Source organism: Mycena indigotica, assembly GCF_014461135.1.
Source record: "Mycena indigotica strain 171206Taipei chromosome Unknown Mind.scaff0018, whole genome shotgun sequence".
NCBI lineage: Eukaryota > Fungi > Basidiomycota > Agaricomycetes > Agaricales > Mycenaceae > Mycena > Mycena indigotica.
This window is the reverse complement of record NW_023503017.1, coordinates 850,201-985,420: the sequence shown is the minus strand read 5'-3', so window position 1 is coordinate 985,420 and position 135,220 is coordinate 850,201. Positions and strand designations below refer to the sequence as shown.

Sequence of the window (135,220 nt, the reverse complement as noted above, 5' to 3'; positions counted from 1 at the left end):
AGGTATGACCATGTCAAGTGTATCAATGCCACTAAACTGCCACAAACCTTGACAAATAGCATCCAGACTAGCAAGATCAAATAGTGGGTACATATTAACCACTGTTTGATCACAATTGCCTAGATTTATTTCAAGTTGTTCAGATATCTATTAAATAAAATCAATAATATTGTGATGTGCTCTATAAACCTGCATTATATACCTTTTCTGCAACTCTTTGGAATATTGGCTGGTATTGCTGCACAGCGGTTGTTGTGAGCCCAGCATTAAATGCTGCACGTAGCTGGCAATGAGAGGCAGCTAGCCAAGTATTATTATTAATCCTAAAACGAAGCCCAGGCCATACCATCAGTCACTGCGGGAATACCACGCTTAGTTATAAGCCATTGTTCAAAGGCATTATAGGCAGGTGACACTTGAAAATCATTGCTGTTATAGATATGTTGGAGGGCTGCAATATCTGAGACCACAAGTCTATCACGCTAAGGATTTGTATGAGCCTGGAGACCTGGTATCCATGTTTGAAAAGATACCCCAAAGCCAATTTTCATTCTGTACAGCCCACCATAGGTCTTGCGCCATGCATGCTCATAGACACCATAGCTCTGAGATTGTAGCTGCAGGATGTGGCCTGTAGAAGATCAAGTTAGATTGCATTTCTTTGTGTGCATATCATTGTAATAATGCAGTACCAAATAGCCATGATGAGGCGGGTGGTCCCGGGATATGGCATACAGCCTTCTGTCGTTCATACTCCTTGGATATAAAACGGAAAAACTTGGAGATAAGGACCGTAACTGCCACGAGCAAGATGGTTGTCACGATAATGGTGGGCATCCTGCAGGACAACAAGATAGTCCGCTACTCAAGGACTTTATACAACTCCCATTCTTCCCACACGGGGGTGCGTGGGAGGCAACATCGCTCATGGGGGCAGCCAGATAGGTCCCGATACTGTCTTCCTCATTGCCCATCGACATCGAACACCGACCGAAACCCGTGTGATTCACACCGGAATTCCGCCACAGAAGGATATGAAGAACTCGATTACATTGCATGCGGGAACTAGATAAGGAAAGTCGAAGACTAATCGTCATCTTGCTGCCCACAGAAAGATGATCCGATCTGGTAGTACGAATATAACGACGGGGCTGGGCGGTGATCAGCAACAACTTCCCATAGAACAACAAACCACGCACCATTATTCCCTGTGCCCAGCGCGATCCTGAACGGCGCGTCCCTGACAGTCCCATTGATGCTACCGACAAAAGGCTCCGTGGTCTGCTCAAACTTGAAGGGGAGGATAACGTTGGCAGGGAAATCGTGCTGGACTTGTACGAAGCGTGTTGGGAGCATGTCGCGCCATATCGTGACTGTACCAGCGGCGTCGGTAACCGTGGTTGTCAGTGTCGAGGCAGTAACACATCCGTCGGAGAAAATGGTGAAGAATTTATTTGACCACGGAACAGCGCTAAAGGGGCCATCCTAACATTGCGTTAGTAAGAGCAAAGGCAAAGAGTAGATCTATGACGCACGAAAAGGTCATGCTTCTGCTCCCCTTCTTCTATTTCGTCGACCGAGCTTGCCGGATACGTTGCATGAACAGTAGAGTACCAGCTGGTAGAAATGGGTAACCCGTTCTCCGGCTGCTTCGGGTTCTGCACGACTACAGCTTCGTACGGCTCCGGCAGGCTTGTATTAACGTTGGCCACAAACGCAGAGCCATTTTTGTCCGTGATATCTCCGAGCCGCCAGCCTAGCCGCGTCAAGTGGCCTGGTGCCCTGGCGAGGAACCACCCAACTGGGAACGTGGTATATGGGTTTGGAGTCCATTGATTATCAGTGTTGTTACGTGTTTGCAGACGACTCTGTCCAATCGTTGAAAGGCGTAAAGTAGAAGAAGGAAGCAGACACACCAGGACATTCTCCACCTCGGTCTCGTAGTTCGGCGGGTCCTGGTCTTGCCCGTTAACGAGGTTGGCAAACATGACCCAACTGACAAGGACGGCGCCGCCCAGAAGCATTTCGCAGCAACAACGAAGAGGGAAGAGGGGGCTGAGATGCTTTGCACGAACGCGAAGGTATTTACGCGCTGGCAAGGCCACATCGTGGAGTAGACGAGAAGATGGCAACGCCATAACGGCATCGCTTCCAAAATTGAATTGCCAAGAAACCATTCTCAAGCTACACGCTTCCTATCCTGCAGCCCACATGCGTTGCACACCTGCAAACCCGCCAATGATCGGCGCCAATGAGGCGTTTTCGTCGTTCCACAATGAGCACAGCCGCCTGTGCGGCTCGGAGAAGAAGAAGCAGTCGATTTGAAACTCGTGCTGCCTTGCCATTCGGCGTCGTCGTCCACACCGCGAGACTTTGTTTTTTTCGCGCGGGCTACATTACTTTCGTCTTCATCAACCTTGCGTTTTGCGGAACTTGAAGTCTTTCGTGGCGCACAAGTTCCACATAGCGGCTTTCCTCCGCCAGGTGGCCAATGCCAAAACGCAGTCTTTGTCTCCAAGCATTGCGCGCAGCTGAGAACAACCGCCCCGGGTCCATAACTAGACCCATCGTCATCTCCATCGAATTCGCTCCCTGAAGCGCCTTCCACGATATCGTCTTGGTCGGAATTTGGTCCCAAATCGTATTTGAAGTTCGTGATGCGGGTGACATAGAGACCACAGGCGTTACACAATGGGTCGCCTGTCTGCGGATGCTTTCTCCATTTCGGGGTCTGGGTTAACGAACAACGGGTACAGGATTGGTATGTGGTTGCGTTGGTTGCAGAATTGGTTTCAAAAGCTTCAGGCGATCCACTCTGCGTTGGATTTGAGTTGGATGCGAGGAGTTCCGAAATGGTATTGGATAGTGGGATCTACCACTGGTAAGCTTTCTAATGCGATCTGTCGAAACGGAAATATACCACTTTTTCTTGCCCTGGTAGCGGCTCCGCGCGTACATAGCTTTCCCGACCTTCGATAACCTGGTCAAAGACCGAATTTGGTATGATTTCATTTTGGTGGAGACGCTGGTTACCTGGCGCAGGTCTGAAATCTCCCGCTCATGCGCAGCCAAAGTCTTATGGAGAGCATTTAGGTATTTGGAAGCCGACTTGGGTGATACGACTCGCCTGTAACAGCATGTGGCGGTCCTTGACCGCGGTATCTCGCTCCTCTCGAAGGGCCTGCATCTCCTTGTCAAAGGCGGGCTAGATACCACACCATCAGCTTGTCAATAGTACACGTTACAAAACTTCCTGCACACCTGCGTCGCTACCTCCGCTGGCAAGTGTCGTTCTCGGTCCCCTGATCGTGCGATCTGCTGTTGCAAGGTCTGAAGGGGACATAATTAGCGTGGAGTTACGTGCATATTACACTCACAGATCCAGCGCCTCGACGCGTTTGGCTTGCTTCATCGATCCTGCTAGTCGAACCGCGACCCTTCACCAACTCCAACTCCGTCTGCCTGAGGCTGAGCGTCCGCCACGATCCAGCAAAGCACGTCTTACCGTATGTGCAGCAATCTGCCAAGCGAGTCAGCATCAGCTTCCGCCAGACAAACCCAGCATCCAACGCTGCCCAGCAGTCAGACAATTATGGCATAGAGGACAGACCTGGGCTTTCAAACGGGCAATCTCGTCATGGGCCACTCTCAGCGCATTCGTCAATGTTCGGACAAGATTCGCATTCTCGTCGGGCGGTGTCGACATCGAAATCCGAGATGGTGGTCAAAGCTAAGGCGCGTCGTCACTGCGGTCACGCCACGTGCACCCGACCGGGATATCGGGCCGACGCCTCCTCATTCTCAAAGATTCCAGGATTCACTTACGATCCATGGATATGATTCCATATTTCCTTCTGACAGACTCTGTGTCTTCTATAGTAACAAGCCTTGGCGCAATTGTCGATGGTCTCATCCTTTTCACCAAAGACCCTTACATAAAAATACTAATATAATTATTGGCTTTTGCACTGACATATAATGGAAAGCGTTCGCAGCCAAAGTTTGACATGGAAGAACATTGTTCTGGTAGTCCTACAAGCCCTTGTTGAATCCCGGCTCGCCCAACCGCGCCCGAAGTCTTTCGCCATAACTAAACAAGCTGTGAGTCAGCGAGAAGGAGAAAAAAGATTCGCGTACCGCATCAGGTACAGTACTGGGAGGAAGAACAATAGCGACACCAGGGCGTACGTGACGCCGCTGAACTGGAAACCCACTTTGTCGCCTGTGGTAAGCTATAAGTACATCGCCAAGAAGAAGACGAAAGACGCGTACCAAAGCGGAGAGACCAGAACCCGACAGTGAATGATATCTCTAGCGGCACTTGAGTGAGGCGTCAAGATTAAAGAAGGGACCAGAACCTTGTCGCGCAAAATTTAGCAGCTGGACTACTTCAGCAGCTTGTGGCTTGTAACAATCGACGCAGTCTAAGCGAGTGAGAGGGAGAAGATAGAAACAGAATAGGCACTTACAGGCGATAATGGGGGTCGTTATCATCTGAACGGAGAAACCTGGTTTGTAAACTGAGTAAAAGAGTCGGAATGGGTAGCACGACTCACAAGTTATGGCCATCCCGACCGTTGCACCAACATAAGAGTGCTTGAGTTCGTGGTTTGCGATGCAGAAGCCAAACATAAGCAACCCCGCGGGCAGTAAGAATACGGCTGGCCACATCCCATGCAATCTGGCTTCAGGACGGACGCGGCCCTCCCGCTTCCGCGACCGCTCCAATAACTTGTCGATGACCGGCCCAGAAACGACTTCACCAAGGACTCCGCCGACAGTGGTGCTAACGCTGAGAGCAACTCCTGTTCTTGCGGAGCGCCACTGGTAGAAGGTGCGGAAGAGTGCGGAAACGGTTTGTGCTGGCATAACACTATAGAGCTTTGAAAGGTCGAAACAGGGATGGTTATACTTGAAGTTACCTTCCGAGGGTGAAAGCAACGGCAGCATAAAGTCCAAGTATGACGATGGGGATGTATTTCAGCCTGGAAGAACAGGTTAAAACAAGACCAAGAGTACATGAAGAACAGACATTTGAAACGGTCGCGCAAAGTCAATTAAGCGCAGCTTTCGAGTAGGGCCTGTTCCTCCCGCACCAGTGATACGGTAGCGATGGAGTTTTCCGACAGATTGGATGGGGTCCGTGTCGCCGTTTCGGACATAGAGCGTCTCTGGCAGACCGATTATTATAAGGATCCAGCAAATAGTAGATGTTATCGAGGGAAGTAGGAGTGTCCACCTCCAGCTGACGAATTGGGCGATAAATCCCCCAGGCAAGGAAGCTACGTGTGGCTTTATTGGATGTCAGCGTATGAGACGGCAAAAGAACGAGGGAACGCATGCGCACCCCGTTTATTAATGCGACCGTGACAATCCCCAGCATTTTCCCTCGTTCGTGTAGACAAAACAAGTCTGAGACCACCGCGAAGCAGACGACGTTGCCGGAGGCCACGCCCAGGCCGACAAAGAAGCGCCCGAGCACAATGGTGCCCCATGTCTTTGCGTAAGCGCTACCGAAAGAGGCGGCGATGGCGATGGCTTGTGAGATTATCAGGATTGGTCGCCGGCCATAGACATTGCTGAGCGGTGCCCATATGAAGCTCCCAATACCAGCAGCAGCTATGCCAATCGTTCCTATGAGAAAAATAAGTAACAAGTTCAAGCGACAGTCAAAGGAGATTATGGCGCGCCTATATACGATGCCTCTACAACAGAGACATGCAACGAGAGCGCGACTTGCGCGTAGGCCGGGTTCATGCATGAGAGCGAAAAAAGTCCCTGGAGTTGTGGTCAGCCAACCCAATAAGAGTGAGAAACAGCACGCACGAAGAACGACACCAGCGAGAGGATGGTCACTATGGTATACTTTTGCGCGCGACTCCAGTTGAGGGGCTAGCGAAGATCAGTGAGCGGAAGCAAAAGCGAATAACTGCATACATCTTCTGGGTCGTCAGACGGTTGAGGTATGAGAGGCAGTCCGTGGCGGTCCAGCTTGGGCTGGCCCGTCGTCTGGGACTCCATCGACACACTCTCCTTCTCTCCAATGTCCAGCGCCATGACGGACGTCCGAAAAAACGCTTCGCGTGCGCCTAAGCGGCCTTTTTGAGAGGCCGACACATTGCGGGAATGATCAACCAGACAGGCGTGGGCGAAAATAACCCAAATTGACAGATCGGCTGAGGGGCCGGCTAATCCGTTCAAGCCTCCTCCGCGACGGCCATGAAGGGCAAGATAATCCTCGAGGAGGCGTTCAATCTGCCCCGGCTGGCGGAACAGGAGGCCAAGAAATATGCCTCAGTCAATGCGGCGGTCCTTCTGGGAAAAGCACTCGCCGACATCGATGGTCGGATTGCACAAATGGACGAGGTACAGGCTATCGTCTTTTGCTTGAAACTCTCTGAAGTGTTGTCGTACAGGCCGGAGTTGAGCTTCAAATTCTCTCATTGACTTCTCCTGGATGCCAGGGCGAAACCGATCCGCAGGCTGCACATGCGATGGCGGTCGAAAGCAACAAGTGCGTCTAACTTGAATTATTCCCAGCAGCTCAATGAATTCACGTACAGCTACGTCGGGGAGAAAGTAAAAGCGAACCCCACTCGATTTGCTGCTTTCGCTGCCGTTTCCATGCATGACCCGAAGCAGGCGGCAGAAGAACTAACGCGCGCCGTGGTAGAACTTGGTTGTGTCGGTGTCATGCTCAACGACTTCCAAAGCAGCGGTGCTGACGGTAACGTGAATACCCCATCTCCCAGGGAAACTATCCATTAATATGTTCCTAGACTATGTTGTTCTATGACGACCCCTCATACGATGTAACTTTCGCAACCTCCCCCTCACTGCAACAATGCTTATTCATAATCAGATATTCTGGTCGACCGTCGAACAACTTTCTGTTCCTGTTTACATGCACCCGCGGCTTCCTTCACCGCTCATCTATGCCCAACTCTATGCACAGCGCCGCTGGCTGGTTGCATCTGCCTGGGGCTTCGCCAACCAACTCTCAATCCACATCCTTGGAATCGCCACTTCTGGGGTCTTCGACAGGTTTCCCGGCGTCCAGCTTGTATTCGGGCATCTCGGTGAACATGTAAGCATTGAGTAGACGACGTTGTCTTCACTGAAAGCCCAGATTCCCTTTGACTTGTGGAGACTCGACCATAAACTGGATCGTGAGTATCCGCTCAGGCTCCATTCATAGTTGTGCTCATTGCTCAGGCGACCGCTTCCCCGAGATGCGGATGGCGAAAGACAAGACGATACGCGACTACTTTGCGACCAATATGCATATAACAAGTGAGATTTTCTACTAAACCTGGCGAATGACTGAGAAATGCTCCAGCTAGTGGTGCATTTTCCACGCGCTCGCTCTTGTCTGCCATAGCCGAGTTATCCACGTCAAGAATCATGTTCTCTATCGACTATCCATATGAGGACGGACTCATGGAAGGCAGCACATGGTTCGACAACGTGCCCATGTCCGTGTTCCGGCTCCTCTGCTGCAAGTATAATACTATTGCTCATTCCTTCCAGCTCCAACCCCGACCTTCTTTCAATCGGCCGCGAAAACGCGCTCCGTCTGTTTAAACTCGACCGCGCGCCCCACAATGTGCAGCCGGGACTGTCGTTGCGCGAACTGGAAGTTGGTGGCTTGAGTGAGTAGCACGAACTCTGTGTGGACGTTTGATTGAGCTTTTTAGGGGGCCCGATTTACCCGGACGATGCAACGCATCTGCGAACGAGTACACGGACAGGGATTCAATAAACACAAAAATGAATTGAAGAAACGAAGAGGAAGGAGACTGTGGATGAGTCAACTCTTAAGAGCTAAGTTGCCCGAATCATTGCTTAGCAATAACTTCTGGATGTACTATGACGACCTGTATAAACTCGGCTGGGTAATAGTGAAGCTCATTTCAAGCTCGTAAAAGAGGCCGACTCCAGGTTCAGAGCGAATGAACTTCGGACTACATTCATTTGCAAACTTGATTGAATTCGGAACCGGGAAAACAGCCCTGGATATCGACCCTCTTCGGAGCCGGACTTGACTTCAAATTCATGCAAGATCGGACTGCGAATTGAGTCTGCCGTACAGGCAGAAACGCAGGTTGTGGTGGGTGTTTGAGTCTGCTGTAGCACAATACATCCCTATACATCCTCAGTGTAACGTGTGACATTCCTCTCTTTCCGTCTCGTCAACTACCACCTTTACATTCCCGAAATGCATGCAAATCCGACGAAGCAAGTGTCAGGAACCGTTAGGTCTCGATGGCCTGACGTATAGATTCACTCTTGGTGCGCGCACCTGCATACCGCTTCCCTGTGGTGGTGGTGGGCCCGGGCTTGACACCATTTCAGTGCTTGCTATCGCAGCCTAAAACTCTATCGATGGCTCATAATCACCATCCCTCGGCAATTTGAACACTACCGCATAGCGAGGTACCTCTGGACAGCAGAGGTGACTGAAGACTGCGCGACTTTCAAGACGGCCCGGGAATGGAAACCGCGATTCCAAAGATTTCAGGAAGGCGATTTAGGCGACTCTTCAGTTATCCCAGCCCTCGGACAATAGGATGCGGAGAAGAGCGATGTCTTTTTGGTCGATGCTAATCGGTATGTCTCCCCAATGCCCGACCACTAAGTATCATCAACCCACTTGTTACTCAGGCTAGACCTTGTGGCCCTCGACTTCCCTCTCTTCAAACGTTATATATGTCCCAAATTGCCGACATTGGCAGGCTCGCGATCGACCATCTCATTCATCCATTCTACATTCCCCGGTCGCTGAACCTGCCCTTCGGCTGCGAAGACACAACTCGAATCCTTAAACTGCTTCTACTTCCCCGCTCCTCTAGCCGCCACTTGGCTTTTGCCTACCTCGGCGGTACATGACAACAGCGTGCAAAATTACCCGCTGAGCGCCCCTCTACTTGCTTGGCCTTCCACACGCTCACAACCATTTCGACTACCGTGTCGAAACTCATAGACGTCTTCCCCCAATGCTGCGAAGCTGTTACCCCCGACAATTCCAGCATTCTCCTTAACTGGTTCTGTTTGTGGTCGTTTATGCTCGACCGTTTTGCTGGCCGTTACAAGTGTTGCGCAACGTTCGACGGAAGGGTGCCATCCACCCCCAGCCATCCATTCCGATCTGTCTCCCGATATATTATGGACGCAATGGCGCTGCGTTAACCTGGGGCCATTCGCGAGTGTTTTTCAATCATGGTTTTTTGGCCAGCTCACACGCACGTCAAAGTCACGCGGACCCAAGAATTTTCCTCGCATCCTCTCAATCGTTTGGGAAAGTGGACATCGCTGTCGTTCTCACTAAATCCTCATCACTCCGACAAACACTTCCCATATCGATGATCAAAAGGCCATCTTCGGTGTGGATTTGAGATACCGCTTGACTTGGTCGTGAACGACGGTGCTACATGGAAGATGGCGCCGAAGGGCACGTCAGATGGTCTTTGGCAATTATTTGGTATCAAGGAAGCTGGTTCATTACATTCCTGGATCGCAAAGCTTCTCGAACACTCCTGCGCGTCCTTCCCGTCCGACTTGCTGCTCTTTTCTCTACTTTCCAGCATTTTCTACTATCCCACTATCGGCTGTTTGTCCGTTATCAGCACTACGACCACAACACGACTTCATTGAACGCCATTCATTCGCATGATTGCTTTTGCTCAACACGATACAACCCCTGACTGTGAAAGTCATTTTATCGACAAAAGGACATACCAACGACACCTCCAAGTTGTTGCCCTTTTCCTTTCATTTTCCTCGGCGAAGAAACCGGACCAGCCTCAGGTCACTCGCACTTCCAGCCCGCATGACCCCGACCAGATCATGAACGCGTCGCGTCGCCCACCATCCGTAATTCCGTCGCATCTCGGCCTGTCACACTTGTGACCGTCACTCATCGACAGACGATTCTTAAATGCTTTCCACACACCGTCGCAATCGCTTAACCAAGTGTATCCCTATGTGAATGGCATCTGCCTCCAGCTACTCAAAGGTTTTCGCTCTGTGCGGATAATTGGAAGGTCGTCGTTGGACGCGATTTGAGATCCGTCTTGACTTGTCCGTGGACGAGGCAGCCAAATTCAGAAGGGTGTACATGGCCGTTTTGGATAGTCCCTGGTGCTGGAACTAGTGCTGAGGAGCTAGTTTCACTGCTTCATCATCCGCTGAAGCGTTGATTTGGATCTCAAAGCCTTGCCTTGCCTCCAGCCCTTCCACCCGACCGGGCTTTCTTTGCCTGACAACTTGGATACACATTACCATCTTGGCTCGCAGTCATCATTTGATGGGTCGAGTGGAAACGGGCCACAGACGCTTCTTTCACTACCATGCTTTGCGCATTCAGCAGGTGTTGCCTTATCCTCTGAATCTGTTTTGCTATTGCTTTCGTTCGTGTTTGATTCACCCTACCTTCCGTATTATTTACTTTGCGACTTGACTTTTTGTGCTACATCCCTCTTCCCTTGGCTTCTACTACTCGGCTCTTCCAGATATCGATACTATACTTATCTTTTAAGGCGGCGTCGGCCATGAACAACTGCTTAGCTCATACGTACTTTGCGGCGAACCTCAGCTCTAGTCGTCAATTCCCTCTCCGCCAAAGGACACTGTAGATATCTGTATCTCGCTGGCAGTCTCTGACTGTCGACATCTCTCCACGTTTGTTTTTATGCAGCCTTGGACGTTATAGGGCACTACTACTGCATAGTAAGGCTTTCACAGTGCAAACATGCCGGGCTAATCTAAACGCAGTTAACGTCGTCAATGTCTCGACACCCATTGCCTCAATAAACTCCGAAGTCATTCCTACGTTCAAAGCGCCGGCGTTCAAGTTGGAATGAACAATGCCACGATCGGCCCGGCGCCGCTTCCGATACCTCTCTCGGAATGGCGCTTTTCTGTGATCGCAAGCGTCTGGGTATAAAGCCAACGAGTCACATCGTTACCCCTTCACCAAACTTCTCCTTCCACAACCGCCACTACCCTCCCTGGGCACCTTCAAAAGTTGTTCACAGCGCCACCATCGTCATGTCTCACTCGAAGCAACACCAGTCTGCCCACCACAAGGACCACCACAAGCGCCAGCCTGGGCCAGCTGTGGCAGGGGCGCCGTTCGCGCAGACCGATCTCTCGCTGGAGGGCCTGAGCCTTTCCGACTCAGTATCGCCTATGCGGCCTGTGCCAGGACATGCCAATGCCAGTGCTAGCACAGAGAACACCTTTAATTGGGTATGCAGTGACCCCGAGTTCAATGCAGAGTACAGCGCGTTCTGCAGATTGGCAGGCAGCCCCGAGTATGCGCATGCTAGTTTACACTCTGGCTACTCCCAGTGCGCTCCCTTTCCGTCGTCTGCGTCAATTTCCTGACCATGCCACCCTCTAGAAATGCCCCGTCTTACGCCTACTCCACCGTGGACCCGGGCCTCGTTTACGGCTCGGCCAAGCACTACGACGTGTCGAATCCCTTCTTGCCTCGGACGGGGCCACAGCCCATCCTGCCACCGCCGGCGTCGTCGAGCCAGAATGTGACTGCGTCCGCTCAGCCCCAGAAGCCAGCCCCGAAGTGGCAGAAACGCCGATGAACAGTGTGACTGCATTCGGGCACTTGGCGCTCGTAACTTCTCATCCTCGACTCCACAAAGCTTTCCTTATCCCCTGCGCATCCTTTTTCGAGCATCTCCATCCTGTAAGTAGTCTGTAGCACGTTTCGCCTGTATCAGTAGTCGTAGATTGTCAGTGAATGCATTTGGATACAACCTCCCTGCCATTTACCAGCGAATGAATTTCGTTACCGTTTGGTCGACGTCACGGTCATTAATTATCACCTTCAAGTTGCAGGAAAATATATTGGTTTTCCAAACTTCAAGTCCTCACCAGCACGACGATACGAATGCTAAGCGACACACGTGTTGGATAGGACAACTTGGACCAGTTCCATACGATTGGAAGAAAGGAAAGAACAAACTCGACAATGGTACCTTGGTAACAGTGCATATGTATTCTGTATTCTGTGCATGATAAGAAAGGTCGACGAGCAACAGTTTGATCGCGAAAAGCCCTGCGAAGCACGCAAGCTTATAACGCCAAGCGGCCCGACTCTGAAAATAGCCAAGCGGGGACAGTAAAACCACCACAAGGCTCCTCTCGCACCACTAGAACGATACCAGCACAAATGACGAGAGGTTGGATATGGAGCATGAAAATTTGGGTAAGCAGGGTCGCGGGGGTGGAGGCAGCGTTGAGTGGAACTCACTGTGGAAGGATAGTATGACATCTAAAGAATCGAAGGAACAGACTCGGAGCTTGGGATACGGGACCAGAATTGCTGTGTGAAATGTGTTCTTGGACTCCGATTCGGAGACTCGAATGTCCCTTGGGTCAAGGAGAGGACGACTTGCATTCAGGTGCCCGCAGCAGCAGACAATCTAGCATGGCATCTCAAGCTTGTCGAGTCCCCAAGATTCCGAAATGTTCGATTGCAAGCTGGATTCCTCGTATCGAAAGAGGCCACAAACTGAGCCCATGGAGCTTCCTACAGACACACTATAGAGGAGCTTGTAAGCCGGGCAACGCTTCCTCAATAGTATGTGAGCTTACCAGGCGCGCTAGCCCTGTGTTTTCAAGTTCCTTCATGTTGCCACGGTGCCCCGGGAGGAGAAGGGCTTAGGGAAGACGGCAAGAGCTCGCAAGAACTAACGACCGTCTCGGTTAGGCCGGGTAACCGGTGCTTTCCATATTGCATATGAACAGCTATGATCCATCGCGAGTAAGAGCCTCCTGGGTAGCAGACAAATACCAGGTACTAAGATGTCGTGGTCGTATCGAGGCGGCGCCGGAGTAACTTGTAAGTGAAATTCGCGCGAGAGAACCAAGCTGAGCGATAAGTAAATGCACGCTAGTCTGTATTGAGCGGACACACTTGCAGATGACAGCCGAGAACGACACGCGCGGGAGCAACGCTAAATGCATGTTGTCCGTCCTAAATTAGGTCCCAATTCACCCCTTTCCGCCGCCTTTGGTGAGTACTCTATCTGGTGAATTCAAGCCCAAGTTATCACTAACTGGGCCATGGAACGCGGGGAGCCCGACGTCGACGTCCCCAAGGTGAGGAACAGTCGTATTGGCAGACGCGGAAAGAAGAAGAAGATTCAGAGGTTGTGACGATTTCTGTGTGACCACATTCTTTAGCATAGCGCTAGATAGTAGCGCTTTTCTCACTGGCGATAACCTTCCTCTCTGAAGACTACCCTGCGGCGGCCGACACTTGACGGCGCATCGTCGGCGACCCGTACTTATGTAATAATTGCCAATCCGATGTCACTCTGACGTCGGCAACTTTGGACCCCATAAGTATTTGCATATAATACGCGCGGGGAACTCAGAGAAAATCCTTTCGTGTCTTCCTTCACCCCCCATCCCTTCCACGGCTCACCTGCTAGGCTGCACTGAAGCGCACGAACGTCAGCAGTGGGGATGAGCGCGGCCGCGATGTCGGAAGTTAGCCAGACCTACGGCGCGATCTTTGTTGGGCGTGAGTTCCCTTTTCACCCGCGGAAACAGACTGACCTGGCTCCAGTGCTGTTCGAAGCATTGTGAGTAGATTTGCTGCCATTCTCTGCACTTGGTAGACTGCGACCAGCCTCCAAGGTCTCGTCACGGTGCAGACATTCACCTACTTCCTCAACTTCGCGGACGACCCGTGCTGGATAAAAACACTCGTGCGTCATATCCGCCGCTGCCGCAGAATATCACTGATTGCGTTCGCAGGTTGCGACCGTCTGGTCCGTTTTCGCCCCGTTCTGTCTCTCCGCGCTGACACCGCCCAGGACCATGAACACGACCCATCTATGCCTGGTCGCACACACGGTGTACAGCAAGCTCGTCACGAGCTGGGGGAACGATTCCGCGCTCCTCGTCGTCCCCCAACTATTCAACGGCGAGTTTGCCTTGGTGTCGGTCCCCACCCTGCTCTGCCAATCGTTCCTCCTCCAGCGGCACGTGCTTTCCGCATCTCGCGGCGAATCTGCTCACCTTCAACCAGAATCTGGGTGCTCAGCCGCCACAACTGGCTTGTCACGGGCACCCTCGCGCTCGGCTGCCTCGCCGGGTTCTTCCTCGAGGTCGCGGTCATGGTGCAGGTCCTGCTCAACGCTGTCGTCGCCGAGTATCAGCGCGTCGCGCGTCAAGTAATCTCAGGCGCTGTCCTGCTTGCTGTTGGTTCGTTGCCTCAACTCGTGCTATACACCATCACTCATATTACCGCAGTCGACCTGGTCCTCGCCCTCACACTTCTCGTCTACCTTCGGAGGAACGACATCACGCTCGGCTCGGACCAAAGCATCCATAAACCACACAGGCACGGCCATACCGTTGTCCGGCTCGTTATCGACTGACAAGCCGACAGAAGAACCCGAATCATCCTCCAAAAAATCATGAAATACACCATCGCAACCGGCCTCCTCACCAGGTACCCGTCTACTCCCCGCAACCCACGGCTGCTCACATCCTGCAGCATCTTATCGTTCGCCATCTTGGCTGCAGTACGCCCCACAAACCGCAGATACGCAGACCCCTAACGCCCTTGCAGATCCTTCTCTCTCCGCACTCATTCATCTACGTCGTGCGTTCTCGCTATACTTACCACACCGCAAGCGCTCATCATATCCCCAGGCTGTCTATCTACTCTACGGACCCCTGTACACTAACGCCCTTCTCGCAAAGTAAGCCCCCACTTCCTTTCCCTATCCTCCGCCTTCTCATTTTATTCCCTTATCAGCCTCAACCTCCGCGCCGAGCTCCGCCGCGAGGTCGACCGCCCGCTAACAACCCTCGCGACACTCTCCGTCGTAGTCGCGCCGCCCGCTCCCTGCATCCCGCATGTCAGTCTTGTCCTTGCGCTTGGATTGTTCACTGACATGTCCACCTAGGACGTCGTGCCGCCCCACGAAGACATCGTCTTCCTGGAGCCCATGAAACGCTATGATAGCACAGACACCGCAATAGTGACGGTCTAATAACGAAGTACTTTAGAGCTAAAAGCATTCAATGTAAATAAATCTCTTGTAACTGGTGTAACTGGGACGCATATCGAAAGGGTAATAGTAGCAAGGTCGCTCCAGTGAGAGTATTTGACATCCTGCTCAAGGAATCACCCAGCATTGACGCATACAGCATACAAAAGCGTCTCCCAACACTCCTCCGCACCACCGGAAACACCCCAAGACGCCCCAAAGGACAGCCTCGAAAACCGCATGGCGAATTCGACCAAGTCAAGCGCCGGATGAATTCACGTCCACCGGAGGCCTTCCTGTCGAAAATCCAGGGAGATAACTTTAGGGTATGGGGTTCCGTGGTTATCCTTCCCGAAGGCGGCGTCGATAGAGCTCCAGCATGCGCGGGCATGGCGAAAAAAATCGCTCGAGGTATGACGTCATCACCACGGCGAAAAAATAGACACGAAAGTGCGTCCTTGACCTTCGAGGCGACCATGAAGCTTTAATAAGTCGTCAAATCTTGTCGGATGGTGCCGCATGTAAGGGTCTTTAGGATACTCCATGTCGCCCTTGTTATCGGAAGAATGCTGCGTGGGGAATACGACGAAGTCATGCCCGTCATGAATTGGCGTTCAGGGAAGAGCTTCCCATCCAAATATCACGACCAAAACTTCAAGGCGTGGACTTTTGATATCGTTCTATCTGGCGGTACAGTTGGCCAAGAGACCAGGTGGCCGGAGGGAAGATGAAAAACCGTGCTGGTAGTGTGACGTAACCCAAGACTCGGCTCGACAAAAAAGTATGCTGGAAGACCCGGAATATGGATGGATGTGGTGGATTTCATGGACAGTGTGGATGGGAGGACCAGACTGCATTGCAAAATAGTGTTTTTGCCGAGGTTGATGTGTGTTTTTGCGACTGCCCTTAATAAGACACGACTGCCCTTGAGACAGGCAATACGAGCGAGAAGGATTCGTGTCGAGAGGGATTGGGATGTTGTGAGAAGGATCCGGCAACGGCCTCTTGCACATTTCAAGAAGGCCAAGTTATAACAGGTAATGGCCATGGTGGTCGTTCCCGCCAAAAATTCCTTGTCGTCCAACATTTTCGGCGGTCATCGCACGACCAGATACAAGCCCTCGACAGCCACATTTGCCTGCCAAACGCCGAGTTTCCTGATTGCGCGGAAGGCCATCGGCGCCGGGAGGACGAGGACGATCGCGGGCAGCCCGAGCATGAGGAGGGCGAGGGAGAGGACCAGCGTGATGCAGGGCTTGACGACGATGAAGTAAAAGAGCGCCTGGTAGGACGTGGAGTCCGTGAACTGGACAGAGTGAGTGGATGTGGTAAAAGAAAGGAAGGGAACGAACTAGTGCTTTGGCGTTCTTGTAGAAGGACGGCTCGGGGCCGTGTCCGCTATCGTGGTGGCGGACAAAGATTGGACGAGGGGGATAAGGCGCTGGGTAGGCCAATGGGGAATGGAAGCGGGTTTGAAGAGCTAGCTTCAGGCAGTCAAAATACGCGATAAGTGGTGAAATATGGCGTACCTCTCCTCGCGCAAACGCTCTAACACCAACCAGGTTGAGAAAACAGAGCAGTACTCCCAATGGAAGTACCACAAGCAGTGTCGTCCCCGTCTAAGTGTGTGGCTGGTAAACGATGGGAAAACAGTGAGAAAAAGAACATACAACGGTGAGGACGAAGGCAAAGAGGAACGCTGCGAGGGCAAAGGGGAAGTTGACCACGTAGAGGTGGAAAAGCGCCTGGTAATAGACGCTGCGTGTCAAGGGTCGGAAGTATCTTCTCCACGCGAAGTCGGTCTGCTGCGGATCTTGCTGAACAACCATGCCACTTTCAGCATCCTCTGGCAGCCTGCAATCTCCATCTCCCTCGTCATCATCTATGTGGAAGATTGACGCGATAGTTTGCGCCAGCGAGGGTGCGACCGAGACAGCGCTGTTGGAGCGGGGCCTCCCTGGGCCGTTTTGGCGCGGTCCATGGTGGTGCGAGAGGAAAGGGGTGGCTTCGTTATCGTCGTCAGACTCGACTGAGACGGTTTGCGTATGAGTGTGGTCATGATGTCGACCAGAATGACGTGTTCTCCTGGGGTAAGGCGGCGGTGGATCGCTCGGGAGTGGGCTCAGAGGCGGGGGAGGCAGTTCTTCGACGCCTGAGCCAGTGGGAGGCAGCGTTTGCGCAGTAGACATGGAAGTCGGTAGCAAAACGGGAGGATGACAAATCAATCACTGACTTTCTTTCGGATTCCACTCCGCAGCGCATCTGCATGGCGGTGACTCTGAGGACTGCGCTCGTCAGCGCGCCCTGGAACATCCGACCTCTAAAACAACTGTGCATTTCTCGCGCCAAAACTTTGGAGATGGGAACTGCTCCCATCTGTCACGGAGACCGTGTCGCCCGCGGTCGCCATTGATATTGACGCCCAAATTGGCCCCAACTCTCATCTGTCCATCGATGGCCTATCTCGGTACACCGCATCAATGAAGAGCGAGAATCTCATGGAGTTTTGGTATGTATAGCCGTCCTTAGCAACGCCCCCGGTCTCATTGCGCCCCCGCCAGCCCGAGCCATATCATTTCTGCTTCCGCAGCGGCAATCGCCTTCGACTCTTTCCTTTCCTCTTCTTCATTCACGCTGGCCGACTGTTTGTAACCCCCCTTGTCCATGGTGGGCTTTCTTCATATTGGTCAACACCAAAATGACTAGCCGCAGGCTCCCTCTCTGTGGATCGGAGTCTCAACCCTATGGGTGCGCTCTATTTCTGATCTTCCTCTCACATGTCTCATGGTCTTCGTAGGTCTCTACCCTCCTCTATGGTGCCTTCCCTCCCTCTTCCCACCGATGATCCTCTAATTGTCATTATCAGGCATCTACCTCGTCCTTTTCTGGCGCTGCATGTCCATTCTCCTCCGTGGCTCCCGCTCGGGAAGCTCGCAACACATCCTCCTCATTAGCGCCATCATCATGTTCACACTCTCCACAACGTCCGTGCTCATATTCCTGCTGCAAGGCGCCACAGCCTACGGGTCGGTCCGTTTGCGGCTAGATGAGCTCCAAATCGCCGGGGCTGTCGTCTATGTAACGAACAAGTGCGTGGATTCATTGTCTTTGGCAATATTGAAGTTGACTTCCCCAGTGTCTTTGCTGATGCACTCCTCATCTACCGCTGCTATGTCATTTGGAACACAGTCTATGTCACGATCGTTCCGTTGCTGCTGCTTGCGGCGACAATGTGTACGCGCTCCTTGAAAAAGCATCATTCCAATCACTGATTCACGTAGTTCTGGGCTATGCAATCCAGCTGAAACTGTTCTTCATCCTGTCATTGACCACCAATCTCCTCGTCCCTGCCCTCGTTGGTGTGTCCTGATTTCCAAAACTTGTTGTGGACCTAATTCCCATTCCCCTCTAGCGGGCCGTCTATGGTGGGTATTGCGCCGGATACGAGGCATAGCGAGCGAGCAGACAAGGAAGCAGGGTCGAAAGGCGATGGTCATCCTGTGCGTGTCTGTGTTATCCTATTCCTTCAGGAACTGACGAGGAAATCCTAGTCTCGAGTCGGGGCTCATCTACTCCCTCGTTGTGTCCATCCACATGATCTACTTCCATTATGACAACCCGATGGACCAGGTCGTTTATGCCGCCTTAGCGCAGCTCGTTGTGCGTGTGCTATTCTGCACTGTTGCGCATTTAACTTACTCCCCCGACTAGGGAATCGTGCCTACGCTAATCATTGTAAGAGTTGGCCGGGGCGTCAGCCAAGACTGCAACGACAACACGACCACCATGGTCGGCTCTTCTGGGACCATGACGCGCCAGGCGAGCATGCGCTCCGGCCACTCCGATGTGGAGAAGAACGACGACGACGCAGACGCCCGCACAATTGTCGTCCATGTTACGCACGACATTGAAACGACAAGAGGGTCCATGGCCCTGCCAAAGCTAGAGAGAAGTACTTGGGAGGCAGACAGCCCCGTTTAGGCCCCGGCGTCGTCTGCGCCGTTTATTTTTATTTTTGCCTTTTGTGCTCTAGCTATCTACAATAACATTGGGAAAGCACATCTACCGATCCATTGACCGACAAATTCCCCCACAAATTTCCTCCGCATCACCGCATCAGCACGTGACAGCGGCGCACGGACCACCCTGCCCGCCCTACATAACCGCGCGCGCGCCATCATGTTTCCTCAGATACATACTCATCAGGATCTTTTTATAGAAACTGACCGAGTACTCGCATTTTTACAAATGCCGCATCCTTCACATCCACGCGATGACATCCGCGCCCGCTCGTTCTAACCGAGAACATGGCCCGCCTTCAGTGGCGGGTCTCGAGGACGTTCGGCCGCTGCTTTCTGGCTTGCGCAAGCTTGCTGGGGAGCGCGGTCGGCGAGCTGGGCGTTTGTCTGATGGATGTTTTCCTCTCTCTTTCTCTCTCTCTCTCTTTATTGTAGATCCTTAGTCCTGTCTTGTGTACCCTTCACTGAATACATTTGTTCAGCCCTTCTTTGTTTCATCTTTCAAGTACTGCTGAAGTTCAGAATTTGCGCGACCCTACTTCCAACGGGCAGAAACGGGCATGAAGTAATTCGGTGTATGAGCGCTGTGATATCTCCGAATGTGATAAGGCAATCTGAATGATGATTTTTGAATGGAAAATCTTCTGTCCCAGATATCATCCCGCTGATCTTTGCACAATAGCAGATTTGGGCCCGCCATTTATTAGAGAGCTCACCCTGTAGGCGGCTACCTAAGCTTTTCTCTGTCTACACAATGCTCTCGCTCGTTGCTGCCAGCCTTCTAACAACATACATAGCAGTCTTCCTCTTTGGCATCTACCTTGTCACCCTCATTCCAACTGTTACCCGGCTCCTTACCCATCCTAATGGTCACTTGCGCACAAACCGAGAGATAAACTGGGTGGTCCTGGGTGTCTGTATTGCACTTGCAGGAAATGCAGTGCTTGATACTGTGTTGCTTATCTGGGAGGCAATGGATGCATTTACAGGATCCAGAAATTCAGTAGATGTCTTTGCACATACTACTGGGTGGATCATTCTGTCAGCAGTAAGTTATATTGTTCTCTGCTGCAGCACCTTATTGTATTATAAGACTGCATGTGTGGGGGTACAGACATTGCTGGGAGATGCAATTCTGGTAAGCATAAATAATCTACATTAACATCAATGAATTATATTAGATTTGGCGACTATTTGTTATTTGGCAGCCCAACAACAGGCTGATTATTATCCTGCCTATTATTAGCTGGATTGCAAACTTTATTCTGAACATCTGGTTTCACATTCTTCTCAGCAAAGTGACAAAGGGTTTGGATAATGACAAAAGTGTCCAACCATGGGGGAATGCCTTCTGGATTCTGAGCATTGGCATCAATACATATGCAACAGGTAGGCCAAAAAAATCTAATTAGTTAAAGTCAAGGTTGATTAAGGTTATATTAATAGGCCTTATTCTCTACCACTTGTGGAGGGTTGAGAAGCAGAATTCACAGCTCAGGAACTCCTCATTCAGCCATCACTTATTTGTAAAACCCAAAGGCCCCATTGCACAGGCAATGCGCAACATTATAGAGTCTGGACTAATCATTACAACCACCACAATCCTTGTGTCTATTGCATTTGCAAAGCAAAGTACACTCAATCACCCTGCCAGTGCATTAGTTAGTATTGGTCTTATCATATGAATCTCTCTATTTGCTGATTGGCAATTAGTCATTTCACAGTGTTGGAATTGCCTTTAACCTTATCATCATCCGTGGTTCCCATTCTAGATCTGAAGCCTCAAGTAATATCAATAACACTGTCACATCTCTCCAGTTCAACATTGAGTCTCAAACTACTAGTAGACCAGAAAATCATATGGCAAGCATTATACTTGCTGAGGAAAGTATACAAAAGCAAAGCAATCCTTCATCTGCCCTCTAATTAAATTGATAAATTATTGATTTCTTTATTATCTCATGTTTCAGCCTACATATAATTATTTTCAAAAACACTACCAGGGCAGATTAAAGATATCTGAAGATTGTAAAGGGCTTATATTTCTCGCTATGATTAATGCACATTTTTTGGCTTTGGCTTCTATTATAATGACTTTTACATACAGATAATTAACCCTCTTTTATGTCACTGCTTCTTTCACAATCTGTCTTACAATCTGAATAAGTTAACTTCCTTTAATATTTAGTGTTTTCTATTTTTATTACTCATCACTAAAATTCATAAGACTTGGAAAGGTTTTGAAATGGAGAGTGTAAGGGCAACCCTGGAGACTCCGACGAAAGCCTAGCAGGGGAGGATCCAAAGCGTGAATAAGACTACAGGAAATACACGGAGGGACCGACCTAGCAGGGGAGGATCCAAAGAAGAAGAACTCTCTAAGGGTCCGCCTGCTAGGGCGCCAACTATATACTGGTCGTCCGTAACTGCCGACGTAGAGCGCAGAAGGCCTGAGCGGCGTCGCAGGCTCTGTCCCAAGGTGATCGTTGGGAGGGTCTTGACGGATCGGTGATTGTGCAGGCGAAGGAGGCCGTGGACGATGGTCGGGGTGGGTCGGAGCGTCCGAGGGGGCGCCGGTCGGATGCGCCTCGGATGCGTTCGGAGGGTCCGAAGGAGGCCGAGCGGGGGTTCCCCTGACATCACCCCCCTTTGAATGCGGCGTCCCGACGCATAGTTCGGAAGGGCAAGGAGTCGAAGGTCGCTGAGGCGATGTGCCGTGGTTTACCTGGGTACCTCCGATAGAAGTCCGCAATTTTGTCTGGCGCGAAGACACGGTCGAACCGAACCCACGAGTCGTGCGAAGCATCGTAGCCTTTCCACCTGACGAAGTAGTTAAGACGCTTATACCTTATCCTGGCATCCAAGATTTCCTCGACTTCCCACTCGGGGACTCCGTCCTCTAGTTCGGGGGCGGTTCGTCGTAGCCGGGTCGTCCATTGAAGGGGTCGTCCTGAGCGAGCTCGAGTTTAACAACGGGGAAGACGGGGTGGAGCTTGGAGTAACGCGGGGGAGGTCGAGCTTGTAGGCACCTTTACTAACCTCTGCGAGCACCTTAAACGGTCCGAGGCGCTTGTGGGAGAACTTCTCGGAGGGCCGAGTTGTTCTGATGTCAGAGGCATCTAACCAAACCTTATCACCAACTTGAATATTCGGAGCGTCCGATCGTCTCCGATCGTAGTACCGTTTATACTCGTCTCTGGCTTTGACGAGCGCGGCCTTCGCCTCGGAGACGCCGTTCGCTATCCGATCGCGAAACTCGTTCACTGACTCCAACTCTGAGCGGGTGCCCGGCTCGAAACCCATTCGGGGGAGCCGGCCAGTGTCCGTCATAAAGGGTACCTGTTGAGTGGAGGAGTGAACGTGGTTGTTATAGGCGAACTCAGCAGCAGGGATAAGCTCGTCCCAGTCGTCTTGTTGGTAGTTGGTGAAGATTCGGATGTACTGCTCGAGCTCCTGGTTAACGCGTTCGGTTTGTCCGTCGGTCTGCGGGTGGTAAGCCGTAGAGGTAGCCGGCTTGACGCCAATTAAGCGCCAGAGTTCGCGCGTAAAGTCAGCGATGAACTGCGAACCGCGGTCCGAAATGTACTTCTCGGGGGTTCCGTGGTGTCTCCAGACGTTCCGATAGTACAAGCGGGCAGCTCCGACCGCGTCTATTGTCGTATGGCATTCGGTGAAGTGAGCGCGTTTCCCGAGGGCGTCAACCACTACCATAACCGCGTCATACCCATGGGCCTCGGGAGCTCGACGATGAAGTCCACAGTGACGGTGTGCCAGCGCTCGGGGGACTTCGGTTGGATGTAGCTCCCCGTGCGGAAGCCTTCGGAGGGCCTTCCGTGCGACAGCATAAGTCGCAGGTCGCGACGTAGCATCCGATATGGCGGGACATCTGTGGCCACCAGTAGTTGCGCGAAACCAACTCCAGGGTCTTGAACCGCCCGGCATGTCCGGCGACACGCGTGTCGTGGCAGAGCTCTATAATGCGCCTCCTCAGGTCTTTGTCTTTGGGGACTACAACCTTGCCGCGGAAGTACAGGAGGTCGCCTGAGACGGCCCACTCGTCCGAACGATGAGCAGGGGCCCCGAGCTTGACCTCGGACCTTCAAGAGTTGCCGAGCCGCAAGTGCGACGGGTTCCTCTAGGTCAGGCTCACCGGATAGCACTTCCTTGATGTCGCGGACAAGTTCGGAGCCAGGCCCAGAGACAGTGACGGCCTCAAGCGCGAACGTGGAACACCGGGCGTAAGAGGGTGACATCCGAGTTGTCGTCGGAGATACCGTGGTCAGGCCGGGCGGGAGAGAGCATCGGGACGGCCCATCTGGCGACCTGGGGACGTGGTGCAGCGTAAAGTCAAACCTGGAAAGGTACAACGACCATCGGGCTTGCCGACGATTAAGGTGTTGCGCCTTTCGGAAGTATTCCAAGTTCTTATGGTCAGTCCAGATCTCAACCGGATGCGCGGCGCCCTCGAGGAAATGCCGATACTCCTCGAGTGCGGGATGATCGCGAGCATCTCCTTGTCGTGAATCTCGTAGTTGCGCTGGACATCATTTAAGCTTTTGGAATAGAACACTACAGGGTGCCACTTCCCGTCCGGGGCGGATTGTTGTGAAAGAACCGCCCCCGTCGCATAATCTGAGCTGTCTGCTTCAAGTCGGAAAGGCCGAGAGTCGTCCGGGATCGCTAAGACAGGTTCTGATACGACCGCGTCCTTGATGGCTTGAAAGGCGGCGGCCCGGGCGTCTCCCCAGGTCCATTTCTGGTCTTTCTTGGTGAGCGCAAAGAGAGGTTGCGCTAGGGCCGAGAAATCCCGAATGAACCTGCGGTAGAAATTAGCAAACCCCAGGAACTGCTGAACGTCCTTCTTGTTTTCGGGCGGAGGCCATGCGGAGACTCCGGCGACCTTAACGGGGTCCATTTCGACATGGTTGTGCGAGATAATGACCCCCAAGTACTCGATTGACGATTTCTCGAAGTCGCACTTTTCCTTGCGAAGGTACAACTTGTGCATTCGAGCCGCCGAGGACCTCCCCGGACGATCTCGCGGTGCTTGCGGAGGTCCGAATGTGCAATAAGGATGTCGTCGAGGTAGATCATAACGTCGCCTGAAAGAATGAGATCCTGGAAAATGTCATTCATCATCGTTTGGAACGTCGCGGGGGAGTTTGTCAGGCCGAAATATATCACCAAAGGTTCGAACAACCCTCGGTTAGTCCGAAAGGCCGCCTTCCACTCATCTCCTTCTTTAATCCGGACGTTATTAAAACCCCAGCGAACATCGAGTTTGGTGAAGTAACGAGCGCCCTTGAGCCTGTTGATAAGGTCGTTAATCAACGGAAGGGGGTACCGGTTCTTAATCGTCATTGCGTTGAGGGCGCGGTAGTCCTGGACAAACCGAAGCCCTCCGTCCTTTTTCTTAACGAAGAAGACGGGGGAGGCCATCGGAGATTTCGAAGGGCGAATACGGCCTGTGGCAAGTCCTTCCTTGATGAACTCGTCAAGTTCGCCTGTTCGAGGGAGAGATCGGATACACCTTGCAGTTAGCGGGCTTCGCGTCGGGGACGAGTTCGATAGCGTGGTCCCAAGCCCTTCGTTCTGGTAACGTGTCAAAGGACTCCTTGTCGAAGACGTCTTGGAACTCCTTGGCCCAGTCCGGGATCTCCGAAGGCGGAGGGGCCGAGTTACGGGCGAAGGCCTCTGCAAGGCGTTGGGACACTGTACTGCCAGCGGGATCTCCTCAACTGGGCGAAAGGAGGTGTAGAAGATGCGGTCGCCGTCTTCAAGATGCTCGTCGCCGTCGAGATCTGGTGAGGGCTCCGGAGGGTCCGGAGCAGCTCCGAGCTCGTCGTCAGCATCATCTGGGCCAGCGATATCGATAGCGCAAACAGTGGGGAAGGCGCCCGCAAGTAGTCGTGATTTAAGGAGTCGGAGCCGCCGAACCTCGGCGCGTTCGGTCCGCTCTTCGTCACGGCAGGTAGAGCAGCTGCGGGGGCAACGACTCATTTTCACCTCCTTTGTTTCCCAGTTGATCTCGGGGTTATGCTTTTTGAGCCAGGAGTATCCGAGTATCAGGTCCTGTTTCCCAAGGTGGGTTACAGCCAGCTGAACGCGTTCGGAGTGTCCGTTGTACCGTAGAACGAGGTCCGCGATTTGGCGAATAGACCCAGCATCATTGGGGGTGCCGTCGACGTTGTAGACCGGGATGGGTACTGAGAGATTTCGGACTGGCACATTATTCCGGTTGACATATTCTGTGTCGATAAAGTCCAGGTAGCTCCGCAGTCGACCAGACCCGAGAGGGAGAGCTTGAGCGTGTTCGCAGTGGACTCAAGTTCAAGGGGGAGGTGCAGCGAGTTAACGCCAGGAGCGGCAGAGATGGTATAACTGCCAGGTAGCTTTTTCTCCCAGGCAAGTCGGCGAATCCGAACGGGGGCTTCGGAGGGGGCAGAGGGTGCGTCTTTCGTTTCGGGCTCGTTGTAGGGCAAGGGAGTTGATTCATCATACAAACAAGTGAAACGATTTATGGACGCGAACGAGGGCACACCAGTCACTCGTCGCGGGGGACAAAATCCTCTGCCGGAGCCTCCGAATGCGCCTCCGCTAAGGCCGCAGTATCGGACAACCGCGCAAGCAGCTCTCCCAGCATCTCATCGCCAAGTTGCTGGATTACCTCGTCGAGGATGTCCACATGGCGGACGTCGGGGGGAGCAGACAGTCCCGAGCCAAATGGTTGGGGTCGCCGCATCTGAAGCAGGCTCGACGAGGGGCACCCCGAGCCCTAGTACGATCCAGCTCCATAGGGACGGGAGCCGGAGGTACCGGGACGGGGCGCGGGCCGCGGGTGGCACAGGCGGGGCCACCGGGCGGATGGGGAACGGAGTTGCCGAACGAGTGATGGGGAAGGCGCCGCGGAGCTCCCGAAGCGGTCCGCGGGGTAGCCGTTCCCTTAATGAGCTTCGCTCGCACCAGGGCTTCATATTGTCAGAAAGCCCCAGCTCATTCACTCAGAATTGCTAGCAAAATGTGGGCTACTGGTCAAGGGTGTTACTCACAAAACCTGGGGGACTGCCCAAGGGTCACAAATGTCACACTTTTTGAAAACTTATTTTATTCATATTTAGGTGTTAGATCATGATATTGATGATGGAATTGATAGCATCAAGATAAAGTAATTGATGTGGAACGATTTTTGATTGACATCAGTGCTTTTGATGGCTCTGTCAAGATACATCAATTTCAACCCAATTAGGATGTATACCTTTGCCCTGCATCACAAGCCTACCTAGATGTTTATCCGGGTCTTCGGCCTGAAGAAATGGTGATTTGCCTTTCCATATCTGGTAATAGCTTAGTCATAGCTATCAAACTCATTGAGATATTCACAATTGATTGAATGTCACATTTTCCTGTCACAGCATCCCGTTTGGGCTTGCCCAGTTTTGCGAGTAACACCCTTGACCAGTAGCCCAGGTTTTGCTAGCAAAACTGACTGCCTATCCTGAAAGCCCGAGTGCGCCAGCCCAGATAGTCACGGAGGTCTGGGGGGTCGTTCGAAGAGGTGATGCCGTTGTTGATCAAGGGGTCAAGTCCGTGGCGGTACTTGGTTACCTTAACCAACACGTCTTCGAAGCCAGCGAGGTCCATCAAGTCCTCGAAGTCGTCGGTATATCCGTAGACATCCCGCGTTCCCATGTGATAACCCACGCTTTCCAACTTAGCGAGCGAGGTCCTGTTCGTTCTCCTCCGACGAACCGAAGGCGAAACTCGGAGAGGAACTGGCTCCACCGAGGGAAAGGGAAGGGGTTTTTGCTCCCATGACGCTCTGCCCATTGCTGAGCAGGTCCCTCTGCCATATAGGACATGGCGTAGCGGACGGCCTTTTCTTCACTCGGCTCTCCGTTAACTACGAAGGCCTCCGGGCAAGCCGAGCGTAGGTTTTGACCGCGTATAGGAAGGCGCGGCCGTTTGCGATCTCCGTTAAACGCAAACGGGGGGTTTGGTCGTAAGACCAGTTTTGAGGCGACAGTAATGTCACCAAATAACGCATCCGCGTCGGGGGGCATTCGGAGATGCCGGCGGCGGTTCGGGAGCTGCCGGAGGTGGTGCGGCAGCGGAAGCCTGGGAAGCAAGGTGGGTGAGGATATTGGTGAGGTTGTCTAGTTTCGCCTCAAGTGCGTCCATGCGCGCGTCAGCGTCCGGAGCAGCTCCGGTAGACATAGCGGGCGTAAAGACGACAAGAGCAGAGGAGGAGGGGTCAAGTGGGAGGAGGAGGGGTCAAGTGGCAGGGGCGGTGACGAGGGGGGTACGGACTCGTACTCCGAGCCTGAGTCAGCACCAAACCTGGCAATCTTGACCGGTTAATCCCGTAGAGAGTTTCTTCTGCTGTAAGGGCAACCCTGGAGACTCCGACGAAAGCCTAGCAGGGGAGGATCCAAAGCGTGAATAAGACTACAGGAAATACACGGAGGGACCGACCTAGCAGGGGAGGATCCAAAGAGAAGAAACTCTAAGGGTCCGCCTGCTAGGGCGCCAACTATATACTGGTCGTCCGTAACTGCCGACGTAGAGCGCAGAAGGCCTGAGCGGCGTCGCAGGCTCTGTCCCAAGGTGATCGTTGGGAGGGTCTTGACGGATCGGTGATTGTGCGGGCGAAGGAGGCCGTGGACGATGGTCGGGGTGGGTCGGAGCGTCCGAGGGGGCGCCGGTCGGATGCGCCTCGGATGCGTTCGGAGGGTCCGAAGGAGGCCGAAGCGGGGGTTCCCCTGACAGAGAGGCTCAAAGGGGAGGTCTCCTGCCAGCTTTACTTTTGTATAAATCCCAGTATGATAGGCAGAGGCCAGACTTGAGTCAATTGACTAAGGTTCTAAAAGATCTATATTATATTCCCTTGTAGGGAAATTTCTATATATTGATTAAATATTTTTTTATATCTAATTGGACTGAGATATAAGGGATAGAAAAATAAGGACTTAGACTTATTTTCATTTTCATTTTGAGTCACATGAGTTTTAAAAGGTAATAAATTAGACTGCAATATTACCTGATACTTCTTGCTTTGGGCTATAGCCTATAGCAGGTCCAATAAGTGGACAAACAAGTGTAAAATTCCTCTATAGCTTCTTTATCTTGGTAAGATTGCCATGATGCTTCCCAAAAAATCAATTCAAGTTCAGCTAGTTGCCCCCCCCTCCTTCTAGCCTGAATGTTCCCCTTACCTGACCAGTGGTGATTACTTAGTCTAGCTGCTGACAGTCTGAGCCACCGCTGACACTTGCTTTCATGGTGTGTTACATCATGCTACAGAAATAACTTAAGTAGTACCAATCCTCAGATGGAGTATTACATAATGGACAGAATTGCACCTTACTTGCGCGTGTTGGATATTGTATGTAGTCAGAAAAAGAATGGTTATCTTTCCATTACGTCCACCGTTCTATGACAATGGTAGTAAAAATGACTGTTTAGGCCATCAAGGCGGTCTCCACGCTTGCTCTTCCGCCTGGGAAACGCTAGCAAAGTAGGTGTACCAATCTTCCATCCTGGCCGCCGACCAAATATTAGTCCGATTGAAAAACAGACGAGCAAAGCTCTTACCCGCCAAAGGTCGTCGGCATACCCGCCAAGACATCCACCGTCGCTGCATCGAGCATTGTAGAGTCTGACCCCTTCGCAGCACCAATATCTTCGCCAGCGCCAGATACCGATGAGTAACGCTGAAATATTGGCATTTGTGCTAGCTCCACGGTACTCGTCTGCAAATCTGGCTCTGATACTTGGGAAGGGACAGCAGATGATGTCGAAGGCATAGCCGGTGAGTCTGCTGCCTCTTCACGGCTGCCTTTGAAGGGCCACATAGGCTTTGGCCTGGATGGTGCCCACTCTGAAGACGTCTCCTCCGGCGGGGCATATCCATGTCTCTCGGCGGAGACGGAAAATTGAGGGACCAACACCGCTGCGGCGGGGGCGGCAGTCGGGGATTGCGACAATCTTGTCCGCTTCTTAACCTTTCCCGTGGTTGTCGTGGGTGTAAGCGGCGGAGGAGACACTGGGACCGGCACACTGGAGAAAGTGCAGAGCTCCGAAAGAACGTCCCTAGCCGATTTGTCAATGACGATGTATTCGTTAACATTCCGCAAAGAGCTCACCAGAACAGTCCAGCGCCTTGCCAGCTATGAATGTCCGTTAATAGAAGAAAGAAGAAGAGGCAGCCACAATGTCGTACCGCTTCTCACAGCTCTTCAGATACGCCATACAAGCCTTGACCTCCTCTGTAGCAGTGTTCATGTGCGGCGGCAAGCCGGTCCGCTTTCCGCTCCAGACATTGAGGGTAAGTATGATACTCGCCATAAAAGCTGGCATCTGAGCTTATCAGACTGGTGTGTGATAAACAATAGTAGAACCGACCAAGGCGCCGGGAAACGGCGGTCTCGCATCAGCTGCCCCGCTTTTTCGACCATGGATCTTGCGGATAACGTGTGCAAGAGACCTAGCCGCATTAGTACAGACGGCCAAAGAAGGGGCGCCCTAATCGCAGTCAAGAACAGATTGTCAATGGTTTAGACAACTTACGGTGGGCGACCCTTTGCGCAGTTGGGGAATAAACGGCCGATGTATTGTGACTTGCGTAAAGTAGTAGTGCGCGTAGAGGACAGCACTCTGGTCGAGAAACAGCTCTGCACGGGCGGACAGCGAGGAAATAGGTTTGGACTGCTTTGTCGCATCCCATCGGACTACAGAGTAAAAAAATCAGTATCTAGCGGGCCATCGAACGTGACGGCAGCTCACGATGCAGCGGAATCCTTGCAACCCATTCATTCAATGACGAATCGAGTTCCGCCACAATACGCTCTTCCCATTGAGAATCCCGAAATGCCAATCGTTTTCGGACTTTATCTAACGCATACTACAAGTCCCTGTTGATTACTGATTTGATTCTTCAAGCAAATGTTTGGTAGACGCACCAGCATCCCAATAGCAAAACCCAAAATGAGGTTAAGCCTGATATTGGCGTTGAAAAAGGCAATCGTAGATGGGCCCTGATGGGGAGGCTGGACAAAAGGCTCGACGGGGTCCTCCCAAAATTCGTCGTCTACCTCTAAAGGCAGCTCGGCGTCGAAACTAGATTGACAATGGTATTCAGTTCAAACGAATGTGCCTAGAAAAGAACGCGCACTCTTCCCAAGGTATCATGCTAGGTCGCCCGACACCAATGCTGAGCTGTCTGTCGAGGATGAGACAGATCCAGAATGCTCGTTTCCAAAGTTCGGATTCGACTGTCGGCGAGGTAGGTATCCTCGGCCTGCGATGTGCACCGACATCTTGAAGCATTCGAATTGCAGTGCCTACGATAGTCCAGCACGACGACGGATTTGCATACTCGCAAAAAGTAACAAACAACTTGGAAACGCGAGTTAGTCCAAATTTATTTATCGAAGAGGAATAACCGTGACTGACGCAGTAGAGCTGGACGTGATGGATGGTCGGGCCACCAAACATATGGTCGATACCCAGCTGTATCTGGTGGAAAAACTGGTAGCCACACAGGAGCTCGTCCATTCCAAGCGGCGTAACACGCGGGTCAGCCGAGAACCGCGAGCCGATCCCGCAAACAAGCAAAACTATGCCTCCGAATACACGATCTCGTAAATGGAGACCCTGAGCAAGCCCCGTCTCAAACGTAGGCCGATGAAGCAGCGGAAGGAAGTGGTTCTTGTGTAGGAAGTAGAGGTCGACGAGGGAGGCGAGAAGTTCTGGTGGAGGAAAGACGTAAGGGCCAATATGCTTGATTTTGTCTGTTGTCTAGAGATTATCTCAATATCAAATAGGTAAGCAAGCAATTGTTGGCGCACCGGTGTAAAAACCCAGTATTTCTCCCTCCTCGCCGCCCAGACCAAGTCTTTCTCTTCGTATCGTTCTCGTAGGTCGACCGCGGATTTGACTACCATGGCACTACTTCCTTCGCCATGAAAGTGGTCCTGGTGATTGCTCAAAGACAGCACCGTTAGCCCCTGGATGAGCTCGAGATATTCCGTGTCTTGGGCCGTTGGCGCAGCAACATTCATCGCGCGAATTGACAACGCGGCCAACTCGACACCAGGCCCAGGTCTGCGGAATGACACGTCAGAATCGGGGGGTAGTGACAGAGTACCGTATTTTGGACTCTTGTTCGGCTCGCTGGGTTTCACCGCCGGTGGCGCAATCTAGCAAGTTAGTCAGTATAAGGCCAGCTAAGAGACAGAGACACACCTGCTCAACTTTCATCTCGGCATCCTTCACACGGTCTTCCAGTGCTTGCACGTACCTGCCTCCGTCAGGGAAGAAAGAGAGATAACAACGGACTCACGTTCGCCGTTTAGCTACCACGCCTGTGAACTTGCACTCTACTCCCAATTCATGGCAAAGCGCACATATCTTCACCGGAAAGCGGGTACCATTGCCTGAGCAAACATTCTCGTGAACCGGCGTCCGAGAAATCCATGAATAGGCCTTACAAGCTCCTGCATGAACCATTACAGCGAATCGCTCCAGAGAAGGCTAGCACATACGTCTCCGCTTTCGACAGGTATCGCACGCCCGTTGCTCTCTGCGGTGCACTGCGCGCCTCGTCTTCCCAGAGCCATACGCGTCATCCTCCTCGTCGGACATTAAGGCGAGGAACAAGCGAAGGGTCGGTCACATGATGATGATTCGGTATTATCTTATCCGATGGTACAAAATTTATGGTATTTTAGTGATGTCCCGCCGTCGCATTCCGTGCGATCTCCTGCAGCCTTGCCCACTCAAGGAGCACCAACGCAAAGTAGCAGTCGTTCTGCCCGTCGGTAACTATACCCCCCGCCACCGCCTTCCCCCTTTCCTGAATCATCCGCGCTTCCGCGTCGTGTTCTTTCGCCCAAGCCAGCTTCTCGAAAAGGTCGGAGAGATCGGGAGCCACAGGGATATAGTGCTCATAGGGCCGCAGCCACTCGTTGAAGTACTCTTCAAACACCGTCATCTGGGGAAATTATTATTAGCTTTCTATTTTGGAGAAGAATGCTAAACTCGCCTTGAATACGAGACTTCCTGACCGTAATAGCCCCAAGAAACGCCCCGAAAACGTCATCCCGTCGACGTCGAGAAGGTACTTGTGTTTGTACGCATTTTCCTTCGGCGTCAGTGCCCCAGTTATCTTATACTCGGCCATAATCTGATCACGATGACATTCTGGCCGGCCCATACACAGTTCGTCCGCAAAAGTCGTGATTTCGGCATCCAGCAGGTCCGGGTGCGCGTGGGACTTGTCTACAAGCTTGAAGCGCGTAAAGTTACGCCAGTTGTCGTCGAATATCTGCCCGCCGCTGGCAGTACCGCGCCAATAAATCTTCTCCTGCTTGTCGTTCCACGCGATATTGTTCTCGTGCCCGAATTTACGTGACCACCACGAGCGGGTGTAGTAGTACTAGGAGAAAGTCAGTCATAGACTGTTTACGAGAACGAGCATACCTCAATTGGGAAGAGAATGTCCGCAAAACAAGGGCTGACTTTGGTCATTGAGAGAATTGGGTAAAGGTCTTCGGTCCACTGTGTTTTCGCACTAGACAAGAAGACTAAAAGTATGAGATTCATAGGATAGTGAGAACAACGGCGACATACAGGCACTATCATCGTTGGCAACGTCTGGAAACCCGTCCTTGCTCCGCATAATCGTGCATCCGGGCTTGTTGTAGAAGTATGTGTAGGTCGGATGGGGCGAAACTTCGAAGGGATTCTGCTCGGTCAGCTTGAGGGCGCGATCGCGGATGGCATCCCCAGTTTGGCGGACGTCAAAGACCACTCTGGGCTCGTCCTTGCCGTTAATAATGACAGTGAGGTCCGGAAGAATATGCGAAAACTGTTTTTTTGAGTGAGTGAGTAAACGGGGAAGAAAAGCACGCACCCAGCCAAGAGTTAGCGGCTCAGTGTCCCAATAGGACGTCGGCTTCCCTTCTGGCCTGATAACCTTCCCATTCTTGATTTCATATCGCCCCATTTCCTTCGCATCGTTGGCCATCTACTGTGTCCTCAGCGCGTTGCTCTTGTAAAAGAAACGACTCACCATTTTAGAAGCAGCGTCTATCATGCGCTGGAAGAAAATTGGGTCGCGCTCAGCCAGCTGGTAGAACGGCTTGAAGTCGCGATAGATCTGGTCGTATTCGTCGACGAGACAGCCATGCTCTCGTGCGAATTGGAACCAGAGATCGTAATTTCTAGGGGGAGACCGCCCAGTCTTGAGGGAATATCGGGAGGCTGCGTGGACTAATGTTTGCGGTTGCCGGGCTCGTAATGCAGCAACGTGGGCGCGGGCGGCGAGGATAGGGTCGGACATGTCGGTGTTTGACACTGGCGGCGGCGGAGGAGGGGGCGGGGGTATGTGCTCCTCAGGCGGCTGTCTGAGGAAAAGGAGGACGCATAAGACGACCACGGCTGCGAAGAGCCCGCCCAGCGCGATGCCCGCGAACAGGGCAGGGGAGGCACATTGGTAATCTTTTCTTCGTCTTCGCCGTGGTGCTATCTGTTCCAGTTGTTTGTCGAGCGATTGGGTAGATGAAGAGGGGAGTAAGGGGATGCTGTCGCCGAGCTCTTCTTCAGACTCGGGAACTAGCTCGTAGGGGGTGGTATCAGGGGCTGATGACCCAGCGAAGTATGCTCGCGGGTTGAGGCGTTGGAGGAAAGCACGCATAGCGGCTGGAGGGAGCGGGAGAAATGAGAGAAAAGAGGCACCTGGGGCAAGGTCATAGCGAAAGGCAAATCAGCGGAGTTTCGTTATGATGGAAGATCTTCACGTCTCTAGGGTGTTCCGGCTCTGCAGTAAAGCAACAAGTCAGCGGCAAGTAATCTGCAATTACCCTCATCTCATCGCAACGCCGATTTACGCCGCTGCAACCACGATGAAACATTGAGGTCGGGCCAAAGTCAGGCCACAGTCAGGCTTGAAGCAGCTTGGGGCGGGACGCCGACAAATGCATTGCCAAGAATTGTCGGGTTAAGCGGCCAGTTGAGAACCTAGCGCTCGATTAGAAGTACTTCCGCACTGAATACCAGGTACGAAGATCCGTATCGTATCGACCCAAATACGGTGCCGCAGATGGCCTGTCTTGAGCGTTGCCCACCAAGGCGATATGTGACCGGAAAAGCAGTAGCATGCAAGTAACATGAGAGTGCTGATGCTGCGGTTGTGCTGCGGCGCGTGCAAGGCGGACATGATCGACTGCGGACGCAACCAACCAACTCCCGCCGGGAGTCCCGGCTTCGTCCGGTCGTGCCAAGTCGCCGGGGACCGAAGTTTGACCGCCGAGGCTAAAAACGCGGTCATGTGCACCGAAACGTCCAGTCTAGAGCCAGTTTTTCCGCAGCAGCCAAGAATGCGATTCTTGGCACTGGCAACTCTGCAGCAAAGGCCTTTCAGCAAGGATGACGACGCCATGTATAGTCTTTGCATTTCGTGAGCCATACCTAGTATGCAGGCCGTCGACGACCGTCTCAGCACAGCTTTCGACTCGCTGTGTTTCTGAGTTGTTGTGGACGGGATGACGTGGTTCGAGGCACGTGATAACATCTTATCTCAAAAGCTTATCGCAGCTTCGATTCCCCCTGTTTCCCCGAGGATTCGCTGCAAATCCTGAAATTGGCTGACAGCGCCTTTCACTGATGATCCTGTGAATACCCAAAGTAACTTGCGTTCTAGTTTAGCTCTAATTCTTCACAAAATGTACTGTAGTACTTATCCAGACCCCCCAACGACGGACTTGAAAGGGATTCATGATTCGTGCCCTCACATGGCCCTGGCTCAGCGTTTCGCGGGATGTGCAGGAGGATTGGTCCTACAGCTCCATAGTATAATCGGTAGGAAGGAGGTCCAAGAAAAACAACATTTGTCTTCTAAGCGCACTCCACAGTGTTTCATGTTGCAAATTTATGAGGTTTATAAATATAAACAGCAGACAAACAGTCAAAAATACTCCGCATTAGACAACAAATATACCGTATATGGCTCCGAGTCGAACCAAATTACTTGCCCTCCCTGATGGCCTTCATCTCCTTCCGCATCGCTGTCGAGCGCCTAATCACATCTCGGAGACCCTGGACATGCGTAGGCTTCCACCCGTCGGGCAGCCTTTCCTCCGCGAGCCAGTGGCGCATCCACGGCAGCGGGATACCCGGCGCAGGTATCGGTGATCCGCTGGGCAACGGGGATAGCGGTTTTTGGGTTTCCCATACACCAAGGATGATGGACATCTCCCCTCGTGCAAGCTCGGCGTGAAATGGGTCGAGCGGCGGAGACTGGGCCTCGCGCCGGAGCCGCGTCTGCACGATATCGTGTCCCGTAATCAATACGGCGGATTCAGGGAGGGTGGCTGGCAGAGTAGGGGTCACGAATTCGGTGGTGGAGGCCTCGAGGCTGGCGCGCTTCACGATAGAGGAGATGAACTCCTCGACTAGGGCGGGGATGATGGCGACGGGTGCAAGCAGCCCTTTGCGGGCAGTGTTGACGGTGACTTTTCCGTCATGGCCAACGACGGGCGGGGGGACGGGTGTGTCCCCATGGACAACACTGGCATCATGCTCAACACCGTTGTGCAGCCCGAGCTCAACAAGCGTGATCGCCTGCCCAAAGTAGCGCTTGTTGAAGAACCACCCCCCGCCGGTAAGCGTGAGGGCAAGCGGGATAGACAGCCCATAGCAGGCGCGAAGCCCCCGGAAGATCATCCACGGCGTTACGCCTTTCCCGTCGTGCGGACTGCGGTCAGGTCAGTAGAGCACAAAAGGAGAGAAGATGCGACGCACATGTAGCCATGATTCGCCATTGCATTGATTGCAGGACACACAGAGCGCACGTCGCCCTCCATAGGGGGTACAAACTCGTGGCCGTCGCCCGTCTTCCCGGTCACGGGGCATGTCTTGTGGCCATCGCCCAGCAGCGGCTCGCGTTCTGACACAGACATGATGTGGTAGAGGGCCGGGGTGGTTTGGGAAGGAAAGTTGACACGACAAGCAGCCGACCATGGCTTTATATCGACCCCAGCAGTGAGCAAATCACTGCATTCCAGATGCGCTCGCGACACCGCCCCTGCCTAATATCTATCGGGTGTGATCAATGAGCGACGCTAACATGAGAATAAATGCAGAGCAAGCGAGGCCCGTGCGTGTTTTTCGCACCTGCGTCAGTGCCGAGTAACGAATACACCACTCTCCTTGGTTGTGCCGACAGCCAGTTGCCAGCGCTCGTTTGAGGAGAGGGAAACGGAGGGTGAGTCACACGGAGTTTGCGTGGATGCGGTGTGATTTCCCGCGGACATCAATCAGTATCATGATATCTCATCAATCATATCTTCAAGCCGAGAGCGGACCCAATCCTGTGCGGGTTCCCATGGGTATCGCGGGTGGGCATATGCCCATGGGCATGTCCTGCAGGATGGGTCTATCTATCCTGCAGGATGGGTCTATCCTGCAGGATATGTACCTATCCTGCAGGATGGATAGACCATATACCCATCCTGCAGGATGGGCCTATCCTGCAGGATAGATAGACCTATCTTGTCCTGCAGGATAGGTCAGACCTATCCTGTCCTGTAGGATGAATCGACCTACCCTGCAGGATAGACTATCCTGTAGGATAGATAGGGCAAAATCCATCCTGTAGCGTAGACTGTCCTGCAGGATAGATAAACCCAACCTATAGGATAGATTTACATATTTTTATATGAGAATATCCTGTAGGATGTTTGTTCTCTCCTAAGCAACCTATAGGATATCATATCTATCCTATAGGTAGCCGCCAATGTATACTGTAGGTATGGCACCATCACGTGGTTATATTGATGTCCTACAGGACGCGTCTGAGACACGCGTCGACCAAACCAAATGGTGTCACATTTTTTTCCTTTGCTACCATAACCTCCGAGGAAAGACTATGGACACAGATACTACCACTCCTCTACCTCCTCTTGGTTCTACATGCCTAAGCTGTCAACGGGGAACTATCCTATTTAGCAAGAGGTCATCTGGACGGCATCATCCAGACCACAAAGGCCTTCTGTTCGTCAAGGTATAATGTAGTTTCTGTTGGCACGAGCAATACTGAGTTTCTTAGTGCTCAAATAACTATTATGACTATGGTGGAGGACACCTGCCATCTTGGCTCACAACAACGGCAGTAGAGGGCAAGTGTGGTGGCTTCTGGTGGGTAGCAAATGGCGTTCATGCCAAGGTGCGTCGACCTTCCTGAAGTAAATTTTTGGCTGACTATAAGTAAACTCTAGCCCAATGGTTCCACCAAGTGTCAAGGACCTTATTGCGCTGCCGACGGTGATCGCAATGCCAATTGTACTCATTGGCTATGTAAGTTATGCTGCACAGGCTATATGGGACTGTATGGGGTCGACTACCATTGCTGTAACCTTGCCACACACCGTACTACAGCAACAGTGACCACTCCTAAGAAGAAAAAAAACTCGGGCCTACTAGGTATGATTTATTCTGTATATTTTTCAACGTGCTAAAACTAGCCCTAGGAAATACACCAAGTCATACTGCTACCATGCCCTTCTGGACTCCTTCCTCTGAACCTACACTTACATTGACTCCTTCTGCACCTTCTATATCCTCTCAAACGCGTATCCTGGAAGCTCCAGGTCAAGCTTTTCCCTTTTAATATATTCCAATACTGAATGTTCTTTCAGCATCTGAAATACAAATTGAACAGCCACGGTCGCTTCCTCTCCATGGCCATAATCTTTCTCCATACTGGCGTAGCTTGCCCCCAGGCTTTGTCGAGAATTCAGTCTCAAGAACGAAAGATATAGCGAAGCCTACCACAGCCAAGGCACCACAACTTGAAGTCGCATGGTGCAAGGTAGCTTATTTACGCTTTCTTTTTTTGAATACATTGTCTAATATTATCCTTAGGAATTAGACGAGGCAAATGCACCTATATTCTGTACGGCTGCCGCACCAAACCTTCCCAGCTTCAACCCAGCAGAGTCTATATCTGTTCGTCTTATGTCCGATCTCTCTGCTGAAGAGCTGGTGGCGTACGCTGTTCTGACTAATAATATCTGGGTGGGTCGTGATATGCCGCTTACTGGGCTGTCATCCGGTCAGAAAGTTATTCTTGGACCATTCAAGTTTTCGGGTAAACGGTGTGGCAGCGTGGCAATGCGACTAGACTTCTCAAGCACACGTAACAAACGTTCTGCCCCTCCTATGGTATTGGAGGAGTCACCTTCTAAAAAAATCAAGGCTGAACACTCGTGCGTAATAACAAAACTATTTTTGAAAAAAACAGTTAATTTTCAATATATAGGGATATAATTGTTATTACCGATTCCGAAGATGAAGATATCTTCAGTGCTCCCAAGATAAAAACTGACTTGAAGTAAGTATTTGCTAGTTCGTCAATATGACCTGAAATAATTGTAGATTTCCGGGCAAATATACCTTCGACGTTCACACAAAATTTACACAATACACTCAGAAGCTTGCTATCAAGTCGCGCCTAGCTGTCGTTAAGGACGTTTTTGGATACGCCGTTTCAGATACGACATTCTATCGTCACTACAACCTATGGTGCGCACGCGAAAATATTGACGAAATCAAACGGCTCTTTCAGGCAAGTTTGGATGCAGGTCATAGTGAGACAGGACGGTGGAATATAGTATACTCACAGGGCATTAAGCATCTCCCCAAGGCTGCCCGCAAAATAGATACTATATACTCTACTATCCTATAGGACATAAAATTAGTTAGCTTCTTGTAATGTCACACCAGTGTGACTTTCTCTCGAAAAGCCAAGTCGACATCCCTATGACTCCGTCCCTACCTACCCTTACCTTTTCTCAAGATGTTCTGTAAGTGCTTGATGTTACAGTCAGCCCTTCATAACACTAATATGAAGTACTAGTGAAAAGCTGCCGATGAATCATCTAGAGACCCTTGTGGCCAATCTTGGTCGATCGGGACGACGTCGCGCAGCAGGAAATACAGAAACCCGAGATGCTAAGATGAAACGTCTTGTTGCACAGCTCAAAGGCCAGGAGTTTCCATACAACTACGATATCTTGGCTCTTGGTACAGAAGGTTACAGCAAGATGAGCCATGTCGAGCAGGTTATCTGGGAGGCCATTAAGCATTCTCTCATCAAGATGCCTGAGGCTCCTCTGGTGAGTACTTCTGCTCTTCTCAAGTTTTAGAAGATGCTAAAACTATGACTAGGTTGTTACATCTGATAAGCCTGAAATCGTTGGCGACCAGCCAAAAAAGGACGATCATTTGAAGGATACACTGCCTGTAAGAAGCTAGTATTTAGATCTATAACTTGACTTAAACCTGCCCCTAGAGCACAGACGGCGGGAGAGATGAGGATAAAGGCTCTGTTGAACAGGAAAACATTAAACGCAAACGTCGCCATACGGTGTGCCTTCTCCATCTACTCTTATATCTTATTGATTATATCAGACAACCTCACAAGGCTCAACCGACTCAGAGAAACCACCTCATCAGCGAAGCTTTTCGATTTTATCAGACAACGAGTCAAATATGCTCCAAGAAGAAATCAAGCGTGTATTCATCACAAGTAATACTCTGTTTCCGGTTTTACAAATCCTCTGATTAATATGAACAGTTGACTTTGTTTTTGAGTATGCCGAGTCCAATGGCCTTAGTGAACCTGTCATATTCCATGGTGGCAAGCAACAGCGTGATCCAGATTGGACTCCCGCTGTTGAGAGTGGAGTACTCAATGTGCCCTATGATTTTACTTACGCGGCCTTTGAATCTATCCGGACCGAGGCACCAATTACTCTTGGTATTTTTCTGTTCACCACACTTTTGAATAGTACTGACACACAATACTACAGGGCTAGAAACTGTTACCCTTTACAAGCATCATCATGTCATCGACAACCTCACTCTCATGCAATCACCAAATCTTGCTGAAGCTCTTCAGAGTATTCAAGGATTTGCTGACCGATGCTCTCGGAACTGTAGTCCCAACTGTACAGGCAGAATTGTTCCGGAGATGCCCCTACATCTTTCTATCCCACAACTATGTTCGAGAACTCAAACGCACGCTACGGCGAATTCCGTTGGCATTCTGTTCACACCCCGTCTACAAAGGAAGGCTCGACCTTAGACTCTGATCCTCAAATCGCCATTATCAGCAATACACCAGATGCTATGAAGGACGGCACAGTTACCTATACGGCTACCGTGGAGGTTATTGTTCTACGCAATACACCTCATCCTGTGTTTCGCAAGGCAGAGAGGTTGGACAATGAAGAGGAGGAGACGTTGGAGAAGTCAGAGAAGTCAGAGAAAGAGGACACTGACAGGGAGGGTGAAACGCTAGACGAGACACAGAGCTCGGCGTCACGGTCCAGGAGATCACGCGGGCGCTATGAGTTACCCTTGCGGGCTGGGGACGCTGCGACATATCAGCATGCCGAGAAGCTTATTAAGGTATACTTCCAGGGAAATGCGCTGTGGGAAGAGATGTGTGGTGGTAAACAAACTAAACCAGTCAACCCTAATCTGGAGAAGAGCTTACTCCTGGGTCATGCATTGTACCATGCTGGAATAGAAATTCGGGACAAAAGACCACAGTCGGAACACGGTAACTTATGGAATTGTTATATCCTTTTCTTCACTGACTATTCTCCAGAACCTTTCCCTTTAGCTGCATGGCAATATGTGATGAAACGGCAAAGCGAGTGGATTGGCACTCTGCGAAGTATAGGCTTAGTCATTCAACGCGAAATCATCAGTAACGCGGAAGTGCCTAACCTTTCCCAGTTCATGAAAGACTATGCAGATTATCTCCGTGACACGCTTAACCTGGAGCGTAGCAAAGGAACACTCAAGAAAGATTCAGGCAAGACATCTGTCTCTGTCGACTTGACACTGGAGGCTCTGTATGCAAAGTTTGGAGAGCCTTCGTTGGATGAAATGTCGGATGTCGACGAGCGTGTTGCCAAGGATTTAGACCTGCCTATCTTAAAGCGAAGGACAGCGGTGAAAGGCAAAGGCAAAGGCAAAAATAAAGCATAGCATTTTGTAACGGTCTACATATCATCAACATAATCACTATCGTTTGGGTCGTCAATGTCCATAAAGCCGTTCAACATAACCTGCTTGTAGCGCTCTATAGCTATGTTCAACTCTTCTTCCCAAGACTTTGCACAGTCACCACAAACCGTCTCCCCCAAAAGCTGAGCAATTTCGCATAGACGTCGATCCGGAGGCTGAATTGAATCCACCGCAACGTCCTCCTTGCAGTAGGGACATGTGAACGTAGCATAAATATGTTGACCATAATCCCGTTGCAGGGCCATGCGGTACAGAGTTTGCAGATACTCTGTCAAACATGGAGTGCATAGTAAACAGTTTCGGCACTCTGTACTGAAATATATGTCAGAGTAAGAAGTAGCTTGCAGATCGTCTCACCATGCGGATATAGGCTGTCGAGCAACGTCGTAACATATGCAACAAGTTGCGGACTCGCGGCCTATGTAGAATATCAGTAAGAAACAATATATGTCGATTAAGCTTACATTGTGCCAGCAACTTACGGGTGGGACTGGGGTTTTCAGAACCTGGCCGCCTGAGTGTGGGCTGTACCGCGCTTGACTTGACCATTTCAGTAGACATTGTGCCAGGCCAGAAGCTTTCCCAGGTGACTAGAGGTCTTTCCTTGGCAGCTTCTACAAGTCTCTCTCTCTCTTGAGGGTCTAGTTGTGGTCGACGCACAGACATGAAGTCGGACGGAGCCAAGAGATGATGTCACATAAATGTCACACGCAGGCGTTAGGAAAAGAAACCAAAAAACAATGCAGAAATACGCTAGAACTGACTACTTTACACGGGGTAGACACTGGTAGAGAGGCACTGAATCCATCTAAAGAAGTATATAAGGAAAAGTGGAGAGAATAAGTCGAATGACACATACGATTCCCTCTGCTTTCAGTTTGGCCATGTATTGGTCGTAGATAGCATGCTGCCGCTCCTCGATCTCATCACTGTCCGAAGTGGGTTCGTCAAGCTCGAATTTGGTGCCAGAGCCCTAGGTATTCTCTAAGCATAAACATCAAATATGAAGAAACACGCACAAACAGGCGGTCATATGGTACAACCAATGCTTCAGACAACTGCACTCGCAAGTTGAATATGCATTTGAGCATTGCATGCTCCTCTTGCTCCATATCCTGCAAGTTGCGGCGCAGGTGGCGAATGCGCTGGGTTAGTCGCTGGTTCCTTTCTACTAGACGCCGTTCGCGTCGCCTGTGCTCGTGCCCTGCAAAAAGAGGCAGTCAGCCATTGAACTAGAGGAAAGGCCCGACAAACATGTCATGACTTGCGGTGGGGTGGGTTTAGACTTGCAGCTGGTGTGGGTGTTGCTTGGATTGCCTGTCGTCACTTCGTGTCACACGGAGCGTCACGCTAGTCACTCGGTCAACAAACGTTCACCAGCAACGTTTTCGCGTCAACAACGCGTTACAAACGCGTTACAGGTCGTGTCTGTTTAAAAGGCCAAAGGTGAGTTTGTTGATGCTTTGCTTTCTGCTGCCACCTACCGCGATTGGTACAGGGCAAAGGGGAGCAGCGTGCGGACGTCATCACCTGTTTTTTGTTCCCCAACCACCACCACCACCACCTCGCTTCAACCCTCTTCGCCCAGCCACACCCCCACCCTCCCCCCAGACCACCACTCTTGAATCACCCCAGCGCCTGATGTGGCCCACAGCCGCCTCTTTCCCACCCCGCCATGCCGCCACCTCACACGACAGCCCACAGCCCCTCTTTCCCGCCCCGCCACTTCCTCCCGTTCGATAGATGGCGGCCCCGCACGATCGCGTGTGAGCGATGTGACTCATAGCACAGCCGCCAGTTCTCCCACCATCCAACACCACCACCAGCCTCTGCGCGTCTTCCCCTGCCCGCGAACACGCCCGCGAACACCCACGCCCGCGAACACGCGAGCACGCCCGCGAACAACTCCCCGCTTGCCCGCTTGCGCCCGCCTGCCACAGCCACTCGCCCGCCAGCGCAACACCCACGCCCGCTTGCCCACTCCCCGCTTGCCCGCCAGCGCGAGGCGGTGGCGCGCCCCAGCGCGAGGCCACTCGCCCCGCCAGCGCTTGGCAAGCTCGCCACTGCCCGCTGGCGGGGCACTTGGCAAAGCCACCCGCCACCCGCCCCAAACCCTCGCGCTTGCCTGCCAGCGCTGGGGGAGCGCCTGCACGCCCAGGCACGGCGCCCGGCCCGGAAGCACGTGTCTCGCCGAGGGAGCACGTGCTCGCCCGGCCGCTGCCGGCCCCTCGCGCTCGCGGACGGCGGATGGGATGGGGAACGCTGCAGGCCCAGGCACGGGCTCTCTTGGGCTCGTCGCCGGCTGCCCGCCAGCCAGTGGGTGCTTGCCACACCTAGCCCTCGGTCGCAAACACCCCGCCCTGCCCGCGAGCCAGCGCGTGGCAAGCAGGCTCTATGCCGGGCCTTCGCAAGCTCCCGGAGCCGCCACTGCCCTCCCGTCCCGTCTCTGACGCGAGTGATTTGGGGGCAAACGGGTAGCACGCCCAAACACGGCTTCGGGCCCTGAAGCACGTGCTCACTCGGTCTCGCCCGCATCCTCTTCCCCCTCTGCCCCGCTCCCTATTCCCCTCTCCTCTCCCTCTCCCTCTCCCCCCGCTCCTCTCGCTAACGCGGCCGGTCCGGGGGCACGTGTCTCGCCCGTCTCGCCGGCGCTGCCAACATGATGTTGGTGGGGTGTTGATGACGTGGCCAGGGAGGAAAGCTCTTGTCTCCCGACCACCTACATAGTCTTCCGGGTAGTAGTAAATCCTGTCATAGGTAGATCTGGCAATAAAACTTTGTGCATGGCAAACTTTGTGTATGGCAAGAATGTGACGTCGTGTTATTAAGCTCCATTTTGCTTGTTTCTCATGTCTCATGACGGACACAAAGTCCCAGAGCCTCGTCTCCCTGACCTCTCTACAAATACTGCCCTTCTGCAAAATCTTCCAGGACTACAGTCTGCAATCGATGCTCTCCGAGCTGAGCGTTGTACTCGAGCTCAAAGCAAGTCAATCATCGATGGGTGGGCAGCCCAGGCTTGCACCAATACTCATACGTCCTTGGCCATCGACACCTGGTTTCAATACTGTACCGGAAGCTTGCCAGATGAACTGGCCTTAAGTCATCTTCAGGCTTGTCGCCATTTTGTCGCTCTTCAGCTCTTACTATCGCTTCGTCAAGATGAGCCTTTTCTCCGCAAAATGTGGGGCCTGCAAGTTGATGCTTTTGTACGTTCCTTGGGTGTAAGATGTGGTCTGTTAATAAAATATTCACAGGAGTTTCAGACCACCGAGACAAATCTTCACACTGTACCTGGTATTGACTGGGAAGACAGTACCGTTGAGTACACCAAGATGGCAAACGCCGACACGACTACACCATCAAAGATGAACCAGGTATTACGGGGCTACTTTCGCTCACAGGCAAGTGTTCATACGATGCTCCTGCGCCTAGCTGAGTGACTATTAGCCTACCGTCAAGATGGCTGATGTCATTGAGGTCCTCCGTGATGCTCGCGCTGTTCCTAAGAGCATCTATCAACAGAAATGGTGGAGAAAAGCTGTGAAGGTACATATGCTGTGGTATTCTACGCTGATGCTTATGGCTTTTCAGTCGAGTGGTCTAGCTGATACGCTAACCATGATCTCAAACCCAGCCATACGACACGAGGTCAACCTCCCTCATACATCCAACGGCAGATACACATGGCGCTCGCTTTTTGGGTTGGTGTTGTACAAGTGGACACCGAAAGAAGGCAGAGTTGAAAACGATGATATCTATAGTTGGAATACGGTATGGTGCTGGCCCTACCTATGTATTTTCGACTTATATTCTTCTTTCCTAGGGTCATAGAGTTTCAGCAAAACTGTTTATCGAAAACGTCATGAGTCATGAACGTTTTGTAGACCAGCTCACGTCGACACCCAGCAACTCTTGTCTTCTTTTGTCGTGGGATAACTTTCGCAGTGGTTGGATCGATTGGGTTCAGTCGACAGTCCGGGCCTTGGTAGGCATTTACTTACTTACTTTGAAAGTGCTAATGATGATTCAGAACTTGGCAGGAATACCTTCTGCTGATGATAACTGGGATCTGGTCGATCTTTGGCGAAATCTAAACCAACTCAACCCTGCTGAGCTCAACATTGAACGAACTGGAGTTCTCTATGCCATCTTTGTTGTCTCTCGCCAATCGCGCCAGTCCCTTAATGCTTTCAACCGACGTGTACACCATCCTGAACGTGACGGACCATCATCTCAGCCACCAAAGAAGAAGCAAAGGAAGAATCGGGAAGATCTCTCATGCGGGAGGCTGCAGACACTGAGCATTCAGAGAATCGGGAGTTTGCCCTGGATGTCAATTCAAGGACGCTGACCAAAAGTGTATCCGTACTATCACTGTCAACAAGCGGACACAAGCCCAAGTCGACAGACTTCAAGGTGCACTTTTTACTTATGGAAGTGAAAAGGATGTGGTGGGCTATGAGGCAGGGGTAGGAGCTTATCTTTATATTGTGGTCAAGTCTCACCTACCTTATAGAAGAAGATTCGCAACCCACATATCGAAAACTTTGCCGAGTACGGTAGCCGTCCTGAGGTCTTCGAATCATGTGGGCGGGACATTACAAAGTTTCAGACATCGGACGGTACCTTTGTGAGTGGGCCTTTTCCAAACCACTCAATCTAACAACACATTTAAGCGCTTCGCAGTTCAGTATCAGGCCTTTACTCCAGATGTGTATGAGGAGCTCTGTGTAAATCATGCAGAGGTTGGAGAGTATGCAAATGCGAAGAAGAGAGGGAGCAAGACACAGGCCGTTGGAAATATGAAGCTACTCGGTAATCGCCTCGCATCTGGTGGTGCACCTGGTGAGGGTTATGGCAGCTATGCCTGCCAGAGTGCCAGAACTCCTCAGGCTGCAACAACATATTTGAACGCTGCTCGGGTTTGTTTCACATTTGTTTTATACCTGTTCTGAAATTTCCATACTAGGTAAACGACTATATGCTAGCTGCCGCAAAGGTATAGCACCACATATAGTCAGGGAAATAAATGCGGTAGGTAAGGATTTAAACTCATTCGGTAAAAGCAGTATGAATGCTTTTTACTGCTGGGAATATGGAGCGCCACTGCACCCAGATAGCGATGCTACCTGGTCTCTATGTTGTCAACTCAAAAAGCAAGCAGCAGATGACGAGTTTAATTTTGCTTATGCTATCTGGGGTGTTATCATCCGAACGGAGGAAAATGCTTTCTGGTTCGTTTTGTCTGAATGATGGCTGATACTGAAATGGTCTGTAGGATATTCCGACCTGACGAGCTTCATGGGACAGTACTTCCTAGAGCATCTACCTATGCTAAGTGTCGCTCTCGAGGAATCCATACAACTATTCGGACAAAGGACTTCAATGCGGCCAAGATGCGGGAGTCGGCACGTAGAAGTTATGTTTCACGCACACAGTATTGGAATACACTTAGTTAATAGATCAACTATCTTTATGGAGCTACTGAGATGGTTCTGTATGTGAAGCTAACCACATAGCCTTTGCATGCTCCACATCAATTACAAAAGGCTGGTTGCCTTTGCGCTCCAGTTCTCTAAGAAACCATTCGTTGCGCAGGTAGACCATTTCATCTAGGAAAAAATTGAATCTAGTCATGATAATGAAGTTCTGAATAATAAGAGAAAAAAAAATACTTACCTTGCCATAGACATCTCTCTAGTAATTGCCTGGAATGCTCCATACCAGACATTGGTTTGCTCTGCTATAGATGAATTGAGCATCCATGAACCATCAGTTAAACGCAGTTCAGGACAGAGTGCTGGATTGGTGTTCTGGTTGCAAAAGGTATCTCCGTCTTCTTGATGATGATGACGTGCATGGAAAACATCTACAACAAACCGGACATGATCAAATGAGTGGTCATTCTGAGCTTGTATATGCTGAAGTAGACCACATGCATGATCATAGAAGATGTGAGAAGGCTGCAGCCATGGGTGAGGAAAGATCCCTTTTAAGAAATCCTACAAACTCTTAAATATAAAAAGATATCATATAGACTTTGTCTACGCACCTTGACAGTAGATACTCCTTCACTGTGAAACATAGTTGCGCGGGCGACAATAATACCGCAGGGCAGGACAGCAAGTTGGTCATGGTGGGTATTGTTGCGTGTCAGGTCAAGCTTGAGACCACCTCCCGTTTTCTTGTCGTTATTTCTGTGTAAACTAGACAATGATGTTGCTTGCTTGCGTGGGGAGTGTGTTGATACACCGCCCTTCACAAGGCGGCGTTGCAGATCCAACAGTGCAGGTTCCATAGATTTGCTATGCTCCTCCTCCTTTGCACGATGAGAGGGATTACCACACGTAATATGACCAACTTCTGCTTTATCAGTACATGTCCGCACAAGACACCGATCAATCAGATCAGCATGATCTGGACAGAATTTATCTTTGATTGATGCCAGAGGAACTTGACACTTGACAACACGGCAACAAGGATGACCAATGGTAACGCCATCAGTAACCACACCATGAATACACTCTAGAAAGATAATAAGAGAACTGATAGATAGCTAAGATAACAGACATACGAGCAGTGCCATTGGCAGAGTCCTCTGGTGGGATGATTTTGAAACACCCATGACATCCATGATGACGCTGGGGCTGACCAGTTGCTGCCATTAGAGTATTAAAGCTATGCAGTGTATCATCAAAGCGATGATCTTGCTCTCCATGGTGTGAGGTCACCAATTGGATTCCATTCATACGGGCTCTTCTCAGAAGAGCATGAAGGTAGAAGGCATCTAATACTGCACTTTGAAGTATTTGTGGAGACAGACGGGTTTGGAGAACAGTGTCTGTAATTCCAAGGCTAGAGTTATAAGATCTTGCCAGATTAGTCGTAGAGACACTGTATAGAGTTGAGTAGTGATATAAAAATATATAAATTTATTAGACTCACTGGGAGGAGCACATAAGATCTTCAAAGAAGACACAGAGCTTATCTTCAACAAATGAGGTGGTTTGAGAATGGATATAGGGTTTGTAGTCTTCATAATAGTTTCTCTGAGAGCTGCCATCTATTGCCTGAGAGACTGAGTATGCATATCTGTAGCGTATGACAGTCTATAGGTTGGTTTAGAAATATGACTATAGTTGGATAGAATACCTACATCTACAGTAGAGGGCAACATCATAGACAGGAAGAACTCCGTTGTGAAGTGTATACAACCGGCAAAGGACCTTGTAGGTATTTCCTAATTTGGCACCTTGATGATCGCAAACTGGATTTTGGCACGTTCGATATGGGGGTAATAGCATATAAGCACCTGAAAAGTTTAGTTATCATATCAATGAAGGGATATATAATGTACCTAAGTCATGCTCAGGGCCATTTTGTCTTAAGAGCTCATTAATCTCTGTATCCAGATTAACCCCCTTCCACTCCATAATATGGTCTCTGAGTATCTCCCAGAGTTGTTGAACTTCAGCTTCCTTGTTGAGACCATCTGCAGGGAGAATATGCAAGGCAAGAAAGGAAATGACGTTTTGTGGTAAGGGTAAAGGCTCTCCATGGTAGCACGGAACATGCATCAGCTTAATGTAGTCCCAGAGACGCCGAACAACTGAGATATAGAGCAGCACAGTATGCTGGAGTACTGGAGTAGCCACGGTATTTCTGGCTATGTCAGCAAGTGGGCTGGCCATAGTTGTAAGAATGAAGGGAAAGATGGTGGATAAGATCAAGATGGTAGCGGTCTCTCTGATCAGATTGTCACATAATGTAACCTGTAGGATGCATAATTCTATCCTGCAGGATAAATGAGAGCCAACCATCCTGCAGGATAGCTGTTTCAATTATCCTGCAGGATGGTCCTTTCATGTATCCTGCAGGATGGGTCTCCTTTATCCTGTAGGATAGGTGTATCTATCCTGTAGGATAGGTATATTACTATCCTGCAGGACAGATAGGATAGCTATCCTATAGGATTGGTATAAGTATTCTACAGGACATATTCATACTACAGGACAGATATCTGCTACATATCCTATAGAGAACCGTTTCTACAGGACTGGTTGGTTAACCTGTAGGATAGATGTTCAAGCATCCTGTAGGATAAGTCCACCTATCCTATAGGATATATAGAGCCATCCTGTAGGTTATGCCCACATCAAATTACCATGGGAAAATGCCCATGGGCATGTGCACAGGATTGGGCGCATTCTGTTCAAGCCACAGTTTATCAAGATTCTGTTCGGGTTGGTGTGGATAAGTAAATGCATTTCTCGTATAAGATTTTTTTGTTTGTGAGGGAGACAATATTTATCGCACATTGAGCCAACCACGTCCATCGAAAATGTACCCGCCCTGCCGCAGCTGCTGGACAGTCATATCGCTGCCCGGCGGGAGAAGCCTGTGCTTGTACCGCGAGACAAAGTCGAAGCCCCATCTAAGTACTCTCGTTTGAGCGAGCTCACCTAGTGAAACGAATGAGAGAACACACCTCGCCAGGCGAACGAGCCGATAGGCCATCTTGTCCGGTATGGTTTTTGCCGCCTTGTGAAGTACCTCCACGGCCTTGAGCTCGTCAGGCGAGTAGACTGGGTGGCAGTCTCCGCGAACCATAGTTGGCACCGTACTGACTGGCCCGGGCGTTCTCAAGGGGGACTGGGCCATCTCGGGTGTTTCTGTGAATGTTCTCCGTTAGCATAACCCAGCACGAGCTCAAGTGCAAACAGCGGCTTACGACGAGGAACGGATTTATCAGACGGATTGGAAGTCGTTGTCGACATGAACGCGCCAGAGAAGTGGTGTGGGCGAGCACACAGCGCCACCCACACGCAACAGCGTCGTCCGGAGCATATGCAGTCGCGGTTAAGGTGGACCGGCCCGAGGGCACGTGTCGCTTACCAACCCTTCTCCCGCCCTCCATCTCCCGCCCGCGCCCGCCCTCACTCGCCCGCCAGCCGCACCGCAATTGCGCGACACAAAGCGGTCCCCCCCGCCCTCTTCGCGGACCCTCTCAGCAACCCCGCCAATGCGGCCCGGCCGGGCACGTGCTGCGTCTCGGCCGCACACGCTTTCGCCCGCCCTTCCCGCCCATGCCCATGCTCGCCGACCTGCGAGATGGCCATATACCGGCCACAGCAAGCGGGCGCCGGGCCGAACAGCCTAGCGCACGCGGCCGTTATGGTTTCCTAAAAAGAAATTGGCCAGAAACGGCGGCGGCCAGCGACTAACTACGGCTGTGCTACCCTTCGGCTCGCAGAGGAGACCGCCACTGTCAACACCGACTGCTGCCGGATCGAACCGCTGGGGAACGGCGTCAGCCTCATTCTCGAGGAGCAAGAAACACTGACTTTGCGCTGGCGGCCATCCAAGACCGGCTCTTGCTGGCGATCTGGGGGAGAAACAGGTCAGCGCTCGGCAGAACGACGGCAAGGGCTACCTCGGCGATGCTGAATTGCCCCCAGGTGGTCGCGGCTGATGAAAACACTGTCAAGCGGTCAACATGGCCGGCGGGGATGGAAAGAATTAACCCAGCAATGCCTCCCGCGCTCATTCGCGAGGTCGACAACCTCGAGAACTTGACGGTAAGCCTGGCAAAATTGGTCAGCATCGACAAGGGTGTGAAGGTACGGCACCGCTTTCCAAATGGCCGTTGGTAACAACGAGTTAGTAAACGGGGAACAAACTTCAAGTTGGCACAACGCGCCCATGAAGCGGGCCGCAGCGAACCCGACTTGAAGACAAATCTGTCCAGCGCGAAGATATAGTGGTGAGAAGGTCCGGCGCTGCTTTCCGAATAGATGCAGCTAACAACGAGCGGAAGAGTACTGGTGTTGTTTGGGGCAGAGCACTCACCTACAGTTGTAGGTGTCCTCGTAAACTTGTTGGAGCCCAACGATAAGCTCGCGTGGCCAGACATCTTCCCAGAATGAGTAAGCACGCGCTTGTCTACACTAAAAAAAACTCACCCTCAGTCCGTAGTAAAAGTCGCGCTCGACTGCTGTTAACCACAAGTCAGCAACTTGAAGAACAACTAAGTAGGACAAACCTCTTACTCGTCTCCCGCCCGCGCTTGCGGCTCTTCGCCTGCTTCTTTTCGCGGACCCGCCAACGCGGCTCGACGGCCACAACGACCGGGACAACGTCGGGAAGGGTGGGCCGGCCCGAGAGCACGTGTCGCTTAGCAACCACTGCGGTCCTTCCTCCTCCCGCTGGCTATCCCAACCTGCCCGCCCAAAAGCCGCCCTGATACCACGGGCCGCGTTCGGACTCAACGCCAGCCTCTTACGCGGCCCCCACGGGCAATCCCGGGCGACTGCTCGCTCGGCAGCGCGCCCTCAAAATTTATGTACTATGGGCCGGAACTCTGACTACACCTTCCAGTACTCGCCCGCGACATGCCGAATCACCAATAAACTTGGCGCCGCCTTCGGAAACTTGCCCTAAAGGACGCGCCGGTCAGCGGCAATGTCAAGAACAAGCAAAAAACACACAAGCCTGGGCGGCAATCGCAAACGGCACTTTCGCGGCGATCTGTAGACGACAGTCAGCATGCGAGGGCGACAAGAGGGTCCATGAGAAAGGTACAACTCGTTGACAACTGGTGTACTTGCTGACTCTTTCTCCAGACCAAGCGGCCTGCGAACGAGGGTTAGTTCATGGGTGAAGAACGAGAGATAGTGCAACGGTAATACTTGTTTCTGCTAAGTCCCGGTTACTAACACTCGCTCCAAGCTCCACCTCGGAAGCCGGGCAAGACGGCACATCCAAGCGCCATCGAAAACGCGTTGCCTGGCCAAAGTCCCGCCAGATATCTGCAAAACTCGGTCAGCACCGGCGAATACAAGACCAATCGGGCGCAAACTCGAACCCGGGATGCTTCGGGCACTGCTGCTCGCAAAGGTGGGCCTAAACGACTGGCTTTCAGCGCGATAAACCCGCCACAGTCTTACCTGTACCAGCCGCGATTGCACTGCTCAGCGCGGCCGCAAACGCGCTGTCCTCGACTTCTAACGCGGATGGCTCGCTCGGTCGATTCCTAGCGAAAGCCCTGCAAAAAATCGGTCAGAAATATCAACTTCAAGAGGATCCTTCGCAAACTGGGGATGAACGACAGTCTTGGGCAAAACAAGGTGTTCTGCAGCTTCTGCTGGGTGGTAAGTGGCGAGATTAGAAGCGAGCGACGCTGGGACTGACCCCAGCAGTGTTTCGAATCACCCGCAGCGAATGCGCCGTCTAGCGCGCCATCCTCGACGCAAATCGCGAGGCCAAGCGTCCTGTCTTCAACGTATATCGCTAAGGCATCGCCTGGCCGAATTCCAGCCACAGACCTGCAGAACTCGGTCAGCATCAACGACAACACGATGGATACTTTGCAAACTGGAGATGCATGACGATCCGGGGCGCAACGAGGTGTTCTGTGAGGTAGTAAGCAAGGAGATCGAGGACAGCAAGACGGGGACTGACCCCAGCAGTTTTGCGAATGACCGACAGCGAATGCGCCGTCCGTCGCGAATCCAAGCGCGTCGTCTTCAACGTCGATCGTACACGCACTGTGTGGCCGAATTCTAGCCACAAGCTCGGTCAGCACTAACGACAACAAGATGTACTTCAACAAACTAAAGATCAACGGCGATGTTGGGTCGAAACGAGACGTTCTGGGAGGTTGTAAGTAACGACATTGAGACCGAGCGATGCTGGGACTGACCCCAGCAGCCTTTCGAACCGCGAGGCTCACCATTGTGAATGACAAGGATGAGGTGGTATGGTTGCTGGTCTCTGAGTTGAAGTCGGTGTTAGCTAGCTGCATGGACAACGACAAGGGGACAGACGATGAGGTCGAAGACCAGAAGCAGTCGGTGACGGACTTAAAGCGCGTGGCAATCTGCCTGTGGATGACGGTCAGCAAGGGAATGATGAAGAACGGGAGTCACATCCACTGGTGAACTTGAGGGAAGCCGTAGCGCAAACGATGTCCTAGGCTTCATCGTCTGCGCTACGGCTTCCCTCAAGTCAGCGAGGGGAGGCAACGGTGGACAGGGATGCACCAGTGAATGGAGGGAAGGAGAGAGAGAGACGGGGGCAACGGCCTGCACATGATGGTCAGCACAACGACAACGATGACAACAATGAATGCAAAGTCAACCACACGTGATGCTCGACCGGGTGGGCCGGAGGCGAGCGAGGAGAGCGGACGACGAGCAGGGCGACGTTGATGCCGGGGAAAATTGTGAGGGAGGGAGGGATGGAGTGGTGGAAAGGCAGATGGGGGGGAAAGGGAGAGTGTGGTTTTGCGAAGATGGTGGAAGCTAACAAACTTATAGCGGTGGGGCCAAAGAGCGGCTTCTCGGGGATGTCCACACGTCATCGGGAGAAGAAGTATGTCCATCGAAGGCGGCGACAGGATCCACCTGTCAAGTGGACAAAGTGCGGCGGGTTGGTAAGATAAGCTCCCTTAATGTGTTGGTTTGCGGAAATTGATGTGGTCAGATCGTACGATTCTATACTTTCGAAGCTGCCTGATGGGCCCAAAGCATCACAGAAAATCTATTAATATCCATTTGGCACCTTAATCGGCCTTCAAAGCGCACTTCGCGTGACTTACTCCACAAAATGCTTGTTTTATGTGTGTGTTCAATTGGATGGTATCCCGCCCCGCGATAAGCCTCGGACAGCTCTCGGCAGACGGAGGCAGAGTATATTCAGAACTTATCTGAAATGGACTTGTGCATCGGTAAGAAAGGCGCTGAGCCCGAGGGGTCCCGGACCAACTTCCCAATCGGGAATTGTGTGTTGTTTGCAAAGTTCTCCGCAGAGGGAATGCAAGCAAGGGGAGGGGGGACTTCTATACGAGTATCCGACGTGTTCAGCACATTTGAGGTCTTTTCCAAGTGAGAATTTTGCAACCAAAAACAATGGAAATGATGGAGTGCCAAAATCAATGAGGTAGAACAGCTGGAGGGCAAATCAAGGGCAGACGATCACCAGTAGCGCTAGGAAGACTTGCTGGACCAGTCGCTCAGGTATTCTTATCGCCATCCCACGCCCGCCTGCCACAAGCACGTCACTAACCTCGCAACGTGCATGACTTCAACCCTTCTTTAACCGCACTACCGACGCCCACACTTACATTCTTCCGCCGCCCGATTGCTCCCCGAGGCGCCACAACTAGCTTGTTGAGTCTCCGAGTCGGGGTAGCGCGGCCCGTCAGTGTCTGGGAAAAAGCATCATAAGTAGTAGCAATCACCCACTGGCAGTCGCATTCAGGCTGGAACCCACCTCATGCTACCACCTGGCTCAGTCTGGCCCAAGCAGTAACTTGAAGTTTCAGAACACACACCTTCTTTCTCTCCGCTTTATCACCTCCACTCCGCACCATGCCCGCAAACTTCTCGACACCTGCGATCATGTCGGGCAAGCCGGGACAGTGACGCAAACTCACCACTCTAACTCCCTCCACACGTGCGCTCCGCCCTTGGACCGCAGCTTCGTTTGTTGACGTGACGATTTGACCGTCACATCAAATACTGGTTGTCTTCACTCCACCACTACCTTTGCTTGCCGTCGCGATGCTCAACGCGCGCCCATTCAAGTGCCGGTACGTCCGCAAGCCCTCTTGACTTCTCGCTTTCTCCTCACACCCTCCCCAGAACCATCTGTGTCTGGTGCGCTGGACTCTGAATATCACCTCGACATCTTACGCCGCAGGAGCCTGAGCTTCAAGTTGCGGCTGCTTGCCCACCAACTTGAATGCGGTGAGTCTGGCCGTTTGCTTGATCTTTTCCCTTCTCACATTGTCGTCAGTCAAATGCTTGACTCGCCTTTCAGAGAAACCGACAGCGCACTCGCGATCGCATGTCCACCTGAGCTGCTCCGCCGACTCTCTCTAGGCTTTCCCTGCGTGCTTACATTGCGCCCGAGGTATGTACTATGGTCGCAATTCCTCTCCTCGACCTTGACTTAACAGCTTGCAGATTTTGTCCTTGTGTGAAGCGCAGAAGCCCCCCATTCGCAGCTTCACTATCGACTATCGATTCCGAGTCCCGCCTTTATTTTGGGCCTTCTCGATGGGGGGTATGGTACCGGTCCGAATATATCTGGTTTTGATCTCGACTCATAGAATTTCCAGATTTTCTGTTTGCTCAGCGGTCTCATGTCGGTTTTGGACCTGGAATCTCTGCATGGAAAAACTGTGCCGACATGCCAGCCGGCAATATCGCTGCTGTTGTAGCGCTACCGCCACCGCCGCCGTCAACCATGGGTGTACGCGGAGAGTTGTATGTATGTTTGTTTGGCCACTTACGTCTGGCATCCCTGACCTGTTTGCACAGGTTCTTCAGTGTCTGTGTGCCATTTGAGCAGGAGCCCACGCCGGTCTCGTGTCGGAAACCTCTGCTCATACTAGTATGCAGAATTGATGTTGTCGTACAGGGCTGGTAAGTCTTTGTTAGCCTTCTGGGGTGTGAAAGCTCAGGCTGACCTTGAGCTTTAGTGGCCACACCTGCGTGAATGTCTGGGGAACCTCTGCTCGTAAGTTCTATGCATTCCTTTTCATCCATGACACTGACCTTCGATAGGTTCTTTGTCTCGTTGTCATCGCCGGTGGAGCGGGAAACGATGGTGGTAGGGGGAACCTCTGCTCGGACACAAGACTTATGCTGGTATACTCCCTTGGTCTTCTGAGTCTGTTGTCGTTGACCTTTACAAGGCTCTTTGTTGCGTCTACTGCTGACGGAATCAATGCGGGCACGAGGCACCGCTGCGGGCGACGATGATGCAGGCGGGAAGCTATGGGAAACCTCTGTCGGACGCGGAACTCATACTGGTATGCTGCTTTGCGTTCTGAATCTAACTTTGCTGACACATGCCTTGGATAGGTCTTTTGTCGCATCTACTCCGGATGGTCCAACGACTCCCCGGGGAACTTCTGGCCGAATACTGGTGGGGACGCTACAGCTTATTGTTGGTCGTGGTATGTCTTGATCTTCTTTTTCAAGCTGTAGACTGACTTGTTTAGCGAGAAATGGGCGATTTTGATTTTGATTGCGGATCAAATTTGATGCTTACGTAAGCAGATTTCGGCGCACATTTTGATCTTCAAATGCTCATTTTTTGCTTCAGGGTTTTGGCGGCCGGAGGCCCAACATTGTTCCGGGCTTCAACGTTGCCAGAGCCAAAGCTCTGTCTTTGGCGGCACCTGGGCCGCCATCACCCGGCCGCCCCAACATTGCATCAGTCGGCGCATCAATGTCTCATGCACATCGGCGCTGCTTTGCCATCTGGTTAGCATGTGGGCATGGCGCCTTCCTTTGGCGGCGGCGCCGGTCCTCAGCACTCGCTGTCTGCCGCTGCTTCTGCTTCTGCTTCCCGCCCGCTGCCTCCCGCGGACCTAGCCGCCGTTGACGGCGCATCACTTCAACCTACGTAAGCAGATCTCGGCGCTTCTTCTGACCCTCACATGCTCATTTTTTCTCCCAGGCTTTGATAGCTGGAGCCTCAACATGGTTCTGGGCCTCGCAAAGCTCTGTCTTTAGCTGCCATTCCCACCCTCATCGGCGCCATCACACAAGATCAGCCGCATCAGTCGGTGCATCACCGCCAATACCAACTGATACCTCCCAGTCATTGTTGATGGCGCATCATTTCGGGTCAGTTGCCTCCTTGTTCCAACTCTCGTCCTCTTACTCACCCCATTTACAGTGCTTGCCACGGCTGCCGATCGCCGGATCAGACTTTGATGGTATTTTCAGGTGCATCTTGACCCCTTCTTTTTGCGATTCAAAGCTCATTTTTTCGCAGGTCCGGGCTGCCGGAGGCGAAAATCACGGCCTGGCTCTCAATGTGCTCGGCACACTGGATCCGCCACTGTTGCTGCTGGGCCATTGTAGGTTCATGTTATCTTTGACTTCTATTCCTGCTGACATCTTTGTCCAGATCATCCTACCCCCGACCTCTGCGTGCCGCCGGGCTCTCGGCTCCAACTTTGTCGGCGCGACGGCCTAACCGGCTATCCAGTCCGCCGTTTCTCTTGCGCTGATATCACGCCTGCGGGACGCCACCCGGCCATCACCTACCGTCACGCTGCGGGTCCCTCACCATGACTGGTTCCCGATTGACGGTCAGTTTATGTCATAGTGTACTTTTTAACCTTGCTAAGATGTTCCCTCCGGCTCGTTCCCCTCCCTCCCACCGAAATCTTCCCGCGCCGACTCGGATATGTCACTTGCCATGGCAGCGGCATTCACGGGATTCGTCGTTTGCGACGCTCGCGGGGAGGGAAGGAGCGCGGCGGCTTGGCCTGACAGGCCGGGGAGGACGCGGGACTTGTGCGCGGACGCGTTTGATGATGCCATTCCGTGGTCACTCGGGTGAGGGCGTTGATGCACTTTTTCGGCAGTCAAGAGCTCATTTTTCACTGTACAGGAACGACTTACGAATTGGACGGCGCGCTGTGGAGGGCTGAGGGAGTTGCGTTGGATGGGAGCCTTTGCGCTGTCATTGGAAGGAGAGTGCGGGTAGAGGCAGTTGGGCGCATATGCATATTTGACGCGATCAGACGCGTCGCGACGCGTTGTTAATTAGCGTGTCTCATAGAAATATTGAATCTATGGCTTTGACCCCTACCCGAGAAGCCCGAGCCTGACTCTGAGTGCCCTGCCACCATGTCTGCCCGAAAAACCGCTCTTTGTAGTGCCCCAAACCCAAATTTTCGCCCGCTACTCGACGCACAAAAGTGCTCACATGACGTTGTTTATGGGTCCGTGCACGGCTCAGAGCCCTATATTAGAATGGCCTTGGCCTCGCGCGACTTGGCGAGCGAGCGCGACTTAGCGTTGGAGCGAGGCGTGCAAGGAGGGGGTAACATGTTATATAAGCAGATTTAATCAATCAGCTCCACCTGTGCGCAGGCGCAGGCGCAGGACGCGAACACGGCGTGCTTCAAAGCCGCAGCTCAATTGGCAAGATGAATTATAATATTTACAAGCCCATAGTAGGGCCTAAGTAGGCTACCCTAGATTATAGATATATAGTCGAACCAAATTACTTGCCCTCCCTGATGGCCTTCATCTCCTTCCGCATCGCTGTCGAGCGCCTGATCACATCTCGGAGACCCTGGACATGCGTGGGCTTCCACCCGTCGGGCAGCCTTTCCTCCGCGAGCCAGTGGCGCATCCACGGCAGCGGGATACCCGGCGCAGGTATCGGTGATCCGCTGGGCAACGGGGATAGCGGTTTTTGGGTTTCCCATACACCAAGGATGATGGACATCTCCCCTCGTGCAAGCTCGGCGTGAAATGGGTCGAGCGGCGGAGACTGGGCCTCGCGCCGGAGCCGCGTCTGCACGATATCGTGTCCCGTGATCAATACGGCAGATTCAGGGAGGGTAGTAGGGGTCACGAATTCCGTGGTGGAGGCCTCGAGGCTGGCGCGCTTCACGATAGAGGAGATGAACTCCTCGACTAGGGCGGGGATGATGGCGACGGGTGCAAGCAGCCCTTTGCGGGCAGTGTTGACGGTGACTTTTCCGTCATGGCCAACGACGGGCGGGGGGACGGGTGTGTCCCCATGGACAACACTGGCATCATGCTCAACACCGTTGTGCAGCCCGAGCTCAACAAGCGTGATCGCCTGCCCAAAGTAGCGCTTGTTGAAGAACCACCCCCCGCCGGTAAGCGTGAGGGCAAGCGGGATAGACAGCCCATAGCAGGCGCGAAGCCCCCGGAAGATCATCCACGGCGTTACGCCTTTCCCGTCGTGCGGACTGCGGTCAGGTCAGTAGAGCACAAAAGGAGAGAAGATGCGACGCACATGTAGCCATGATTCGCCATTGCATTGATTGCAGGACACACAGAGCGCACGTCGCCCTCCATAGGGGGTACAAACTCGTGGCCGGAGTCGCCCGTCTTCCCGGTCACGGGGCATGTCTTGTGGCCATCGCCCAGCAGCGGCTCGCGTTCTGACACAGACATGATGTGGTAGAGGGCCGGGGTGGTTTGGGATAGTGCTGGCCAGAATTATATTATGCTTGATTAAATATTGAATATATTCAGAATATTATGAATATATTATGCACTTTGTGGATCACTTGAATATGATTATGTTTGAATATATTATATTATATTATGACTATACTATATTATAGTCGCAGAATATTCAACTATAGTAAGGTAGATGATTACAGCTATTTTCTCAGTGTATGTACTCAGTCATAGTACTAATCTTAGTCTGAGTTAGCCCTACTTCTGATAAATGTCACATATTATCTATTATATATGGTGATTCATACATTACCCTTAGTAGGAACAAATGTCAGGAGTGATCACTTTGGGTTGACCTATTAAACATAGTGTAGGACCTCTGATCAAGTATCTACTGGCTAACCTAAGACTAGTGACAATGCCCCTGATTGTATTTTGAGAGTCCTATGTAACCCAGGGAGGCCCAAAAGGAAGTTGCACTGACAATCCAGCATGTATTTTATGTTTTTGATTCCTTTTTCTAGCAGCAAATATGTGAAACATATCAAGAGATATGCATACTAGATTATAGTTGAATATATTCATAACATATTCATATTTCACAGCTGAATATGATTATATTATACTACAAATATATTATTGGGTTGGAGCTCTGAATATGATATGATTATAATATATTATGCCCATAAAATAATATAATTATATTTGGCCAGCACTAGTTTGGGAAGGAAAGTTGACACGACAAGCAGCCGACCACGGCTTTATATCGACCCCAGCAGTGAGCAAATCACTGCATTCCAGATGCGCTCGCGACACCGCCCCTGCCTACAGGGTCTTGCATAATGGAATGCAGTCCGATTTTTGATTTCTCGCCATTTTTGATTGATTTTTGGCATAAGTGTGGCATCGGCTGACATTCCCGAGCCTTTCCGATCCCCCTTATGCCTGATTTCAGCCTAAAACAGGTGGCAGCTGTCACACAAATCCAAAATCACGACTGCACTCCATTATGCAAAAGTCTGTAATATCTATCGGGCGTGATCAATGAGCGACGCTAACATGAGAATAAATGCAGAGCAAGCGAGGCCCGTGCGTGTTTTTCGCACCTGCGTCAGTGCCGAGTAACGAATACACCACTCTCCTGGTTGTGCCGACAGCTGCAGTTGCCAGCGCTCGTTTGAGGAGAGGGAAACGGAGGGTGAGTCACACGGAGTTTGCGTGGATGCGGTGTGATTTCCCGCGGACACCAATCAGTATCATGATATCTCATCAATCATATCTTCAAGCCACAGTTTATCAAGATTCTGTTCGGGTTGGTGTGGATAAGTAAATGCATTTCTCGTATAAGATTTTTTTTGTTTGTGAGGGAGACAATATTTATCGCACATTGAGCCAACCACGTCCATCGAAAATGTACCCGCCCTGCCGCAGCTGCTGCTTGTACCGCGAGACAAAGTCGAAGCCCCATCTAAGTACTCTCGTTTGAGCGAGCTCACCTAGTGAAACGAATGAGAGAACACACCTCGCCAGGCGAACGAGCCGATAGGCCATCTTGTCCGGTATGGTTTTTGCCGCCTTGTGAAGTACCTCCACGGCCTTGAGCTCGTCAGGCGAGTAGACTGGGTGGCAGTCTCCGCGAACCATAGTTGGCACCGTACTGACTGGCCCGGGCGTTCTCAAGGGGGACTGGGCCATCTCGGGTGTTTCTGTGAATGTTCTCCGCTAGCATAACCCAGCACGCGCTAGAATGCAAACGGCAGCTTACGACGAGGAACGGATTTATCAGACGGATTTGAAGTCGTTGTCGACATGAACGCGCCAGAGAAGTGGTGTGGGCGAGCACACAGCGCCACCCACACGCAACAGCGTCGTCCGGAGCATATGCAGTCGCGGTTAAGGTGGACCGGCCCGAGGGCACGTGTCGCTTACCAACCCTTCTCCCGCCCTCCATCTCCCGCCCGCGCCCGCCCTCACTCGCCCGCCAGCCGCACCGCAATTGCGCGACACAAAGCGGTCCTTCCCGCCCTCTTCGCGGACCCTCTCAGCAACCCCGCCAATGCGGCCCGGCCGGGCACGTGCTGCGTCTCGGCCGCACACGCTTTCGCCCGCCCTTCCCGCCCATGCCCATGCTCGCCGACCTGCGAGATGGCCATATACCGGCCACAGCAAGCGGGCGCCGGGCCGAACAGCCTAGCGCACGCGGCCGTTATGGTTTCCTAAAAAGAAATTGGCCAGAAACGGCGGCGGCCAGCGACTAACTACGGCTGTGCTACCCTTCGGCTCGCAGAGGAGACCGCCACTGTCAACACCGACTGCTGCCGGATCGAACCGCTGGGGAACGGCGTCAGCCTCATTCTCGAGGAGCAAGAAACACTGACTTTGCGCTGGCGGCCATCCAAGACCGGCTCTTGCTGGCGATCTGGGGGAGAAACAGGTCAGCGCTCGGCAGAACGACGGCAAGGGCTACCTCGGCGATGCTGAATTGCCCCCAGGTGGTCGCGGCTGATGAAAACACTGTCAAGCGGTCAACATGGCCGGCGGGGATGGAAAGAATTAACCCAGCAATGCCTCCCGCGCTCATTCGCGAGGTCGACAACCTCGAGAACTTGACGGTAAGCCTGGCAAAATTGGTCAGCATCGACAAGGGTGTGAAGGTACGGCACCGCTTTCCAAATGGCCGTTGGTAACAACGAGTTAGTAAACGGGGAACAAACTTCAAGTTGGCACAACGCGCCCATGAAGCGGGCCGCAGCGAACCCGACTTGAAGACAAATCTGTCCAGCGCGAAGATATAGTGGTGAGAAGGTCCGGCGCTGCTTTCCGAATAGATGCAGCTAACAACGAGCGGAAGAGTACTGGTGTTGTTTGGGGCAGAGCACTCACCTACAGTTGTAGGTGTCCTCGTAAACTTGTTGGAGCCCAACGATAAGCTCGCGTGGCCAGACATCTTCCCAGAATGAGTAAGCACGCGCTTGTCTACACTAAAAAAACTCACCCTCAGTCCGTAGTAAAAGTCGCGCTCGACTGCTGTTAACCACAAGTCAGCAACTTGAAGAACAACTAAGTAGGACAAACCTCTTACTCGTCTCCCGCCCGCGCTTGCGGCTCTTCGCCTGCTTCTTTTCGCGGACCCGCCAACGCGGCTCGACGGCCACAACGACCGGGACAACGTCGGGAAGGGTGGGCCGGCCCGAGAGCACGTGTCGCTTAGCAACCACTGCGGTCCTTCCTCCTCCCGCTGGCTATCCCAACCTGCCCGCCCAAAAGCCGCCCTGATACCACGGGCCGCGTTCGGACTCAACGCCAGCCTCTTACGCGGCCCCCACGGGCAATCCCGGGCGACTGCTCGCTCGGCAGCGCGCCCTCAAAATTTATGTACTATGGGCCGGAACTCTGACTACACCTTCCAGTACTCGCCCGCGACATGCCGAATCACCAATAAACTTGGCGCCGCCTTCGGAAACTTGCCCTAAAAGGACGCGCCGGTCAGCGGCAATGTCAAGAACAAGCAAAAAACACACAAGCCTGGGCGGCAATCGCAAACGGCACTTTCGCGGCGATCTGTAGACGACAGTCAGCATGCGAGGGCGACAAGAGGGTCCATGAGAAAGGTACAACTCGTTGACAACTGGTGTACTTGCTGACTCTTTCTCCAGACCAAGCGGCCTGCGAACGAGGGTTAGTTCATGGGTGAAGAACGAGAGATAGTGCAACGGTAATACTTGTTTCTGCTAAGTCCCGGTTACTAACACTCGCTCCAGCTCCACCTCGGAAGCCGGGCAAGACGGCACATCCAAGCGCCATCGAAAACGCGTTGCCTGGCCAAAGTCCCGCCAGATATCTGCAAAACTCGGTCAGCACCGGCGAATACAAGACCAATCGGGCGCAAACTCGAACCCGGGATGCTTCGGGCACTGCTGCTCGCAAAGGTGGGCCTAAACGACTGGCTTTCAGCGCGATAAACCCGCCACAGTCTTACCTGTACCAGCCGCGATTGCACTGCTCAGCGCGGCCGCAAACGCGCTGTCCTCGACTTCTAACGCGGATGGCTCGCCCGGTCGATTCCTAGCGAAAGCCCTGCAAAAAATCGGTCAGAAATATCAACTTCAAGAGGATCCTTCGCAAACTGGGGATGAACGACAGTCTTGGGCAAAACAAGGTGTTCTGCAGCTTCTGCTGGGTGGTAAGTGGCGAGATTAGAAGCGAGCGACGCTGGGACTGACCCCAGCAGTGTTTCGAATCACCCGCAGCGAATGCGCCGTCTAGCGCGCCATCCTCGACGCAAATCGCGAGGCCAAGCGTCCTGTCTTCAACGTATATCGCTAAGGCATCGCCTGGCCGAATTCCAGCCACAGACCTGCAGAACTCGGTCAGCATCAACGACAACACGATGGATACTTTGCAAACTGGAGATGCATGACGATCCGGGGCGCAACGAGGTGTTCTGTGAGGTAGTAAGCAAGGAGATCGAGGACAGCAAGACGGGGACTGACCCCAGCAGTTTTGCGAATGACCGACAGCGAATGCGCCGTCCGTCGCGAATCCAAGCGCGTCGTCTTCAACGTCGATCGTACACGCACTGTGTGGCCGAATTCTAGCCACAAGCTCGGTCAGCACTAACGACAACAAGATGTACTTCAACAAACTAAAGATCAACGGCGATGTTGGGTCGAAACGAGACGTTCTGGGAGGTTGTAAGTAACGACATTGAGACCGAGCGATGCTGGGACTGACCCCAGCAGCCTTTCGAACCGCGAGGCTCACCATTGTGAATGACAAGGATGAGGTGGTATGGTTGCTGGTCTCTGAGTTGAAGTCGGTGTTAGCTAGCTGCATGGACAACGACAAGGGGACAGACGATGAGGTCGAAGACCAGAAGCAGTCGGTGACGGACTTAAAGCGCGTGGCAATCTGCCTGTGGATGACGGTCAGCAAGGGAATGATGAAGAACGGGAGTCACATCCACTGGTGAACTTGAGGGAAGCCGTAGCGCAAACGATGTCCTAGGCTTCATCGTCTGCGCTACGGCTTCCCTCAAGTCAGCGAGGGGAGGCAACGGTGGACAGGGATGCACCAGTGAATGGAGGGAAGGAGAGAGAGAGACGGGGGCAACGGCCTGCACATGATGGTCAGCACAACGACAACGATGACAACAATGAATGCAAAGTCAACCACACGTGATGCTCGACCGGGTGGGCCGGAGGCGAGCGAGGAGAGCGGACGACGAGCAGGGCGACGTTGATGCCGGGGAAAATTGTGAGGGAGGGAGGGATGGAGTGGTGGAAAGGCAGATGGGGGGGAAAGGGAGAGTGTGGTTTTGCGAAGATGGTGGAAGCTAACAAACTTATAGCGGTGGGGCCAAAGAGCGGCTTCTCGGGGATGTCCACACGTCATCGGGAGAAGAAGTATGTCCATCGAAGGCGGCGACAGGATCCACCTGTCAAGTGGACAAAGTGCGGCGGGTTGGTAAGATAAGCTCCCTTAATGTGTTGGTTTGCGGAAATTGATGTGGTCAGATCGTACGATTCTATACTTTCGAAGCTGCCTGATGGGCCCAAAGCATCACAGAAAATCTATTAATATCCATTTGGCACCTTAATCGGCCTTCAAAGCGCACTTCGCGTGACTTACTCCACAAAATGCTTGTTTTATGTGTGTGTTCAATTGGATGGTATCCCGCCCCGCGATAAGCCTCGGACAGCTCTCGGCAGACGGAGGCAGAGTATATTCAGAACTTATCTGAAATGGCAATGAAATGGACTTGTGCATCGGTAAGAAAGGCGCTGAGCCCGAGGGGTCCCGGACCAACTTCCCAATCGGGAATTGTGTGTTGTTTGCAAAGTTCTCCGCAGAGGGAATGCAAGCAAGGGGAGGGGGGACTTCTATACGAGTATCCGACGTGTTCAGCACATTTGAGGTCTTTTCCAAGTGAGAATTTTGCAACCAAAAACAATGGAAATGATGGAGTGCCAAAATCAATGAGGTAGAACAGCTGGAGGGCAAATCAAGGGCAGACGATCACCAGTAGCGCTAGGAAGACTTGCTGGACCAGTCGCTCAGGTATTCTTATCGCCATCCCACGCCCGCCTGCCACAAGCACGTCACTAACCTCGCAACGTGCATGACTTCAACCCTTCTTTAACCGCACTACCGACGCCCACACTTACATTCTTCCGCCGCCCGATTGCTCCCCGAGGCGCCACAACTAGCTTGTTGAGTCTCCGAGTCGGGGTAGCGCGGCCCGTCAGTGTCTGGGAAAAAGCATCATAAGTAGTAGCAATCACCCAGTCGCATTCAGGCTGGAACCCACCTCATGCTACCACCTGGCTCAGTCTGGCCCAAGCAGTAACTTGAAGTTTCAGAACACACACCTTCTTTCTCTCCGCTTTATCACCTCCACTCCGCACCATGCCCGCAAACTTCTCGACACCTGCGATCATGTCGGGCAAGCCGGGACAGTGACGCAAACTCACCACTCTAACTCCCTCCACACGTGCGCTCCGCCCTTGGACCGCAGCTTCGTTTGTTGACGTGACGATTTGACCGTCACATCAAATACTGGTTGTCTTCACTCCACCACTACCTTTGCTTGCCGTCGCGATGCTCAACGCGCGCCCATTCAAGTGCCGGTACGTCCGCAAGCCCTCTTGACTTCTCGCTTTCTCCTCACACCCTCCCCAGAACCATCTGTGTCTGGTGCGCTGGACTCTGAATATCACCTCGACATCTTACGCCGCAGGAGCCTGAGCTTCAAGTTGCGGCTGCTTGCCCACCAACTTGAATGCGGTGAGTCTGGCCGTTTGCTTGATCTTTTCCCTTCTCACATTGTCGTCAGTCAAATGCTTGACTCGCCTTTCAGAGAAACCGACAGCGCACTCGCGATCGCAGTGGCATGTCCTCCGCCGACTCTCTCTAGACTTTCCCTGCGTGCTTACATTGCGCCCGAGGTATGTACTATGGTCGCAATTCCTCTCCTCGACCTTGACTTAACAGCTTGCAGATTTTGTCCTTGTGTGAAGCGCAGAAGCCCCCCTTTCGCAGCTTCACTATCGACTATCGATTCCGAGTCCCGCCTTTATTTTGGGCCTTCTCGATGGGGGGTATGGTACCGGTCCGAATATATCTGGTTTTGATCTCGACTCATAGAATTTCCAGATTTTCTGTTTGCTCAGCGGTCTCATGTCGGTTTTGGACCGGGAATCTCTGCATGGAAAAACTGTGCCGACATGCCAGCCGGCAATATCGCTGCTGTTGTAGCGCTACCGCCACCGCCGCCGTCAACCATGGGTGTACGCGGAGAGTTGTATGTATGTTTGTTTGGCCACTTACGTCTGGCATCCCTGACCTGTTTGCACAGGTTCTTCAGTGTCTGTGTGCCATTTGAGCAGGAGCCCACGCCGGTCTCGTGTCGGAAACCTCTGCTCATACTAGTATGCAGAATTGATGTTGTCGTACAGGGCTGGTAAGTCTTTGTTAGCCTTCTGGGGTGTGAAAGCTCAGGCTGACCTTGAGCTTTAGTGGCCACACCTGCGTGAATGTCTGGGGAACCTCTGCTCGTAAGTTCTATGCATTCCTTTTCATCCATGACACTGACCTTCGATAGGTTCTTTGTCTCGTTGTCATCGCCGGTGGAGCGGGAAACGATGGTGGTAGGGGGAACCTCTGCTCGGACACAAGACTTATGCTGGTATACTCCCTTGGTCTTCTGAGTCTGTTGTCGTTGACCTTTACAAGGCTCTTTGTTGCGTCTACTGCTGACGGAATCAATGCGGGCACGAGGCACCGCTGCGGGCGACGATGATGCAGGCGGGAAGCTATGGGAAACCTCTGTCGGACGCGGAACTCATACTGGTATGCTGCTTTGCGTTCTGAATCTAACTTTGCTGACACATGCCTTGGATAGGTCTTTTGTCGCATCTACTCCGGATGGTCCAACGACTCCCCGGGGAACTTCTGGCCGAATACTGGTGGGGACGCTACAGCTTATTGTTGGTCGTGGTATGTCTTGATCTTCTTTTTCAAGCTGTAGACTGACTTGTTTAGCGAGAAATGGGCGATTTTGATTTTGATTGCGGATCAAATTTGATGCTTACGTAAGCAGATTTCGGCGCACATTTTGATCTTCAAATGCTCATTTTTTGCTTCAGGGTTTTGGCGGCCGGAGGCCCAACATTGTTCCGGGCTTCAACGTTGCCAGAGCCAAAGCTCTGTCTTTGGCGGCACCTGGGCCGCCATCACCCGGCCGCCCCAACATTGCATCAGTCGGCGCATCAATGTCTCATGCACATCGGCGCTGCTTTGCCATCTGGTTAGCATGTGGGCATGGCGCCTTCCTTTGGCGGCGGCGCCGGTCCTCAGCACTCGCTGTCTGCCGCTGCTTCTGCTTCCGGTTCCCGCCCGCTGCCTCCCGCGGACCTAGCCGCCGTTGACGGCGCATCACTTCAACCTACGTAAGCAGATCTCGGCGCTTCTTCTGACCCTCACATGCTCATTTTTTCTCCCAGGCTTTGATAGCTGGAGCCTCAACATGGTTCTGGGCCTCGCAAAGCTCTGTCTTTAGCTGCCATTCCCACCCTCATCGGCGCCATCACACAAGATCAGCCGCATCAGTCGGTGCATCACCGCCAATACCAACTGATACCTCCCAGTCATTGTTGATGGCGCATCATTTCGGGTCAGTTGCCTCCTTGTTTCGACTCTCGTCCTCTTACTCACCCCATTTACAGTGCTTGCCACGGCTGCGGATCGCCGGATCATTGATATCATCAGACTTTGATGGTATTTTCAGGTGCATCTTGACCCCTTCTTTTTGCGATTCAAAGCTCATTTTTTCGCAGGTCCGGGCCGCCGGAGGCGAACGCCACCGCCTGGCTGTCATTGTGCTCGGCACAGTGGATCCGCCACTGTTACTGCTGGGCCCTTGTAGGTTCATGTCATCTTTGACTTCTATTTCTGCTGACATCTTCGTCCAGATCATCCTACCCCCGACCTCTGCGTGCCGCCGGGCTCTCGGCTCCAACTTTGTCGGCGCGACGGCCTAACCGGCTATCCAGTCCGCCGTTTCTCTTGCGCTGATATCACGCCTGCGGGACGCCACCCGGCCATCACCTACCGTCACGCTGCGGGTCCCTCGCCATGACTGGTTCCCGATTGACGGTCAGTTTATGTCATAGTGTACTTTTTAACCTTGCTAAGATGTTCCCTCCGGCTCGTTCCCCTCCCTCCCACCGAAATCTTCCCGCGCCGACTCGGATATGTCACTTGCCATGGCAGCGGCATTCACGGGATTCGTCGTTTGCGACGCTCGCGGGGAGGGAAGGAGCGCGGCGGCTTGGCCTGACAGGCCGGGGAGGACGCGGGACTTGTGCGCGGACGCGTTTGATGATGCCATTCCGTGGTCACTCGGGTGAGGGCGTTGATGCACTTTTTCGGCAGTCAAGAGCTCATTTTTCACTGTACAGGAACGACTTACGAATTGGACGGCGCGCTGTGGAGGGCTGAGGGAGTTGCGTTGGATGGGAGCCTTTGCGCTGTCATTGGAAGGAGAGTGCGGGTAGAGGCAGTTGGGCGCATATGCATATTTGACGCGATCAGACGCGTCGCGACGCGTTGTTAATTAGCGTGTCTCATAGAAATATTGAATCTATGGCTTTGACCCCTACCCGAGAAGCCCGAGCCTGACTCTGAGTGCCCTGCCACCATGTCTGCCCGAAAAGCCCGAAAAACCGCTCTTTGTAGTGCCCCAAACCCAAATTTTCGCCCGCTACTCGACGCACAAAAGTGCTCACATGACGTTGTTTATGGGTCCGTGCACGGCTCAGAGCCCTATATTAGAATGGCCTTGGCCTCGCGCGACTTGGCGAGCGAGCGCGACTTAGCGTTGGAGCGAGCCGTGCAAGGAGGGGGTAACATGTTATATAAGCAGATTTAATGCTCAATTGGCAAGATGAATTATAATATTTACAAGCCCATAGTAGGGCCTAAGTAGGCTACCCTAGATTATAGATATATAGTCGAACCAAATTACTTGCCCTCCCTAATGGCCTTCATCTCCTTCCGCATCGCTGTCGAGCGCCTGATCACATCTCGGAGACCCTGGACATGCGTGGGCTTCCACCCGTCGGGCAGCCTTTCCTCCGCGAGCCAGTGGCGCATCCACGGCAGCGGGATACCCGGCGCAGGTATCGGTGATCCGCTGGGCAACGGGGATAGCGGTTTTTGGGTTTCCCATACACCAAGGATGATGGACATCTCCCCTCGTGCAAGCTCGGCGTGGAATGGGTCGAGCGGCGGAGACTGGGCCTCGCGCCGGAGCCGCGTCTGCACGATATCGTGTCCCGTAATCAATACGGCAGATTCAGGGAGGGTGGCTGGCAGAGTAGGGGTCACGAATTCCGTGGTGGAGGCCTCGAGGCTGGCGCGCTTCACGATAGAGGAGATGAACTCCTCGACTAGGGCGGGGATGATGGCGACGGGTGCAAGCAGCCCTTTGCGGGCAGTGTTGACGGTGACTTTTCCGTCATGGCCGACGACGGGCGGGGGGACGGGTGTGTCCCCATGGACAACACTGGCATCATGCTCAACACCGTTGTGCAGCCCGAGCTCAACAAGCGTGATCGCCTGCCCAAAGTAGCGCTTGTTGAAGAACCACCCCCCGCCGGTAAGCGTCAGGGCAAGCGGGATAGACAGCCCATAGCAGGCGCGAAGCCCCCGGAAGATCATCCACGGCGTTACGCCTTTCCCGTCGTGCGGACTGCGGTCAGGTCAGTAGAGCACAAAAGGAGAGAAAATGCGACGCACATGTAGCCATGATTCGCCATTGCATTGATTGCAGGACAAACGGAGCGCACGTCGCCCTCCATAGGGGGTACAAACTCGTGGCCGTCGCCCGTCTTCCCGGTCACGGGGCATGTCTTGTGGCCATCGCCCAGCAGCGGCTCGCGTTCTGACACAGACATGATGTGGTAGAGGGCCGGGGTGGTTTGGGAAGGAAAGTTGACACGACAAGCAGCCGACCACGGCTTTATATCGACCCCAGCAGTGAGCAAATCACTGCATTCCAGATGCGCTCGCGACACCGCCCCTGCCTAATATCTATCGGGTGTGATCAATGAGCGACGCTAACATGAGAATAAATGCAGAGCAAGCGAGGCCCGTGCGTGTTTTTCGCACCTGCGTCAGTGCCGAGTAACGAATACACCACTCTCCTTGGTTGTGCCGACAGCTGCAGTTGCCAGCGCTCGTTTGAGGAGAGGGAAACGGAGGGTGAGTCACACGGAGTTTGCGTGGATTGGATGCGGTGTGATTTCCCGCGGACATCAATCAGGGCCTGAGTGTTATGATCTTTCATCAATCAATCGCCAGCCACAGTTTATCAAGATTCTGTTCGGGTTGGTGTGGATAAGTGCATTTCTCGAGTGGGGTCACTGTGCTCCCCGCGAAAAGAAACTGTTAAATGTTCTGTGCGAGGATTAGATTGTGCCCTGCGCAACTCGCGGCATCTGAAATGAGTAAAATACACAGTAACTGAGTAAGGAGTGTTGAAGGAGGGTGCACTGTAGGATAATGTCAAATCTGAGGCATGGCCATGTCAAAACAGACTAACTATGTCACTGATGCCTGGAACTGGTTGTAAATGCCCCTGCTGCAAGCACCAGCATGAGCACCTCCGGCATACAACCCAGGCCCTTTGCATATGCCTGATATAGTGCAATGCCGAGTGCTGCCATCAAAGAACTGGCAGCCAATCTGCGAGTGCGTGGGTAAAGGAACAGCACACCAATGATGAAGTCCATGATAGGAAGCGCCGCCGCAGCTCCGCTGGGCCCGTGGGCTGCACGGGAGGTCTGGTAAGCAAAGAGTGCAGGGGTAAATTTGCCGCGGGTGAGCCGCGAGAAGCCGCCGATCAAACAGAGTGTGCCGAGCCCAACAGAGATGATAGCATTGATGCTTTTGGCTGGCAACATGGAGAGAAGCTCGGGGGTTAAATGTTCAGGGTGTATATCGGCTGTTCGAATTTAAAGGCTGGATGGTGATCCTGCCGATCCCGTTGCGCAATTGAAACCATGACACATAAAAAATACGAATGAGCGTCACAGCACGTGCATTCGTCACATCACATCAAAGTACCAACAAGCTTCCTTTTTCTCGCAACTGGCTCAAGTCTCTCGCTCCGGTCAACTCGAAGGAAGGCCGTCCTGTTGAAATCGAGACCTCCTGCCCTGCGTGATTCGCTGCCTTCCCCTCCGGCATAACCAAGACGCCGGTCGACGTCATCATCACTTCCAACACCGCGTAGTTCCTGGCTATTCGGAAAGGCGCTCCACGGCGACAATCATCCTCTCAGCACGTCGGCGCTCTGCTCCCCGAATTCGGATTGGCCACTCATGGGACGGGACGGATCGGAGTGCAATCCGGGCCCCTCCGATTGGGTGTATATATTGGCTAGCACCGCCACTCCTCCTCTCCACCTGCAACCCATTTACAACCACGACTGCATATGCTCCGGACGACGCTATTGCGTGTGGCTCCGCTGAAAGCACACGGGCCGCGCTCCCTGGCGGCGCTGTGTGCTCGCCCACACCACTTCTCTGGCGCGTTCATGTCGACAACGACGTCCAATCCGTCTGATAAATCTGGTCCTCGTCGTAAGCCGCCGTTTGCATTCTAGCGCGTGCTGGGTTATGCTAACGGAGAACATTCACAGAAACACCCGAGATGGCCCAGTCCCCCTTGAGAACGCCCGGGCCAGTCAGCACCGTGCCCACTATGGTTCGCGGAGACTGGGTGCTCTTCCACCCGGTCTACTCGCCCGAGGAGCTCAAGGCCGTGGAGGTACTGCACCAGGAGGCAAAAACCATACCAGACAAGATGGCCTATCGGCTCGTTCGCCTGGCGAGGTGTGTTCTTTCATTCTTTTTACCAGGCGAGCTCGCTCAAACGAGAGTAGGTGGGGCTTCGACTTTGTCTCGCGGTACAAGCACAGGCCTCTCCCGCCGGGCAGCGATATGACTGTCCAGCAGCTGCGCAAGGGCGGGTACATTCTCGATGAACGTGGTTGGCTCAATGTGCGATAAATATTGTCTCCCTCACAAACAAAAACCTTATACTTGACAGCGAATATTGTTCCTGGAGACGATTGCGGGCGTGCCGGGTATGGTGGCTGGGACGCTGAGACATCTGCAGAGTATTCGCCTGATGGTGAGCCGCTTCAATCCGGTTCTGATTCCGCCGTTCCAACAACAAACAGCGTCGCGATAGTGGCTGGATCCACACCTGCCTTGAGGAAGCGGAGAACGAGAGGATGCATCTAATGTAACGGTTTACCTCTTCTTCGACATATCTAACGGGATGGTAGGACGTTTATGACGCTCCGCGATTCCCCGATTTGGTTCCGTGCGCTTATACTCGGCGCTCAAGGGGTGTTCTACAATTTGTTTTGTGTGTCTCGCATTGTCTGTCTATCTTCTCTGACTTGACCGTATAGTCATGGCATATCTCATTTCGCCCCGCACATGTCATCGATTTGTCGGTTATCTGGAGGAAGAGGCGGTTCTGACCTAGTATGTCTGGCATCTCATGGATCAATACCCAGCTAACTCGCGTCCTAGTACTCGCTGCATCTCCGACCTCGAGAAAGGGCTCATTCCCGAATGGACAAACAAACCTGCGCCAGAGATCGCAATCGACTATTGGCGGCTGTCCCCAGATGCGACCCTGCTCGACGTGATATATGCTGTCCGGAGCGACGAGACTACCCATCGGTATGCGGCTGCCCCTTCCTTTTATCGTGTTGCTGATATGTGTCGCGTAGGTTCGTAAACCACAGTCTGGCGAACCTCGAGCCAGACAAAGACGTGAACCCGTTTGCGCTGCGAGAGCCGGGGATGGAGGTCAAGGGGCGCAAGATTGCGTTTGAGCGTGACGAGGCGGAGGCCCATATGCGTGAGTCGCAGGCGATGATTAAGGAGAAGAAGGACGACTGAGAGGGCAGTATGTGTATACTATTGGTTGGTACGGGTATGGCCTCTATAATCCTTGCTAGCCTACTATGGGCTTGTAAATATTATAATTCATCTCGCCCTACTTGTGCGGCTTTGAATCATATGCGGGTTGACCCCGGAGCAGCGTAGAGAGGCACCTGTTTTTGCGTTATAAAGGGAACGGAACAAGTGTGGATACTAACCGGTTCAAGTTTTTCAGGTGCATCCACGGAGGCCGAGTCGTAGCTTTCGGTCATGATTGGCTAGGTGCGGATGAGCTTATCGGGAGGTTTATTCAAGAGCATTTTAATCATACCGCTGTAGAGTATATATTCAACTTATGAAAGGAAAATAAAAGGAGCACGAACGAGAAATTTGCATTGCGTTCTGCTGCGCCTGTTGCCGTTGGAGGGCGAGCTGCTTGTTGCGGCGGAGGACGAAGAAGACTATGGCAGCAAGAATGCCCAGGACCAGAAGAGTGCCTAGAATTGAAAGGATTAGCGCGACAGCAACGAAAAGAATGTCGAAGCATTGGATAAAAGTCATAGATAGAGGGTTGTTGGGAAGATAAGGAAGGAATGAATAACTCACCGCCGATACCGAAGACGATATGCAGAATGTAGGCCGGTCCACAGGTTACGCAGGCGACGGCATCGTCGATCAGACGGCGCTCGAGCGAAATAGGGAGAGGAATAGTGAGTGCTTGCGCCGGCGCGCTGCGCAGGGCGAAGGATAAAGCAAGGATAAACGAAAGAATGAAGGCAGGCATTGAGAGCTTGATTTGGGGCAGAAGTCGAAACTAGTGAAAGAGGGAAGGGGAGGCTCGAAGTTGTCGCAGACGGCTTCAGAGGTTGCAGGCGCGGGGCTTTTAAATCGACACAGAATGTCACATTGGCAGGCACAATGAAATCCCGAGTCCGTTGGACTTGAAGACAGACGGGTGTTGAGGAAGGGAGGTTGAAGCCTGCATGTCGGCGGGCGCGCTAGAGAGTCCTGCATGCCGTTCGGCGTGTTAGCCTGCGTGACAGGTGGAGAGTAGATATGATTCGCCGCCCGCGACAGTAGGGTGCGCAACAGTTGTCAATCTGCCAGCGCCAGGATTGCGAAAGCGCTCGGAGAGTAAAACAAGTCGAAGCGCTGACTCACTCACAGCAGGTGTCAGCTCAGATGTCTTGTGGGGCCTTCATTGAATCATTCCAGCTAATTTTTAGTTGACGTGTAACGATAGAATGTTGAGTCGACTTGATCCTAGACTAGAAAGACAGAAAATAGGAGCGCTGAGTTTGGCTGCATGCCCAAAAGCCCAACTTGAAGCTTGAAGGAGAAACCCGAGATGATGGTCGAAAACAGGATGTGCCATGCTGACTAAGCCCTCGCTTGTTGCTTCATACGGCCTCTGCCTTCCACGACAGGAATGGTAAGCCTATGTGGTGCGTCTTTTATCGCGTCTTTGTATGCTCTCATGCCAATGGACAACTGCAGGCTAAGCTTGGGTGGATATTGACTCCGTATGTCGCCATTTCGTCTCCCTCGACCACACTCACTGATTCTCAACGTGCCAAGGCAGCATGGCTACTAGTAGCTGAGCGCTGACCGCCGTAACCGCTTTTCTGACCTCCGACTCCTTGGATCCCTTTTCGTTCTCGAACAACTGTGAAAAGACCATCGTTTGCATAGGGAATGAAAGTAGGGAAGAAGGTCCATGGTGCGTCTTCCGATGATTTCCATGTGCGCTCCTACTTATTGCGCGTCTCAGATACTCGGTTAGTAGCCCCAGAGCTTATTTTTTGTGCGGGAGGAGGAGGAGAAATTCACCTCGACTGGTTGATGATGTATGGCTGGATTCAGAAACGGCACCAGAGTCTATTTTCCCTCGCGATAAGGGCTTCCCCGACGAACAAGCGTCTACTGAAGTCATCCGGGCCGTCTTTTCACGCAAAGTCTTCTGTGTTTACAACAGTCATCCCATGTCCTCCCCCCTGTCGCCAGAGTTCTCTCTGTGTGCAAGGCTCCCACCCGACAAACAACCCTGCCATCCGAACAACAGTGACCGGTATATACCCGGAAAAGCGGCTCCGAGACGGTCAAAGCACCGTTGTATCACGTTAGGACCGGTTCCCATGCATGCCCGCCGAGGCTTTGTTGCGCCATCAAAGCGCTGGACACGACTCTTAGGCTCACAAAGCGTGCCTGTCATGCGCCCTACGCGACGGCAATTAGGAATGCTGGGTGAGAGTATAAAGCTGGGTACTGGCCTCCCTCAAGCTCACATCGTATTGGATCTCTTCCCCGTTCTCTCTTTCGCCAATATCGTCCCCTCCACATACATCGTCACTCCCACAGCATCATGGACAACGACAATTTCAACCTCCTCGCCGATGCCGCCTGGGGAATTCCCAGTGACCCCAACCGCCCTCGCACGAACCTGAAGCAGATCGCGCCGGTATACTACCAGAACTTCGGGGAGGACCAGGTCACGAGCGACTGGGTTGTGGACTACATGCCGGAATCACCGCAGGACGGAGGTTTCGGCCAGAAACCGTCGGAACATGACCGCTTCGAGTCCTTTAACGCGCTTGTGGCCGCTATCAGGGCCACCCACGGCGAACTCCTCAGCGTCGAGCACATTGTTGAGGACCTTTTGAAGGACCCAACTTGGTACCTTTCGAATCATGCTACCGAGTGGGGTGCTGGGGTGCTCTGTTCGCTCAAGTCTTCCGTCCCGTTAGTGGAGGAGGCCGAGGAGAATATGAAGGGGGGCAAAGCGCCTTCGGTTGACCAAGGGCAAGGGCAAAGCAAAGGCCGCGCAGGGGAAGGGAAAGGGGACTCGGAAGGCGTTGGTTGACCATAACGGTGCCACCGGAGACGACCTAGAAGAGCAGTACGAGACTGTTGCATGTTCGCATCGGCCCCTCAAGCGCAAGCGGGCTGCCCCCAAGCCTAAGACGGCCGCCAGTGTTGCCGCCAGCACAACCGTCGCTCTCGATGGTGATATGCCTACCGCTTCGACCTCCGCGGTCACCCTCGAGGCTCCAGCGCCACAATCTCGGCCCATCCGTCCCATTGGGACCCGCCGCAGCACCCGCATTGCTAGCTTGCCGACTCCCAACACGCTTTAAACGACAAATAACGACACGTCCAGTCGATACCATCTACTTGACCACACTGGCCTTACACTGCGACTCATTAATATCATGTATTCTAGGATCATAGCTACTGTATTTATAAGCCTCTCTCTTGTTTGTATTTATATCTATAACGACGTCTTGAAAACTTCCAGTGGGCAACCTGAAGAAATTTATCCGATCAGCGGTCACGGGGTGTTGACGTAAGTCGACTTCCCCTTCTTTCCCTTCTTCACCCCTGCCTCCAAGCACGCCGCCATAGTCAAGAATACAAACAATAGCAATGGCAATATCCCGCTTAGCAAGCTCGCTCGAACTGTTTAGCAATCCTTCCACGGGCATTAGGAACTTGACGCATCTGCCAGCGAGTCTGCGTCGGTCATGACGAGTCGACCCGGAGACTTCAAGTTGTTCTCCCCGCCCGGCCCCACTAGAGTAGATCTAGACCGCGCCGTAGCCTTGCGCTCAGCATTACTGTGTCCTGACGGCATCTTGGCGTGTCGCGCGAAGCGTCAAGCGCTTCTTTAAGCTTTGCCCTTCAAGTTGCTTGGCCCGACGAACTTGAACCCTCAATTTGAACGCATTACGCTGGGTCCAGGCTCCGGGCTAGATCAAAGCTGGATCGCTCGAAGACGACAAAACAGTGGCGGTGGACCCCAGTGTTTGATGACTGGAGGCTCGAAATATTGGATCAGGATACCTAATCTCCCTGTGCCATGCTGTGGATCGCGGCTGGCCTTCTTCCCGGGACTCGGAGTCGTCATCTCAGAAGCAGTCAGGCTCACGGTATGCTCCGAGTCCGTGGTCGACCGCCTCAGTCTGGAAATGTGCCCTTACGGAGTCATCGCGATCGATTCCCATCAGGTATGTGCAGTTCTCGGTTCCGTCGATACCGTGACTGATTTATGCGTAGGGTACTACACTGGGGAGGTTCTTGCCTGTCATCGGCGGCGGAAACGGTGAGCATTAGTTCTGTGCTATCAGTCCGAGGCAGGATGACTTTATCGGAAAGTTTGTGTGAACTCTACTGGCGATGTGACACCAGTGAGCACTGAGCACACTAGTGCTATCCGCAATATATACAGTATCTGACGGCTACTTTAGTAACATTTGTCTCCTGTGAAAAGGCACTCAAGCGAAGCTCAGTGCTAAATCGGCAAGCTTCAATCCAACCACCGGTGATCATGGCAAGGTTGACTCCTTGCTCAGCTGATACCGATTAACCTTGGCTCCCAGTGCTTACTAGTAGGCTGCCGCCTGTTGATGGCGCATCAGCATAAGTACCTCGACGGACAATCTTATCTATCTGTCATTCAGTGATCCTGATGTTTCTGGTTTCAAACTAAAGCTGCCCTTTCGACGATCATCGCTCATACGATCAGGATCAAAGGGCCGGGAATCTTGAAAGGCGACGAGTCAGCGATCCTTGCATTACGCAGTCCCGCGTAAATCTGGCCCTGGTTCCTGGATCCTGAGCACATCCCAAGGCCAACAGTCGCCGTTTGGTGAATTCATACGGGCCCAGGTAAGGATTGTTATATAGTACCCTTAACTACTAACAGTAGTAACACGGATGTTACTCAGCACCTTTCAAGTTGAAACGATCATCATCAGCAACGCGCTCAACAAGTCCACATACGCCGACGGCGCCGACGGACCTCCAGGCGGCCCAAGTGTCTAGACGACAAAGCAGAGTTCGCGGATGCGGCACAAGAATCGGAATTCGGAAAACGGTTGCGGATCAAACGACCGCAAATATCGATGTTGCGACGATGACTGGGGAGGTTCTTCGTGCCGGGTTTCGTCAGGCTACTCTATGACTAGTAGTATTAGGTGAAGCGCTTTGGATCAGGCCGCACAATCCACGCAATCGCTGGGCCGGTGCGCCGAGCCGAACACGCAAGCAAGCCACCGTCATCGAAGATTGTCTTTGCACCGAATATCCGGTCCGGACTCCGCCGGAAACTGACAGTTGCCGCAAAACACCGCCAGCGCCGCCGCCGGGGCTTCTTGGAGTCTGGTCTTCTGCTGCGGCGACAGGCAGCCAGGCACGAAAACAACTATGTAGAACCATCATGGACCATCTAAAATTGATGACCTTGACTGCGTTTTTTTTCCGCGTCCTGTCGGCGGCTCGGGATTGCGGCCGAAATAAGAATAAGCGCGAATGAGACTCGTTGATTGCCGCGGGATCTTCTTGATTGGCATGGCCACATGGCTACGTCAATCATCGGTCGCCCTCCTGTTGAGGCTTGCCACGGCCACCGCCTTGCAAATTTGCTCCCTGCAAGGGTCGCTGCGGTGCGATCAATCGCACATTTATAAAACAGTCCGAAGAGGCGGTCGGGCTCTATATTTTCCTTAACCGTTTTGAGGCACAATAGGAAGATCAAGGCCAATCATACGAATTAGCGCCAAGGCGAATGTATGCAGCCCACTTGAAACACAACAAACAACAGAATATGTGTTCTTAACAAGTTTCTAGTGTTTCACCATTCGGATTGCATTGGAGTCAATGGCCGTGTGTATTCAAGTTGTTGAAACCGTGAGACCGCCAGGCATCCGCTCGCACTTGGCACGGCGACGGGTATGGGCGGGGTTCCCGGTCCGTGTTCTCATCCCCACTTTGGCGTTTGGCAGGATCAATTTATCGCGTCACATCAGGATCACGACGCCAATCACATCTCTCCCCGATCTTCCATCTTCTCCCTTGCAAAGTCGTTGCAAAGCCAGCTGACTCAGAGTCTCAGGCCCGGAGAACGATGCGAACAAGAGAAGAACAATTATCATTATGTGTGCATTATTTCTCAAAGTTTCTACGCTTAGATGGGTGTACCAGTGGGCTCGGCGACGCTGGTGCTGGCGCTGCCGCTGCAAGTAAAGTGTCAGAGGACGGTCAACAAGAACAGCCGGGGGCGTACGTCCAGGTGACCGTTGTGGTCTTGGTGACGAAGAACGGCTCGCTGGAAGAAAAGTTAACAGGAGGGAAACAACCGCGAGTGGGCGAACTTACACGTCGGTAAGTGTCTGGAACTCGCGCGTCGCTGTAAAGACCTTCGGGACAGCCTGTTTTACCGTGAGCTGAATCACCACCAATGGAAAGGACGTGACGGACAACTGCGAGCGAGACGAAAGTGGCGAGGGCAAGGAGGGACTTGTACATTGTGGGTGTGGGTGAGTCGGAGTTGGATGTCTCGAGCGACAGTTGCCTCTGCTTATATGGGCTTGCTATATTTGGAATAGCGACCCGAGCGATCGCAGCAACCCTCCCTCGCATCTCTCATCAAATCAATCTTACCTCCGCTCGTACCGCCGACACACGCGTACGTAGTCTACCCCCTGCTCCATTGTCACGAAACTTGTATCTCGACAGCCGCCATGAATCTGAGATTCGTCTGCCGCTGGACTTGGCCGTGGCCGCGTAACTTTCGCTGAACATAAAAGGACCCGCCAAACTGCCTCGTTTCTGCATTGGGACCCACCCTCCTTCGTTACTTCCTTCTTCTGGCATGCTGACTGCGGCCACATCGCTCGTTGCTCTCGCGCTCGCTTCACCAGCACTTGGTGCAGTGGGTCCCGTCGCTGACATTACGCTCGTCAATGCTCAGGTTGCGCCTGATGGCTTTACTCGCTCGTAAGTCGGGTTTAACCCTGTGCCAACATTAAGACTCACGACTTTCAGAGCTGTAACAGCGGGAGGTACCATTCCTGGCCCAATCATCAAGGCCAACGTCGGCGACACATTTCGATTGAATGTCATCGACTCCCTCACTGACAACACCATGTTGCTCAGCAGCTCCATTCATTGGCACGGCTTGTAATTATTCTTTGCATTGGTATAACGCGTGAGTAACGCTTTCGATAGCTTCCAGGCAGGCAGCTCCTGGGCCGATGGTCCTGCGTTCGTCACACAATGCCCCATCGCTCAAAATGATTCATTCTTGTACGAATTTTCGACCGCCGGCCAGCCAGGTTAGTCTCCGATTCTCGTAAGATGGCTTGTATTTGACCACAGTACAGGAACCTACTGGTACCATTCCCACCTGTCGACGCAGTATTGCGACGGCCTCCGTGGAGTTATCGTTGGTGAGGGTGTTCAATCCCCGTCCATAGAGTGACTAGCTCATCCTTCGTCTTCCAGTTTACGACCCCAATGACCCGCACAAGAGTCTGTACGATGTAGACGACGACAGCACCGTCATCACCCTCGCGGACTGGTACCACGCGCCCGTCCACACCCTCGGCATCCCACCTACGCTCGTTTCCACCCTGATCAACGGCCTTGGGCGCTATGCTGGCGGTCCGACATCCCAACTTGCGGTCATCTCGGTCACGCAAAACACACGTTATCGCTTCCGGCTCGTTTCTCTCTCCTGCGGTGGGTTCGACTTGAAAGCTTTGTATATTTTACTCAGGCCCTACAGATCCCAACTTCAAATTCAGCATTGATGGCCACACGATGACGATTATCGAGGTAGACGGTGTTAGCCACAAGGTGCGTGGTAGAATTTCCCTCCCTATCCTGACTGATCAACGGATCCCCAGCCCTTGACTGTCGATTCCATTCAAATCTTCGCTGGCCAACGGTACTCTTTCGTCTTGACGGCCAACCAACCCGTCAACAACTACTGGATCCGCTCCGTTGCCAACGGCGGGACAGCGGGCTTCGCCAACGGTATTAACTCGGCCGTTTTGCGCTACGCCGGCGCACCTGTCTCTGACCCAGCGACTCCTCTTGTTGCCGCTACCAATGCGCTTGTTGAGACCAAGCTCCACCCGCTTGTCGCCCGCCCTGTCCCTGGTAGACCTGTTCCTGGCGGCGCTGACGTTAATCTTAACCTCGCGATTGGCTTTGCCGGCGGCCACTTCACCGTCAACGGTGCCGAGTACGTGTCGCCCACGGCCCCAGTTCTCCTCCAGATCAAGAGCGGAGCGCATACCGCCGCTGAGCTTCTCCCTCCCGGCAGTGTCTAGTTTGTGGTGCATTTTTTAGACGATCATCCTGTTCATATTCTTTGTCAGCACCCTCCCGCCCAACTCGGTCGTTGAGCTCTCCATTCCGGGAGGCACCGTTGGCGGCCCTCACCCCATCCATCTTCACGGTGTTGGTGTTTTCATTGGCCTTGCCTTCTTCCCCTGTTAATTCATGACTGTTGCAGCACACCTTCTGGGTCCTCCGTAGCAGCGGAAACTCGACGTACAATTACATCGACCCGGTCATCCGCGACGTCGTCGACACCGGCGCCGCCAGAACGTGAGCTCGTTTCTTCACTTACCGCCCGCCAGCTGCTCACGGTGGTCTCCCAGCGACAACGTCACCATCCGCTTCGAGACCGACAATGCGTGAGTCTGCAGTTTCGTCTGGCGTCTTCCTCTTCTCAACGTCTTTTTAGGGGTCCGTGGTTCCTCCACTGCCACATCGACTTCCACCTCGAAGTGTACGTCCGCTCCCGTCCTGCCCGCGTTAACGCTGACCGATATTCTCAGTGGCCTTGCCGTCGTGTTCGCGGAAGACACTGACACGATCGTCAACTCCGTCCAGCCCCCCGAATGGGGCACGCTCTGCCCCCGGTACAACTCCCTGACGCCCGCACAGCTCGGCGGGCTATAATCCCCGCCGCAACACACCATAATCGAACTCAGGCTGGAAGAAGGCACAATAATAATGGAATGGACAATGGCAGCACATTTATCTATCTGTAAATTTAGACCTTCGGTTAATAGCTTAATGGAATTCCTGACTCTGTGAAACTCGGCTGTGCGCGTACCTGCAAGGTTAAATCTTACGATCAAGTAATGTGAGCCCTCTAACTCAGAAACACTTTTCTTGATAATTTTTTTTTTAGACACACGTATTCTGACTCTCGATCTTGGTGTATGAAAGGTCACTACTATAATTCCCCCTCTTGTTCTCCTCCGACTTGGAAAAATAGCCAGAGTAGTTGTAAATGCTGGCAATGGATCCGAGGCTTACGTCACGCGTCGAGGTTGTCCCAAACCTCCATCTTCTCCCACCAATACCCAGTCTTGCTCAACATACCTAAGTTATGATTGCTCCCGGAAATCAGGCCATCCAGCCGGTCATCAGTCATCAGACTGACGAGCAATCGTATTCGGGACAAACTTGAGCCGATATCGACGACCGCCATGACCACCCCAGAGGAACAATGGAGCTGGAGCGGGTACATGCTGTCCGTCTATGCAGGAAGACAGGGACCTGGGCCGCTTGGAACGGTTGTTTTCGAGGAGATCGAAGCCAAGGCGAAGGAGAAGCTGAAGGACTACCCCGGTGCGTTGTCTTCCAGACTTCGCTTGCCTCACAACTCACAAGCAGAAAGGTGCCTTCATGTATGCTGGGGGCAGCGCAGGCACAAACTCGACATATCGCGCGAATCTGCGTGCTTTTGAAAAGTACAGAATTGTCCCCCGTATGCTTGTCAACGCGACAACCCGCAATCTCGAGGCACGTTTTCGCATCCTTGCTTGCAGATTACTAACTACCTTGAAGACGACCATATTTGGTGTCAAACACCCAGCACCGATCTTCATTGCCCCCATCGGTGTGCAAGGCATCTTCACTGCAGAGGGCGAACTTGCTCCCGCCCGCGCTGCCCACGCTTCGAAATTGCCCTTCATATTGAGCACCGCTTCTTCTCGGCCAATCGAAGACGTCGCAGCCGCCAACGGGAATGGACATCGCTGGTACCAGCTCTACTGGCCCAAGACCGACGCCGTCACACTTTCCCTGCTAGGGCGTGCCAAAGCGAGCGGGTTCACGGCCCTCGTTGTCACCCTTGACACCATGCTCCTCGGCTGGCGACCGCACGACCTCGAGACTTCATACATCCCGTTTGGCCATGGCGTTGGCGTGCAAATCGGGACCTCTGACCCGGTCTTCATGAAAGGGCTTGGGAGAGAGCCGATCACGGGCGTGGTCCCCAAGTTTCCCTACGATTCAAAGGAGATGGACAGACGCTTCGTGGCGGGCGACAAGGACATTCAGGAGGCGGTCTTTCTCGGAAGAGAGTGGCTGAGAGAGTGCAATTCGGGCCTATTCAGAAGCTGGGAGGACCTCCGCTTCCTGCGCGAGAACTGGGAGGGGCCATTGGTGCTTAAAGGCATCCAGAACGTCCACGACGCGGAGAAATGTCTCGAGTGTGGCATCGACGGCATTGTCGTCTCCAATCACGGTGCTTGGGCCAACTTATGTTATTCGTTGTCTGACACGCGTTATAGGTGGAAGGCAAGTTGACGGTGCCATTCCGTCGCTTTACGCCCTAGCGAGCATCATGCGCTCGCCGAAGATCAAGGCTGCCCAAGCAGCGGGCAAACTCACCGTCCTCTTCGACTCAGGCATCCGAACCGGCCCCGACATCTTCAAGGCTATCGCGCTTGGAGCGCAAGCTGTTCTTCGTGGGTTTTTATTACTCTGTTTTCTATATGCCGCCTGATACCGTTCGCTCAGTTGGCCGACCGTGGGTCTACGGCGGCGTCGTTGCTGGCCAGGCGGGCATCGAGCAGGTGATCAAGCACACAATCGCCGATTTGGACACCACGCTCGCGTTGGCGGGGTACCGTAGTTTGAGCGAGATTCATGGCAAGGCGGAGGAGGTGCTGTTCGAGGTCGACAAAGGAGATCCGATTCTGGGATAGGAAATGTACAGTAGATTGAAATGAAGAGTGTTGTTGGAACGGTCATGCATCGACTTGCTGAATAGGACTTGAAGTAAGGACTTGAGTAAATGATATGGATAAGGCTTTCTTCAGTAATATATTGATCATTCCTGAGGGGAATTGTACTATTGAAATTTTGAGCTGGGATGACACAATTGTTAAGTAGAGTCCAATCCACTCCTTGGGATTCAAGTTGAGGTAACTAGATTTTTATGAGCGAAAGGTAAGCTTGATTTAAATCGCGGAAATCATGGATTTTAAAGATGGCAGATGTAGTTGTATTTGAGTTAAATTCAAATGATGCAAAACTTTCTGGTTTTGAGCAATATTTAGTTACGCAAGTACTGGTCCATGCGAGGATTCTCGGAATCGGATAAGCTGAGCGATAGGTCTGGGTAGCCCTGTCCGTTCGAGTATCGCGGCCGGGCGGGAAAGGGCGGCGGGCTGGTATAGGGAAGCGGCGGACTCGGCCCGGAAAAAACTGGAGCACCATGGGGAGTTGGAGTTGGAGGATGCAGATATAATGGCGTCGCGTTATATGGAACGGTGTCCAGATGGGGCTGCCGAGAATTGGACAGCTGGCTGGGATGTAGATGCGCAGGAGATGAAGGGGTAGCTGAAACAGGAGAATGCGAATCCGGCTGCTGACCACCATAGGCACTAGTACTGACCGGGGAGCCTGAGACGGACATCTCCGGGCCGTCGTACTGACACTCGAGACGGCGCGATATGCAGCGCTTGCATGGGTTCACTGGCGGGTTTTCGGTGGTGACGCACTTGAGAAATTTTATGATGAGAAAAACTTCAACAAAAAATAGAAGGGCGGACACACTCGAATCTTGCGCTTCCTGCAGTTGTAACAGGCCACAAGCGTGCGCGGACGGCCGCGAAGAAAGCTAACCGTTGCATTCGAGTCAAGCCCGCCAGGATCCATATCCGCGTTCTTGTTGTACTGGGGGTAACGAGCAGTATTATGGCTTGAATTTATAGAGGCGCGCATTTGACGCTGATTTCAGCAGCGAGTCAAGACTTGAATGAATGAGGTAACCCATTGAGACGCGAAGCGATAGCCGCCAGCTTGAAATGACAAAAACGGTTGGGTCTTACATGGCGCGGTACTCCTCGGAGGCCCTACGCAATGGGGCTATCGCGACTTGCAGTTGGTTGTAGGCGTTCGGCTTTATTCTAAAGAAGAAGGCAATTCAGTCTACCCACCACGCATTGCTGGAAGACGGATGACACGTACACACATATGACTCATCCTCAGTACTGCCACCCTGCGCCCCATACGACTTCGGAAGATCTTCCAGCCACCGTTCGTATTGAAGAGCGCCGGCAATCTTCGTCGAGCAAAGATCGCCAACACCCGTGAGAGTCAGAATGAGCCGCCGACGGAGCCGAGAGGGAATCAGACGCTCAAGAACCAGCAGGCCTGAGCAGGGTATACCTGCCGACGATCTTCGGATGGGAAGTGCTTTGTGAACAGTCGCAGTGGCCTTTGGAATCGCGCAAACGTAGATTCACATGATGAGAATCACGAGAGCCACTGATTCCCATTCACGGTGCTCGGGAGAGCTAGCATTTCCTGTTTCAGAATCAATGTCGTCGAATACTAAGTACTCACTACCTTGGTCATCTCGAAATTGACTTGGTCGTTCATGTAAGACGACGTGACAGTAGCTTGAAACCGTCATCATGATCACGGTATACTGTATCGTTTACCTATGCCAGGGCCCAGATAGGACAACGATATCATGATTGCAGCTGGTTGACCGGGAGAACCTAGGGGGAAACCCCCACCCAGCCCTTGACGAGTGAGTGGTAGGGGTTGAAACATGTATTTTAATTTTTGAGAATCTTGCACTGTTGATCACTGGTGATTATTATAGAGACAACCGAACATTGAATGCATTAAGCAACTTTCTTAAAACAGTCCGTTTCATTGGCGTCGGGTAGACCTGAAGTACCAAAAGTCGTTCGGGCGAGTTGAAGAATTCCCTGAGTCGTGGGACCATGGACCATAAAGTACTGAAACAGTGAAACTTCTAGACTTGACGGTCGGAAAGGACGTTGTCATGATGATGGTCACATCACGTGCATGACACGTGGCGTGACCATCTTCTCGTCTCATTCCAACTCTCTCGTTAGTCTCGTCCCGCCTTGCCTTGGAAGTCATCTCAAACCTCGGTATATCATATATGGTATGTGTTGCCTTGTAGATCACTGCTCGCCGAGCCTCGCTCAGCACACCATACAGTATAGGACTGTCCGCAGCTGCTCTGGCAGCGGCCTCCCTCCAACGTTGAGCAAACAAGTAGTGTTGGATGAGTTGTCCCAATCCTAACGCAACCCATTAGATTTACGGCTTGGTATACTGCATGACTTCAAGTTTAGACGAACAGCTTTGAAAGGGTCAACGTGGAATTTGTGCGGCTCGCCAAGCCAAACAGCACCTCATGTCTCAGAAAACTGCACAGCCTCATTCATTTACCAGCCTCATCTCCTTGTCAGGCGCGCAGGCAACAACAACCCTTGGCCAATGGGCAAATTTTGATTCTTGTCAAAAATGATCCTCGAAGATGGTCAGCGGCGTCCATGAAGATGAGTGTTTGGTATAAGTAACCAGCCTCTTGCGGTGGCGCTGGCTCCCTTTGCGCACTGCCATGGCTCTTTTGCTGCTGCTTTCACTCGTTCCGGTGCTCAATGGAGAACCTCTCGATGATCTTTTCCGTCCTGAAAGATCGCGGCTTCTTAACACAGACATATCAAGCAACTCCACGACCTCCCAACTCAGCACGACCATTCCAGGCCTACTGAGACCGCAAGCCCGAGACGCCGCCCATCCACCCCTTGCACGACAAGAAAAAGCATGCGCGTACCCAGTGCCTTGTCAAGGAAATACTTGGTGTTGTCCCGCAGGAAGCCAATGTGTGCGTGTCATTGATATGCCCACGATATAACTTACCTCAACTAATTGCAAGTGCTCGACCTTCCTCGACTGCTGCCCGACCAACTCAAACTGCCGCTCTGACCGCCCCGGCTACTGTTGCCCTAAATCCGCGCAAACCTGTGGGGGAAAGTTTTGCGCGCCACCCGGCTCAGTCTGCTGTGGGACGTCTTATGTTTGCCCCCAAGGACAACAATGTAACACGAACGGCGGCGGGAAACAGTGTTGTGAGGCGGGGGAATTACATTGTAATGATGCTTGTGAGTTTTTCTCGTTGACTCAATTAGATGGGATCTCACAATTCTCATAGGCTGTCCGTCAGGCTCTACTTGTGCGTCCATTCCAGGGTACTGCTCATCCATTCGCACGACAACACAAACGCGGACTACGACATCCACATCTACTTTCCGATCTACTGGGACAATCACCACTGCTTCTGGCTTGCCCTCGACCACGGGCTGCTCCCCTGCTTCCAATGCTGCGCGCCTTCTTGAAGCCCGTCAACGACCTTTCCCCGACTTTTGCACTCGATTGTGTAATGTTGCTTCCCGTCAAGAACTGCCCGTTTGGGAGCTTGATTCGGTGGTGGGCGAGACGGACCAGCTGGTCTATAGCATGTGTTATGGAATCGTGACAAGACAGCGGGCTGGGCTGATACAGAACGGGTTGGCTGACGGCGAGGATGTGTTGGAGTATAACGGGAAGGGCGTGAGGAACGAGGCGGACTGTGCAGGCTATTGTCAAGGTTACCTACCAATGTCGGTCTTCCTTCCATACTTATTACTTACCGGTTTTGTCCATAGATGTCTCCGCCGCCAGTGGTCTTGGGGTCGGTTCATTCCAATGTGACGAATACCCCCCAGGTTCGTCCTTTTCCGCGTTTTTTCTCGACTACTGATCATTCTTGTAGCGACACTGAATCCTGTCAGCGGCCTCCAAACGCGCTGGTGCGTTCCGCGGTATCAGAACTCCGGCACTCAGGGCCCAATGCTCTCAAAATTCCTGAGGAAATGCGGCGTCAACGCGAAAGACAAGGTGCTCGTCAAGATCAAAGGCGGCTGCAACAAGTATAACTTCCCGCGGGAATTACCCGTCAACGCCCCTGCCCCGCGAGCGGACTCTTTCGACCCAGCAATAACTGAAACCCCGGCTGCCGCCAGCCCAAGTTTGGAGCGCCGCAAGAGCACAACCGTCAAACTGGACGCATCCAACGCGACCCTTCGGAACCCTTACGGGGACTCGTCTCTTACCTATGTTGCTGTGGAGATTGACGAGCTCGCGGACGGAGACTACACCTTCGAGGTCTCGCTCTCAGGGGGCAGCTCAATCGACAACGTCACCATACTGAATAAATATGGGGAAACCTACGCAAAGTATGTGCTGGAGATTCTGTCAGGTCATATGTACGAGACTGATTTCGGTTTATAGCCTCGATTCCCCTGGGGCAACTGCCAAGTTATCGTTCACGATAAACGACGGATCGAATCTACCGGCGGCGTTGATTGCGTGGACGACCCAGGCGGTGAATGTGACTTATACGGGCAGTGGGACATTGTCGAATAGTACAAGCGGGAATGCAATTGAAGGGGCTTCGGGCTCATGGTGGATGTTGCCTCTCTTACTCTCTGGTGCTTTCCTTTTGTAAGATTTAATGATGTCCAGTATTACAAGTGCGGAATGTATATGCTCCAATCAATGTCCACAAAAACTGCTGGGGGGAGAGTCCGAAGAGTCGTGAGAGGCAGAACAAGAAGCACAACCCGCGAAACACAGTACATCACTGCAATCGGAATCAGAGTCATCTTCATCTGTGAAGGTGACGTCGACGCGAGGATTGCGGGCAGCAACACGATTGCCAGAGCGGCGACTCGCCACAACCACTTTTCGGCAACGCTGGGAAATGCCACGTCCCACGCAGCACAGTGGATACCGCCAAAGACGACGCTGCAGTAGAATTGGAAAACAAGCGCGACGGCGATATTCTTTCCCGCATCGTCAGCGGAGGAGGCGGACCAGAAGGTGGGGACAAACTTGCTGGAGTATGGGTCGTGGTCCTCCGTGGTGTAGCTATTGAAAAGCAAGAATTCCAGGCGGCTCGTCCACGGAAGTGGGGGTTTGATCGGCCGAGGAGCATCTCCTGGCTGGTTTTGAGCCGCTATTTTCACTGCCAGCATTATGGGATCGCGCACATCCAGCGGCTTTCCCCACCACAACAGAAAAGTGGTCGCGTTGATGGTCGCAAAAGCCAATGTAGCAATCTCGAGCTCTGTGAGCGGGAGATGCTGGATGCCCCTCGTAATGCAGCGGACGATGAACCAGACTCCTTGCGACAGACTGATTGCTTTCGAGAAGAAGTCGCCCTTGCTTTTATCATCGATCGCCGCCTGAGGAACCCTGCGAACTGCCTCGAGTACTCCCAGCTCAGAGAGTTGAGCGCATGTTACAATTGGGTGGCCATCTTCGTCAACAAACCCGCCCATTCCGATGAAGAAGCCCCTCGTGAGGGAGATGTCGTATTCTGTTCAAGTCGTGAGCATTAAAATTGTCGACTTGAGTGGAACAAGCTCACTCTGGGAGAAAAAACGGGCCACCGCCAGCTGCCGCGCAGCTAGTCCAAAAATCAGCTCGGGAGCGAGCAACGCGATTCCCATAAGCTTGATTCGACGAATCAACGGTCCATTGACATCAACTACAAGCCACCGAGCGCGTATCCAAAGACCCGCCTCGGTTGATGGCTGTCGATCCAAAGGCAGGGGAGGGGGGACATTTGGGTGAACCGAAATCCATATGCAGAGGAAGATGGTTACAAGACAGCCCCAGACGATGTCAAAGAGCCGCCTGCAGTCGTTTATGTCCGTGCATTCGTCGGGAGAGGCGCGAGAGGAGAGAGATTTGAGGGCCGACGAGACGGTAAGAAGCAACAGCATATGTCCTTCAACTACCCGAGATTGTCGAAGTTGTGCCTGACAGTCTAACGCCACGATACTTATTTCGGCGACATTTGCTGTGCCAGCCTTAGTTCGACAGCCAGCGGTGGAAGCTACATACAACTATGATTAAACAAGAGACGACCTGGAGTAAGTACCTACGTTGGACATGGTGGTCTCTAAGGTTGCGCGATACTTTGAAACAATCTGCTCGAGTCTTCTGCTCGTTGAAAATATCGAAAAGTGCGGTCACGGTGTGACTCATCACGCTGCTTCCCTGACTCTGCCACCCATGTCCTCCTCACGCGCCGTATCCGGCCTAGAAGAAATAGACGTGTGCCCTAGTCATTTTAGACGCGCTCTTACCACTCTGACAACCATTTGCAGACCGTGGTCAATCGGCTTTCGCTGTCAAGCGTGGTGGACCTAAAAAGCGCCATAGTGGCCCTCAACAAACACCTCAATGCCCACATTTCGCGATCAGGGAAGAAGGGCGACCTAGTAGAGCGGATGGCCGCGTCTTTACGCCGCTTGAAAACTAGCGGAGATCTGAAGGGCTGGAATGCTGTCCGGTCCAGTTTTATAAGCTTGGGGATACTCCTTTCGTGCGTGTATTTCGTTCTCTGTTGACTTGGATAGCTCTCAGACAATTTCCGTGTAGTCTGCCTAGAGCATCAAGCTCTGCACTGCCCGCAAAGTCTGCCCCCATCGCTCCTCATCTACCGGGAAGCATTTCAGCGCCCGTCCGAAAAAACTTTGTGTCGACGGGTCAGAATGCTACAAACCCCGTCCTGCTTCAATTTAAACCTCTCCAGACCCATTTCGCTTCAAACCATCGCCTTTTTTCAGCGTCGAGGAGACAGTATCGACAGTTTACGAATGTCCAGGTCCGTGGCCGCCCACCCGTCATTTCCAGAGCTTATACAGACCAGAATCTTACAACGCGCAAGATCGCCGTGAAGCTTTCCTGAAATTTTCACTTACCCCAGCCCAACTCGCGAAACTCAATACCCCCAAGTGCTTTCCGATTATTCGCCCGCAGCATCAATTTCTCATTTGCTGCTAGCTCCACTTATCAAGTCCGCCTGTTTTGCACGAGTTCCAAGTTCTACTCCGCTCACCGTGCCACCAATCCCGACTTACCAATCGAGTTCCCATCAACATGCGAAGTCTTTATCAACGATGTCCAGCTCAAGTCAACCGCGTTAAAGGGCATGAAGAAAACACCTGGAACCGCTCCACCCCCCGATCTCGGTGTCGGTACTTTGGGTCCAGGGCCGAATGTCGTGAGGATGATCTATATAAATCATTCCCCGGTCGGCACCCAGGTCGAATATAAGGTGTGTTGTCTTGATTAGTCTCCCGACAAGAAACTTCAACTGACTTTCATCAACAGCGATTCTATCTCGTTGCACAGTTGGTCAAAACGCAGTCTGTCAACTCGCTTGTCAATACTCTTGTCGCCAACAACTTCGTTCCCGCAGACCGCATTCGTCAAAAGAGTAAGTCTCGTTCTTACCACATATAACCCTTTTCTGATGCTGTTCAGTGATTTCTACGGCGAGTGAAGACGACGATATCATTGCTGGGACACTGAAACTGCCTCTCAAATGCCCCGTATGTGTCTCCTCTTTTTAATGCCCTCCTTCAAGCTCATGTTATCCCTTTTCGAATAGCTGAGCTTCGCCCGCATTGCCCTGCCCTGTCGCTCTTCTAGATGTGCTCATTCTCAATGCTTCGATGCTACGTCTTGGTATGCTGTCATGGAACAAACTACGACATGGTCCGTCTTTCTTGCTGTCCTTAATCCCACTCACATGTTACTACAGGCTGTGTCCTATATGTGAAAACGTACTCGATTGGCGGGACCTCATCATCGACGGGTATGTTCATCGCGCTCCTTCGCCTTTCCTTGTCTGACACAAAATAGCTTTTTTGCAGAAATTCTTCGCTTGACGCCAACGTCCGTTGACGACGTCTTACTAGAGGCCGACGGCACGTGGAGAACACCCGACGGGCGCTACTCGTCTTCAAACCCGTTCAGCGCTGCTGCCGCGAAGGGCGAAGTCATATCGCTCGACTCAGACGACGACGATTAGATTTGCATTGGGCTTTGGGTCTGTCCTCTGATTCGTTCCACCATACTCTTGCATTTTTTTGCTTCTTGCACTCTACATTCATGATGACACGGACCCGCATACCTACCTACTTATAACAACAGCACCTATTGATACGAAACCCCGTCCATGTCGCCCATGTATTAGTTATTTATGTAGCGCCCGCACTGGCCAAGGTAAAGAAAGATGAATCAGGGCGTTTGGTAGTCGTCACCCGGTCAATTTTCGATTTTTTGAGACATAAAGTTGTGCGAAAAGAAAAAGTGTCTGGTGGTTTAGACATCGAGTAGAAGTTGTCTAAGTTTTATCCTACTCGCGTACAACTCCTACAAGCCTTGGTCTCAAGTGAGACAAACACTGACTTCGCTCTCGGAATCCGTACTTTCTCGAGAGATGTCGCAGCTCGAAAGTAACTTGATTCATTCAAGGTTGGATAGGGCCTTTAGCCATCGCTCTTTGAGTCCTGCCGTTTTACATCGGTAGTCGTATCCGGCGTTGTTTCGTAGGACGAGCGTGAAGTCACTATGAGCAAGTCAAGTCAGCCTATAGTGCACTTTATCACAAGACAATGTCTTACAAACTGGTCCCACGACGGTGTTTCTTCCTCGGCTTCCGCGCCAGCAGGGCTGGTATCGGGAACAAGGAATCGCACTCGCCCTGAAGCGTCGTCCTCCGCACCCTCTCGACACAGGATTATGCCAGCATCTCGCTCAGGCGGAGGAAGGACGGGAATACGCACGAGCCCCCGATGTCTACAAGGCACCACATGGTAGCTCGCGGGTTCCGAGTTCTCGACATCTGCCATGCCTTTTTAACATGACCAGCGCAATGAGTAATAAACCGCACCTTGATAGCTAGTGAAATCCGATTCGTCGTCGTCATCATTGACAACCGACTCGCCCGACTCTGTCAGAGACACATCGGAGTCAACAGAACGGCGCTTCAGAATAGATTTGGGCGGCGCACAGGAAGAATCACTGTGGCGCCTGGGGTTCCTGGTCTGTGGTTTCTTCGGCCTGATCCCGATAGCCGCGGCAACTGTCTCGACAAACGTCGAAATAGAGGACGGGGATGAGCGCCTCCTGCGACGGGGCGCGAAGCGGGTAGGGGGTACGATGGCGCGTGTGTAAGGCATGATGGTTATGATAGCGTTCTTTGTGTTGTGAGACGCGTCGAAGGGGTCTTTGGATAATAAAAACGACGATTTGAGACCCTGCTCTTATAGAGCGAGAGAAAGGGGCCAAGGCGGTGGAGAAACTGACTCGGAATCAAACGGTGGAGAACTCCGTTTCCCCGCAGTTAGTGGAGATCGAGGGTTTTGGAGTATGATGTCGACGCCAAGAACGAGGTCTTCAGTAAGACTGCTTCGGTTCCGGACATGGTCAACGACGACAACGGCGACCGCAAGCCTTCGAGGCTGGGAGCATGGGAGAGAGCATATGATTTGTGGAATGCGATACAAGGGCACAGGGCGGTGTCAAGACATAGATAGACATAGGGGTAGTCGATCGTAAAACGTGGCGAAACGTAGCAGGAACAAATCCTCGAGTCAATTCGCCCATGGTGAGAAGATAACGTTTTAAATGAGTCGCGTGGGGAGTTAGAGCTGGTTGCCTGTGGTTGGGTAGAATACGAAGCAGATTGCGAAGTCGCGCGAGGGCATAACACGAAATTTTTTCGTGGCGACAAGGAGGGATATTAATGGGCCGGGATTTTCAAGAGCGTTTATGGAGTGCCAAGCGCAAAAATTCCTTTGCATGATGTGTATAGTCGCAGTAAATTAAGCAGTAAATAGATTTCAGATTCGTCCAGGAGAAACCTGTCTCGAGTGAGATTTCTACAGTTCAAACGAGACAGGACAACGCACCATGTTTTGAGCCACACGCTCTCCGCAAATTCGCCCGCAACCCCTCCGAGTATTTGAAAGGTCGTTGGCGGATGTGCGTTTTTGCTGAAGGGGAAGAATTGGAAGCTGGTGGTTCTGGATTGGAAAAACCGGACACGCCAGCTGTCCTTCGCTCGAGGCTGGCGCAGTTTCGGCCTTCTTGTTATGCAGGATGCCCATCAACACACGATAGGTGAACTAATAAGGAAAATCGTCGTTTTGAAGTCGAAACGAGGGTGTAATGAGCAAAAAGTTCTGGGAGCGTGGAACTTGCATCGCGAAGGGCTGGGTCATGAGTCGCGTCAGAGAAGGAAGAGATACAGGGACACACCATTCAGACACTCTCTCTTCAAGGTTCGCTGCCCATCATCTTTTGCTTGCCAAAAAGTGGAGAAGAAACTGCTGGTGGCACAAAGCGAGTCCTAGATTCTTGGACTTTGGTTCGTTACGACTCGTTAAAGACGGGCAAGACGTACTGCTCAAGCTGCAACAGCCAGAAAAGTCGCCAGCCTCTACTAGTCTCGTTTGTATTCCACCTCCGGGTGTTGACGTCGAATCGTTGGAACACCAGGACCCATTATCGGCATGATTGGAGCAAAAGAGTGCTGACTTTGCGCTGCAAGGCAAAGTGGAATTGTGTTGGTGGCAGGAATGGCGGAGAGCAATGAGATGAGAAAGAAAGAGCGCTACCTTCCATTTTGGGCGAAGATCATGATTTAGTTGTCTCCTTTCCCCACATTCACCAGCGCTGTCCACGACTACCACTACAGTCTACGGTACCACATATGAATTACCTGGAGATGGTGCCCCCAGAGCTGTGGCATGCATGCTGGAGCTTTTCCGACCGACTAATGCTTGCCGCGACCAGCCTCGCCTGCAAGACCTTTTGCGACATTGCGCAGCCGCTGTTGTTTCGCGACATCGAGTTCATCATTCCTCGTGGCGGCCGGTCTGCTGCATCCATGGCGGCGTTCGTAGAGCTAGTGGCCCACCCGCGCCTCCCCCTGCTTGCCCGCTCGTTTCGCTTTTGTTGGCGGGACAAACCGACTCACCGATATGTATTCGAGAATCCCAATATTCTGTCACAACTCCGGCTCCTTGCGGACAGCCTGCCGCGCTTCCACAACCTGATCTCCCTCCACATTGATTCCTTCGTTGGGAACGACACACTGGCTAGGAGCTTGCGGTCCGCTATCGACTCTCTCCCTCGCCTCCGCAACTTGGAGATTTTGAACTCCTCCTTTACAACGGGGAAGAGACTTGCGCTTCAAAGCTGCAGCATTATCTTGACTAATGATCGCTATTGTCTCAGACCTCCTATCGGCGTGGAGGAAACGAATCCAATTATCCTGGCTGATGCACTAAGTATTGAAGTGTTGCAGCTTGGAGGAGATTTGCTTGATGGCCAAAAGATCCTTCGCGGTTTACTGTTGCAGAACTGGGCCCTGCCAAAGCTCTCGAATCTGTCGCTGCACATGTCCCATAAACTGACGGGGCCACTTGTAGCCGAGTTTGTGAAGCACACCCCGTCTCTCCGACATCTTCGTTTGCGGTTTCCTGCGCCGCGTGACCAGGACGATTTGCTTATCATCCTGCCTGAATTACGTGCCGAAGTAGAGCAACCTCCATTCGACCACACCATCGCGCTCCAACCCAACGACCTGCTCGGCTTGCGCGAACTAAACTGTCCGGCCGAACTCGTCACCGCCATTCTTCCTGGGCGACGTGTCAAAAGCTTGACCATCTATCAAATAGACCCTAGTGCGGAAAGTGACCCGCTTTCCGTCCTGCGCCTGCATGCAATGCACTGCCAAACAATCCGCGATTTCCGGATTAAACGGTCGCTGGCCCTCCCAGTTTTCGCCTCGATATTGCGCGCCCTGCAATCATTCCTCCCGAGGCTCCGATACCTGCGTCTCGCGCTGAACGCGAGCGTCCGCGCCCAATCGTTGCTCGACCTCGTGTCACTGTCTAAAGAACAACTCGCCATTCCGCCGCTGCTGCGCACACTCAGGATCTCCCTTCATGGGCTACATGACCTGGGCGAACAACGGGCGGAGTTTGTCAAGAATATCGCCGTCGGGTTCGCACAGCAACAAACCACTGGGGCCTTGTCTTGTGTAATATTGGAGAACAGCTCAGCCTCTCTTAGCTTTACTTATAATCTGTGTCAAGGAGAGGGCGAGTAAGTAGATGTGGAACTAATAAGAGGAGTACATACTATTCGCTTGGCATCGAAGCTTATCAAACAAGGAAGACCTTACAGTAAACTATACAACTTGGTGAAGTACTAGTAACGAGCATATCTCATCATGATGGGGCCGCTGGGCATTGAAAAACAATCGAAAAATAAAAAAGGTGTGGGCTAGCTAGCCTAGTTTTGAGTAGCCTTAGAGAACGTGCCATCCGCGCGGGGGGGTTGATTGAAAATTTCAGAATTGCTGCCGGTAGGCAGTGCTTAAGCTTCCTGGTCCTGCTGTTCGAACTCGCTGGCCACGACTCGAACAGCGTCATGATCATCGATATATTTCCGATATGGAGAGGGGAATCGTAGATGTAGCCCAACAAATCTAAGATTTCGGGGTGCCAGTGCGTAACCGTCACTCTTCTGGGTTGGCCCGTGTATCGACGGCATTCAGATCTTGGCGACCAAGTCATTATTCCGCTTCGGGTAGATCCTTCTGGGATCGAGTAACCTTAAAATCGAGCTTGACTGAGCGACTTCATTTCCGCATCCCGTTTGCGTTGGCAGCGTTGCTATTCTTCGAGGTCAAGCATCGGTATCCCGACGCTGTTGCGCTCGCCTCTCGGTCTCAGAGGGCATCAAGAGGAAAAAAGAGTCGTGCTTGGGTGTGGGAACGCATAAACAGATCAGGGTCTTGACGGACTCCGCCGACAGCACGTTTCCTGTGGATTTTCCCGGGCACAACAGCATTCCCCGGATAGCAGGCAGACAATCACAGACACAGAGAACGAGCTGGTGCAGTTCCGCGAGCACCCAATCGCAGGTCAGGCGGGCAGGTCGGGTACGGTGGAAAAATCCCGCCCACCACGAGGCCTCGCGAGGACAATCAAGGGCGCAACAATGCAGGCAGCCCGAGCCGCCTGACGCGGCGAATCGGGGTCGAACTAAGGACCGTTTCGTCGGTCTGACACGTGCAGACACAATGCAACGACCCTCGCTTCCTTTAGCGCTGGGACGTCCTAAAAGGTCACAAAGTCTGTCAAGATTTTTGATTGTTCAACAGCCCAATCGCGCATTAGTTAGCGGACGCATCGAAAAAGTACTTCTACCTTTCCCTCTGCCTCAGTTGGATCATCACCCCCCTCTCTTCCCTCCCGTTTCCCCACCACAATTCGAACCATGTCGGACAGAGCTCCTCCGCTCCCTGACCAATATCGCCCCTACGACGACCCAGACTTCCTGCCACACACTGGCCACTGTGGTGTGCAGGGCTGCAACGAGACCTTCACGGTGTCTGGGATGACGCCGTTCAAGCAGTTGGCCGAGCTCCAAGCCCAGCATGCTCCTTTCTGCGTCGCAAGGAAGAGACAGCAAGCGTAAGGTTTCCTACAGCCAGCTCCTTCGATTTATTGACGGCTCTTCCTGATAGCGAGGCCTGCCAAATCGATCGAGTCTACGAGCCGCCCACAGTGCCCAGCCACTCTTACGATTTCCGTCGTGAAAGCGCCATGCGGTAGGTTGCTCTTCTTGGTCACTCCGGCTTGTTGACGATTCGGAATCGCAGGAGCACTGTTGGCGACAACGATGTCCGAATGGGGCCCAGGCATACTCAGCCAGTCGACTTCTATCATTACCGTGACGAGTACCAGCCGCAGCCAACCCCCCCGGCGTACCAGTATCCAGCCCAGTCCCCGCCGTTTAGCTATGGAGGGGTGCCCCAAAACCAGATGGTCAACGTTGCCCGCCGCCGCATTGCCATCAGGGACCTCGTTCTTGACACCAGTGTCCACAACACAAGCCTGCCCTCACCAACATCGACGATGTACTCCAGTCCTTTGAGCTCCAACGCGAGCACGTTGGCTCATAACAGTCCCGTATTCGGAGTCGCCCAAACCTTCGACGACCTCCAACTTGACGGCAAAGGAAGCCCCAGCCAAAACGCTCTGGGTCTCGAGTTCGCGCCTGCCGACCACTATGGCGGGTATGCTCGTCATGGACCGGTCATTTACCCTACTTTACCGCCGATGCAATTCGGTTATCATCACCCAGCTCAGTTCCCTGGCCAGCGCAAGGCGCAGAACCCGCCCAAGCAGCACGCTCGCCGCATGACCAATAGCCGTTCGCCGCCTCGCGCTAGCACAAGCAAAAAAGCTGCCGCCAACCCGGTGGCGCGCCAAAAGTCCCAGGCCGCCGCAAAGAAAGCGCAAGTTAACAGGAAGATCAAAAGCAAGACCTCTCGCAGCGAGGAAGAGCGCATCAACGTCTTGAAGAACAATATGTGGATCATCCAGTTTGGCGTTGTCCATTCCGTTTGCGGTGGCTGCTGCAAGCGGCTGGCCATTGACGGCCGCTCGCGCTTCTATCCCGGGTTGTACGAAAAGCACGCGGAGGTTTGTCCGGGCGTGCGGGCAAAGCGACTGGAAATAGCGCATCGAAAACAACGCGGCGAGGTCGTGACAGTAAGTGGTCTGTCGTATTCGTTGGTTTTGGCTAACAAAAACATAGTATCCGCGCCGTACCTGGATTTACCTGGGCGGCGAAGAAGAGATATACGTGCTAGCTGACGAGAATGGCGCCCCTAAGCCTATCATTTACGGAAAGCCCAAGAAGAAAGACGACAAGCAGGCCGAGCTTGACCTCCTTCGTGAGCTTGAAGTCGACCACTTGACGCCTGTAAACGGGGACGATGCTGAATACGTGAGAAGGGTTCATTCGTGAGGTTGCACCTGCTAACTTGCTCTAGGTCCCTCGTCGTTTCTACTAAGTAATTCCACTGAAAAAGTCAAAAACGCCAACCTGAGGCCCAATGCCAACCTTGTAGTTCCTTTATCCTTCCACTCTTTACCCTCTCCCTCGCCCCATCCGCCCGCGATACCTACTCCAAAATTCCGTTGTCGAAACGCCCACTCCTTTGCTATCGGTCTCCTTGCTGTCCAGTTTTCTTGAACCATGTACTTGTTCGCGCGTCACCCCCACCCTCCGTGTAGCAGATCGTTGTACACTGTAGTCTGTCCGTTAGTCTGTATACAATGTTGCTGCCCCCCAACCTGTGTGATCGTTGTCGTGTCCCGAGAGGCCGAATCGCCCAAAATGGAAATCGCATCTTCTTCCGTTTCCTCCATGACCCAGACACCTTCCTACAAGAGGGAACTCGGTACGCTTCTGGATTGGTGCCGTTCATTTCTCTGAACGCATTCAAGGCCCGTTTGCAAGTCATGATGGTCCCACTGAGGATCCAAGCGGGACTAGTGGTGTTTTGTTTGTGTTTCCAGTGTGAGGGCCGAGTGGAATATTTCGGGAGATACACTCTCAAGTGCGTATTGCTACATCATCCCCTCAGCTTATTGCCTGCTAACTTTACCTTACAGAACACTATAACCGGGGACCATTGTGCTCATTCCAAACGAGTGTCCTCACAACCGTGACGTTCGCTGACTACGGGTACATTTTCCACTAGCGTTTTACTGTTGAAGCTGAGTCTTAGTTTTCAGTTCCGGGATTGGCAATGACTACGCTTTTGCCACTCGAAGCCTTTCTCTCGATATCTCGTCGACATAATGGCTCCGACGTCGCGACAACTTTTGGCCCCGCATTCCCCCACCGCGTTGCCGGAGTTGGCTCAATGGCACTACCTTTTGCTGAATGCGATATTGTGGATAATGTCTTGCCGCGTACCGAGTTCTTCAGACCGAAATCGTGTCATTTGGCGCTTTTATTGGCATACTTGTCACAAGCATCTCCATCCTGTCCCTCTAACACCATGTCAAGGATCTATATGCAACCTCTCTATAGCGACATCTTGGGCGCTTCACCGAAGTCGTTTGGGAAGGCGATAGAAACCTTCCCTTCTTTTCCACGTTAGCAAATTCGGATCTGTATTATGCATTCTTCAACTTCAAGTTCGGCATTCCGCTTTGCATCCTGCACGCCATCAAGATACTCGTCCGCAGAACAAACCTAAGTCATGTTCCTGAGCGTATCTTCAAGGACCCGTCATCTTTTCAGGAACGCGTTCGTCCAAGAGGAATCAGGATGCTGGCAAGCTCCGAATCTGCTGAACTAGATGAAAAGAGGCTGCGAAGAAGTATGTATTGAAAAATAACCTCACGCAGCTTGACAAGTTGCCAGTTCTACCCCAACAATACTCTCTGAATTATTTGCGGAGACACTTTCCCATCGACATCACTGCTTCTTCCGCTGTCGACCGCGTTTATGGCCTCAGACTCAACAAACGATGGAGTGGATACGGCCAATTGCAATTGCCAAGTCGCATATTTCCCAAACCTGACTCCTTTCTGACTTGCTTGCATTCAATGCGCGTCAGCTGACTTGCGCCCAGAACGAAGATCGTCTCCGGCTATTTACCGGATGTGCAAGACGCCGATTCCGATTCCGCTGATCCTCCTTGCCGCAATTCATATCCATGATGTTCTGAGCATCAACTAGGACGGAAATGGGCGCTCGTAGACCTCCGCTTTCGTCTACATTTTCGCATTGCTCTCTATATGCAGCCAACCGCAACCCTCGAAAGACCGTCGAGATCGGCCAATGTCATCGAACATTATGCGGCGGACCCGTCACGACGACAGAAGAATCTGAAGATGTCAAAAGAGACATAAAAGAGAGGCGGCATGTACTGGGCCTTTTCTATTCCACAACCCCACGCTTGCATCGTCTATCCTGTGCGATGGTTTCGCCTGGTGTCGAGTTCCTTGGCGCAATCGCCCTCCAGGTCCTCACCAAACTCGTGCCGCTTGGGTGTCTCCTCCATTATGCTGCGCGACGACTCGAGCAGCCGTTGCCTGTCTGGGCTACAGCGTTGATCACAGTTGCAATGGTGCCGGTTTACGCGACTCTGAGCAACTGGATCACGCGTCGCCGCCACCGACGAGAAGCAAATGCGATGGGGGCCCGACTCGCACCTGAGGTCCATGGGAAATGGCCGGGCGGTATCGACATTATGCAGAAGCTTCTGTGGTACAGACTGAACGGGTACCCTGGTCAGTATGGCGCGCTATTCAGAGCTGGCCAATGCTCACGCTGCTGTAGGCGATGGGTTCCGCGAGTTTGTCGCGGAGTATGGCCCGATTATCAATATCAGAATCTTGTGGACAAACAACTACTTCACGGTATGCTTTCGATGTATCTTATATCTTGGGGGCATTTTTTGAATGGCTCGCATAGACCTGGCCAGACCATGCCAAACGCATTCTTGCAACCGACTTCAATAACTTTGAAAAAGGTCGGTTTCTTGCACGTCTTGGTTTCGCTGTCTTTTGACAAGTTTTTCAGGCCCTCGATTGTCGCGGCTTGCGAAGGAGGTGCTTGGCGTGAGTCGCTTATTTCTCCATGACCTTACACTGATCTTTGATGCAGCAAGGCGTGTTCAACTCGGACGGAGAAATGTGGAAGTTTCATCGAGCAATGACCAGGGCGAGTCCTTTACAAATCCAGGCGCCTTAATTTCTCATCATATCCCCAGCCCTTCTTCACCAAGGAACGCGTCGCTCATTTCGACACAATTGATGTCCATGCCGATGTTGTCATTGCCGCACTTAAAGAGCGTTCTCGTGCAGGATACGCAATCGACTTTCAGGATCTCATTGGCCGGTTTACCATGGACTCCGCCACAGAGGCGAGTACTTGCCGCTCCCTCGACTTCAAGTTGGCACAAGCTGTTACTAACTTGACGTCGTTGTAGATGCTGTTTGGCCAATGCGCCGACAGTCTCAAGGGCGCCCTTCCCTATCCACACAACGTCACTGTCCCAAATGAGCAAACAGCCGCCCACGAACTCTCTTTTGCGGAGGCTTTCAATCAATCGCTCGATGCTGTCGCTGTAAGAATCCCTCGGAACGTCGTTTGGCCGCTTTGGGAACTGCGCAAGGCGGGCATGACTGAGCCGATGAAGGCCGTCAGCGCCTTTATCGACCCCATTATCGCGGCTGCGGTGGAGCGTAAACGTCTGGGAGATGCGGCGGGCGGGGAGAAGCGGGAGGCACAGAATCTATTGGACGAGTTGCTCGACTCGACGGTGGACCCAAAGGTGCTGAAAGAGGAGACACTGAATATTCTGCTGGGTCGGTGTTCGTTATGCCATTTCAAAGGGGGAAAGCTGATGGTGGCCGACAGCTGGACGCGACACCACGATGCACACGCTGACCATGATCATCTACCTGTGTGTCGTTTACTTGGCGTTTCTGTTTTCTTATCTAACGTCATCAAGTCTGTCTCTCCATCCTGCTGCGTCCGAACGTCTTCGCGCTGAAATACTGTGCCATATTGGACCAACGCGGCGGCCAACATTCGAAGATATCAAGGACATGAAATACCTTCGCGCTGTAATCAACGGTCAGTTTATTATACCGTTTATGCTACTCTACTCAACCATACTGCAGAGGCATTACGCCTCTTTCCCGCTGTGTAGGTCATACTGTTAACATGAAAAACTGCTGACAGCGAGCCAGACCCTTCAACTTCCGCGACGCAATTAGCGCAACCACGTTCCCGTCTCCGGATCCTAACCAGAAACCCATCTACCTTCCGCCTCGTGCTCAGTGAGTTTCCATTTCCGTGTTGCAGGAGGTGCTAACCGTACGAAGGGTAATGTACTCGGTACTCCTTATGCAGCGAGACAAGAACCTGTGGGGGCCTGATGGTGCGAACAGTCAGTCCTACTGGCCTTTCTCCTTGCTGATAATACCGCATAGCGGATGAATTTGACCCGGACCGCTTCATCGACGTGCGTCTCAAGAAATACCTTCTTGCGAACTCTTTCCAGTTCCTCCCGTCTGTCCTCCTCGTTGCGTGCCGTAGCGCTGCTGACCCCGCGCTTACAGCTTCAACGCCGGCCCGCGGATCTGCCTCGGGCAGCAGTTCGCATATAACGAGATGTCATTTATGCTCATCCGCCTTTTCCAATCCTTCAAGTCATTTCATCTTGCGGAGGACGCCTTCTCCGCTGAGGGACGCCCGCCCGCTGACTGGAAGTTTGCCAAAGGCCGCAAGGCGATTGAGCGCATCCGTCCAAAGTTGACACTTACGTTGTCGACCTTGGTGAGTAATAAGTATTCGCTCGAGGATTTCGCTAATGCCTCTTGCGCAGGATGGGCTGTGGGTGCGGGTTACTGAGGCTACGAGCGAGGATACCTTAGCCTGAGCCTCTCATGCCTGGCTGAGTTGTATTAATGACTGCGATATCAACATACTCCTTACTTCCCATACAATTGTACTTTGTTCAACTTCCGCTACAGTCGTATTACCAAGTCATTGGTTTTCATGCTACTCAGCCTCTCCTTTGCGCAGCGAATAATTCAGCTGGATACCACTACCCTCTAACGCTACAAAGGACAATGCCCCACTCCCCTGTTGGCGCGCCAAATCAACGGCAATCTGCTTGACAAAATCTGGATGTCGCTCGCTCGGCGTAGCACGGAGTCCGGGAAGTGAGATCCTGAGCGTGCGGAGTTGTCGCGGAAGCAAGAACTCATGTGCTAATACGCGCTCGAGCAACGATTCGGCGCTGACTCCAGCATCTAGCGCCAGACGCAAGTGCTGCAGCTGCGGGAAGGCCAATTGTGCGGCTTCCAGTGTCTCCGAAAACTGTGGGAAGCTCAAGGACTGTTTTATCCGGAAGGAGTGCAGGGTTTGGCATCGCATTGCGGGTAAGTGCAAGATCGATACCGCAAAAGGTATATTCACAGTATGGGTCGCAGAACTAGGTTGGGGTAGGAGCGGTTGATAAATTGTGAGAGATTGGATCGGCCGCCCGGGGAGGATGGAGGTGGCTAGTTCGGCGGGACATCGGAGGTCGCGCAGGTCGATCAAGTCGACAGGTTCCAGGGCTATGTTTTGGTTGTATCGGGGCCAGTCTACTGGAGCGCGCTTCTCGAGTAATACAGCAAAGAATTCAGGCAGATTCACCCGTGGAAGGCACCGTAAGCACAGCTTTCGAACATATGGGGTGCGCTTCAATAGTCCGCTTATAAGTGGACCTGATAATCGCCTGGAGAGGTCCAACTTCAGAACTAAAAGCCTCGGAAGAGTTGGCAGCTGTTCCAGTAAGCTCTGAATGATGTCTTGAGCATTAAACTGGTCTCCTCGAAGAGCTAGCTCTGAGATAGTCGATGCATCGACCAGATTCATTCCCTCGAAGATTGCGGATGGCTGGAGGTAGCGATCCATGGTGATATTGCACTGGTCGAGGGAAAGTATATCCCCATTATTCAATGTACAATTCACAATCTCCAATTTGCGGAGGCGAGGGAGGGAGTCGATAGCCCGTCGCAAGTGCCCGGCAAGGGTGTCGTCCCCAATGACGGAATCGATATGGAGGAGAATTAGATTTTGGAACAGTGTTAAGCTCTCTATGACGAGCTGATACTGCACCGACGCCATGGTATGCTCCCGCGTGGCGGATATTCTGCTTTGCCAATCAAAGCGAAACGAGCGTGCAAGCAAAGGCAGCCGCGGGTGAGACAACAGGTCTCTGAAGGGGGCCATCGACGCGGTTGACGGACCGCCATGCGGGACGACGACTTCAAGGTCGCGAAATAACAACAGCTGAGCAATGTCGCAAAAGATTTTGCACGTGAGGCTGATCGCGCAAAGCATTTGCGGGTCGGAGAAGCTCCAGCATGCATGCCATAGCTCTGCAGGTACCATGTGCAGGTAGTCCATTTGTGTCGTTTGTAGTGGTCGGCGGCACGGGTTGTATACTATGTGGCGGGAGAAGGAGACAACCTCGCAACAACCAAAAATGGAAACCGGTCTTCTGTCTTCCTCCTTCATCTCGTTTGCCGTTTGCCGTCCTCCGTCGTTCGCGCACTCACTCATTACCCGTCACAATGGCCAAATACAACTCCCTCCGCAAAGCAGGCCTCACGCCCTTCCACTTCGATATTGCCACCTACGGCTTGTAATGGTATCTGTGGCGAATCACCTTGCTCAAGCACAGGCTGGATCTGGGCTATTATACTAGACTGGAACAAGGGCATCGGGTGGCTTCAATCGTTCATGTGAAGCATTGACGCAGTACGTTGACCTCCGACTGCCTCTCGGCCCGGCTGACTATGAACTGAAGCTGGCCTTCGCTCCAGGTCTAGTGCCACCAACCCTTGGGCGTTGCTATCTTGACTCTCCGGAATTACATGACAGACGGATAGCTCGAGCGACAAGCATGCTTCAAAAAGCCTCGATATAAAAGTCTCCCTATACCGGCGAGGGTGTCGAGGTCCACCTGGTGCGTATTCAGGCCTCCTATTATTATTATTATTCTCATCGAAAAGCTTACCCCGTGCAGGCCTTCGCAATAAAATTATTTCGCTGCCATTTGCCCAACCCACATCTCTGCTCAGACAAATGACACTCCTTGGCCAACTCATATAATTCCGTGTCGTACTCGAGGACAGCAATAGCAACGAGCCATTGGAATCCCCTCCCCCTTTCGAAACCACTCACGATATTGGTTCATGCTTGTGCTAGCAGCTCAGCCCGACAATTACTTTCCTGGCTGGCTGCTACCAAGCGACTCCCCATATGCTACATGCAAGAAAGGGTCATCGTGCTTCCCTGCTGCTTGTCGTTGGTTTTCTAGCCACGTTTGCGGAATTTCTTTACACACATGGGACCCATTCTCCGAAACTCCACGAAAATATCCTTCTTTCCTCCGAGACGGGCTTTTTACAACTCGGTCATACTCTACAAGGACCAGGTGGTTTGGTCTCTTCGACACAACCTGTGAAATTCGAGTCTTTCCTTCCCGTTATTGGTACAATGCGAAGAGCCGACCGGAATGGACACCCTCAGACATTCTTTTCGACAGTTATGTGTGTTTGGTTTACACTACTAGTACTTATCGCTCGCTTTTACCGTCCACTATTACGGCGGTTGCAAAACTCACTTCCACAGTTGTCCCTCTCTTTCCTGTTCCATATATCCATTGCCCTTCCCTGCATACCTAATACATACATTTACCGACATTTCACCACTGCGTTGTTACTTTCAAGTCTCTACTTGACTACATACCACGGCGCTGCTCTCGCCGGAATGAACAGGGGGAATGAGGACGGAGAAGTAATGAAATGGTAGTCATTTCGATTCTAGCAAGATTGAGATTGAAAGACGGGAGTTTCACGGAGGGCAGACATACCAGAAGTCGTATATGCCATCCAATTCCCCTTCACTGACATGCTAACCACCTTGACGACTGCTGATAGGCCCGTCTGTTGTACTCTACGAGTAGCAGAGTACAACCCAATGGGTGTCGAGGAGGACCACTCTGTCGAGAAAGTGAGAAGGCGATAACTCGGCAGATTAGTAGTGATACACACTTATCGCAAGCCCTCTTTGTCTGCCAATCCTTTGCAGAACCGCAGATGCCTAGACTGATTCGTCATTCCATGGCGAGCTCGGCTGGACCTTGAAGCCGTATAACTCGCGATAGTTTGGCGTTATGAAGGGAACGAGAGATTGTGGCGCGACGTCATAGCATCTCAAGTGGTGGATGCCGCGTGTATTATGGTGACTGAAGTTGCGCAGGAGATGGAAGAATGGTGCAAGAGACGGCTTCCATTTTGGGCCATTCTTGATTCATCGCTTGTCCCGACTCCCGATTGTCGACCGCAAATAACCATACAATTTCCACTTGCACTATTGCGGCGGACAAGTGTCTCCAGTATCACCAGTCCGTCAATACTCTCGTTGATACTTGGCACTGAGCTCACTTCAAGTCAAACACCAGTTCATTTGAATTGAATATGGCGGGCGTAAACTACCTACAACTAATGGCCCGCGAGCTCTGGGACCTGTGTTGGAATCATTGCGAGCAAGAATCACTGCTGCAGCTCTCATTAACTTGCAAACTCTTCCGGGCCATCTGCCAACCGATGCTCTTTCGCGACATCCTAATTAGCAATGTCACTTATCCCACCTTTCATCCCGGCTACTCTCCCTCCATGGAACGTTATAAAAGCTTACTCGCCCATCCACACCTCCTGATATCTACTCGTTCCGCCACATTTGGCACGATGGCGGCTCGTCCACGCTTGTATGGGCCAGCACAAGTGAATGTTAGGCTGGCCTTCGGTTTCGACCCCGTGTCCCCCTTGGAGTTGGCTTGCAATTTCGCGCAGCTCCTTCCGAGCGTTGCCTCTTTTGGCGTTCACGGCAGTAAACACTACCAGATTGACGACGAGCTTTACGCTGGCGCGTGGCGCTCTCAGTTGGACACACTCCTCAATCTCCGTGAACTGGACATCAGTCGGTGTGTGTTTCCCACTGGGAAAGAACTCCCTCTGGAGCGTCTCTCCCTTGTAGATTGTCTTCTGCCCAATGCTAAATCCAAAAATGAAGACCCAATCCACATTGTCGACAGAGCCACTATCTGCGACTTATGTTTACGGGGAGAAGAGGTGGTTGCCAATATCATACTTGGCCTCTTGACCCAGATCCATGCCGATGCATTCCCCAATCTCATTCGACTCGAGCTCGACCTCTCTCTGCGTCTGCCCGGACCCACAGCCGCGGAACTCCTCAAACACACATGGAACCTTCAAACCCTTATCCTCCATTGCTCTGTTGACCCCGAATACACGGCACAGGGGCTATTGGCCAGCACCATTCCCCCTCCAGCTTACGATGTCTCTATTTCTCTACCGCCTCATGCACTCCCGGCACTTTGCGAACTCCATTGTCCCTCTTCCCTCCTCCTTGACCTCTTCTCTGGCCACCCCATTGAGAGCCTGACCATACTCCCTGATCCGCTGGACCCACACAACGGGGCGCCTCTCCGCCCTCTTGAGGATTTCAGCACACAACCAGTGCACACCTTACAAGTCCAGCAGCCCGTCCTGATGTCTGCATTCTCTGCCTCTCTTTCCCTCATCAACATTGTCTTCCCGCGGCTCCGTCATCTCGAAATCGCGCTCCAGCCTGGCCCTGATACCACCCCGGAAGACCTGTGGGACCTTGTTTCCGACGAGCAATCCCCCGTCCCGCCCAAGTTGGAGTCCCTTCGCATAGCGTTTCCGCGTCTCGAGCGCGCGGAGGATGGCTTTGCAACAGAAGTCGAGGCGCAGCTCGGGTCAGAGCTGATTAAGCAGCAAGTAGACCCAAAGCCGCTCCGCGATATAAGCTTCGAATACGAAGATCAAGCACTGTCATATCGCTTTGCATCCAGACTTTCTTAATAATCAAGCACACAAGGTTGCTTTGCCCGCCGCTGCTATTCGATTCCATCTGCGCTACTACTCCGGCAATACACGATACTAGTATACAATTATAAATGGGTAACTCCTCCCTGACCGAGAAAAATTTTCAGAAGCAAGACAACACAACCTGCTCAGTACTCGAGCTCGCTGAGACGGCTCAGACCCCTCCTGCGGGGGAACGGAAGGACGTTGACCTTCCTGCTCCGTTCGTCAGCAGTTGTAAATGAACTGAATCAAAAAAAAAATTCACTCGTTGTTGGCGCCCGCCTTGTTGGCAGTCTCCTTTGAGTCTGCGCTAGAGCTCGTGGAGGTGGCCGTGTTCTTATTCTGGCCGTTGTTCGCTGCATTGCCGTTGTTAGCTGCGTTGTTCTGGCCTTTGTTGGCGTCGGCGGCTTTCTTCTCGTCGGCAGCCTTCTTGTCATCAGCAGCTTTCTTGTCGGCGGCAGCTTTCTTGTCGGCGGCAGCTTTCTTGTCGGCGGCAGCCTTCTCGTCAGCGGCCTTCTTGTCGGCAGCGGCTCTGTGATAACATAACGTCAGATGAGGCACCACGAGAGAAAAAGGGACACACTTGTCGGCAGCGTTCTGGTTGTTGTTGCCATTTTTGTTCTGACCGTCATTGCCCTTGAGCAGGCACTGCTGGATGGCCGCAGCGGCATCAACAAGACCCTGAGCTTTCTACGCATCGTCAGCTTATGGGCTCCCGTCGTCTAAAGCCACACATGCACACCTTGATGCGGCCCTCGTTGACCTTCAACTGCTTCTCCGCCTTCTTCAGCTGCTGGGCAGCCTTGTTGTTGGCGTTTTTGTTGCTGCTGCAACGCGCATGAGCAAGCGACAGCAGGACGAACCGAAAACGCACTTGGTGTTCTTCTTTTGGGCGTTTTTGTTCTGGCTGTTGCCGTTCTTCTGGACGTTAGCAGCGCCGTTTTTGTTGGCGGTACCAGTCTTGTTAGCGGTGCCGGTCTTGCTGTCGCTGCTCACCATTAGCTTTAACAACTCCGAGAGTAAAGGACACCACTCACTTTTCAGCCCGGGCCTCCTTCTTGTCGCCCGCCTGCTTTTTGTCGTCGGCGGCCTTCTTGTCAGCAGCGGCTTTGTCGTCGGCAGCCTTGTTGTTGGCAGCGCCAGCCTTGTTGTCGGCGGCCTTCTTCTCGTCAGCCGCTTTCTTATCGTCGGCAGCCTTCTTGTCGGCAGCGGCCTTCTCGTCAGCGGCTTTCTTGTCAGCGGCTTTCTTGTCAGCAGCGGCCCTGCAAAACGTCGTCAGAACGAGCGGCCACACGCAACGAAAAACCCACTTGTCGGCGGCATTCTTGTTCTGGTTCTGGTTCTGGTTATTCTGGTTGTTGTTCTTTTTCAAGATGGAGCTAGTGGACAAGTCAGCACCCGCAGAGCGTGAAAACGTAAGGCAACGTACTCGTCAACCTGAATTTGGCCGACCAGCTTCTTCGCGTCGTCGAGCGACTTGGTCAGCGCGTCGTTGTTGGCCGCGAGCTGCTGTTGGTTGCCCGCTTGCGCGGTGCCAGCCTTGAGCGCGTCGAGGAGCGATAACTGCGCCTCGAAGATGGGCTTCGCGTCTTTGATGCCGTTGCTTAAAACTCCCAGTTAGCGCAAGAGGCGAAAAGGGGAAGGATAAAGGGGGCTTACAACGCGTTAATGCGCGCCAGCTCCTTCTGTGCGCGGTCGATGGTGTTGCTGAGCGTCTTCCCATTGACCTTCGCGCAGTCGATGTTGCCGTTGGTGTTCTTGTTGTTGGTGTTCTTCGACTGGTTGTTGCCAGTGTTCTTGTTGCTCTTGTTATTCGAATTCTGGTTCTTATTCGAGTTGTTGGCGGATCCAGTGTTTTTCGAAGATGCAGCAGTCGAGGATACAGACGAGCTAGAGCTAGACTCCGCACGGGCATTTAAAGGGCCTATATACGGGTTTCAGTGCTGAGCGAAGAAGACGCAGAAGCACTCACCAGCCAAGGCCGTCGCAGCGAGAACGAGGGTGGAGAGAACCGCGAACCTCATGATTTCCGGAAGTTGTTATGTATACGAACGAAGGTTGAAAAAAGTTGTGTGTTTGCGTATCGAACGACCCGGGAGAAAGCGAATAGAGTTGGAATGAATGCGGAGGGAGACACCAGGTCCGGTGAGCGAGCGAGCGAGCGAAAGTGGGAGAGGAGCGAAGGCCAAGCCAGCGCATCTCCTTGGCGGACGGGTTTTTTATATACGGGAGGGATCGCCCCCTCACGGTCCGGTATTCAATGCTGATGACAGTCGACATCGGCAACATAAAATTTATTGAGCTCGCACCGTTGCCATCACGATCCGCAGAGCTGGATACCGCCGAGGTTGGTAAAGAGCCGATCTGGCGCTGCTCATACGCGAAAGCCCAATTCAACGACAAGTGGCTCCAAGTGACTGCCCCATCGCTCCACATCCGTGCTATTTTCAGCTTTTGCCAGAAGGGAAAAGAGCGCATCGCCGACACTGACAATTCACCCACAGATTGTGTCAATTGGCTTGGCAGCAACCTGCGAAAATATCTTTCCGCCTGGCAACGCTGCTGACGCGTTTGGCAAGAAGTTTCTGTGCTGCGGGCAGCGATATGGAGGCGCGAGCTTCGCAGTATCGCAGCCGGCTTCCTCGCCATCGAGAATAGTCAGCAAAGCGAGCTGCGGGGGCCTTGGCGGACGGAAAGCCACACCCGACATGACCGTTTGTGCTCTACTGATCATCAGCGTGGTTCTCAATGAAAAAGCGGACATGAGCGCACCGCAACCACAGAAAACCGCTCGTTTGTCGCGTTCCTGCCGCGGAAACCACCGACGATCACCCACCACCGAGGCGACGACCGACGAAGACACATGTGGGCATTCAAAAGTTCTGTTTATAACGCGGTGCAGTGAGCAGTCTGGACTGCATGGAAACGACGGCAAGAATAGCCCTCCATTGCTATGATCCCAACTTCGTGGTGCCATCTCTGTGTGTAAGCGATACCAGTTAATCGGAAGGACCTCGACAGCATTGGCGGGCGTCCATAGAAGTTGCAATTGGTGGACAGGGAATCGAAGGGAAGCAACGACTGGAGGCTTGCATATGCCGGCAGGTGAGCAGAACTTTATTCGAGATCGCCGCGCGAAGGAGGAATAAAAAGTTGGTCAGCATGCACGTGCATTGATCTAGATAAGATGCCTCATCTTGACGAGGTTACCTGATACATCGTTGTGTTTATTCCCCTCTCTTTTTCATACCCCTTGAAGGCAGTCGCGAAGGAAAAGCTGAGCATAAGGACTACAAGTTGAACTTTAAATTCAAGCTCTCATACAGAGTCCAGGTCGACGGGGTAAGGAGTATATAGCATGATCTCAGGCTCCCGGCGGACATAATAACCTTGCTGCCCAATGGCCGTGCTGGGGGAATGCTGCTGCGGCGCTGGCGCTTTCCAGCCTGCCTGGAATCAAAGTAAGTCTACTACTGGGTTGCTATTACGGATAAGAAGACGCACGATTCACGAATCACTGGCACACAGTTCCCTCTGCCATGCATGCCTCTAGCTTGGTTGTCGTGAGCCCTGCGAGCGCTTCCGAGCAGCATATAGCTCTCGCAAGCTGATGAAACAAATGCCCTGCTCCCGTTGTCGTGATTACATGGGCATTCGGCGAGCACCTGCGGAGAGAAAAGGTTAACAAAAGAGAGGAAGACAAAATCGTAATTTTGCGCACCAAGGAGAGATTCCCTACGCCGCCACGTCGCCACCAGTCCTTCTCCTTCGAACGTTTGGGAACGGTAGGTCAAGGCAGTAGTGCTATGCAGCATTGGCCTGAACCAGAGCCTGCTGGATCGCAACAAATTCAGCAGAACTTCGTCTGGCAGGCCGGAAACGCACCTGGCTACTCGTACGTATGACTATGGGTGCAGGTAAAAGGGAGCGAGAGTTTTTCGGGGCGGGGAGGGCGAAGTGGCCATCTGTAGTGGTGGAGAGCGGAAGAGGAATGAATGAATGCCTATCACGTGTCGATCTTCCGACTTGCTGCTCTCATTCACATCAACTTGAATGCTCGAGTACTTACTACACAACTGCCATATCAAGCTGCCTTGTTCATGGGTAACACCGTCTGTGGCGTGCATGTCCAATGTACACTCGGATATCTACGACTACTACGGGGTAAGAGAGCGCAGACCAGGAACTCCATGCACAAATTTGTTCTAAGCGGCACGATATTCCGGCAATTCCTCATTTGCTACCTCTGGGTCCTCCCTTGTCGGGCTGACAGCAACATTCGGTACATGTCGTTTGAGAGGAAGCGGCGGCAAGCCTGAGCTTGAGCGTGTCGTCTCAGAAATCAGGGTTGGTGGTGGGACTGCCCAGGACTCCGAAGAGCTGAGAGAACGCAACGGAGCTCCCCGAACAGGTATACCGAGGTTGTCTGCCCGTTTAGGGTTGCGCGACTCAGAAGCAGAGCGGGAAGACGCTGTTTGACTGGCTGAGTGGCTGGAAGGATGAAAGCTTGTAAACGCATCGACCATGCCAACGACAGGATGTGGGGATACGAGGGAGGCCATCTGAAGCCGACTTTGTCGCTGTTTCCACCTCCAACAGAGAAGCAGAGCGAGTAGCAATGCAAGAACAGCAACTCCAGCAATAATTCCACCTACAAGACCACCAATGGATGTCTTGGCTTTAGGAGATGGGCTGGGAGGGGCAGAGGCGGTGGCCGTGGGTGAAGACGATAAGAAGGAAAAGTTACTCGCGCTCGGAGACGAGGATAGGACAGGTTCATCGAGAGCAATAGAGCTGATTAAAGCTTGAATTGCATTAATTTGGGACGATGTGTCGAATGTAACGCCTGCGGGCCCGTGCCAGTCTCCGCCATAGACGTCACCTCCGTTTTGCTTTGCGAGGTCGACAACAGCGTTATACTACATTGTCTGGTAAGCCCAAATGTTTTGAAAGGTATCAATAGCAACATACCTGGACAGCAAGATACGAAGCAATCGACAGTCTCACGGAGGGACTTGTCGCATTGCGCAGGTACGCAGCTGTCAACCCGCGAGGAATCGACCCGTCGCCCGGCTGAATTATTCCGGTACTGTTTTGCCAGCTCGTCGTTGCAAACGATGCGGATATGAGTTCATCGAGCCTAATAGAATCAGTCAGTTAAGAACAGGAGCGAGAACAATACTTGCATATTGATGTAAGAGGTGTTCTTCGAGACGGAATACAGGACTGCCAAACCCTCGATCATAAGACCAGAGTTGTAGGACATGAGACCACCGCCTATTGCGCAGCTGTCGTTGGCACGAGCTGATATGCCATCCAGAACAAGGCCTTGAGCGTTGTACAGATGCGAGCGGATGAACGACATAGACTCGATGGCCGCGGAGAGATAGAGCACGTTCGACGTGGCTTCGGCGAGCAAGGCGGAGAGGCTACAGCAAGTTAATCGTAAGAGTGGCGGGAGGAACGAGGACAGACATAAAGAAACCACTGTCATCGACGTAAGCAGTAACATTGTAAAGGGATGGTATAACGCACCCTGTGGCGATAACAACAATCTCGGGATTTTCCAGGTCCTTGCTCTATAACGCGTTAGACGCAGTAGTAAAACCTGGCAAGAGAAATAGTAACCCAGAATGCCCCACCAGCCATAGTAGCTTGTTCTTGGTGTTAGCGATAGTGATGAAGTGAGTCGAATGAATCGCACACCTCCTTGACATGAAGGGCTCAAATCGAAGCTTTTCGACGCCATTGCCCCCAGATTAAGTTCCGCCTGCGTGATGGTATACGGGACTGCGGCCCACCACGACTGGATCGCATAGTCAAGAAACACCGGTTCATTATATGCCTTGTAGGCGACGATGGCTCCGTGCCCGAAATTCCTGTGACGATAATGTTGGCCTTCGAGAAGTATAGGAAGGAGAGTGATGTCACATACAGGCCAAAGTTAAGCTATGGTGGCGAGTTCGTGTCAGTTTCATATTATCACAGCTTCGATGATGACGCTAAACACAAAGAGAGAGAGAATCAGGTATAGGACAGCGGCTCAGTGAGTTGACTCACCACATAAAAGCCTGAGAAGTTCTTCGTCCCGGACTGCTCGAGCGCCGTCTTCGCTGACGAGTAGTATCGCCCGAGATCGTCTGCGTACTTCGACTGCGTTGTGAGTTGGTCGAATTCAGCGAGTTGGGAGTAGACCGCGCCGGTGAGGCCATATGTATTACCTGAACAGTTAATGCTCTGTTCCAACAAAAGCAAAAGTGAAAGCCTTACTAGGATCGGGAAACATCGAGTTGGTGCCATTGAACTGCGAGACCGCCTGCGAGATCGCTCTTTGAGCGAGAGCAATCCTGTTCTCGCGCGAGGTAGTGAGGTTTGGTTTCTATAGTTGTGAACATTAGCAACAATTTGGGAGAGAGAATAGGCCACTAACACGCCATGACGAGCCAGGCGACTGTGAAGCAACCCTTGCGACGACAGCAGCCCAGATGAAGGGAAGAAGAAGCATGAGATGTGTCTGCAGTGTGTGCGCTTGTTCGCGTTAATGACTTCCTGTAACAGTACTTAGGGCCTTGTGGCGGCCCACCGGTGGCAGCTAGTTCCGAGCTAACAGTCAAGTTCTGGATGATGCTGACCCGCATGTGGGCGGTGCCACATTGACAATAGTGGGCATTGGGTTGCAGTTCTCGGGTATTAGGCAATTGCGAAAGGCACCGAAGAGTGCGGATAGTCATTTCGAATGAAGTCATGGAAGATGTTGCGTCCCGCTATGCCAGCGTTGACCGGTGACCGCCCATTGTCGCCCAAGACAAGAAACGGATGTGTGACAGTGCTGTTACTGCTTTTCCTTTTCCTCTCTACTCTGCGCTCCATCTATGGCGCCGGCCGCCATTTACAACGGTACTCCGAAGTAGTCATCGGAACCGTACGCAGGGAGGCGCCGGCACGGCTTTACCTTGTGGTCTTCGTGGCCAACCATGTTTGGGGGTCTGGTCGAAGAAAATCATTGTAGCAATTTAAAGCTTGAAGACTGCGAGTAGTTTCGCGACAGGTCCGTGTCTCCGCCCACATTCGCTTCCAAAGTAGCTGAAAGTGCTTATAAGCCCCACCCACCTTCTTGTGGTTCCGTCCTATTCTCACTCCACAAAAGTTCGCTGATGTCGAGGCGCAAGCGTACCGGTGGCAGGCTGAGTCTATGCGCCAATGGTAGTTATGCGTTGCGGTGGACCATGAGGGGCAATGGCGGGGCGGGAATGAGATGAGCGGAGCAAAGATGTGCACTTCCTTTTCGGGCCAAAACTGGTCGTCTCCTTTCTCCACCCCATCCAACTACCACGACCACAAATGAACTGTCGCGAACGGTGTCTCTAGACTCCGCGGCGCATACGCTGACTGTGCGCAATCAGCCCGGATACTGATTTCAATGAAGACTTTTGGACATTACTATACCTCAGTCTGCATATCTTGGTCAATTCGACTCTATTGTTTCCAACACCGTTTGACAAGGGAACCCCGACATAACAGACCTGCTTCTCCATGTCCTCTCCCCAGCAAGTTCTGTCAGCCTTTCGGCACATTGACGCTCTCAAGCTATGGTCAGCAAGTGACAGCAGCCCAGGTCGCCAACGAATCATCGATTATCGGGTGTTTTGCTGACGAGTGGCAAGCAACGTATATCTCCGATGGCATCGTGTGAGACCGCACCCAGCGGTCGATTTGTCTAGCGACACTGACCACTATTGTCCTTACGCGCGGTTCTGCCGAGACGGACCACAACTTCGTCGGTCCGACTGGAGACTTTTCAATGCCTTTCCTTCGTTGCTCACACTGAAGAGCTTACTTGCTCGCGGAAGATGACACGCTGGACGTCTTCAAATGGGGGCCAGGGTAAGTACAAGAGCGCCTGCTGGCACACGTCGATAGTTGCCAGCTTTCTCACCATGATTGCCCAGATTCTCCTGCCAATTGTGGGGACGCTGACTGCCTACATTGTCTTCCATGCGCTGCAGATATTGCTTTCAAATTTAACCTCACCTTTACGTGGGATCCTCCCTAGTCCGCCCATTCCCAATTATCTCTTGGGCAATTTTCGGCAGATGGCGGTTAGTCTTACTATCACTACTACCGTTACGCCAGTGACGATACCCCAGGAAGACCCCAAACTTTCGAGTGAATGGCGCAAAGACTACGGGAACAACTTTCTCTTCCATGGCTTATTTAGCGTAAGCACCCGTACTTATCATTCCTCCGGGAAGCACTGACTCTCTGTTAGATTGGGGAGCTGCATACTTCTGACCTCAAAGCTGTCAGCCACATTGTCTCGCACGCCGATATCTATCAACGACCTGGAGCAAATCGCGACGCTTCCCGTCGCATGATGGGTGAAGGTATTGTTCCTTCTCACTCTTGGGTTCTCGTCCGCGCGATTATCAATAGGCCCTGATATAAAACACAGGCATTCTGTTTGCAGAGCTGGACCAGCATAAGCGTCAACGTCGCGTCCTGGTATGTCCCGGAAACGAAGCTTCAGATGAACTTAGCGAGATATTAGAATCCTGCGTTTGGTGTCCCTCAAATTCGCGCTGTGACCGAAATATTTGCAGAGAAGGCTATCCAGGTGTGCGACTTCCCAAATATTGATCCCCGATGAATTCAGTAGAGTTGTAGTTGCGCGATATATGGACAGAGCAAATTCGTCAACAGGGTGGCAACAACCAAGTGGAAGTGTTTTCAGGGCTGCGGAAGATGACACTGGATGTGATCGGTCGCGCTGGTATTGCGCACTTTACCACTTGGAAATCACACTGACAATCGAAGGTTTTGGCTATGAATTTAATGCATTAGAGCAAGAAGGCGGCACGAACGAGCTCAATCAAGCGTTCACGGATCTCTTCCACTCGCCAAAGTCAAATCTCTTCCAAGCTATCCGACTCGCTCAAGGGCACATCCCTATTCTCAAACTACTGGTATGTGTTCTCCGACCACATCTGGCTACGACTTAGATTAAATTTTGCCTGACAGCCTCTTCCCGGACGCCAGGTCGTGTTATCGGCACGCCAAAAGATGGACGAGATTGGCAGTCAAATTGTCCAACGCAGCAAGGCGAATATTATTGCCGAAGACCAGGTGAAGTCGCTTGGGACACGAAGGGACTTGCTGTCTATCTTGCTCAAAGCGAACATGTCCCCAGGGCTGCCGGAGAGTCAGAGGATGAACGAAAGCGAAATCATTTCCCGTGAGCAAACCTGATACGTCGTTTCTCAGCCGGATTATATATTACTAGAAATCCCCGCTTTCTTTGTTGCTGGCCATGAGACTACCAGGTATGTGTCCTCAGGGTTAGTTGAGACTTGACTTAACACAGACGAAACCTGTTACCAGTGCTGCGACCGCCTGGGCCCTACATGCATTATCGATGAATAAACCGATTCAAGACAAACTCCGCGAGGAATTGCTCCAACTTGAGACGGACAACCCGACATTGGACGAGCTCGGCGCGCTACCTTATCTCGACAAATTTCTGCGCGAGACACTCCGTCTTCATGCCCCTGTTGTGTTCATGCAACGCAAGGCCATGGCAGACGACGTGTTGCCATTAGCCAAGCCCATAATCGATAGCAAGGGGAGAGAACATACGAGTTTGCCGTGAGTGTGCTATGTTTCAAGTTTTCTATTCTTTTGTGGGTAATAAACAAATTGAAAGGATACGTAAAGGCCAGATGATTCATCTTCCGATTTGGGCAATCAACACAGCGAAGGAGACGTGGGGCGAAGATGCACTTGAGTTTCGGTATAACTGCAGTTTTCCTAGTCAAGAAAGTTACTAATCCACGCGAATCACAGTCCAGACCGATGGGATAATATCCCGGAGGCCGTCAGCGGTGTCCCTGGTGTATGGGGCAATTTGTTCACCTTCTTAGCTGGCCCCCACAACTGCATCGGTTTCCGGTTTTCAATTGCCGAGTGAGTGTTCAAGCGTACTGATGCAACGGGCGACTTGATCAACTATATGCATCAGGCTCAAGGTCCTACTCTTCACCCTCGTGCGCGCGTTCGAAATTAGTCCCGCAGTGCCAGATGGGGGCATTGTTACTGTGACTGCGGGAGTGATGCAACGCCCTTCAGTTTTAGCGGAGAAGGAGAAGGGCTCTGGGCTACCATTGATTCTGACGCCTTTGCAAAACGTTGAATGAGATATGATAAAGGAAGCAAGCCAACAAAATCGTAGAATTCCACCTCTCTTGAACGGTCATGTTTGCTACAATTGGACGTTTGTAGGGATTGCGAAACAATGGAAATTCATACATCATACTAGTAGAGTTGCGTACAGCACATATCAAAGCATAGTCATATAGCTTACAGGCGGTCAATCATTCTTCCTCATCTGAGCCGTCATCTTCATCATCTTCCTCCTCCTCTGCCAAATTGGCGACCCATTGGCGCCACTGTTTTGGGCCGTATAACAGCGACACCACAAACACTAATGAAGCGAGAGTAAAAAACACCGCGAGGTCCTCCCACAGCGAGGGCCCATGCTCGAAATCTTTTGCGCGGAGTTTGAGGAACGAGCGCATCGTATTTGACGTCCGCGTGGCGATGAGTAAGGCGGCGAACAAGACCAGCGGGAGAAAGCGGATAATGGGCAGGATGTAGAAGAATCCAATGACGACATACGGCCAGGCGGCTAGACTGGCTGGCACGACGACACGGGCGCAGGATGCGTAAATTTTGTGGGACTTGTCGGAAATCCATCCGTACGCGACCTTGGTATATTTCATGACGGCCGCTTTAGCTTTAAGGTGGACACCGTGGATGTCACGGAAGTCATTTTTGACGCCGTTGCTGGCCAATATGAGGTAAGATTGAGAGATGAGACCGAGGGAAACTAGGATTTGGCGAGTATGCCGGGTGATGAGGGTAGATGCGGAGACATATGGCTCTAGGGGGAGATGAGATAGAGAATAATGGCTGTACTCGACGACAACACACCAATAAGCTTGATGCAGCCATAACGGTCGATGAGGATCTTGACTGTCGCAGCGGACAAGTAATTTGGGTCAGAGGAGAAGCCCAGGCGCATGCGGTCGGAGTCAATGACCTGGTAATGTTTAGAGAAGCATATGGTTGGTGACGATAACATACTACACAGGTTTCCAAACCCCACATCTTCATAACATTAAACAGAGACAGCGAGCCCGAGGATTCGAGCGGTATTATGGCTTGAATGTCGGGTCGGAGATTGTGGCTCACTTTGTACCGGAGAAGAAAGAACTGGACTTTGACGTGCCTGTTTGGCGGGGTCAGGCTGCACAAAAGTAGAAACAAATAACGCACGCAGGCGGTGCATCTAGCGCAGGTTTCCATACATGTGTGGCGGTTTGTTGATCCAGAAGGGCAGAGTATGCCTCGATATGTTCTTGAGGAGTGGGGTCGAAGATGCTGGGCATAGGTGTGGCATCGAGACTGAATAGGCCAGTTGGGCTTAAGAAGGCCGTGTCTGACCCTCTCAGCAGCGAGTACAAGGTCGTTATGCTCCTTGTACTCTTCCATTTCGAAGGAACAAGATGGCTGCTTGTGGAAGAAGGGATGACGTGATCACGATGACGTGCTCGCTGTCTCTCCCCCGACCATGTCGATTCCGCCTGGGCTGGTATACCTTGGACGCCTCCTCCCCGTCGCAGTATCGCCAGCGCTTGCTACCTACGCCGCAAAAGCTCTCGCCACAAACATATGGGCCGTGTCCATCCCATCTTGGGCAACGACACTCGCTTGTCTTCTCAGTGGACCTATCACGCTGTTGCTTTCGGTGGAGATCAGGCAATGGCGGCTGAGGAGAGAGGCTGCGAAAGTGGGAGCGGTGCTTGCCCCAGTTGCACCTGGAATGTGGGGCGGACTGAAGGTCCTATTCATCAACATCCAGGACATGTACCCAGGTGTGTTGCCCACTTCAAGTCCATCCTTTCGCTCACTCTTCTTTTAAGGCGAGGGCATTGTTACTATCTCCAATACCATCGGAAACACCTTCACCTCTGCTCTGTTCTTCCAAGACCAAGTGCGTTGTTGCCTACTTGAATCATCTCGCTAAACCAGATCCGTAGCTATACACCTCTGATCCGGAGAACATCAAGGCCATTCTCGCCACAGACTTCAACAGCTTCGAGAAAGGCGCCGAGTTCCGTGGAATCATGGAGCCGCTACTTGGGACTGGAGTCTTTGCAGCTGACGGTGCGCAATCTTGCCTTGCGGTTGACATGTTCTGACGAAACCACAGGCGATATGTGGCGCTTCCACCGACAAATGACGCGTCCGTTCTTCAACCGCGCCCGAATCAGCGATTTCGCGCTCTTCGACGAGCATGCCCTCCACGCTTTGGCACTTTGCAAGAAACGACTGAATGAGGGGTACCCGGTGGACTTTCAAGACATGGTGGGCAAATTCACGATGGACACGGCTACAACGTTTCTGTTTGGGCGAGATGTGCGAAGTCTCGACGAGGGACTGGTATATCCACACCATATGCAGCCAGCCAAAGCATCCGCGGCGGCTTCGACACACGAAGCCTCGTTCTCAACGGCGTTCCAAGAAGCCCAGCTGGTGACCGCCTTGCGTGTACGATTGGGGCCACACTGGCCGTTGGGCGAGTTTTGGAAAGACAAGCTTGAGCAGCCCTTGGGGGTGGTACGGCGATTCTTGGATCCAATTCTGAAAAAGGCGATCGAGCGGAAGCGGGCGAAAGGACTAAATGACACGCTCGAAAAAGTGGAGGGGGAAATTGTGGAGAGAGAAGTCGAAGAAGGCGAGAGTATGCTGGACCATTTGGTCAATTATACAGAAGGTACGTTATCCGTATTCGTCCAGTCAGTTGCTAACGCTTAGTAGACTACACAATTCTACGCGATGAAATTCTCAATATAACAGCCGCCGGACGCGACACCGTATGACTTTCATTCCCTATATTCTATCGATTTTGACGCGTTTAGACTGCGTGTCTGCTCACATTCACTGCCTATATGCTCGCAGAACACCAAGATGTCCTAACCAAGCTGCGCGGAGAGATTTTGCGTCAGGTTGGCCCAACGCGGGCACCGACGTTGGAGGACTTTAGAGACATGAGGTACATGCGGGCTGTTTTAAATGGTATATTTGCTTTTCCCGATATTTGTGCCTGACTTATGTCCAGAAACCCTCAGACTATACTCCCCTGTGTAAGCTGTCTTTCTCACTACTTTGCCAGTACTGAGCGAGACATAGGCCATTCAACATGCGGTATTCTTCCCAACCTACCGTTTTCCGACCAAGCGATGGTGGAACGCCAATATATGTTCCAGCTGGAATGAGGTCTGTGTTCTGTAATGACGTTGTTTTGTGCTAACGTGGGGATTAGGACGCCGTATTCGACATTTGTGATGCATCGCCGGACAGACCTCTGGGGACCAGATGCGGTGGAATTCGACCCAGAGCGGTTCTTGGATGAGAGATTGGGGAAGTACCGTGAGTGTTATCACCTTCGCTTGCCCATCGTTAACTGTGGTAGTGACGCCGAACCCATTCATCTTCCTGCCGTTCAATGCTGGGCCCCGAATTTGTCTGGGACAACAAGTGCGTTTCCCGCTCGTGGGTAGGTCTCGGCTGACGACCGATAGTTCGCGTACCATGAGGCGTCGTTCTTTCTTGTTCGTCTGTTGCAGACTTTTTCCAGCTTATCCCTCGACCCAGAGGCGCAACCGCCCTTTGGCCGTCCGCCGCCTGAATGGAAGGACCCGGAGAAGGATCGGTATGGGTGGAAAGCGAAGGAGAAGATCAGGCCGAGGAGCCATTTGACATTATACGTCAAGGTGGGTCTATGTTTCTTGTGCTATCTTAGAGTGACGAGCAAATTCAGGGAGGGCTTTGGATGCGTATGGGCGAAGCAGCGCCGCCCTGATTTAGTTTGTTGTTCTCACTTATCGATATGTATTGGGTGTGGTGTTACTTTTTGGAATCTGGATTGGTTTCCAAGGCCTGCGATCCGACTCAGAGCCGCTGCTGGAAGTACTTATTGTCAATCGAACAGTTCTAATTGAGACCCTCTCGCTCGCGAGAATCCACCCTTCCAAAGTCGAGCACGCATGTATGACAGCTGCATCTTTGTCAGGGTGGACTTTTATTCCCAAGCGGGCTCAAAAGGTGATGAGTCGTCTATTTAGTGTGCATGACTGACGATTGATCAGACTGTCAATGCTTAAGTTTGCTTTTTTGCCGAAAATAACACATTTTATTACTCTGAGCAACTGACACCAAGCAAGTTCAAGTAACTACACACGCCAGAAACACTGAACACGTAAGCTCCGAGGACACCATCTGGACGGATGATAATGAACGTGTCGCGGTCGAGAGTGACTTCGTATGCAGCAAGCACCGATCCTTCTGGGTCATGGTAGAAGTGGACGTTCTGGTCCGATCCGTCCATGGCATCCTTGGACACGACCGTAATGGAAAACAGGTCATCGCCGAGGGAGCGCAGGGCGTCCAATGTTGCAATATTGAGGACAGAGCCAGACGGAGGGAAATAGAGTACCAGATGGGAAGGAAAATCATGCAGGAGTGAAAAGAGACTAACATCTCCATTGCCAAAAAATGGTGCTCGGTCCCCAACAGCTAGTCTGTTGTCCCCAGCTAGTCCATATGGATTCTGCGGCACCGGCTCCAGCGATTTAACCGCAACACTAGCGTTGCGCTCATCTCGAAGAAGAGGACTCCATCGGTAGTTGACTCCAAGTTGAAGAAGCTTGACGGAACGCAACATGGGGTCGAGTGCCTCGGTGGGAGGTGCAGAGGGGAAGGCCGTGGATGGAATGTGTGAGAACGCGCGCGTATGGAGTTCGTTAGAAAGGGCCAGCATCTCCGCTACTACCGGCATTCTTTCTGTTTCGTATGACTTCAAAATATCCGGTCCCACCTTTCCTTTCACAACGAGTGCTAATTTCCAAGCCAGATTGAACTACAAAACTTTAAGCAAGACTTCAAGCAATGACCACGACTGACCGCATCTTGCATGGCCGTATTGGTCCCCTGCCCGCCTGCTGGAGAGTGACAGTGTGCGACGTCTATATTCTGCGCAATCGCGTCACGCCGGGCTGATGCTCGAGCACGTTCCTCTGGGCTGATTGACCACCCTAGCTCCTCAGCTGAAATAGGCTCTGCTGGATTAGCGATAAGATCTTGCAAGGAGCTTTCTCGCCGTGTCGGGGTGGTGATGGATGAGATACTTGGGGTTTCATTGGTGTCGTTGGGCTCCAAACCATCATCTTCACCATCGTAGACCCGAATAAAATTATGAAGTGCACAGATGGCTGAGATTAGTTGAGCCTGTGTCTCGACCGAGTACTCTGGAGCACCACCCGTAAAGATATTCCAGCGACGTTTGAGAATACCAAATATCCGCTCGACTGCGTTCCGAAGCTGAGCATGACGTAGATTGAATAGCTCCTTGTAGTTCCGAGGGCGCTGGTTGACATTGCCCCATTCCTTGAGGTGGTATCGGATATTCCGGTATGGGGTCATCAAAACGTCGCAGAGCGGAAACCCAGCATCTGCAAGGTAGAACTTGCCCAGTGGAACAGCAAAATCATGCTCGCGCGCATAATTGAAGATGTGCGAGTCTGATGCACTCCCTTCCCAGCCTGTAAGCACATAGACAAAAATCAGAGCAAAATTGCAGGCTGCCAGAATATTCTGCCCGATAAACCCCTTGCGATTACGATACCGTGGCATTGCGGTAGCAGGTACCCAGGCAGAGAAGTGCGAGCCGTCGATTGCGCCACGGCATTCACGGAAGTATGGGTAGAATTTCCGTGTCGCTTTGACTTCTGGTGGAGTGTTATTTGGTGGCAGATGGATATGCTTTGTGTAGAAAGACCCAGTCAAGCAGTTAAGGATGGTATGGATGGATTTGCTGATAGTTTCCCCACTCCTTTGAAAACGCTCCTGGAGGACACGTGAGCTGCAGCCGATCCGGGCGAAGTAAAGGAATGTTGCAAGCTTCTCCGTGGCCGTGACATGCTTCGAATTGGTTAGCCCGGAATGCATTTGGAGTTCGAATAATAGTCGAAGGAAGACGTGCTTGGCCATCCCTAGCTGGCGATAGAACCGGATATCACTGCCAACAAGGAGCTCATCCACCCAGACCTGACCAGTAAGAGCAGAGGTGTTGAGAGGGATGGGATCAGTGAGATTCATGCCAAAAGAGACAGTGAATGCTGCAACCATACACACAAGCGACACCAGCGCAATGTGCCGTTGACGCTGTGCTAGTGCTTTCTTCTTTTGTGCTCTCTGTTGGGCAAGTATAGCCTGTTGCGAGGCATTGGATGCGTCACGGAAGGCTCTGGACGCGTCACGGGAAGGGCCGGAGGGCATGGCGCCGATTCCCAGTCAAAAAACGCGTCGAAACGAGGAGGGGAGGACGAGATATGTCTTTTGATCTACCTTAAATACATGACTAATCTTATTTGACGCATCTCTGCCAACCTCCGGCCCCGTTGTCATGCCTGTTGATGGCATGGATACCATACCGAGACTGGCTAGGGCTAGCCGAGCCCGTTGCCAGATTGGCTACGGGATCGATCCCGGTGACACCGAGCAGGCCCTAAAGCATCAAGCAGATAGATATAAGTATCGCCATAGCATCGTACCACCAGCTAGGAAAACACGTCCAACGGAAAACTTGTCAGTCATGCGAATATTCGCCCTAGGTAAGTGTCATCCTTGAATTCAATACGCTATGCGCACGGCTTACTTCCACTCAGTTACCCAACTCACATCGGTGAGTACCAGGTCGCTACGCTTCGAAATCGAGTTGAATAGCGCTTGAGTTTGGGGGAGATCAGTCGGGATTTCCTTCGGTAGTTGGGGACCAAGCGTCAGCATTTGGAACCAAGGTTCCGGATAAATAGGCTTGAGAGAGGTGCTATACCACAGGTGAGCGCGTGACAAGCGAGTGCGGGTTTCCTACGCGGCGCTTGCGAAATCCCCCCACCGGTGCCAGTACTGTCGAATCCATGGTCACTGGCAAACTACAGGTGAATAGGAAGGCGACGCGCCTGGCGATCGAATCCCGGTACTTGAACATTGGCGGCCCAGATCCGTGCGTCTTCTTTTGTCTCGCCGAGGAATGATACATCAAGCAGTCGGCGGGACACTCCTAAAAATGAAGTGAGCTTCGAAATGCGAGTGCCATCATATAAAGAGCCCACCTTTCGCCCCATCAGCCGCGACAAGGAAATCGCACTTGATATCCACCGTTTTCTCGTCGATCTGGACTGTTGCTGTGACAGCTTGGTCATTCTGCGCGATACCGATAAGTTTGAGGCCCATTGCTACTTTGCAACCTCGTCCATTCAGATGGTGGCGGAGGATTTTCTCCAGTTCGTGTTGACTAATAGAGGCAGTTTGACGCTAACGATCGAGTTAGAGTCAGAGCGTGTAATAAAGCGTGCTGGGAGCGTACAAAGGGGATCGTCGGACTTTCCGGGGCACTTTGAGACCAGTCGAATGCCTTCAGGATCGTCTTTCCGTCCGGCGCGTAAATTGCCATCTGTAGGGGGCCAGTGGCGATTTCCTTGACGTCGTTCATGACCCCAAGGATGGCGAGAGCTTCTTGAGTCCGAGGCTAGCATTGCATAAGCCTCGGCCAGGAAATAATGAACGACTCACCATGATCGCAGTCCCACGAGCCGCTTCATGTGGACTCAATGTCAAATCGATTAGTCGGACTTTGACGCCATGTTGAAGAAGGGAAAGAGCCAACGTTAGACCGGTGGGGCCGGCACCAACAATGAGGACGGTCGTATGGGAGTCAACAGAAGTGGACATTGGCGGAATGGTGAGGATGAGAGTGCCAACCAATGACCAACTTCTTCGCTTCTGACATCCGATGATCAACGCCGCGCCGCTCCGAGTCTGCCGAAGTCATAGACTAGCTGAAAATAACAGAGCTCAAGCACTGTCGGTACCAGTAGAATGACTCAACTCTCCACATCAACGGCGTAAGCCAAAGAAGCCACACGAGGGCGTTAATGTCAGTGAATGCGAGCGGCGTTGCAACCTCAAGTTCGCTAGGCGGGAGATGTTAAGCGCGACGGCAATGCATTGCAGGATAAACCACGGTCATTGACACAGTGCGATTTCCTACGAAAACATATCACTCTCGCTCTTGTCCTGATTACGGAATCACCCGAATGGCGTCGACAACGCCTTGCTTCAACAGCTGCTTGTGGATTATAGCGATTGGATGGCATGGCAATGAAGAAGCCGTGAGTCAAGGAAATGTTGTGTAAGCATGAACTTCAGTGAGCTATCTTGATACTTAGTAGTGACTAGTGAGTAGTGCTACTCAAATTGCATACGCACCTCGAGCCAAGAAGTGTGCAGCTAGATATTGCCTGTCCGTAAAACCACCTCCAGAGCCTATCTTGTTTTCCGGGCCGTTCCGGTCGCCGAGCGGAGCGGCCTGCAAGTTGCTATCTGAGGGAGTAGAGGTGGGGGTAAGAAGGAGAACCATGGCACTAAAAGCTGTCGCACTGGCAGTGCCCCGCGGCCTGGGTTTTCGGCGCTTCAGATGTGGGCCGACTATACATTCGGGACATCACCGTTAGGAAGAAGATCGGTGCGTAAAGCTGGTAATGAGTGCATTCATTGTTCGAGTAGGGCATTCGTTGGACCGAGAGCAAAGAGGGAGTATCGGAAGATCGACACGTGATAGGTATTCATTCCCCCTCCTCTCTCCACCACCACAGATGGCCACGTCGCCCTCCCCGCCCCGAGAACCTCTCGCATCCTCCTACCCGCATCCTTAGTCGTACACAAGAGCAGCTAGGTGCGTTTTCCGCCCTGCCAGACGAGGTTCTGCTGAATTTGTTTTGATGCAGCAGACTCTGTTTCTGGCTGATGCCGCATGGCACTCCTGCCTCGACCTACCATTCACAACCTTCCAAAGGAGAAGGACCCGTGGCGACGCGGCGGCGTAGCGAATTGCTCCTTGGTGCGCAAAAGCACGATTTCGTCTTCCTCTCTCTTCTGTTAACCTTTTCTCTCTGCAGGTGCTCGTCGAATCGCCATGTAATCACAACAACGGGAAGAAAGCATTTGTTCCATCAGCTTGCGCGAGCCTTATGCTGCTCGGAAGCGCTTGCAGGTCCCACGACAACCAAGCTAGAGGCAGGTATGACTGAAGAAAATCTGTGATTTGTGCGTCTTCTTGTCCTTATCGTAACCCAGTAGTAGACTTACTTGCTTTGATTCCAGGTAGGCTGGAAAGCGCTAGCGCCATAGCCGCCTTGCAGCAGCAGTCTCCCAGCATGGGCAGGTCTGCCCGGCAATCATCCTATATACTTGCTATATACTCCCCCCGTCGACACTCTTGCGCCTGTCTTCGTTGGAACGCGCTGCGCTAGAAGCCCTGGATCACTTGGCCATTCTCGCCCATTTTCGCCAAATGACCATGCACAACCCCGCCAAATGCCATACTCCTTCCCCGACATAATCTCATCTCTCCACATCTGTGCAGGCACCAGCTCCTGCTGCTCCGGCTTGTTTGCGGAGTCAGTCCCTGCTTCTACGACACTTTGAAGTTTTTCGCCTCTTCGAAGGTCACATTTGTCACCGTCACGCCGCCCACATACGATTTGCAGCTCTGCCCATGCACTTCCTACGCTTCTACCGACCATATCTCATGGTACACCACATGCCAATAGACACTTCCAATTCTTTCCAGGCGCTGCGAGGAAGGAGAAGGCCCTCATTGACACCATTTTTGACAAAACCACATTCACAATGCAATCGACTTTGCATCCATCCTGCGAGTCACGACCACTCCTAACTCTGTATCTCCACATTCTTGTGCATGCACCCTTGTGCTTTTGGACTTTAGCGTACACGCGTGGGGCCCCGCGTTCGTCCTCCGCGGTTGTTTTAGGCACATTTGCGCTACAAGTGATCTGCAGACTCCACGGACAAGTTTACACGCGAAGAATCTCAAAGGCTCAGCAAATTGAGTGCTGTTAAATCTGGGTAGGAAGATTTTCGACGGCGGAGAAGCATATGGACCATTGGCACTTCTGTCTGCGGACATTTTCATGTCCTCGTTTCATTCGATCCTTCCATACCTGCGCTCGTACTTACACACATCTTTTGTACTTATCATTCACCTCTCTCCACATTTATTTCACTCTCGGAGGCTCTTCACAGTTATTTTCCCTGCATTTCCAGTACAGTCTTCCCTTTCCCATGTACTCATACTGAGTACGATGTCGAGTGTAAAGATTTTTCGCATTGCTTTTTTTGAGCTCGTTCAACGGCGCATGTCTGAATCTTAGGGAGGATATATTGGTGCTCTAGTCCAAGCGCTCAATGGTGTCATCGCCTAAACTCGTGATCACACAGCTTTTCCTCCCAACTCATCTGACTGCCTCAAATGCTCTCAGAAGCGCTCTGCCATACCTATATCGTCGCTCCCATTGGTCGCAAGCCATCCAGTTCATGATAAACCTCCCGTCGCAACCGAAGAACCATCTTAAGGTCATAGGCAGAATCAGCTGGGTCCAAAGGTATGATATGATATATGTACCCTCGCTATCGATACCGCTCTGATTCTCCATGAAGCCCTTTCCCTTAATCTTCGCCGCATTGGTGACAGCCCTCAGACCACGCGCAAACGGTCTCGCTCCCACTGTCGACCCCACCCGTATCTCCATCAACCCCAACGGCGGCGGCACTTATCCGCGCCTCGCACAACTGGCAGATGGCAGCGTTTTGGGCGCGGTAACGGCCTTCAGCGGGTCCACACACATCCTGACCGTTACCCGCTCCACCGACGGGGCGAGGACATTCGCGGCGTGGGGCACAGTTGCGACGGGGACCGGGGACTTGGACAACATGCATTTGAAGCAGCTGCCTAACGGCGACGTGCTTGCGACGTTCAGAAACCACGACAAGAATGCGGCAGGGGCTTACACTTTCTATCGGGTGAGTTATACTCGTGTTTTCCTAACCATCGAGCTCATTTTCCCCAGATAACCGCGTGCATCTCGCACGACAACGGCAAGACGTGGGCATTCTTGTCGCAGGTGGACCAGAGGACGCCCACAACTGCTAATAACGGGCTTTGGGTGCGTGGCATGCGCATTTGCTCCAGAGACCTACTCTGAACTATGTTGTAGGAACCATTCATCCGCGTTTCAAAGAGCGGGGCAATTCAAGTCTACTACGCTGCCGAAAACAGCGCTTCCGACCAGGACATCCTCATGCGGTCATCCACGAACAACGGGGCGACCTGGTCTGCTGCGACGACGGTTGCTGGTGGGGGCACCACTGGGCGGGATGGAATGCCTGGCTGCACGGATTTAACCGCCTCAGGCGGCTCCGCGCGGGTTTTGTGCATATTCGAGACGACGGAAGGGACAGCACCGCTGTTCACCGTCAAGTCTGTCGTCAGCAGCAACGACGGAGCCTCATTCTCGGGGAGAACACAGGTCTATGCGCCAGCTGGCCACAACGGTGTGTTCCGCGTAGTTTTCAGTTTGCGAATATCACTCAACGCTTTTAGCCGGCGCCCCTCAAATCGTGACGACGTCTGCGGGGATCCTGGTCGCATCGTTCATGACCGACGAGGAGCATTCGGGGAGCAGCGCTTGGCCACAAGGGGCTTCAATGAAGATCCTTACCTCCGACTCTTCGTTGGCCTGGGGTCAGAAGACGACAGTGCTGCCGATCTCCTCTCTGTGGCCTGGTCTTTATAGTCGCTTGGATGGCTCTGCGACTGTGGTCGGCTGTGCGGACAACGGCGGCGCGACTTGTCGCTCGATTTCATTTGCTTGAGGTATTGAATTGAGTGCTGTACTAGTAGTACTAGCTCTACATAATTCTATGTGTCTACTAGCAGATTGAGTGCGGCTTCTCAAAGTGGTGTTTGGGCATAGCAGCGATGGCTGCCCGGCCCCCCCAATTGGAATGTTTATTTTGCCATTCCTCGTGGGGCTGAGGTAGGGGGGGTTGAAAAGAGCTGAACAAGCGTTCGAGTTTGCACTTGGAATCTACCACTCAGGCGTGCTATGGGAACGGGTCAAATGGTATCATTGCAAGAATACGCGGATGGGTATGGGTAGGTAAATATTCAGTACAAACGAATGGAAGTGCATTCATGAACACTGGGCGCCACCAAACGAGAGGTTGTTGAAATATGGACCTATATATATGTATCATTATATTCAGCCAACGCGTCGACAAAGAGCTGCACTGACCAAGATGATTCGAAATTGATGGCTTCAACAGCGAATTTGCGGAGATGCACTGCTTGTTGTCCTGGCCCGGACATGACACGATGTTCTGCTGTGTGCTGTCTACGATGTGGACCTCTCCACTCGGGTGCTTGAAGCCGAACAACAGGGGCGGGACGATGGGGACGGGGTCGTGCTGGTTCGTGACGAAGGTTACTCCCAGCTAAAATCCCTCAGTACGATAGCGTTGGGGGACGATAATGCTTACAGTTGAGTCCAAGTAGTCGGCCCACGCCTGGTTCCCGCCGCGTGGCATCCCGAATGTCGTCGTCGCAACTTGAATATTGGAAGGGAGCTGGGCACGGAGCATCGCTGCAGTCATCGTCGCAATTGCGGCGCCTAGTCCTCGGTGAGCTCCCAGCTTTGTGTAGTAAACAGTGGCTACACACCCAGACTGTGCCCGGTTACGACCACCTTTTGGACCCCGGTACTCGCCAAGTTCTTCTGGACGCCCGCCAACAGCCCGTCTGCCGTCCGCTGGAAGGTGTTTTGGAAGCCATCGTGGACCTTGATACCCTCTAAACGACAGGTTTGAAAGCGCAACGCGAATGGAAGTTGACATACTGCCTGCCGCATTTGGTATGCGCTTCGTGTCGATAGCCGTGAGTGCAAACTCGGCGTCATTCAGAAGAGAAAGACTGCGAGCAAGTTATCAGCGCGAAGCAATCTCTGGTCGACAAGCTTACAATTTGGATGGGTCCGTGCCTTCGTGAGCAACGACGAGCGTGTTCTCCACGGTGTCGTGTGCGATAAAATCTACCCGATTTAAGAATGCGAGAATACAGTTTAGGGCGCCGGTTGGGACATACAAAACGGTACAGCGCCTTGGTCTACACACAGAACTTGTCAGTTGACGCAAGACACTATAAAGACACACGCACCGCCCCCGGACTGCAAAAATTTGACGCCTTTCAGTTGCTGACAAGGTAATCCACAAGTCCACGACGTGATTGAAGCGCTTGGACAGTATGCTGCGCGTGCAAACTGGGCCGGTCGGAGGAGTGTAGCGTTTACCGTGGCCAGCGATATTGGCGCGGGAGCGGCCGTGCCTTGCTTGCCGGCTCCAATTTGGAAGCCGAAGATAGATATGGGGGCGGCGAGGGCAGAAGGAAGGAGCGTGAGGAGAAAGGGTAAAGGAAACATGGCTCTGCCGTTGCAAGTGAAAAACGAAGGGAATAAGAACCGAGAGAGCGACCCAGCGAGAAGGAGGAAAGGATGTTGTCCCGCACAGGCGCTATCTTATATGCGTCATGGTGGGCTGGGATCAAGCGAGTACAGCTTGACGTGATCATCTAGACACTGTCTAAGACAGTGGCTGGGAATGAATGAGTTCCCGTCGATTTGACTGGCATGACGCGACATACCTTGTGCGAGTAGTTTAGAATATGAATGGGAGCTTGAGATAGAGAGAGCATGGCAACTCTCAAGGCCCCGCCAAGAGCTTGTCCAGCGGACGAAAAGCCAGGAAAGTCTGTGCCAGATGGCACACCGCGCAAGTTCTGACTGTTCAACAGCCAGTTCGGTGATTTCGACAGTGCCAAGTACCAACGGCCCGATTCGCTTGAAAGGTGTCCCATTGCCTTTGGTCGACCAAACAAATGTCACCTGAATGCTCCGCCAGCGCTAGCAGCTGTGCTCCGCTGGGTGAAGAGAAGTTCGGAGAGCCGTTTGGTGCTACTCCGCCCATCGCGGTCCGAAGACCCACGCCGCCAGTGCGAAAGAATCAATCGCAGAAGAGCCGCAGAAGTTGATTGCGGAGCGGTTCGTCTCTCCCCAAAAGTAGTCCCAAATTTGAAGCGATATAGTCCTCTGGGGACTGCGCGTTGGTAGCCCTGACTTCAGGAGCATGTGGATTGGGGAGCGCAAGCACACGCGGCTTCGGTCAGTATGGTTTTGTCAGAGTTGGATGCCATCAATATGTCAACAGCTTGCGTGACGCGTGTGTGACCGCCCTGAATTCTGCGACGACCACCCGTTTCATGCTGTCAATGTTGGCAAGGCTCTCTACTGGTGTGTCAAAGTTGGCCGTGGCCCACCATACTTCCACCTTCTCTGCGGCCATCTTATGTATTTTTAGCCTTACGTCAATTCTGAAGACGACTTTTGAATTTGTGGTCAGCTTTAGGACTGCTGCGGCCTCAGTTTGGATCGATATGGCCCCAAATCTGGCGTGGCGGTATAGCAATGGCGCCTCATCAACCTGCTCGCCTTCAAATCCCGTCGGCGCATCGTTCCTCCTGACAGTATCCGTGAAGGCTGCCACCATGTGGTCAACGTCCTTTTCTCACCGGCCAACGCGTACAATTGGCCTGCCGCGTGTTTCGGGGATGGCGCAGTGGAGAAACATATATATGCCCCGCATATGTTTTGCATTTGCTGTACGAAATGTTTCACTATTTGTCGCTCGTGCTAATACTTTTATTCGCAGTTTCCACTCTCTTTCTCTTTCCGAGATCCCGACGAGCCCGTCAATCGCGCCTACGACTGCCTCCCGGGCCGTCCGGACTGCCTCTCCTAGGCAATCTCCTCAGCATGCCGTCTGGCTTTGAATGGGAGACGTATGCGCGATGGAGCCAAGAATGCAGTAAGCTTCTCGGTCTATGGTTGTGGTCTTCTTATCATGGCGCACTTTCAGAGTCGGACATTGTCCATATCGATGTTGTCGGCTCGTCCGTCATCGTTCTCTCCTCTGTTAAAGCGGTTAACGACCTCCTCGAGAAGCGATCGAGCTTGTATTCTGACAGGTGAGCAGGTTCATGTGTGTGTACCCTAATTTACAACTCCTCGCGACTTACAGGCCTCGCTTTCCCATGGTAAACGAGCTTATGGGCTGGAACTTTAATTTTGGTGAGAAATTGCGACGAAGGCTGCGCGGCTTGCTTATGACCTGCACCTAGCATTCATGAAATACGGTGCGAATCCACGCCAATTGCAAGGGTGACCATGTTGAAGCTGAATGGTGTCCGGTCCTAGGCGAACGATGGTACGACTCGCCGTGTCATGTTGTCAACACTTGACCTTCTTAAGGCGCAAACTCAGAAAATTATTCCATCAACACTTTAATGCTGAAGGCGTAATAAGATATCATCCACAGCAGCGCGCTGCCTGCCACGAGCTGCTCCGACGTCTTCTCGATGATCCAGAAAGGTTCCTTGGGCACTTGAGACAGTTAGTCGCCATGTCAGGCTAGCTCACATTTACCTCCCACTAACTTGCTTTGCAGTATGTCGGGGGAGATAATCATGTCGACTGTTTATGGGATCAATGTTCGCCCTCAGGATGATCCCTATATCCAAACGGCGGAAGCTGCTCTGCAAACCTTAGTGCATGCGAGCATACCAGGTCGCTTCCTTGTCGTATGTTTCTGCCATATCCATTAGCAACTCCGACCGCTTATTTATCCACCGCAGGATCTTCTCCCGTCTCTTATGCATGTGCCCCCTTGGTTTCCTGGCGCGGGCTTCAAGAAAATTGCCCGGGAATGGCGTCGGTTATCATCAGACCTCGTCAATCTTCCTTTCGAAGAAACCAAACGACAACTTGTTCGTCCATAAACTCAACCCAGAACCCTTCTAATGCGCGGCTTAGGCGGCTGGCGACGATCCCCCGTCTTTTGCCTCGTCCCTGCTCAGTGCAACTCCCCCAGTGGAGGAGGAGGCTATCAAGCAAGCGGCTGGAACGAGCTATAGCGCTGGCGCTGACACAACCGTGTCGGTCCTCGGAACATTCATCCTTGCGATGCTGGCAAACCCGCAAGCCCAACACAAAGCTCAACAGGAGCTCGATCGTGTTTGCGACGGCAGGCTGCCGGAATTCGAGATGTTCCACGAGGCAGAGTCAACAATGCCTTATGTTTGCGCGGTAATCCGGGAGGTTTTGCGTTGGCAGCCAGCTCTTCCGCTTGGTATGCCTAATTTCTGGCGAGTATTAATGATTGATGTTTATTTAATTAGTACCCCATTTCATCGAGACCGAGGACGAATATCGCGGCTTTCGAATCCCGGCACAGTCAATTGTTCTCGTGAATATCTGGCAAGTCCCTGAGCAATGCCGGTGGGTCTCGCTGATAGCATTTTCCGCAGGGCGATTCTTCATGACGAGGTAAACGATCCTTTCACTTAACTTCATCCACTTACTCTTACCCAGTCAGTTTACCCTCATGCAGAGTCATTCCTCCCGGAGCGATGGCTTCTACCGACTGCGGCGCTCAATCCCGCGATGAAAGGCTGGGAATTGGCTTTTGGCTTGGGCCGGAGAGCGTGCGTTGGGAGACATCTGGCCATGTCCTCAATTTGGATGTCCATTACCTCCATTCTTGCGACGCTGGACATCCAGAAAGCCGTCGACAAGCACGATGTCGTTATCGAGCCGACGAACGAATATATTTCCGGCCTTGTCATGTGGGTGGTCTAGTACGCTGTGGTCGTGGGAGGCACTGACTCTCTTCTGGATAGGCAACCCGTCCCATTCAAATGCTCTATCGTGCCGCGTTCTTCCGGAGCAGTGAGTCTGATAAGGGAGACAGCGCGCTAGAAAGCAAACGGATACCTGTTTATTTTGAGTTATAGATGTGTATATCGTTAAATCTTGCTCAACTCTGAGCTTCCCTTATTCGCCATTGAGAAGTCTTGAGCAATAAATCCGAACTTTGAAGCCAACTGGGAGGCTAAACCCGCAAGCATGGCGGAGGTACTTAATGACATCGACTAGATATCGCTGGTCATAAGCATCCACCCCAGACAGGCGAGAA

At 52.4% G+C, this 135,220-nt stretch overlaps 33 protein-coding genes across 33 annotated transcripts; 16 read left to right on the top strand and 17 right to left on the bottom strand.

Moving 5' to 3' along the window:
• Positions 1-2,179: 2,179 nt before the first annotated feature.
• On the bottom strand, positions 2,180-3,706 carry MIND_01417100 (Zinc finger gata-type protein; the record flags this gene model as incomplete). Its single annotated transcript, XM_037370563.1, has 8 exons — positions 2,180-2,872; positions 2,924-2,980; positions 3,034-3,075; positions 3,128-3,205; positions 3,262-3,330; positions 3,378-3,458; positions 3,506-3,520; positions 3,611-3,706. 8 exons carry the CDS (start codon positions 3,704-3,706, stop codon positions 2,180-2,182), a joined length of 1,131 nt encoding a protein of 376 aa, XP_037213155.1.
• A 326-nt stretch (positions 3,707-4,032) lies between these two features.
• MIND_01417000 (MFS general substrate transporter) lies at positions 4,033-6,057 on the bottom strand (the record flags this gene model as incomplete). Its single annotated transcript, XM_037370562.1, has 11 exons — positions 4,033-4,090; positions 4,138-4,222; positions 4,273-4,311; positions 4,359-4,424; positions 4,470-4,508; positions 4,557-4,873; positions 4,923-4,985; positions 5,033-5,292; positions 5,348-5,778; positions 5,827-5,892; positions 5,931-6,057. 11 exons carry the CDS (start codon positions 6,055-6,057, stop codon positions 4,033-4,035), a joined length of 1,551 nt encoding a protein of 516 aa, XP_037213154.1.
• Positions 6,058-6,195: 138 nt separating this feature from the next.
• Positions 6,196-7,762, top strand: MIND_01416900 (Amidohydrolase family protein; the record flags this gene model as incomplete). The annotated part of the gene is made up of 10 exons (XM_037370561.1): positions 6,196-6,366; positions 6,417-6,514; positions 6,564-6,732; positions 6,780-6,812; positions 6,863-7,087; positions 7,130-7,169; positions 7,216-7,293; positions 7,340-7,475; positions 7,531-7,652; positions 7,698-7,762. Exons 1-10 carry the CDS (start codon positions 6,220-6,222, stop codon positions 7,760-7,762), a joined length of 1,113 nt encoding a protein of 370 aa, XP_037213153.1. The 5' UTR covers positions 6,196-6,219.
• Positions 7,763-11,049: 3,287 nt separating this feature from the next.
• Positions 11,050-11,603, top strand: MIND_01416800 (uncharacterized protein; the record flags this gene model as incomplete). Its single annotated transcript, XM_037370560.1, has 2 exons — positions 11,050-11,351; positions 11,405-11,603. The coding sequence occupies 2 exons, from the start codon at positions 11,050-11,052 to the stop codon at positions 11,601-11,603; spliced, it is 501 nt and encodes a 166-aa protein (XP_037213152.1).
• Positions 11,604-13,494: 1,891 nt separating this feature from the next.
• On the top strand, positions 13,495-15,035 carry MIND_01416700 (uncharacterized protein; the record flags this gene model as incomplete). The annotated part of the gene is made up of 13 exons (XM_037370559.1): positions 13,495-13,552; positions 13,598-13,613; positions 13,661-13,739; positions 13,789-13,802; positions 13,848-14,015; positions 14,063-14,238; positions 14,287-14,377; positions 14,426-14,488; positions 14,534-14,561; positions 14,609-14,641; positions 14,692-14,741; positions 14,798-14,900; positions 14,949-15,035. 13 exons carry the CDS (start codon positions 13,495-13,497, stop codon positions 15,033-15,035), a joined length of 966 nt encoding a protein of 321 aa, XP_037213151.1.
• A 1,093-nt stretch (positions 15,036-16,128) lies between these two features.
• On the bottom strand, positions 16,129-17,233 carry MIND_01416600 (uncharacterized protein; the record flags this gene model as incomplete). Its single annotated transcript, XM_037370558.1, has 4 exons — positions 16,703-17,233; positions 16,562-16,651; positions 16,385-16,516; positions 16,129-16,338 (listed from the first exon to the last, which is right to left on the bottom strand). Exons 1-4 carry the CDS (start codon positions 17,219-17,221, stop codon positions 16,129-16,131), a joined length of 951 nt encoding a protein of 316 aa, XP_037213150.1. The 5' UTR covers positions 17,222-17,233.
• A 463-nt stretch (positions 17,234-17,696) lies between these two features.
• On the top strand, positions 17,697-19,013 carry MIND_01416500 (Zn(2)-C6 fungal-type domain-containing protein; the record flags this gene model as incomplete). Its single annotated transcript, XM_037370557.1, has 9 exons — positions 17,697-17,699; positions 17,745-17,780; positions 17,830-17,848; positions 17,899-18,121; positions 18,169-18,266; positions 18,314-18,391; positions 18,445-18,532; positions 18,584-18,692; positions 18,744-19,013. 9 exons carry the CDS (start codon positions 17,697-17,699, stop codon positions 19,011-19,013), a joined length of 924 nt encoding a protein of 307 aa, XP_037213149.1.
• Positions 19,014-28,517: 9,504 nt separating this feature from the next.
• MIND_01416400 (uncharacterized protein) lies at positions 28,518-31,693 on the bottom strand (the record flags this gene model as incomplete). The annotated part of the gene is made up of 15 exons (XM_037370556.1): positions 28,518-28,587; positions 28,643-29,140; positions 29,194-29,217; positions 29,271-29,407; positions 29,453-29,572; positions 29,618-29,778; positions 29,834-29,951; positions 30,010-30,166; positions 30,222-30,445; positions 30,503-30,847; positions 30,898-31,248; positions 31,295-31,349; positions 31,392-31,404; positions 31,456-31,545; positions 31,594-31,693. 15 exons carry the CDS (start codon positions 31,691-31,693, stop codon positions 28,518-28,520), a joined length of 2,463 nt encoding a protein of 820 aa, XP_037213148.1.
• Positions 31,694-31,775: 82 nt separating this feature from the next.
• On the bottom strand, positions 31,776-33,746 carry MIND_01416300 (CAP10 domain-containing protein; the record flags this gene model as incomplete). The annotated part of the gene is made up of 6 exons (XM_037370555.1): positions 31,776-32,042; positions 32,094-32,486; positions 32,531-32,634; positions 32,681-32,918; positions 32,964-33,077; positions 33,123-33,746. The coding sequence occupies 6 exons, from the start codon at positions 33,744-33,746 to the stop codon at positions 31,776-31,778; spliced, it is 1,740 nt and encodes a 579-aa protein (XP_037213147.1).
• A 1,328-nt stretch (positions 33,747-35,074) lies between these two features.
• Positions 35,075-36,009, bottom strand: MIND_01416200 (HEME-HALOPEROXIDASE domain-containing protein; the record flags this gene model as incomplete). The annotated part of the gene is made up of 2 exons (XM_037370554.1): positions 35,075-35,804; positions 35,852-36,009. 2 exons carry the CDS (start codon positions 36,007-36,009, stop codon positions 35,075-35,077), a joined length of 888 nt encoding a protein of 295 aa, XP_037213146.1.
• A 13,450-nt stretch (positions 36,010-49,459) lies between these two features.
• On the bottom strand, positions 49,460-50,019 carry MIND_01416100 (Alternative oxidase; the record flags this gene model as incomplete). Its single annotated transcript, XM_037370553.1, has 3 exons — positions 49,884-50,019; positions 49,641-49,824; positions 49,460-49,586 (listed from the first exon to the last, which is right to left on the bottom strand). The coding sequence occupies exons 1-3, from the start codon at positions 49,927-49,929 to the stop codon at positions 49,460-49,462; spliced, it is 357 nt and encodes a 118-aa protein (XP_037213145.1). The 5' UTR covers positions 49,930-50,019.
• Positions 50,020-54,714: 4,695 nt separating this feature from the next.
• On the top strand, positions 54,715-55,772 carry MIND_01416000 (uncharacterized protein; the record flags this gene model as incomplete). The annotated part of the gene is made up of 8 exons (XM_037370552.1): positions 54,715-54,743; positions 54,796-54,810; positions 54,854-55,066; positions 55,113-55,219; positions 55,275-55,422; positions 55,477-55,581; positions 55,638-55,675; positions 55,723-55,772. The coding sequence occupies 8 exons, from the start codon at positions 54,715-54,717 to the stop codon at positions 55,770-55,772; spliced, it is 705 nt and encodes a 234-aa protein (XP_037213144.1).
• Positions 55,773-58,186: 2,414 nt separating this feature from the next.
• Positions 58,187-59,115, bottom strand: MIND_01415900 (HEME-HALOPEROXIDASE domain-containing protein; the record flags this gene model as incomplete). The annotated part of the gene is made up of 2 exons (XM_037370551.1): positions 58,187-58,907; positions 58,955-59,115. The coding sequence occupies 2 exons, from the start codon at positions 59,113-59,115 to the stop codon at positions 58,187-58,189; spliced, it is 882 nt and encodes a 293-aa protein (XP_037213143.1).
• Positions 59,116-60,501: 1,386 nt separating this feature from the next.
• On the bottom strand, positions 60,502-61,022 carry MIND_01415800 (Alternative oxidase; the record flags this gene model as incomplete). Its single annotated transcript, XM_037370550.1, has 3 exons — positions 60,890-61,022; positions 60,647-60,830; positions 60,502-60,592 (listed from the first exon to the last, which is right to left on the bottom strand). The coding sequence occupies exons 1-3, from the start codon at positions 60,933-60,935 to the stop codon at positions 60,502-60,504; spliced, it is 321 nt and encodes a 106-aa protein (XP_037213142.1). The 5' UTR covers positions 60,936-61,022.
• A 4,702-nt stretch (positions 61,023-65,724) lies between these two features.
• MIND_01415700 (uncharacterized protein) lies at positions 65,725-66,777 on the top strand (the record flags this gene model as incomplete). The annotated part of the gene is made up of 8 exons (XM_037370549.1): positions 65,725-65,753; positions 65,806-65,820; positions 65,864-66,071; positions 66,125-66,224; positions 66,280-66,427; positions 66,482-66,586; positions 66,643-66,680; positions 66,728-66,777. 8 exons carry the CDS (start codon positions 65,725-65,727, stop codon positions 66,775-66,777), a joined length of 693 nt encoding a protein of 230 aa, XP_037213141.1.
• A 2,370-nt stretch (positions 66,778-69,147) lies between these two features.
• Positions 69,148-70,082, bottom strand: MIND_01415600 (HEME-HALOPEROXIDASE domain-containing protein; the record flags this gene model as incomplete). Its single annotated transcript, XM_037370548.1, has 2 exons — positions 69,148-69,877; positions 69,925-70,082. 2 exons carry the CDS (start codon positions 70,080-70,082, stop codon positions 69,148-69,150), a joined length of 888 nt encoding a protein of 295 aa, XP_037213140.1.
• Positions 70,083-71,575: 1,493 nt separating this feature from the next.
• MIND_01415500 (Alternative oxidase) lies at positions 71,576-73,109 on the top strand (the record flags this gene model as incomplete). Its single annotated transcript, XM_037370547.1, has 9 exons — positions 71,576-71,771; positions 71,831-72,023; positions 72,074-72,191; positions 72,241-72,324; positions 72,374-72,438; positions 72,482-72,564; positions 72,611-72,686; positions 72,735-72,887; positions 72,938-73,109. Exons 1-9 carry the CDS (start codon positions 71,624-71,626, stop codon positions 73,107-73,109), a joined length of 1,092 nt encoding a protein of 363 aa, XP_037213139.1. The 5' UTR covers positions 71,576-71,623.
• Positions 73,110-75,453: 2,344 nt separating this feature from the next.
• On the top strand, positions 75,454-76,225 carry MIND_01415400 (uncharacterized protein; the record flags this gene model as incomplete). Its single annotated transcript, XM_037370546.1, has 2 exons — positions 75,454-75,942; positions 75,989-76,225. The coding sequence occupies 2 exons, from the start codon at positions 75,454-75,456 to the stop codon at positions 76,223-76,225; spliced, it is 726 nt and encodes a 241-aa protein (XP_037213138.1).
• A 6,153-nt stretch (positions 76,226-82,378) lies between these two features.
• MIND_01415200 (Fmn dependent) lies at positions 82,379-83,884 on the top strand (the record flags this gene model as incomplete). The annotated part of the gene is made up of 4 exons (XM_037370545.1): positions 82,379-82,520; positions 82,570-83,421; positions 83,468-83,644; positions 83,697-83,884. 4 exons carry the CDS (start codon positions 82,379-82,381, stop codon positions 83,882-83,884), a joined length of 1,359 nt encoding a protein of 452 aa, XP_037213137.1.
• Positions 83,885-86,568: 2,684 nt separating this feature from the next.
• On the top strand, positions 86,569-88,497 carry MIND_01415100 (uncharacterized protein; the record flags this gene model as incomplete). The annotated part of the gene is made up of 6 exons (XM_037370544.1): positions 86,569-86,835; positions 86,887-87,112; positions 87,163-87,597; positions 87,656-87,715; positions 87,763-88,225; positions 88,281-88,497. 6 exons carry the CDS (start codon positions 86,569-86,571, stop codon positions 88,495-88,497), a joined length of 1,668 nt encoding a protein of 555 aa, XP_037213136.1.
• Positions 88,498-90,056: 1,559 nt separating this feature from the next.
• MIND_01414900 (uncharacterized protein) lies at positions 90,057-91,878 on the top strand (the record flags this gene model as incomplete). Its single annotated transcript, XM_037370543.1, has 11 exons — positions 90,057-90,113; positions 90,167-90,384; positions 90,441-90,547; positions 90,595-90,666; positions 90,712-90,796; positions 90,846-91,119; positions 91,176-91,281; positions 91,329-91,396; positions 91,456-91,562; positions 91,609-91,662; positions 91,710-91,878. Exons 1-11 carry the CDS (start codon positions 90,072-90,074, stop codon positions 91,876-91,878), a joined length of 1,302 nt encoding a protein of 433 aa, XP_037213135.1. The 5' UTR covers positions 90,057-90,071.
• Positions 91,879-100,419: 8,541 nt separating this feature from the next.
• MIND_01414800 (Cytochrome P450) lies at positions 100,420-103,125 on the top strand (the record flags this gene model as incomplete). Its single annotated transcript, XM_037370542.1, has 13 exons — positions 100,420-100,966; positions 101,016-101,095; positions 101,151-101,208; positions 101,259-101,605; positions 101,668-102,046; positions 102,099-102,144; positions 102,193-102,317; positions 102,365-102,389; positions 102,434-102,523; positions 102,569-102,633; positions 102,677-102,755; positions 102,806-103,022; positions 103,072-103,125. The coding sequence occupies 13 exons, from the start codon at positions 100,420-100,422 to the stop codon at positions 103,123-103,125; spliced, it is 2,112 nt and encodes a 703-aa protein (XP_037213134.1).
• Positions 103,126-103,247: 122 nt separating this feature from the next.
• MIND_01414700 (uncharacterized protein) lies at positions 103,248-104,645 on the bottom strand (the record flags this gene model as incomplete). Its single annotated transcript, XM_037370541.1, has 1 exon — positions 103,248-104,645. One exon carries the CDS (start codon positions 104,643-104,645, stop codon positions 103,248-103,250), a length of 1,398 nt encoding a protein of 465 aa, XP_037213133.1.
• Positions 104,646-108,306: 3,661 nt separating this feature from the next.
• Positions 108,307-110,184, bottom strand: MIND_01414600 (uncharacterized protein; the record flags this gene model as incomplete). The annotated part of the gene is made up of 10 exons (XM_037370540.1): positions 108,307-108,373; positions 108,426-108,692; positions 108,744-108,850; positions 108,903-108,987; positions 109,035-109,148; positions 109,198-109,422; positions 109,471-109,539; positions 109,590-109,763; positions 109,820-110,084; positions 110,133-110,184. The coding sequence occupies 10 exons, from the start codon at positions 110,182-110,184 to the stop codon at positions 108,307-108,309; spliced, it is 1,425 nt and encodes a 474-aa protein (XP_037213132.1).
• Positions 110,185-112,365: 2,181 nt separating this feature from the next.
• MIND_01414500 (Glycoside hydrolase family 76 protein) lies at positions 112,366-114,906 on the bottom strand (the record flags this gene model as incomplete). The annotated part of the gene is made up of 10 exons (XM_037370539.1): positions 114,591-114,906; positions 114,431-114,539; positions 114,221-114,381; positions 114,096-114,109; positions 113,867-114,039; positions 113,789-113,814; positions 113,636-113,739; positions 113,347-113,589; positions 113,132-113,300; positions 112,366-113,079 (listed from the first exon to the last, which is right to left on the bottom strand). The coding sequence occupies exons 1-10, from the start codon at positions 114,663-114,665 to the stop codon at positions 112,366-112,368; spliced, it is 1,788 nt and encodes a 595-aa protein (XP_037213131.1). The 5' UTR covers positions 114,666-114,906.
• Positions 114,907-116,032: 1,126 nt separating this feature from the next.
• MIND_01414400 (uncharacterized protein) lies at positions 116,033-118,350 on the top strand (the record flags this gene model as incomplete). Its single annotated transcript, XM_037370538.1, has 14 exons — positions 116,033-116,044; positions 116,110-116,259; positions 116,308-116,379; positions 116,430-116,544; positions 116,613-116,662; positions 116,709-116,774; positions 116,825-116,930; positions 116,975-117,123; positions 117,179-117,392; positions 117,441-117,480; positions 117,539-117,802; positions 117,861-117,947; positions 118,001-118,120; positions 118,176-118,350. 14 exons carry the CDS (start codon positions 116,033-116,035, stop codon positions 118,348-118,350), a joined length of 1,620 nt encoding a protein of 539 aa, XP_037213130.1.
• Positions 118,351-118,527: 177 nt separating this feature from the next.
• MIND_01414300 (uncharacterized protein) lies at positions 118,528-119,736 on the bottom strand (the record flags this gene model as incomplete). The annotated part of the gene is made up of 4 exons (XM_037370537.1): positions 119,492-119,736; positions 119,300-119,444; positions 119,147-119,255; positions 118,528-119,096 (listed from the first exon to the last, which is right to left on the bottom strand). Exons 1-4 carry the CDS (start codon positions 119,602-119,604, stop codon positions 118,528-118,530), a joined length of 936 nt encoding a protein of 311 aa, XP_037213129.1. The 5' UTR covers positions 119,605-119,736.
• Positions 119,737-119,774: 38 nt separating this feature from the next.
• MIND_01414200 (Cytochrome P450) lies at positions 119,775-122,081 on the top strand (the record flags this gene model as incomplete). The annotated part of the gene is made up of 12 exons (XM_037370536.1): positions 119,775-120,090; positions 120,139-120,209; positions 120,256-120,382; positions 120,429-120,992; positions 121,037-121,092; positions 121,138-121,294; positions 121,338-121,362; positions 121,409-121,495; positions 121,542-121,648; positions 121,692-121,756; positions 121,801-121,992; positions 122,040-122,081. Exons 1-12 carry the CDS (start codon positions 119,787-119,789, stop codon positions 122,079-122,081), a joined length of 1,797 nt encoding a protein of 598 aa, XP_037213128.1. The 5' UTR covers positions 119,775-119,786.
• A 333-nt stretch (positions 122,082-122,414) lies between these two features.
• Positions 122,415-123,529, bottom strand: MIND_01414100 (FAD-binding-3 domain-containing protein; the record flags this gene model as incomplete). Its single annotated transcript, XM_037370535.1, has 2 exons — positions 123,182-123,529; positions 122,415-123,137 (listed from the first exon to the last, which is right to left on the bottom strand). The coding sequence occupies exons 1-2, from the start codon at positions 123,191-123,193 to the stop codon at positions 122,415-122,417; spliced, it is 735 nt and encodes a 244-aa protein (XP_037213127.1). The 5' UTR covers positions 123,194-123,529.
• A 1,196-nt stretch (positions 123,530-124,725) lies between these two features.
• On the bottom strand, positions 124,726-126,010 carry MIND_01414000 (Pentachlorophenol 4-monooxygenase; the record flags this gene model as incomplete). The annotated part of the gene is made up of 8 exons (XM_037370534.1): positions 124,726-124,784; positions 124,831-124,886; positions 124,935-125,105; positions 125,151-125,185; positions 125,239-125,339; positions 125,392-125,593; positions 125,646-125,807; positions 125,852-126,010. 8 exons carry the CDS (start codon positions 126,008-126,010, stop codon positions 124,726-124,728), a joined length of 945 nt encoding a protein of 314 aa, XP_037213126.1.
• A 2,535-nt stretch (positions 126,011-128,545) lies between these two features.
• Positions 128,546-130,012, top strand: MIND_01413900 (Sialidase domain-containing protein; the record flags this gene model as incomplete). The annotated part of the gene is made up of 6 exons (XM_037370533.1): positions 128,546-128,670; positions 128,721-128,742; positions 128,798-129,160; positions 129,208-129,303; positions 129,355-129,691; positions 129,741-130,012. 6 exons carry the CDS (start codon positions 128,546-128,548, stop codon positions 130,010-130,012), a joined length of 1,215 nt encoding a protein of 404 aa, XP_037213125.1.
• A 320-nt stretch (positions 130,013-130,332) lies between these two features.
• Positions 130,333-131,613, bottom strand: MIND_01413800 (Lipase-3 domain-containing protein; the record flags this gene model as incomplete). The annotated part of the gene is made up of 8 exons (XM_037370532.1): positions 130,333-130,379; positions 130,435-130,633; positions 130,679-130,809; positions 130,860-130,988; positions 131,035-131,108; positions 131,157-131,226; positions 131,280-131,300; positions 131,352-131,613. 8 exons carry the CDS (start codon positions 131,611-131,613, stop codon positions 130,333-130,335), a joined length of 933 nt encoding a protein of 310 aa, XP_037213124.1.
• Positions 131,614-132,855: 1,242 nt separating this feature from the next.
• MIND_01413700 (Cytochrome P450) lies at positions 132,856-135,003 on the top strand (the record flags this gene model as incomplete). The annotated part of the gene is made up of 13 exons (XM_037370531.1): positions 132,856-133,054; positions 133,106-133,214; positions 133,268-133,317; positions 133,368-133,382; positions 133,444-133,453; positions 133,498-133,638; positions 133,694-133,826; positions 133,881-134,012; positions 134,059-134,374; positions 134,424-134,523; positions 134,553-134,571; positions 134,617-134,870; positions 134,925-135,003. The coding sequence occupies 13 exons, from the start codon at positions 132,856-132,858 to the stop codon at positions 135,001-135,003; spliced, it is 1,557 nt and encodes a 518-aa protein (XP_037213123.1).
• Positions 135,004-135,220: the final 217 nt, after the last annotated feature.